At 39.4% G+C, this 144,179-nt stretch overlaps 1 protein-coding gene across 1 annotated transcript; it reads left to right on the forward strand.

Annotated features, from left to right (window-relative positions):
• The first annotated feature begins 9,164 nt into the window (after positions 1-9,164).
• On the forward strand, positions 9,165-108,957 carry Prdm6 (PR/SET domain 6). The gene is made up of 7 exons (XM_076855896.1): positions 9,165-9,762; positions 18,477-18,784; positions 77,755-77,882; positions 81,428-81,552; positions 92,522-92,864; positions 102,081-102,257; positions 108,843-108,957. The coding sequence occupies exons 1-7, from the start codon at positions 9,165-9,167 to the stop codon at positions 108,955-108,957; spliced, it is 1,794 nt and encodes a 597-aa protein (XP_076712011.1).
• The last annotated feature ends 35,222 nt before the right edge of the window (positions 108,958-144,179 follow it).

The following is a 144,179-nucleotide window of genomic DNA, read 5'->3' on the forward strand; positions in this document are numbered from 1 at the left end:
TTACCTTCATTATAATGATTAGTCCAGGAATAATATAGGTGAGTGACTCTTGTTAGTCTGTTAGCGCTCTCTCTCTCTCTCTCTCTCTCTCTCTCTCTCTCTCTCTCTATATATATATATATATATATATATATATATATATATTTGAACTTTTACTTCCTATCAATTCTGGAACTTTTGGGAAGCATCTTTTCTTTCCCTGGGGTTGCAATCTAGAAGAATAAGGTGGGGATAATCACATAGAAGGTCCTACTTGAGAAATTCAGAACAGAGGAAGCAGAACCAAGAGGTGAAGGGAAAGACTGAGACTTCATTACATTGTTTGAACCCCTGAATCCATCTCTACCTGAAATCATAACCTGTTTTTTCATATATGTGTTATCAAATACTTTTTTTTAAGTTGAGAGCAGTTTAAGTTAACTTGAGTCACCTACAGTTGAAAGAATCCTCAGTAATACAGGGAGACTACATCAGCCTTGTTCCTTCTTAATACCCTTCTCAGAAAACCACAGTGACTCTCCATATTTACACACACACACACATACACACACACACACATACACACACACACACACACATATACAGTCACACACAGAAAAACACCAACGTGGTTCTCTCTTTTTTTTCAGAAGATAGTAGAGGGGTTCAAATCATCTACTTTCACAACTCTGTACCTGGAAATGAAAACCCAAATGGTGCAACATTATGCCACTAATAACATGGTATCTACACAAATGAAATACAACATTGCTATATGCACGTGTACTTCCAATTAATCTTTTACTAAGAAAAATCATTTTGAAAATGCTCGCACTCATTTTACAAAAGCACTCCTTTGGACTAATTCATGAAGATCTGTAAGAGAATGTGACCAATAGAAAAATCTTGAAAGCAACAGAATAGTAGTGACAAGTTTACTGAAATACTTGATATTCCTTGCTGGCTCCGACACAAACATTTGTTTTAAGAAAATAATTGTGAGAAATGCTTCTGTTTGAAACTTTTGATTTGGAAATCTATACTTAAACTATTAGATTACTGCCAAGTGAAATATTTGTCCACGCAAACATATGCTTCAACTGAAAATTTTTGCCAATGTAGACAGACAAGCAGGAAATGCTTAAAATATGGTCAAACATAGCAATATTTTAAAGGGTCAAATTGATAATCACTTAATTTTAAAAATGCTAAGTTTTCCAATTAATATTCCAGTGTCATTTGTCAATTACTGCATTGTAAAAATAAAGACTAAGAATGTATTATATGATTATGCATCATCTTTTTCTTAGTTCCTTTTAATAATCTGGCTGTCTTATGCAAAAAAAAAAGATGATTTTTTTTCTTTGAGTCTCAGAATGTTAAGTCATTGTTCTGTCATTTTTTTTCTTTTGAAAGGAGAGTAACAATAGTCTGTAAGGATTTTGGGGAATTATATTTGCTTATCCTAGAATATTTTCTTATATGTTTTTTACTTCAGAAGAATCTGGATTGATAATAATTTGAAATTCTCAATTGTACTAATTTTTTTTCATAGTTCTTTACAGTTTAAAAAGAGCAGGTCAGAGAATCATAGCTCGTACTACACAGAGTCACAAAGAGGCATTGCCACCCTTACCAAATCACAGTCCAGCGGGATTTCTGCTGTTCGGATGGTTTCATCCAAACCCCTCAGCTATTTTTTGATTGTCTTAATCATGAATTGATTCTCAACCTTAGACCTGAGTATATTTTATGAAGTCCAGGAAAGCATCTTTTCCAAATTTATAGAATATGATTTCAGAGTCCCCCAAGAGATGGAGTCCTAGCTTTTAGAGGGAATAGCCAGGCATCTAACTGTTACTCTCACGAATAAAGGAATAATAAAGGAAGAAAAATTCACCTGGAGTCCCAGATTATTTGTGTAGGTTCCTGTCCTTGGTTCTTTGCTCAGTCGGTTCCCCTGTGCTAGAATACCTTTGTCTTCCTCTTTACCCACCCAAATACTGAAAATGCTTGTGGCCCATCTCATTTATGAAGCTTTGCTTGACCATCTCCTAAAGTGATGACTTCCTTTTGTGAAGCTTCGTGCTGTTTATGGGCTCTGTAGCCTGGCAGTTGGAGAGAAAAGGCTGGGTCTCTGAAGTGCTTCCACAGTGTGAAATCATCGGAGGCAGGGGCCGCACAATTTACACTCGTTTGGCATCCCACACAGCAACCTGCACAGTGTCTTTATTTAGGTCTAGAGACAAGTTTTCCAGTTCCAACAAGGAAACTGAGAATAAGTTCTTTTCTTTACTGAGAGGCTCTTACACAGAGAACATACACTCACCAGAAATGGACCTCAAAAATAACCCTTATTGTCATCCTAGATCAGAGAAGAGTGGGGACATCATTCCAACCAGGAGAGTGTATGATGAGCAGGAAGACAGGCTCTCAGGGTTCCTGCAGATATATCTAAGAGCTCCTGTGAGAGTAAGGATCTTGTTTTCTCAGGCTTCTCTGGGAGGGAAAGCCTCAAGGGTCTTTTATTGATGAGTGTCATTGGAAGCCACCTTGGCTCCTAGAGACTATTGTCAGGCACTCAGGGTAACCCACCATGCACTAGGAACTACCAGTCTTCAGAATGTGAATCAACCATAGCACATGTTCCTAATTTAAAACAGATGCACTGTAACATGCTTGCCTCCTTCTGATTATAACTTAAGGCCTATAGGCTTCAGCTAATTTAGGCAACAATCTGGTGACCAAAAGAAGACTATCTTAGAACCAGGTATCATTTGCTAGAAGAGCTTCAAAGGAGATTGTCCCCAAGATTCCTATCAATAATCTCTTCTCATACCATAGGTGCTTATTAAATATTATATATTGCTGTTTGTCTGTAAATAACTTTGGTTGGGTTTGTCCATTCTAGAAAATGGAAGATTAAATTCCTGGGGAAAGGGTGGGTAGAAAGATGATAGTGAAGGGAATACATGAATAATTGAAGGGGATAATTCTACTTGTGTAATTATTTTGCTTTTCATGTCTTATCAAGACTTAAAAACAAAGAATTAGAAAAAAAAAGTACAGCTGTTTTTTCACCCAATGGCTATTTATTAAACCTTTATGGAACTGAACTGATGCAGATATGGTTGATACTCTGGAGACCTTTGTGAATTATAATAGCGATTTCCCTGCAAATGGGAAGGATATATTTAGAGAGGCTTTCCTGGCAGAATGAGCTGTCCCCAGGGATTGGTAATGGACTGTGGAGCCTTTCACCTCAAGGTCAGTAGGTCAAATCCAAATCAGGCCTGGGGTGGCTGAGAAGCATTGTATAAGTGACAGCTGTTGGGTGACCAAGGTGAAAGGAACTCGAGGGTTCTGCCATATTTCAAGTGAAGTGAACAGGTGCTGTCTGCCGCAGTCCTGGCAGAGGATGAAAGATAGTGCTCAGAAATAGGCTGAGCTTGGTCTCTCCACTCCAGAGGCCATCTTTGACCAGGCTAAGTGAGGAGCTTGCCCTTCCAGTATAGTGTGACAGGAGAACTGAGGGAACACAAACTGCCAGTGCCCCCCGAAGAGGAGGGTGTGTCAGTTGAACTGAACTGGGAGGCTCCTGCTGCATCATTTGGGGGAAGAGCTACTTCCATGTGCTGAGCTGGGAAAGTGCCTTCCACACCAAGCACCTCATTCCTCAAGGCCTTTCTTTTCCAGCAGTGGCTGGCACTGTTTCTGTCACTGTGTAAGAAGTGAAGATGCAAAGAGATCAATGGGAAGCCTGCAGTGATTAAAATAAATGGTGTGGACTTTCCCATTTTCAGTTTTTTCAATATATTACACATCTCACATCTTAGATACACAGCATCCTGGAAGTGGGGTATAAAATGTAGAGTAGAGAGGGAAGTCAAAATTTGGTAGCCACTTTATGTAAAGCTAAGGATAGAAAGCCATCATTACTCCTATCCCTTTGTTTGACCTTTGAAGAAACTGAATCCCAAACAGTTTGAGGTGGGTCATGGTGTCAGAATCTAAGTCACTAGCAATAGAGGTGACTCCAACTGATATGAATGGTGAATGGATGTATTGAAAGGATATCAGATAACTCACAGCATCGGAAGGGAAGCAGATGTGGCCAATAGCTGGAGAGGCAGAATTCTTACAGAGCTAGGACCTTGACAGTCAGTCCTTCAGTAGAGGCCGCTTGCTTTTACTGCTTTAGCCCTGTGCCATAGGTTAGGAAGGGATGCCTCTCTCTGGGAACAAAACTGGCTTCCTCTTGCTTTAAGTCTCTATTAAAATTTCTTCAAGGAGAAGCCTTCTCTAATATATGTACAACATTATCACCCTCTGACCTTGTACACTGTCTTTTCCTCCTTTCCTTTTTAAATTGCCTTCCATTGAGATTTATTACTATTTAACAATTATTCATTTATTGTTTACTTTCAGTCTCCAGCCCTCTAGAATGTGAATTTGAGGAGCTGAATGTTTTGTATTGTCCCCATTGTCCCACTTCTTAGGGATAAAGTGCTCATAGGTTACTTATGCCTTTAGCAGAGGAAGTTCCTTCCAAGTCAGGGCAAGTCTCTCTTTGGAAACTTCATAGGGGTAGGGGTGAGGTGTTCTCTTTCTAGAGCTCTCCCTCCTTTGCTTGCATTCCTAGATTTTCAGTTAGATGATTTTTCCCAGCTCCTAAATCTTGGTGGAAAAGAGCTTTCTTCACAAACGAATGAACATCTGTAGAAGCAGGAGAAAGAAGCACTGGAGGTCAGCATCCCTGTGTTTTTTGCCACATTTTCAGCTAAGTTTTGGATGGAAGGTTAAAGGGACCTGTCCACTATCATGGCTAAGCAAAGATTTCCTCCTAGCTGAACCAGAATCTTCATTTTCCCTTTTCTTCTTACCCACCTCCTTTCACCTGCATCCCAGTCCTGCCCCCACACCCGGCCCCCCGCCCCTCCGCCAATCCCTGCCATCCATTTCCCAGGAAAATAAATCTCTAGGAGGAGGCAAGGAGAGTGGATCTCAGGAAACCCTTCTGAATAAATGTCTATATTAATGAATTATTAACTCAGCCACCCGTGACCTTAAACCTAGAAACAGGAGCACCCAGGGCAGAGAAGAGGGCTGCTGAATCCTTTATTGGAGTCCTGTCAAAGGCAACAACCATTTGTTCCCCTCCCCCATCAGGAAAAATAATTTATATAAAAGGCAAACTTTTTAATTGTATGTCAAACGAAATCAGATAAAGGGTCTCCCGGACAGGTCTTCTTGTTTTTCTGCCCCTTCCTGCCACTCTTTCCCTGCTCTGTCTTTTGGCTCCATTCTTCCCCTCTCAGCTAAGTGTACAATAGTCTTTCTAAGGATAATTTTCGGGGGCAAAATGCTCGAGAAAATGATGAATTTGGGTAGTTAATTTATCGATCCCGACTCCTCTTCCCACTTGTTTTATTTTAGAGGTCATTAATCAATGAAGAAAAACACCATCGTGTCCCCCGTTTGCATTTAATACACTCACGCTCCTTATTTATTCCTCTGGAACAAATTCCCAGCAAATATTCACCCATCGATTTGGGAGCATGGATTTTTATCAAGGTTTGATCGCTTCCTAAGTGGTCGAAGTGATTTGTTTCCGCCGTCTTGTAAGTAATGAAGAGGTGGGGAGCGAATTTGAGGGGTGCATGTTTCGCGGTCAGCGGACTCAGTTTCTACCCAACCGCTGCCAGACGTGCAGGGGTGACCAGATGCGCCCAAGGGTCAGCTGCGTGAGGAGGAAACGACCTCGGCAAAGAGCGTAACGCCGCCGCGAAGCTCTCAGTGGTTTCGCTCAAGGCACTGCTCACAGGGGTGAGCTCCCAGTGCCGGGACTGCGCTGACCTCTGCCTCAGCCAGCCCCATGCCAGGGATGTCCAGACTCCCGAAACACTCCCCCGCGACCCCAGACCTTTTCGTTTGTTCCCAAGCCCTCCGAACCTAATTCTGCCTGCTTCCTTCATTCGAGGTCCCTATGACACGGGAACCTCGGCTTAGGTCGTCTTGCTGGTCTGGTGTGCCTGGGGCCGCTGGCGCTGGGGAGAGCCGGGACAAGCATAGTGATAGGAATTTGACAGGTCAGATACTCCACGTATAGGCATAGTGACCGGGAACCTTCGCTAACTTCTCTGCCTGTCCCCAGGCCCCAAGCAAGTCAAACACTTCCTATGATACACTCCCTCTGTCATCATTTCGGATGGACTGGCTAGAGATTTGAGGAAGGTGACTCCCTTGAGGTACACTTGGCATCCTCACAGACCCGGATTTGAATCTGCCTCCATCACTCATTAGTGGCGTGACTGCAGGCAACCTACCTGGCCTTTCTGAACCTCCTTGATCCCCATCTGTAATAGGAGGTAATGACAATGCCTGTCTCGCATGGCTGCTAGGCGGACTAAATGCACGTTAGACCCCTATCGCGCTGGCCCGTTCAAAGTTCTCAGTAACCGGTCAGCTAATCTTACTACGATGAGAAAATACACCACACGACACCACACCACACCACCAACAACAACTTCCTAGAATGTGGTCATAAGGCCTCCGAAGCAGCTGTAGTAACTAGCAGCTCAAAATCCTGAGACTTTAACCGGAGAGGACGAGGGGAAGGCTTCTTTGGGACTTGAAGTCCTGCAGTCAAGAGCTTGGAAATAGCCAGTTTGGGGAATAAACAAGAAAGTGGATAGGGGCTGCTGCCTCTGCGTTGGGACTTCCATCTTCAGAGCTTCCTGCCTTTCCCACGGAACAGAGAAACGTCCTGGTTTTTCAACAATGAACTGGGAGAATGTGAGAACAAGAGTTTTCTCCTTCCGTGGCCCAGAAGCCACTCTTCAAGCCGATTAATTTAAAGTGGGCCTGGAACTTGATCATCTTCTCCCGAAGGAGTTGTCCAGTCTATGGAGACTGCCTGGTTAGCCTGGGGGTCCACAGCATGGTGGCTTTTCCCTTGTGGTGTTTGCCTTAGACTTGGGTGCTATCAATCTATCCAGGGATGACAGATGACCATGTCATAAGGATGCCAGTCAAAACATTTTCGGTCCAACTCTGTTCCAATCAGCATCGAGGTATCCTGTGTGAGACCCGGACAAAGTCTGAACAGCTCATTTCCCAGGCTCGAACAAAATGAGTGGTGGGAAGAGAAAAAGAAACAAGCAGAAATTAGGAAAGAAGAGCTATTAATTGTTCAGAGTGACGAGTGCTAAATAAATTTGGTTGTTTGAATAAAGATAAATGCCATATTTTCTCTTTGAGGTGTGGACTGAACTCTGGCTAAGGGAAAGGGCCTAGGTGGGTCAATTTCATACAGCCCATCGGAGCCCTCTAAGCTGGGGGAGTCTAATTCCTGGATGCTAGACCGCCCATGGAAGGGTGATTGGAGTTCAAAGCTCTGGGAGAGGGCACGTGGGAGTGGAGCTGTGCTCCTACCCTGCACCTTCAAGCCGGGTTTTGGGGAGAGAAACCTATCCTTGACCTGGGCAGCTCCCCCAGGAAGCTGAAGGCAAACAGCTTCGCCCTTGTCCAGGAACAGTTGTGCCACCAGACGTAGCTCTGGATACTTGGCTCTAGCTACCAGCAAGAAGAGGGGGACAGCCCTCCAGGAAGACAACCCGAGAGCGAGTTGGCTGAGCGCTAGGGTGTGCAGACTCCCTTGCAGACGCCTCCCAGCCCTACGGGCAGGCTGGAGTCCCGCCAGGACAATCTTCTCCTTAGAGACCCTCGATCCTATGCCTTCCACATCTCCAAGTTGGCTCCTCAGCTGCAGTCTGAGGGTTTCCCTCCAGCGCAACCTACCCCCAACTTTTCTCCCTGGAGGATTTATGTTAGAGGCTGCTTGGCGGGCAAGTCGACTCTGGCACCCAGCAGCACTCCAGGAAAAACCCAGCAGGGATAAAGTGCAAACTCGATCCGGGTCTGGGTCTACTCGCCCGGCGGCGCGCGCTTGTTCCGGAGCGGACACAGAGCGTCTGCAGAGATGCATTCTGGTTTCTGCATTCCCATTGCTTTCAGGATCAAGACACTGCTCCGGCACCTAGAAAACACATATGGACAGAAAGAGACAACAGGCGTGCTGGAGACGTCACACCAAAAAAAGTGGGGGGTGGGAGGGCAGAGGAGGTATTTGTGTGAGAGAGGCGCACAGGCTGTAAGTGGGTCCAGCCGAGTTAGAACTTCCTTCTTCCCTCTCCCCTCCCCTTCGTTCTGGCCTGCCTCCCGCCTCCTCCCCCACCCCACTTTCTCTCTCTCTCTCTCTCTCTCTCTCTCTCTCTCTCTCTCTCTCTCTCTCTCTCTCATACACACACACACACACACACACACACACACACACAAACACACGCACACACTTGTATTTTGTGCTGTCGTAAAACCCACGTGTCCAGGCAGGAGGTTTCCAGAGTGGAGCCCAGGAGCCGGGACGCGACAGCGGCCAAGCTCAAGCAGCCCACGGCGGCTACGTCCGGCTCGGGTACGCTTGCCCTCCGGCGCCCTCAGCGGGCCTACAAGTTCCTCGTTCAAATCCCTGGAGGGTTCCTGGCGGCGGGATCTCTAAGACTCTCCACCCACACTGCCTGCGGGCATGTAGCGCACACCGGACGCACACCCTCCGGCTCGCTAGCCGAGACCCCGCAAGCGCGCACACACCCGCCGCGGCTCCGAGTGACTCTGAGTTTCCAGGTAAAGTGAGGCTCCCCTGGGGCTAGGAGTCTGGGGCCCCAAGGGTAGGGAGGTTGGAGGGCTCAGGTTGGGGGCGGGGGGGGGGGGCGAGACTGTCCCGCCTCCCGGCGACTAAGGCCAACGCGGCTCGGGCTCTGCGCCACTTCGGCTCGGGTCGGCTCCAGGGCGCTGGCTGAGGGCGGGGGCTGCGTCTTGCAGCCGAGTTCCGCGGGGAAGCGCCTTCTCACCGGGTCCCAGCCTTGCACGGTGCAAGCTGAGATGGCAGGCTGGAGGCAGTGTAGGGTGCGTGCAGCTACACGCGTGGCATGGCTTGGGAGTAAACTTTGAGCCCCGAGTTAGGAAAGAGGGAGCCGCCAAACCGGCTGCTGCAGGCGGAGCCAGGGGCTCTGGCGCTTGTTCCAGGGTCCCGGCGGCCCTCCTCCCAGACCCTCTTGTCCAGGACCGGGGTCTGGCTCACGTGCGCCCTCCTCTCTGCCCTCTGCCCCCAGCTCCAGGCGTCGGACATGCTGAAGCCGGGGGACCCCGGCGGCTCGGCCTTCCTCAAAGTGGACCCAGCCTACCTGCAGCACTGGCAGCAACTCTTCCCTCACGGAGGCGGCGGCGGCCCGCTCAAAGGCAGCGGGGCCGCTGGTCCTCTGGGCGCGCCTCAACCCCTGCAGCCGCCGCCGCCGCCGCCACCCCCGCCGGAGCGCTCCGAGCCTCCGCCGGACAGCCTGCGTCCGCGGCCGGCTTCGCTTTCCTCGGCTTCGTCTACCCCGGCTTCCTCCTCCACCTCAGCCTCTTCTGCCTCCTCCTGCGCTGCTGCCGCGGCAGCAGCCGCCGCCGCCGCGCTGGCGGGTCTCTCGGCTCTGCCGGTGGCGCAGCTGCCGGTGTTCGCGCCTCTAGCCGCCGCCACCGTGGCCACGGAGCCGCTGCCCCCAAAAGACTTGTGCCTCGGCGCTATCTCGGGCTCAGGGCTCACCAAGTGCGGCGGCGGCAGCGGGGATAACCGGGGCGTCCCGCGCTTCCGCTGCAGCGCCGAGGAGCTGGACTATTACCTGTATGGCCAGCAGCGCATGGAGATCATCCCACTCAACCAGCACACCAGCGACCCCAACAACCGTACGTAGTCGCAGCCTTCGCGCTTTCTCTTGTGGCGCCAGTTGGAGAGGCGGGTTCGAATAGGGTGAAACCGGGGTATGGGGTCCTGGTCCAAGATACGGTCGGGCGCCTCCCAGATCACTGTAGCAAAAGTTTTCTGGCGTTGTAGAAGGAAGAAAATCAAATGGGATGATCGGGTGGCACCTTGGTATTATCTCTTTCCCCTTAATTCATCCCTTGCTTCACAGTCCCGAGTTGAGTTGCCCCCGAACCAGGCCATACAGACCCCCGCCCTCCTGTCGGACTGTGCTCTAGGTCGGGCTGGTACTGGCATCGCACTACGGGGAGTGCCCGGGATTGGTCCAGCCTAGCCTTAACCTGGACGAGGGAGGGACTCTCAGCTTTTCTGAGGAACGTGGAAGTCGGCGTTTTTATCTTTACACCTCATCTCTGGAGTTAACAGCATAAGCTCATTTTCGGGCCTCGGGTTGTCGGGATCCTTCAGGAGCTGTTGGCTGGCGTGGCCTCACTCGAGTAGAGGTTCTGGATGACAATGGGTCTCTCCTTACAGACAGGCATTATTCATAGGTCTACTGTTTATTTAGAAAAGGAGGAAAGAATAATGCCCGATAATTTCCGACTTCAGGAAAGGGTCGTTCCCTGAGAATCCCGCATTCTCTGAGCACCCTTGATCCTGAAACGTTGGTTCATTTACTTATTTATTAAAGTTAAGAGTGATAGTAATTTAACAAAAGAAGGTTACTGTCTTTACAGAAAATTGTAAATGCCTATCTAAACACCAACACTCTTCTTGCTCGGTTTCTATATTCACACTTTCAAATGCTTATGGCAAGTACAGTTCCATTTTGAGGTTTTGAAGCAAAACTCTTAATGAAAATCATGAATATGTAATTGCTTTATATCTTCTTAGTAATTTCAGAAGTTATGGTGTATGTATGCCTAAAGCTTTGGGATTAGTGTTATACTTCCAGAGACCTTTGGAGATAACATTAAAGCAGACTAAGAAAATCACACTGAAAGCAAGACAGGTTTTGAAGGATCAGCATGCATTTCAGCTATTTTCTTCATCTGGCTTCTGTATGAGGAAAGTTAATCCTAAGTATTTACATTTATTCTATTTTGAAGGAGTTTCTTCTTGAAGAATATCTATAACTTCACAAACTTCTTAATTTGTTATAGAGGCAAAAATAACTTGAGTTACAGCAATTTAAAGGAATCACAAAGTAGTTGGTTGGATGGGAAAACATTGGATATTAGCATAGTGATTGAGGTGTATTAATCTTTTCATAATGGTTGGAGAATTGCTGTGATAACCAGAGATAATAATTACTACCACCACCCCACCATTAACAACAATAAAAGCAGTTGTATTTACTTCTTTCCTTTCTACAATCTGAGGGTAAAGTACTGGTTTAAAATAGGAGTTTTAATCCTAATTTTGTATGCAGTTAAGAAAACTCATGTTTCAAAATTTCAGTTAACGTTTTATAAAATTATATTCTTGTAATGGATTTAAAAAAATATTTATTTCTTAATGAATTTCTTACTTGCGTTGTTTTCAAAGCACTTCTTTTAAAATGTGGGGAAAATAATAAATGCTTCAGAAAAGGCATTTCTTACTGCTCTGTGGATTATAGCCATTGTAGGTTGGGCATGCCTCATGAAGCTTGCAGAGTTTTCTGAATTTAACAGTGCTGGAAAAGACAACAGCAGCACACCCCAAAGCCCTGACTGTGTGTCAGACTCCCTAAATTGTTTACAATGCAGTCTTGAGATTTATTATATTTTCACTAGACGAAATGTAGACTAGTCAGAGAAAGAATTAAGATAGATTACTAATTAATATATGGATATTGAACCAGTTTATTGCCTAGGTATCTTTTTTTCTGATTGGAGGAAGTGAGTTATGATTTTATTTAAATTATTCCTGTTCTGTTCATCTTTTGGCATCTCCTTTTGAGTCAGTTGGACTGTTTCAATATTCAGAGTGCAGGGCAAGGGGTGGGGGAAGAAGTTAGAATGTCCTCTTAAAGTTACACCCAAAATTGGTCACTAATTAAAGGGACATTGAGAAAGAAAATAAAAAGCTAAGGTAGCTCTGGGTAATGCTGGAAGACCAGGCCTCCCGGTCTAGGAACTTCTCAAGAGAAACAAGCTTAGGCACCCAGGAAAATATGGGATGTGTTTTACAAAGATGAAAAGTGATTGAACTTAACCTAAGTAGGGGCTTAAAACAAATTACAAATGCAAAAACTGAGACACTTTCCCCTCTTGGTTTAGGTCACTTGAAAGACTGAAAATAAAAGCTTCTCATTCCCCTGTTGTGTGTGGGTGGGGTGTGGTGAGAGGCAGCGTGGAGGCAGAAGAGAAGCACCTATTAATTTATCATGTGTAGATTTTCTAGTGTTCCTTTTAGTTTCTTGCCATTTCCCTCTAACAGAAATCTGTGAAGTGACCACTCAACCTTGCTTCATTTTGTCACTTTGTATTTTAAAGAGTGTCCAGTTCATTTTCTCTTTTTCTTACTAGGCAAAGAAAGGGGCTTCCTTATTTCTCCCTTCCCTTTAGAAGAGTAACTTTTTCCTGGCATCAGCAATATATAATATTCTCTGTAAAAAAAGAACCCGGTAACACTTGTTTCACCCTGAAACTGTAGTGTCCCTCTATGGCAAATGCCATAGTGAAGGAGCTTGTAGATCTTTCACACAAAAAGATTTTAAAACGGCTCAAACTGCAAGTTAGCCCAAGCGAGCTCCTCCGGTATATTTCTGTTATCTAACTCCGTGCATCAGTTTACTGTGATTGAACACGCTTTCCACTGAAGCTCTGAATGCTCAGCAGCTACTGCTGCTTCTCCTAAAAGTCAAGTGCTGCGTCCAGTAGTAGGCAGGGGAAGGGGTGGGGGCGAGGCTCTGGGGCTTTTTCTTCCTCGTCTTGTATTAGGGTCCCCATTAGCTTCTGAGTTGCCCGAAGCTGTTTCCGTCAGGCTTCCAGCACAGTGGTCGCTTCTTGGGCTCTGGGAATTGGTATGTTGTGTGTGACCTTGCCTCTACTCTTGGAAGGGAGCGAGACGCCGCTTGCCTGGCGTTTGTAGGGAGGACCTTAGGTCGTCTTTCCGCACAGCCCAATTAGTTTTTTAATACGCTTTTGTAAGAATTTCCTTCCTAGTATCAGACAGGGAGGCGTGAATAAGACACCGTTTGGATGGCTAGACGTAGAGTTGAGCCACCCTTAATCTTTCCTAGTTGGGGGTCTCTATCCACTCCGATTTGCTGGAACCCTCCTGCGCAAGGAATAGAATGAATCAACAGAGCTGGTGTGTGCACCAGTGTAGGAACAGGATTGGAGGCCCCACTGTTGGCAGCGTCACACTTGCCAAAAGTTTGGGGAGAAGGGCTGGGGAGAGAAGGAAATCTGGGACTAGGGCTGGCTTTTCTGGTTGCTAGGGCCCCTGCTATAGGATCTGGGAAAGAAATAAGGAAGGGAGAGTGTTTTCTGACCTTGCACTAATCCGGGTTAGAAAATGCAGAGTCTTCTTTGGGGAGCTTCGAACCCAGTGGTCAGTGGTCCACCAGTAGGCTCTGCGTGCCACCTAGGCACATCCTCTGTGCTCCTCCTGCCGCGTCTCCACAATCAGTGACCAGCTAGCGATTTAGATTTCAGACTTGGTCCCCGGTGGGAGGGAGGCTCAGAGTCGGTGTGTGGGCTTTTATGTTGTTCTATTTTTCTTTTTCTCTTTTCTCTCTTTTTGTGTGCTGGCCCAGCCCTATCCCGTAACACACATGATTTAGCTATTTTACATCATTCGTTATCTAGCGCCCTGAAACTGAACATAGAGTCATATATTAGATTGAGGTTAGAAGAGGTGGCGACTGTTTATTTAAGGTGATAAAATGGTCCATCAGCAGTAATCTCCATCGATATGTGCCACCAGGAGATGAAGGATGAGGGGACAAGCCACAATTAATTGCCCTATAGTTTTGTAGGAGAGAGTGAGCCAGCCCAGATCCGCTTCGATCTCTTCTCCCGACTCCTATTCATCATCTCCGCATTGTATATGGCGGCCTCACAGGGGCAGGGGCCGGCGAGGTTTATCTCCGTGCAATATTCTCTCACCCTCACACACAGGCGCTCCCATTTAATTTATTAATACAGTCATCGAAAGACAAATAAAATCCACATTTTTCCCTTCCCCCTTTCTTCCCTCCCCTTTTTGTTTCTCCCACTTGGTCCCAGGGCCAAGGCGGCAGCCAGGCGGGGCAAAGAAAGCCCAGCGCATCTGCAGTTCGCGGGGGCGGGGAGCTTTAAACTCCAGTAGAGAGGGAGTCCCCAGAGGATGCTAGGAGAGCCGCCCAGCTGGGACACAACCACAATCGACTCCTCTTTCTGTGGCCTCCCCTTTCCTAACCCTCCTCGGCCTCAGGATCTGCTTCTAGAACTGCTCCGGGGACTTTCGGAGACCCTTGCTCGCTGGAAAAGTGAGCCGAGTGTGTGTCTGGGTGCAGCGGGGCCTTCAGAATGTGGGTGGCAGCGGCCACGCCTGGTGACCCACCTCGTGCAGAAGCGGGACAAGGCCTTCCCAACGCAGATTTCGGTGCGAGGCCTGGGCTCCCCATCGCGCCCATCATTTGCACTGCCCGCATTCCATCCAGCCTGTAGTGTGGGAAGGCAGGAAGAACAGTGTGGTCTGACGCGTGGGGAGCGTGAACCCTGGTCCTAAGGTTCCCAGCTGCCGAGATCAGTCTGTCTTTGGCTGCTAGTTCAGTTAGTCATCCCCACCACTACCTAGGGTGCACGCGTCTCTGCCAGCAGGCGGCACTCCCGGGGTCGCGTCGCCGGGCACAGATCGATGGGCGTTGGCCTCTAGGGTTCAGCTTGACGGGCTGAGGGCTGCAACCTCAGCGGTCAGGGAGGATTTACAGCCCAAGCCTGTACCGCCGCCCAGGCGGGAAAGCAAGCTTTTCATCTCTACTCTTCGGTTCAGCAAACAGTGCGCAGTAAAGTCGGGCAGAAGCATTGGAAAGGCTTTGAGGAAAGGCTTGGCGTGGCGGGCACTCGCCGGCTCTGACTGTGCCCAATACTACGTACCTTTGGGCCTTTCCTTATACCAAAAGCCCTGGAGCGTTTTACATTTCACTTTTCCTAGAATGAGAAATGAAATTCCAGAAAAGAAAACCATGGCTTGCTTTGCCTCCTTTACCTTAATATAGATTCATTTAAAATGATAATGATAAAAAGTAAATACACTTGTAAAAAAAATTCACACAATAAGAATATGAAAGGAAGAGTGAAAGTCTGCTCTCCACTTCACTTGGACAGGCCTTCTGAAGTCAGTAGGTGAACAAGTCTGCAACCTAATGATGGCCTCTTGCCTGAATCAGGGACCCATAGACAGCTTAAGATAGAAGGGGGACTATGATAATTTGTACTCCCTAATGCTAAAATCAGGTTTCAAAGACTCTCTCTTGGAGAATATGAAAATCTCATACATATTGAAATTTTTATGAATAATAATTATGAACTTGTATAAAAACTCCATCTCTGATTTTGAAAGTGGAAATATTTATGTGTCTTCTCCTTATGAATGCAACTGGACTTGTCCTATGTATTGCTTGGACTGAAATGCTGTGTGTAATGTAAATGTGTATGTGTGCATATATATAATGGTGACATATATAATATATTGTGTTGTATGTATATTTATAAGTAGTTTGGGGATCTAACCTTCTCTGTCAAATCTTTTCATGTAGGTGTTTATGGCTGGCTGGCTAGAAAACACCTTACTAAAATAATTGTCAACTTGTGACATATTTGTCAACCCTGAGAAGTAAGTTACTGAGTTTAACTTTGTCAAACTACTCTGAGATTCTAAGAAATAAGAAGTAAAATGTTTTTAGATAGAGAGATCTTTTGTATTAAAACATTAGCATATAACATAAAGTTGGCGATCCAACTTTTCGGGCAGAATATTTTGATAAAACTCAAAGTAGTTTACAAATTAAACTCATGTTGGGTGGGTTAGATAAAGTGGATTGGACCTGTCTACTTTACAGTGGACTTAATGTACAAGTGGTCTTTTAGGTATTGGGGGAGCCTAGGTTTTTTCAGTACTCTGCAAAATACTACTATTATGTTTTTTTTTTTTTTTTTTCCATGAGACTTGAAGAGAGGGCTTTAGAGGACTTCTTGGAGAAAGAACTTAACTTTAGTTTTATTGACATTCATTACAAATATTATTAGAAGTGTGCTTCTTGTCTGTGGTGGATAGTGGCTGGAGTTTATTACTCCTTATTTTATTACTGATTTAATTGATGCGATTTTGTTTGTGGAGATATTGGAAGTTGATAGAATCTCTGGTAAAGGCCATTAGGGGTATGAATAGTAAATGTTTTTGCTTCTCACCCTTTGCTTCATTGAGTCAACCAGGAAGAAAAAATCGGTTAAGCAACTCTCTTAGGGTGATTTACATTTATTTTCATGGGCACATTGCCTTTGCTTATTGTCACTTGTTTTTTTTTTTTTTTTTTTTTTTTAACTATTTTTGCTAGGTGTTGAAAGGCCATCTCCAAAGTTAGACACTAACATTCATAATTATGGACATTAGCTATTTACTTTCCTACCCATTATCTTACTTCAGTTTCCCCATATCTAAGAGTGTGAGAAATAGAGATATCTCTGTAACTTAATTATGCCAAAGCAGTTTTGTGGCCTCTCCCCAATAGTGAGTAAAGTGAACTATTTCAGTTCTATTAGTTGATTCACAATTGGTCAACTTGCAGTTCTGGTGATGCATTATTTGACTCATCTGCAAAATAAGAATCATGGTACTTAGATACTATAGTGGCAGTATGGTTCAAGATATATGCATGGAACATAGTAGGCACTCAGTAAAGGTATTGTCTTTCTTTTTTCCATTCCCACATTGTTAAGTTTTTATTTTGACTATCAAAAGCTTGAGAGGGTGTGTGAAATATGTGTGTTTTGGAGGAGCTGACTTATGGATGAGTGTTTGCCTACTTCTGCCTAGGCCCTTGGTTCAAAAGTGTAGCTTTAACAGTTTTAACATTAGCTTGCCACTTACAAAGGGAAACCTTTGTGTTAAGGGAGGCTCAGACACTTCACCACCTGCAAAAACAGGTGGTTGCTTCTCACCTGAGAGGTGTGGTGATCCCTCCAAGAAGTTGAATTCAGAATGTTCCCTCATTCCTTGGGCTATCTGGGGAAGGAGTAGAGGGGGACCACCAGCTGGTTGGCATCCCTTCCACTGAGAAAGGAAGCTCACATAGTCAATCCTGGCCTGCTGTGAAGTAAATGTTTAGTGGTGGGTTTGCTCATCATAATGGATTGTGATTCCCTGTTCCTGAAAAGTTCCTCACCAATACACATTATTACAAGTTCTTTGAGTGTTTCTGCACAGTGACACACCCAGGGTGATCCATCAGGCCTACCTGTAACAAAGGGCCAGCGCAGGCACCGGCACATCTGATGGTGACTGCATCTCACCATCTCCACCAGTCCAGACTGCGTTGCTTGAGGCTCCCCAGGGAGGGTGGGCCTGGGAGACCGGGTCGCGCCAGCGGGCGCCGAGGCTGCCTCCTCTGGGCAGGCCTGCCGCGCCGGGGCGCAGACACCGCGGCTCCGTCAGGCCCATTAATAACCCGGAGGGCACTGCGATCCGACAGCACGGTCGCTTTTCCTGCTCCCCCCCTCCCACCCCGCTGCCTGGCCCCTTTGAGGGACACTGGGTGCTCATGACTAGCCCACTGTAGGGTGGAGGTCCTCTTGCGCTCAGGTGGCTCTGGAGAAAGTCGGAGCGGGACAGCTTCAGCAATAATTTCATTCAGTTTACTGCAAAAGATAATCTCATTTCGCCTTAGGATCAGCAGAAGAGGTCAGGAGTTGGGCCTTCTCCATTGAACCATTACTCTGATCATTAAATTTGCTCTTAGTTTCCGCTTCTGAGAAGAGCTTTTGCGCAAGCACAGACACACCTAACCCCCAGGAACCATCTCCCAGTCTCCACTCGCCCCTTCCTGGCTGGAATCCCTGAAGTGGGCGATGGCAGGAAAGTCAGAGGCTAGTGTCCAATTTCCCTGCAGCCTCCAGGGGCTGGGACCTGAGCTTCAACCTTGCAACGGGCGGGCTCTGCCTGCGCAGGTTTTTGAGAAGTCGCGTTGTCTGTTGCCCACCTGCCTTAGTGATTTTAAAAAGTCTCTTCTCAAATTGTAAAAAGAGGAAAACCAAATCTCAGAAGACCAATGTAGAATCTCTGAAATATCAGATTGGACAAAAGACGGACTTTGGGTAGCGGGTATGATGGTAAACACTTCCTGAAACGCCTGATAGAAGCCTTTGGACCTGGCTCCGGTGACAGAGAGAAGGGAAGAGGTAGAGAAAGAGGGAGAAAGAGAGGTGGAAACCCGGAGGAGAGGCCTTGGGCATTCGGTTCTGTGCGGAGCGCGAAGATGTTATCAGCATCCAGCTCCAAACGTGTTTTGGAACCCAGGGTCCCAGCCAGGCAGATTTGGGTGCTAAGGCGCGGGCCCTTCTCTCCTACTCCTGGTGGCCTCGGCGCCCCCGTGGCGTCACCGGCCCCCCACCCCGCCCCACAGGTGGCCGATCCTGGCGGGCTTAGATGCTACCATCAAATGATAAGCTGCCTCAGATTCCAGGTTAACCCTCTTCCTTCCTTTCCTCTCGCGTGTCTCCTGCAGGTTGCGATATGTGCGCGGACAACCGCAATGGCGAGTGCCCCATGCACGGCCCGCTGCACTCGCTGCGCCGGCTCGTGGGCACCAGCAGCGCCGCGGCCGCTGCACCTCCACCGGAGCTGCCTGAGTGGCTTCGGGACCTGCCAAGGGAGGTGTGCTTGTGCACCAGTACTGTGCCGGGCCTGGCGTATGGCATCTGCGCGGCACAAAGGATACAACAGGGTACCTGGATTGGGCCATTCCAGGGCGTGCTCCTTCCCCCGGAGAAGGTGCAGGCAGGCGCGGTGAGGAACACGCAGCATCTCTGGGAGGTAAGTGGAGTGGCGGCCCACTTCTGAGCACCTCACCACCAATCAGTAACCTGGGCCAGCACAGAGCCTGGTCCTTAGCAGGTGGCAACCTCAGAAGAGCCTCCCTTAAGCTCCAAGAGGATGTTGGAGAACAGATTTCCCTGGTCTGTAGAAAATGCCTGAAGCACCTTGGGTGAGGAGGTTAGCCCTGTAGCATCTGGCAAAATGTCAAACTAGCCCTCAGGGCCTACTGGTTTCTGAAGACAGAGCCACCTTAACCTGCTTCTGTTCCAGCTGGGATGTATTTGACCACTGGTCTGTCTGCATCTTGAGAAAAAGAAAACAGGCTAAGGAGATGGAGCAGAGACATTGGGCTTTGGGTTGACTTTCATGTCCCATTTAAGCTCTTCCATTGTTTCTGGGCCTAGGGCAGGAAGAAACAAAAGCACAGAGAGAAGATGAGATGAGGTGGGGTGGGGGGAGTCAGGTTTATTTTCTCTTTGTACTTGCTGAATGAGAGAGACCCAAACATGTTTCACAACGTCCAAAGTGCCCAAGCACTTTGTAAATTATATTGTAAATTTAAAGATTACAATTTTTTCTTCTTTCTGAGAAAGTGAAATTATGCAATTTTCAACAAAATGGAAAATCGAAGTATGGGGAAACTCTGAGCACTTTTTTTTTGTAACCCAATATCTGATGCTATTATTTAAAAATAACTTATCTGAAAAATGTTAAACTAAGATTTCTTCCAGGGTTTCCTGGTTGATTATTGAGGTCCACTCTTGTAGAGGTAGACAATTATCATTAGGAAATCCCCAAATGATTTTAGCTACTTTCACTCATGTAAAGTTATTTATGAAATAAAAGATGCTATGAATCATAACCTTAACTAATATGTAAATCCAACTGTAGCCAGGTGAAATAATGAAGTAGAAACAGTCAGAAAAGAAAGCTTCTTAATTACCAAGTGGCAAATTGACATGGGCCTCAGAGTTCCAATAATGGGATATTTCTGTAACACTTAGCTCAGTGGCTTGTCAACATGATCACTTTTACATGAGATGCCTCACAGTCACTAAATAAAACTCATGGGACTCAATAATCCACTCAAACGTTTGTTGAGCTTCCATTCAGGCCAGTACTGTATCAGGTTCTAGAGATACAGTATCCTGGAGATAGTGTTATGAAAAACAAACTTGATGTCCAGAAACCCCACATGATTATTGGGATTGGGATGTTGAGGCCTGTATTTACAAAGCTCCCTTTGATGGAGGAGGAGCTGAATGTGTGAGCCCAATGTGAGGACATGGCAGCCCATAGGCTACCTTCCTCACAGTAGTCCCCCAGAGTCTTGCACCCAGCTCCCCCAGGTTCCACTTTACTCCTAAACTGTTGGTGGTAAACAGTTATACCCTTTCCATCTTTCAGAAAAGGATTCCCGAGCAAGGGGTAAAAAATGGGCATATGGGGCTTTTCTTAAAAATAAAAAGAGCAGATGGGGCTTTTCTTAAAAGTAAAAAAAGAAACATTTAATTTCTAAAGCAGGGCAGGAGAAAATGGTTTGGTGCGTAGGTCCATGTAGGTAGTTTAGAAGCTAGAGCTTGGACATAGGAAAACTGACAACTGGGACATAATCAAAGCATCTGGTTTTGAATCATTTCCTAGTTTTTGTTGTTGTTGTTTGTTTGTTTGTTTCTGACTACTTAATTGTAACTTATAATGTGGGTTAAAGTTTAAAACCATTTTCAAGCACTTTTCAGATTCCAGTGGTGTTATTAGGAACAGTAATATCATGTAATTAGGGGTCTGCCAGTTCTTTTCTGGGGAGATCATAAAGTAGTTGTTCTGTGCTACAGATTTGTTCTATCTGAAAATGTTAAACTGACAACTAGTATATTGCCCTCTGACGTCCATTTTTTTAGAGTACAGAAGACTAAATGTGAATAAAAGGATATCAGTTAAAATTCAAATTTTTTTTTTTGTCGAGAAGGCTTTAAATGATTGGAATATTGGCAGAGGGCCACTACACATATAGAATAGGATAGTTTATATTAACACAGTGGGACCTTTCTTTGATACCTTTACTTGTACTTAATGAAATTAAACTTCTATTATAGTAAAGAGACTGGGGCATGTAGTTTGCTTTCTTCTTTTTCTTGGGGCTTCTGTAGATGTAAAATGAGTCTTACCTGTTGTTTGGGGTGAGTCAGGAGGGCATATAGAGTTAGTTCTGTGATATAAGAAGGACTTACTTGGTGTATGCCTAAATGATATAAAAGTCCCTACTCCTAAATTCAAGACATGTTAATATATTTATTTTAGTCATTTGTACACTAGTTATAATAATACACATTTGGGGGATTGAAGGAATACTAAGACTTCAGCTATGTACGGTGTCTCCTGGGACTTCATTAAAAAACACAGCTAACCAGGGCCAGGTCATGTAGTGCCAATGTCTATTTGTAAAATACAACTCTTTTAAAAATAAATTTCAGATTTTTATTAGCATAATTACTTTTTAAGGTATGAAGTACAAATTTATTTTTAATTTTAAGCATCATAATTTATGAAATGTGACTATTTAGGTACATTAATGATAGAAGATTCTCGTTTTTTAAATTTTATTTTTTTCTTTTAAACCTAAATTCTGATGTGAAAAAAATTAATTTCCCAGGGCTTCGCACATGCTAGGCAAGCACTCTACTGCTGAGCTATATCCCCAACCTTTTCTTATTCCTTACTTTGAGAGATAAGTTCTTGCTAAGTTGCTGAGGCTGACCTTGACTTGTGACCCTCCTGTTTCAGCCTCCCAAGTAGCTAGGATTACAAGCTTGTGTTATCATGTCCAATTATTGTGAAAAAATTTTAACCATTTTATTATTTATAGTAGAAAGAACCAATAACTGTAGAAAATATTTGGCAATAATGTTTAATGACTCATATAATAATTATCCATTTAAAAATATATTCTTTCAAATATCTTCCAGAGTATCAGATTGACATAAAGCAGATTTTTTAAAACATTAAAATCAGTCAAATGGTGACTATTTCATTTTAAAAGTCAACTGTAATCATTTCTGTGCCTCACATTTTTCCAAGTCTTTTGCTGATGAAGAAAAGCCTTTATATTTAGAGTTCAATACGCAGGTTCTTATAGAGCTTACCAGGGTTACTTATCTTTATTTCAGTACAATAAATGGATTGCTAATCTTTCCCTGTCATTGTTTCCAAGTAGATGATGGATTTTTGTTTCAGTTTACAGTTCATTGTTTTTAGTATGGTTGTACTTTATTATACACGTGAAGGCTTATTACAGAAACAATCAGACTCACCTTAGTTACTCCCTTTGTTTAATCATTAAAAGCTCTATTCCCTTTGTAGAAAAATGACTTTTTAATATTTAACATATCTCAGACATGAAGAGTTTGATTGTTTTGTAAGCATGCTATCTTTTTTAGTTAATATTTTCTTTGTGTATAATCTTACTTCTTCAAAATACAATTTTAAGAAAATTAAATATCATTGTATTACTTCAATATGTTTTGAATCTTTTAGTTGTTTATGGGAAATTTCTAGAGTTTTTCTTTTTCTTCTCCTCCTCTTTCCTTTCCTCCTTCCTTTCTTTTTAAAGCAATAATTCAAGGTAATTTTTTGTAGTTTAAGAAGATTAACAAACTAAAAGCTGTATTAGTTATTTTTGGGCCAATTTACTTTAAAATTAAAATGTTAATGTGCTCTTAAAAATAATAAATTCAGACACTTTAGAACAAAAACATTAGAGAAGGCATTAAACAACTACCTTGGTTATATACATTTATTCCAACAATACTTTAATGCATGATGCATTTCTACTTATATGGAAGTGTAGGGGAATGTTTATGAATGTTTTTCTAAGAAAACAGAATCTTTCTCAGCAATTAGGGCTTATTGATGAGAGTGAGATAATTTTATTCTAATGTGTTTTCTAATAAAGAAGTGAAGGGCACATTTTAGTCCAACATTTATGAAAACATTATCTCAATTATTAATGTGCCCTTTTCCCCTTGAGATAAATTAATCTAGTTGCTCATGGTTTTGCCTTTCTGCTTAACATCAGAATTTAATATGACTAGACCTTAGGAATGTACACAGTATATACTTAAAATTCTACTGGAATAAAATATGAAAGTTTAAAATAAAGTTGCAATTTAAGATAGGCTATAATTACTCAGACCTTTCAACTCAAAGTCTGATTTAACAGGGGACTTAAGCAACAATGACAAAAAGAATTGTACTTGCTTTAAATCTACAAAAAATTATTCAGCTAATTGAGATAATGTAGTGACTTGTTAGGATTGCAGTCAATGTAGGAGAAAGGGATTGAATTTTACGGGACCTGTCTTCTCTTTGAATAAATTTGAGTGCGTCATTTTCATTTGTACTATGTGGAAAACTTCACTATTTTTCTTCAGAAAATCAAGGAGGATAACATAATGTGGGCCTTTTTGTGGTTTGATTTTGTGCCATAATATTTTAGATTTAATAAGAGTTTTGCTTTTAAGCAAAAGGTCTATTTTTCATCATTACTATTTAGCTTAGGTCAATATATATTAAGGAAAACCAATATTAAAAATATATTACACATTGCTAAATGTTTATATTTCAAAACCATCATAGGTAATTGGCACTAGAAAGAAATGAATTGATTTCATGTTTTAACTGTGTTATGTGTGTTTTTATAAATGACCCAATTCCATATATACAGTACTGTACCCACTTGTATATATTTAGGTATTGAAAAAATAATTTCAAATTAATCATTTTAAATTAAATTAAATCATTTAAAAATTGTTCCAGTGATAGTATTGTAATGATATACTCCACGTTTTGCTTTATAGACTTTGCCTCATTTTGGCCCAATTCACTGAAATACCAAGGGATAGAATTATGTGGCTGTCACAGTTATATTGAAGTAAAAATTATGTTTCTCAGCAATTTGTCATTTAATATACTGTCAGCTTGGTTTTGAATATGTCAATTTTGTGAAGTTCAAATAATTTCTCCTTAAAAATAAACCATAATAATGTTTTAAATTATGCAGAGTAACAGCTGGTGTATCTCTCTGGCTTTGCCTCATTTGATTTGAAGATGTCTTTTATAGTGTTGCCCATTTGATAGAGTGTGAGCATTTTGTAGTTTTACATAAACTGTAAAACCATCTGCTGCCTCTTGGAATGGTTTCCAGCATTGTGTTAAAAATCAAAACTTAGTACTTAAAGTTGGCTTTGAAAAGGTCCATTTAAAGTCCTGGCCCTTTTGGATTATGTATCATGCTGTGTGGTGCCACCTTTGGTTTTCTAAGTCCCCAAATGAGTCTGCTTTAGAAGAAAAAACTGTAGCAGCCATTTGGAAATTGCCACATTAGTGAGGTTTCCTCCAAACCTGCATGTGACACCATGGTGCTTTAGTTGCAATAGTTTATAACAACTGGTATGTGCCCTATACATAGGACTATTTTCTCATTGTTTACCATTTGCTTTTTAAAAATTGGTAGCATTTTGTCTCTGTGAAGAATTTCACAGTGTGAAGAAATTCACAAGAATTTCTTGGTTCTTAACTTGAGTATTTTCTTCCATTGTGAAAATTTTAAATTTTTCCGTATTGCCTTAAAGTAGGAGGTAGAAAGTAAAATCAGAATCTTGGAGGTTACTGGATAGATGAAAGCTGCCCTAACCTGATCACTGTGTGGCATAAGCATTTCTTATGGAAATGCAGTTGTGAGGGCTGGTCCCTAGAAAACTGCGGGGAGTCTTCTTATTTCACTGTGTAAATGAAGGCCATTTTCTAAAATCAAACAAACAAAAAAAACCTCACAAAACTATTTTCAATGTTAATGTTAATTAACTAATTTTTGCAGCACTGGGAATCAAACCCAGGTTCTTGGGAAAGGCAAGTGCCAGATCACTAAGCTATACCTTCAGCCCAAGGCAGTTTTAATTATTTGAGAAAATCTGTTGTGTTACCCCAGAATCACTTATAGTTGTAGTATGATTTTAAGGATTAAACATTGTTTTGATTAAATATGAAAAACGGAATATTATTAACTGAGGAGCGTTGCCCACAAATCAGAGTTCTCTCTTTTTTGGGGTTGGATGTGACACACTGGCAATGTGGGGAAAATGTTTTGCTATTCTAAAGGCAGTTGTGTATAGAAGGACTATGAACCTGCATTCATTCATATTCTCTCTCTCTCTCTCTCTCTCTCTCTCTCTCTCTCTCCCTCTTTTATAATCATATATATGCCAAAATTTCATGAGTTCAAATGTTCCTTGTGTATTTACACAAGAAATACAGACTCTGCTATAAGTACTTAGCATAAAAGCAAGAGAAGCCAGAGCAGAATATACTTTTCCTTGTAAGCATTTGCCACCTCGCTGAGATAAGTTACAGAATTCCATTATCCAAATTGTTACACATGTGTGACAGAGGTTGACCTTTAGTCATGTCAATTCTTTTTGTGTAGGCCCCAGGCTCCAGCCTAATGGCTCAAACCCTGATTTACTCACTGTAATAAGGGCAGGAGGTCGAGCAATTGTCAGGCTGCCTGTTCGTACTCTTCTTGGAGCCTGGTTGAAGGCTGTTAACACAAAGCTTTTCAAAGTGAATTTACAACCAGCACCACTGACAGAGGCCAATCAGTGCACCATAAATGTCAGGTTAGTGAGATTGAGCAGTAAGTAAAGTACTGACAGCACACTATTGGCTGGAATCAATTGGCTAAGGTTTAAGTGAGGAGAGCAATCTGCGTGTGGTGGGCTTAGGGCAAGAGCTAAGTGTGCAGCCCAGGTTTCCAGGTGGACTCTGTAGATTTACCTAGTAGTGGGAGCACAAGGATTGGGACATCAAATGTTTGCTTCAGCACATCAGCATCATCCATGTTGATGTGATTCATGATCTGGGCATTCAGAGTGGCCGAGCGTGCTGACTCTGAGGCTTGGTTGTAAAAAAATGGCACAGCATTAGACGAAAAGGAGAGGGGAAAACTATTATGATATGAGGCTGTCAGAACTAGGGGAGGCAACCAGTGCATTACAGTTCATTGCAAGGTGACTTGTTCAAATTGCAGAGCTGCAACAGGAATTTCCTCAGAGATTCAGACCAAATATGCCCACTCTCTTGCTCCTTCTGAAACTCAGCAATGTGAAACTCTCATAGAAGTCACTAATGAATGATTATGGGTTGAGGGCCTGAATATCCATGAGATGTGTTTTCTCTACCAGACGGAATGTTTTTATCATTTTGTGTAATGACAGCCTCGACAACAATTCATTTAGCTCTGAAGGCATCAGCATTAAAATGGAGGAATCCATTAAAATGCTGTATGCAAGGATTTATAAATTAGGCAATTTCCTTGATTATTGCAATCATTTACAAAATTGATTGGTCCAGTGTGGTATAGACAGATTTCAGCAATGATCATTGACAACAGGCACATTCTCTGGTATCTATAGTTACTGGTCACTAAACCAGGTCAGTATTTTCCCCCACCCTACTATTCTTGGACTCAAGGTCAGGCTGACTTCCAAAGAAGCTTATAATTATGAAGTTTTACTTGTCTTCAGAAGAGACCAATATAGGCTTGTGAGAGTAACAGCAGGTTATGTTAAAGGTTATAGCATTGTTTTGGGATTTATTCCTAATTTTGGAGAGGGTATTGATAATACTGATACGCTTCAGATTAGTAGCACAGATTTTGATACGAGGCCAATTTAAAAGGAAATAATTTTTGCAAATTGCAGCTGTAAAATATTTGTTTGACTGAAGATCTAAGAGTCAATAATGTGTTTTATTTGTTGGTCCTTAGAGTTCTAATTATCCAATAGATATATCGTAGAGTCACTGGATTTTAGGTCAATTAATTCTGGAAAGCATAATAAAGACGTTGTTACAAGTGTGAGATGCTCAAAATGCTGCAGATTTTCCTATACAAGAACACACACAACAAGTTCACTGGGTGCTTAATCACTAACCACAAACCACAAAGTTGCCTTTATTCCTGAAATATCAGCGATGGGCGTGCCAAATGTGTCTGCGGGCTCTGGCCAATGAAAGCGAGCCCGGCAGTTTATGCTTAGTGTGGATGGAATAACTGACCTGAGGACATTTGCTTTTAATCTTCATTTTTCCCTTTTGAAACTAATAAAAACTGGGGCTTGTAAAATAGTAACACTTTTGAAAATGGTTGACAGTGTCAGGAAGACCAAAAAATGTCCTGATCTTTATCCTGATTGTGAATAATTGGATGTCAAGGTGGTTCTTTGTTTAAAAAAGGGAAATGTTACATTTCACAAAAACTAGAAGAGGTCAGTGGTACCTTGCATACCCAGCTATCATTGTCTGATAAGCAGTTCATTTTTGGTTTTAGTTAATTGGAAAATTCACTGCTTTTAAAATTCAGTAAAAATGCAGTATTTCCACTTCAGTACCTTGGTACTCTCTTCTTGTTTTTATTCAAATAATTTTTCCCCACAGCATTTCTGGCTGTTCAGACTTAAAAGCTGTGTGGCTCTCTTGGGTGAACTGTGAATGAGACACTCAGTATTCTGAGTGTTTTCACAATGTTCCTGTATATCTGTTTAATAAACTAAAATCTACCGCATGAGGTTGTGAAATAATGATATGGATTAAGCCTATTTTATCAAAATGAACAGTGTTTTTCACTCTTTGTGATCATTTTAAATTAAAGCTGCCTCTGATAATGAAGTGTCTTCTATAGAAACATTCAGTGTAATCTAATTCAGTAGAAACTTCTTAAGTGCTTTTTAATTAGAATCAAATTAAATGTAATCAAGTCATGTTTTCAGTGTCTTGTAAAGCACCAAGAGCTGAATGCTGTTAGCACACCTGGGAATATTAATGTTTATCACAAAAGTAACAGTACTAAATTCTTAGATACCCATGTATACTACAAAAAGATAGTCACCTCCTAAATACTGTAAATTTTAGTTTAGAATACAGTGCCTTTGAAACCTTTTGTGTTTGTCCCAAAATAGTATTAAAATTCATTTGTGATAATAAAATATATACAAATATTTCCTAGGGAGAGAGTTCTGAAAAATATTATGCTACCAAGAAAGCACTTCATTATAATTTATTGCAATAGAAATTTTGACATAGATAATACACAAATTGGGAAATCCTGGAAATGGACTTTTGTATTAAAAATAATTAATGCATGACATAAGAAAAACTATGTAAAAGTATAAACCCATGTTGATGGTTTTCAGAATGGCTTTTTGAATTATGACTAGGTAATATAATCCACATTTATTTCATTGAATCACTGTTTTGGTAAAAGATATCTGTATTATCTCCTTGATACTGCAAAATACATTTTTAAAGCAGCAACCAGGAGTACTGCTTTCACGCAAATGTTTAAATTGGTTTACCTGTGAAAACATTTTAATTTTGTGTCTAGTCTCATCTTCTCCCCTCTACCTTTCCTGGTGGTAAATTTAATTAACAGTCTATAGACTCTACTGATATTATAGAAACACATCTGATATTTTCATGTGCTTAATAGCACATGTCTTTTATAAAGCCTGAAACTTTCTCAGGGACTATAAGACTATAATGGTCCTTCATGAATGAAGGGGAAAAAAATCTCTGTTTTCCTTTCTATATATGAAGATATTAACAATGACAACAACAAAATGATCAAGTCTTTGTGAATTTTTTTCACCAGGAAGACATTAATTTATCTAATTTTCTGTGAGACTGTAGGGAAACTACTTAATTTCTTTTTATCCCTATTTCTCCATATGTAAAACAGAGTAAAATTGGGTAGTTATGCAAATCAAAGAGAAAATATTTATGACTTTTATGTAACTTTTCAGAATTTTTCTCCCTTTTTTCAGTTATATTTTAATAGTAAGTTTTGTCTCCAGTGGACTCTGTACATAGAAATTAAGAACTTTGTATCATTTGTTGGTAAAAGAAAAGATTGTATACAGTAGGCCATATTATACATCTTAGATTTAATTTGTGCTGTAAAATCAGGTTTAAATTGTACTTTAATGCAAATTTATTTAGCACTGCTCTCAAATGAAGAAGGATTATGTACTACAGAGAAACAATACAACATGAGTGTTTTTAAAAATCACTGCATGGCTTTTGCTTTTCATTTTATATATATATATATATATATATATATATATATATATATATATATATATATAAAATTAACACAAAATTATGTATATTTATAGCATATCATGTGATGTTTTGATGCATGTATGCATTGTGTAATGTTCAAATCAAGGCAAGCATATATTTCTATTCAAACACTTTTCATTTCTTTAAAGTGAAAACATTTAATATTCTTTCTGCTAGATCTTTTAAAATAGACAGTGCATTACCATTGCCTGTTGTTACCCAGCTGTGCAATAAAATACCAGCACTTATTTCTCCTTTTCACCTGTAACTTAGGACCTGTCAACTGAATTCCTCATCCCTCCTTCCAAAGGAAAGTGATGTCATTTTTAAAACTATATTTTTAATGGGAGGCAATACGAATAATTACAAATGTTAAAACCATAAAGAAAATGTTCTGAATACACAGGATTTCAGTCAGTAAAGTGCTAATTCAAAATCCCTACAAAAAAGAACTGACTTGCAATGTGAAAATCACAAGGAGACCCTGAAAGGTGGAGCCCTCTAGACAGTGGACCTCAAATCAGGAGCAATGCGTTAGGTTGGTTTGACACTGGATATTGAATTCTGAATAGAAAAACATCTCAATGTTCAGCATGTTGTAACTTATCAATAAATACTAAATGACAACAAATCAACTTAGTGGCACACTTGCCACTGGCTGTAAAAATGTGTGTGCAGCTGTGTACCAGTGAATACAGATGTAACAGTTCATCAAACAAATTCTAAACATATGTTAGTATTTCTTGTGAAAAGCTAGAATTCCAAGTGAAGTCTGCAGCCAGAAATAATAGATGAAAAAATTAACACATCAAAATAGAAATTTAGACTACATTCAGTATTTTTTCAAACTAAATATGTATTTAGTATGTATTTCATATTAATGACTTCTATTATAATACCTGTAGTTTTACTTTGATGGAAAGCAAAGCAAGGAATCAAAATATGTCAACCAATTCAACTTAGACCCTGACCTATAAGTCAGGATGTCTGCAGTAGTAACTTGTGTTCCATGGTTTGGTTATCACCTTTGAATCAAGGAAAGCTGGCCAAACTTTGACAAATCTATTAAATGAACCATCAGGAAAAATAATCTATACTATGTGTAGGGTTTCAGGTGAAAAAACGCTAGAGACTGGTTGTACAACTGAACTATAGACTTGAAAATAATTACAATGGAAAATTTTATGTTAGATGTGATTAAGATTTTTTTTTTTTAAATCTGTATTCTTAGTGACTCTTCTATCTCCGTAGTTCTCAAATCCTAGCATATGCAAGAATCTATAGGACAGGGAATCTAAACATCATATAATTTGGGGACCTGCCCCAAATGCTTCTGACTCTGTTGTACAGGAGTGGGGCCCAGGAATCTACTTTTTAAAGTGGTTCTGGAACAGCCTTCAAAACCAAAAGGCAAAAATTGACCTTTTGTATTCCTTATGGTTGTGAGCTCTCCTTCCTGCTTTATTCCTGTCTTTGCCACTCTTTTTTTTGGGGGGGAGGGGTGGATACTGGGGATTGAACCCAGCCCTTTTTATTTTTTATTTATTTTTTATTTTTAAAGAGAGAGTGAGAGAGAGAATTTTTTTAATATGCATTTTTTAGTTACCAGCGAACATAACATCTTTGTTTGTATGTGGTGCTGAGGATCGAACCTGGGCTGCACGCATGCCAGGCGAGCGCGCTACCACTTGAGCCACATCCCCAGCCCCTTTATTTTTTATTTTGAGATAGGGCCTCACTAAGTTGCTTGGGCTGACCTCACTTAGTTGCTGAGGCTGACCTTGAACTTGTGATCCTCCTGCCTCAGCCTCTGGAGTTGCTGGGATTATAGGCATGTACCACCATGCCTGGCTGTGACTTTGCCCACTCTGGATCTCACCTGGCATTTCTTCTCTTTCATTTCTTTACCTTGTTAATTTCTACTTGTAACCTTGCTTTCATTTTTGCTACACCTTGGCTACTCTGCTTTGCGTGTTTCCTATCTTCTCCCTTACCCCTTTATCTCCAACCCCAAATGTAGTAGGTAGATGGTAGGTAGGTAGGTAGATACAGAAAGGTTGGTGTGAATATTAAAGAACTAACACAACAGAATGATCTCTCTTGACTTCCATCTTTTCTGTATTTTGGAACTCCACTTGGTTAGAAAGCAGCCAAAATGATAAAAAGCTTTACACTGTATGAACTGCAGTGTAATCAAGGTGTGCTTCAGGAGGAGGTGGCCCATTAGAAAACATTTAGTTTTCACAGGGCCTGAGTTCCAGCTCTTACTGGGTCTGAGTTATATGACAATTGCAGGACACCTCAAGTTCCTCAGCTTTTACTAGTGCTGCATCGAGCCACACTGTCCTTTCTGCCTCACCTGCCAGCCCCTTCTGTGCAGTCCTGTATCATATAGAGAGTCCATATGCTCCTTGCATGACATTTTGTGATTTGCAGCATGTAAATTTTCTATATGCCAACTTTCTCTACTAATTTGCTGATCTTTTTCTGTCTTCCTCATTGGCTTCCTGCTGCTGCCTGTGGTTGGAGGAAATCTGAGCCTGCAGCCTGTTCTGATCTTCTCACACCCAAAGAGCTTAGCTGCTCTTGTTTCAGTGGCTCTTTCTAGGAATGGATCTCAGACTCTGTTTCCAGCACCCATCCCTCCTACATGCTCCATCCTCAGATGTCTGTGAGACGTCACTGTCTGAGTGTCCCATCATACCAAGTTCACTTACCTCCCTTACCTTGCATCTCTCCATATACTTATCTCCTAATCTTTAACTTACAGTCTTTTTGACCTATGAGGCCAATAGTTCACAGTTAATAAAAGGGCTTTTTAAGTACTTACATACCTATCAGCTAAAAACATGCAGAAGGCACTTAATGAATACTTTTTATCCCATAGCAATAATGAGGGTGAACATACTTCAGCTGAAACTGTGGCAGGTGCTCTGCTAAGAGCTTTTCAGGGGCTATCTTAATTTATCCTCAGAATAACCCAATAAGATAAGGAAAACTGTACTCATTTTCCAGATGAAGAAACTTTTCGGAAGAAGGCAGAATGGTGAAGTAACTTGCTCAAGGTTGCATCTAGTAAAGGTAGATGGAGGTGTCATGGCCTGAAGAGTCCTTACTTTTAACCAGTCTTCTCTTGTGTGCCCCTTTGCACTGTTTGACTGAGCTCCCATTAAATAATGGGGCCCCAGTCTCTGCCACAGGCTTCTCCATACCACTGACACTGGCTTCTGGGCCTGGATGTGAGCTTTCCCTTCTTGGTGGATACTGCATTAGTTTCTGAGACACAGCTCATCCAAAACTTTGCAGAGACTCTATAGCTCTGGTCCTGGATATGGTTAGTGCATCCACATGCTGCGTTCCAGGACCATGGGCTCCATAGTTATGATCCTAGAAAGTGCCAAACTTCCCAATATTCACATAAACACATTTATGCAGAACATACCATGCCATGCATGAGACGTTGTACAGGTCACCAAGATAGCAGAGGCCAGTTTGCCTTCAAGGACTATAAAGTAGTAGGACCATGACACCTGTTGGAAGCAGTGTGCAAATGAGTGCATTTGGGGGTGACAGAAAATTAGGGAAGCAGGAATATTTTGAGCTGGAGAACACAGATGAGTAGTAGAGAGAGTCAGGAATCGAGAGGGAAAAGATTCTGGGAGGGCTGCTGCACATCCGTGGGGATCCACAAGCCCAGCTCTACTTCCTCTGTTAGCTCTCTCACTTCGACTCATTGAACTGCTTCCTGTTTTACCAATTTCTTGCTGATGTCCACTGCTGTGTTGTGCCTGTGCCGTTTCTTTACAAGAAGATTCTCCCTTCTTATTTGGTCCTCTTGGATCATTCTCATTTTTAGAGTTGCATCTCCCAGGAATCCCAGGTCTCCATCACTCTGTCTTCTCTTTCCTTCAGTCATCCCCTTGACAACATTGAGTTCTGCTTTATCACCTGCTGTTGCTCGTAGTCTCTCATTGGTAAGCTCATGTTTGGGATATACTTACACTAAAAATTTGTTGTTTATATTTCAGCTGTGACTAAGTGATCTGCATTTATATTTGCTAAGTCTGATTGTCCATATTTAAGGTGAAAATTGAGTACAGATCTAACGGAAAAAGGAGTGACTCTTGTTATTATCTGGGGAAGTCAGTGTGCTGAAAGTCTGGTAAGTTCAGAGGAGCATGGTGGGAGATAAGGTTGGGGAAGCCAGGGTCAGATAAATTAGATTGTGCAAAGACTTTGCATTTTACACTGAGTAAAGTAGATTTTTAGTGAACAATATCACACACTGACATGTTTCAAAAGGACCACTAGATGCTGTATGGAGAGAAGTAGGGGAAGGATGGAATGCTATTAGGAGGATCTCAGAAGACAGTGTGGGTGGAGAAGTAAATTAGGACTTGCAAGTGTATAGCTGTTGTTTAAATTCATAGGATTGCTTGAGGTCTGCTGGGGAGGGAGGGGAGGAAGAACTTTGACTAGAGGCTGGCTGAGATGTCTCTAGTTCTATAAACCTCTGTGAGTCAGATCTGCAGGTCAAATGTGGGCTAATGACCATGTAGTTGGGTGTCCTTGTGGATGCTTCATCTCATTCCCTTTCTCTGCCACTGATGGGAAGAGCCTTTACTTTTGCCTCTGTGGTTAACAGCACAGTTAGGCATTACTTTAGTGATTTCACAATGATGCCTCCACTCCTAAAGGGGCTGGAGCTTGTGGACCTGCAGGACATTATATATTCCCATTGAGGCTTTATTGAACCCCTTCCCAAGAAGAGGGAGGTTTAATCTGACTTACCTAAATTTTCTACCAAAAGTCTCATTTGTTGCTCTGTTCATTGTGAGATGTGCCAGCCACACATGGATGCACACCCTCTCACATACCATTCTCTTGAATTTTTCCCAGCATATCTTGTCATCATTTCATTTTAATTATTTCTTTAAAAAGTCCGAGTTACTTGTAAAAGGGAATGTGGAATATGCAGAAAAATACTTTAAAAAGGAAAGGAAAAAGAACCACCATTAATTTCCTATAATTTTTTTTTAAAGAGAGAGAGAGAGAGAGAGAGAGAGAGAGAGAGAGAGAGAGAGAGAGAGAATTTTTTAATATTTATTTTTCAGTTTTCGGTGGGCACAACATCTTTATTTTATTTTATGTGGTGCTGAGGATCAAACCCAGCGACCTGCGCATGCCAGGCGAGTGCGTTACCGCTTGAGCCACATCTCCAGCCCTATAATTATTTTTGAAGTTAGCATCTTTAAGATATAGATGAAAACATGCTGTTTGCTTCTTATACAGTAAGATTTTCCTCATATTGAACATTTTTTATGAGCATAATTTTTATTGTCTATAGGTTCTTTTTTAAAAAGTACTTGTTAGTTGTTGATGGACCTTTTTTATTTTTAGTTTTATTGATTTTATTTTTTTTTAAATACATGACAGCGGAATGCATTACAGTCCTTATTACAACATATAGAGTACAGTTTTTCATATCTTTGTATATAAAGTAGGTTCACGCCAATTCATGCCTTTATACATGTACTTTTTTTTTGCATTACAATTCTTATTACACACATATACCACAAATTTTTGTATCTGTTTATATATAAAGTGTGTTGACACCCAATTCGAGTCTTCATACATGAACTTTGGATAATGATGTCCATCACATTCCATTGTCCTTCCTTATCTCAGCCCCCTCCCTTTCTCTCTCACCCCTCTTCCTTGCGTGGTGCTGAAAATTGAACCCAGTGCCTCACACATGCCAGGCAAGTGCTCTTCCACTGAGCTACAACCCCAGCCTCTAAAGGCTCTTAATATGGCTCTTAATAATTCTTAAAATTGAATTCAATTGTTGAACATTTCTGCTGGTCTTTCACCCTCTCCTGTGTTCCTCTTTACCTTCTGTCTTTACCTTCTTCTTTCTGACCTCTCTTCTCTCTTTGAAAATATTACTAATCGTTTGGTATCCTGAATGTGTTGGAACATGCTTGCCAAAATACCTACAGGAGAAAGCACAGAGAGAAACTCCCTTTCTGTTAACAATATCAGGAACAAACACAAACATTTGTCCATCACTTCTTTTTTTTAATTGCTTTTATTTTATTTATTTATTATGTGGTGCTGAGGATCGAACCCAGCACCCTGAACCCAGCACCTTGCACGTGCTAGGCAAGCGCTCTACCACTGAGCCACAACCCCAGCCCCTGTCCACCACTTTTTAATTAACAAGAGATTTCACAACCAGCTCGGCTCACTGTTCCAATGCTGTGCCCTCTCATATGCAGGGAGTGCTTTGTCCTACCTGGTGCCTGTGAGATGGGGAAGCTATGGATGGCAGAGCCTGCCTGCTCATCTCCTCCAAAGACATGGCAGAGCTGGCTCTTTTGACCTGCATGTTCCAGGGGAGCTTTCCATCTGTCCAAACGTTATCCTGGAACGCAACGCCTCCACACAGTGATGAAATCCCTAACAAATGTAGTGACAACACTGAACATAAGGCCTTAATTTTTTTCAAATTGCTTGCATTTACAGTTAATTCAATTTGAATTATAAGTCACCTCCATGTGAATGACTCATGCACTTGTTATTATGAGCTTTGTTTTCTGAAATGTGCAAAACAGAAAGGAGTTGGTTTGCAAACTATGCATAGCCAAGGTAATATTGAACTGATTTCAAGGTAAGAAAGTTACTTCATATCATTGTACATCTTGTGTTCCAGATCTGGAGTTATCAAAGAAAACTAAAGTACACAAAAGTACACATTTGAATCACTGTCCCCAGTGGTTATTGGAGGAGATAAATATGCAAATTAAACTCAATTATGTATCACAAGAAAAAAATATTTTTTCCTGTTACAGAACATTTGTTTTAGGCCAGCTGAAAGCCTTTTCCAAGTGCAAATCTTTTGGGACCTAGAAGGGCAGAGAGACTAGGTTTTGTACGTCTCGATGGAAGTGAGGGAAACAGTTTCAACAGCAAATAACTTACACACTGTATAAAAGACTGGAGAGAAACAGTAAGGAAATTTCCAGACAACAATCATATAAATAGATAATTGCTGAAATATTTGGATAATTTTGAGAATAAATGTGGGCTAGATTTTTGGACAATGAAATCAGCTTTCCATAATAATTCTGTCTCCTAGCCAGTAATTTCCTTGTTCTCCCTAATTTACTTCACTTCTCTATTGCTGGCAAATTCCTGTGTTCCGTACCACGAATTAACTGACGCTCCAGCTACCAAGTTCTGTTGTGAGACTCTTGACTTGCCTTCTGTTTTTATGCACAAAACTGGTTCTTGCCACCATGCCAGGGAGCTCTGGAGTCCTGACAGAACTTTGGGCTTTCTGATGACTTTTTCCAGAGGGTCTCCTGGGCTGCCCAGCAACCTAACAGTTCATTTAAATTTGGACCCAAGTCCAGAGTAAATCTAGAGTTGTGCAATTTTAACAGTTTTAGGACTCTTAGAAGGAGGTTGGGTTTGGGGAAAAGGCAACAAACAAACCCATACTTAGGCTATCTCTGCTAGGGAGCTAAAGGATGAAGTCACAACCATGGTTGGCCTTCCCTGGAAGGCAGTGGGTCATTCGAGGTACCTTTGGTATTGGTCTTTTTATTTTTTTTTTTTCCTGGCCAAAGGAGAGGAACAGTAGTGACTTCTACTTCTGAAAACTGTGTTTAGTGGCCTGGCATAATGGAAATTTTTAAGCTTTTGACTTTGGAGGGCAGCAAGTTTGTGTTTGAAAAAATTTAAATGGATGTTTTAGGAACACATTAGAAAGCGCTGGATAATGAACAGAAAGTAAGATGGGTTTTGTGTGTATATGTGCATGCTAATGTGTGTCTCTCCTCATCATCTTTCCTGTTTAGAGTCACTGATTAATTCTCTTAGATTCATCCTGCTGGTGTAAGGCCTCTAATGGTGGGAGCCCTATTTAATCTTGTTGAAGTTGTCAGAGCAAGGAGTTTCATTCAAAGCAACTATGGAGTGTGTCATATAGGGATGGATGTGAAGTCCTAGAAAGCATTTGCTTTGCATGCATGGGGACTATCATATTAAAAGCTGGACCAGAAATTGTGGAGGTATGTAGAGTGTTCATGGAGACAGTCCCAATTTTAGAGGAGTTTACAGTGTAAGTGGGATGAGCTGTTTGTTCAGTTATTCAACATATGTTTGACAAATTTCTGTATGCACAAGGCATTGAACGGGGCTGAGGGATAGTGTTGTATTAGAAAGATAGCCTGTGCCCAAGGGGAGTTCATGATCTATGAGGAAGACATCAGATACTCAAAAAAAAAAAAAAAAAAAAAAAAGAAAGAAATTTAAATGAGTATCATAAAGCATCTAATTATGAAAATCCAGGGGGATAACTAAGGAGGTGATGGAGGACCAGTTGGGGTGGTGAGTCATCTCAAGCCTCCTCTGAAAGTTAGTTTGCTATCGTGCTTTTCAGGATCAGTGAACATAGAAAAGTAACCAAGAGGAGAGATGGAATTCAAGATGAGACAACTAGTGGGTGCAAGAGCCCAGAGCAGACATGTTTTGTTGGAAAGCTTGACTTGGAGGGTGGGTCTCTCTGAATGGGGTGATATTAAGAAATAAGGCTGACAAATCAGGAAGCCGCATCAGTGAACTTCATGCAAGCTGATTAGAGATTTGATATTTGAGGAAGGGAACAGGAGGAAGGTGGGTTACAAATGAAAGGACATGGGTTTGACTCAACAGACCAGGTTCACCTGGTAAAACTGTAGAATATGGAAGTTCCACTAACATCCAAGTTCTCAGCTTCATCTGGACTGATAAAGCTAGGGATATCCTTGGAAATGCTATAGATTTTATTACCAAAACTTAGTTCCTCTCACACATAAGCTGTTTGTCAGGGTGCACAGTATCTTTTAGGGCACTTGAATATTGTAATGTCATGAATTTGGGGTGTCACTAAAAGTAACCGTCTGATTAGCTGGATAGGAACAGAGGGAAACAAGCAGGAGAAGAAGGGTCGGCAAAAAAGTCCTCAGAAAACAGATAGGAGCCTCTCTAAAGACAGTAATTTTTTTGTTGGAAGTTTTTTTTTTTTTTTTTTCTGATGTGATTGTGGGAGGGTCATGTAGTTACATGGTCTTCTGCTGAAATAGAGAGGAGGATCTTAGGTTTTGTGACAAATTAATGCATCTGACCAGTTTCAGGATCTAAGTGCCTCTGCCCTTAGCAGTTCTTCAGCAAACAGTTCTGAGCTGTGCACAAAGATGAAGGCAACAGACAAACAAAAAACAAAGATGCCAACTGTGGAGGAGCTTAGAGTTGAAAGTTGGAAGGGGATTTTCATATGACACTTCCAGAAAAAGCTGGATAATGTACAGGAGTGACTAGCAGGTAGCTGGTAGCATTAGCTTATTATTTGCCAAGAAACGAATGAGAGAAACAAACCTAACAACTAGTTAGAGTACTAAGGAAGCAAAATTTTTATGAGTGGGGTTTAAAGAATGGAAAAAAAAAAACCAAGATGAGAGATTAAAAAAAAAAAATAATGAGGGAGTGAGAGTAAAACAGGTGATAAAAGTTAGGACTTGCAGAAAGAACCTGGCTAAAAGGATGGCAGTCTCTGAGAAGGTACAGAAAGAAGTTGAAGGAAGTGAGGGAGGCACTGAGAGCAGCTGGTGCACAGGTGCCTGTCAGGGTGGGGTTTGGTCCTGCCACCTTCTGGCTGCTGAGCCCTGCAGCTTTCTCAGCTCCAACATCTGCAGTCTACTGCAGTGACCAGAGGCTTCTGCCCATGATGCCTGGCCCTGCCCCCTCTTGGAATTAGTGGAATGCATCTGTTTGTGGGCTGGAGATTAGAGCCCAGGGTCCAGGACTACTAGGATAGCTGACTTTTTGGGTGGCCTCACAAGACATGCTTCAGACCCTAAGCTGATCCTTCTAAACTTCCTTCTCTGATAATCTATAATTTTCTGTTTTTAGAACTACATTGTCAGCAGTGTCAGAGAGACCCTTCTCAGATGATTCATCCATTTAAAACTAGCAGTAATATCTCTTGTTTGGAAATTAAGCAACAGAAAGGAATTCAAGCAGGCAAACTAAGTGAAGACATTTTAAATTAAAATACATCCATGGTTATATTACCAAGTTAAGTCAAGTCAGTTTTGTTCCTGAACTTTGAACATGGTTTAAAAAAATGTATTTTAATTTATATCTCAATTGTTTTTTCACTTGGAAATTTTGAGTTCAAAGAATGCTCTTAAAGGTTTTTACCTCACTACATCTCCCACAATGCCGATATCCATTAGGTATTTTGTACAGTGATTGGTCCATTTTGAATATTTTTCATTTTATTAAGTGTGTTTGTTTATTTATCCTCAATTCACCTTGTTCCAAAGAGATTGAAAGTTGATCTTAGAAAGTTGAAGTTTAGAGATGGATAAATATTTTGAGAAGATGAAAATGGAAAATTTTAAACAGAAACAAATGTGCATAATTTAAAAATATTCTAGATACTGTTTTGATGCTGGAATGTTTTATGTCCAGATAGTGCTGTTTTGACATGGTTACCTGACATCGTTCTCCCCTAGGAATTCCATTGTTTATTTGTAGAATAGAAATAGGGTGACGGTGATGTGATGTTTTGTCCCATCCCTTGGAGTCAGTGTCATGAGTGGACAGACCCGAATCAGACCTGAGTCTCAGTCGCCGGAGTATAACTAACAGTGCAATGCTGAGTTTCTTTATTAAATTAAGGGGTTTTCCCTTTGTTAAACAAGTGAATAATATTCATTACTGAAAAACAGAAAAAAAATTAAAATTCTCATAACCTACCACAACCTGGAGACAAACTCTTAAATTTTAAATGTATTTTTTTTCCTAGAAAATTTTAAATGTGTATGTGTGTATATTATGCTGAAAAGATTTTTGCCCTAGTATAATTAATAGTCTCTGTAATCATTATATTTAATATTTTGTCCATTCAATAAATCAGTCAGAATTTGCTTAACTGTTTCTTTATTGTTAGACATTTAACATCTATGTTGTTAATAATTTTTCATGATTTTAATGAACACTTTTTTGCACCTGTTACTTAATTTTTGGGAACCATAGTTTTGCCATCTATATATTATAAATCATTTATCTGAGTATTATTGGTAGTAATAAATAAATGATAAATAGTAGGTATTTATTAAATATGAACCCACATTGTTTGTAGGTCCATGCTTATAAATATTGTCACTGATATTTTAAAAATGATAATTATAAAAATGTAAAATTCCTTGATTTATACAAGATTCTGCAAAGTTGCTTTAGAATCCATTTGGTAAGCTGAGAACTGAGTATCTTTTTTTGGGAGGGTGCTGAGGATCAAACCTAAGGCCTCACACAAGCAAAGCATTACACTCTGCCACTGAGCTATCTTAGCCCCTGAAAAATGAATATCTTCAAACCACTAGAGCAGTAGTTTCCAAGGTCCCCAAGCCCCTAGGAAGTTTTTTTTTTTTTAATTCTTCCCTAAGTTTTTATAGAAATTTCAAATACACTCAAAAGTAGAGAGAAATAGTACAATAAATCCTCATTCCACCAGCATTCATTTAAAATAATTTTGTTTCCTCTTTCTATCCAGCTTTTTCTTTTTTCTTCTTTGTTTTAATTTGTATTTTTTTGTTGGAATATTTTAATGTAAATACTAGTCCCCATAACATTTAGTTATGCTGCCTATTTCTAAAATATATGATTTTATAAAATATCACATATTTACAATACCATCATACTCTCTGGCAATTTGAATAATAATTTCTTAATCTTATTTAATTTCTGTGTCCCCTCATTTGCCCCCAAACATCTTTTGATAATTGGTTTATTTGAATAACAGTGAAGACAAAAAGTCTTCACCTTGCATCTTGCTGAAATACCTCTTGTGTCTCAATCTGTAACAGTTGGGGAATTTTTTGTTTGTTTTTTTAAATAAGAATTCTTGAGTCTCATCTCTCTACTGAATCAGAGTTACTGAGTATGCATTTTATAAAAGCTCTGCTGTGGTTTCTGATAGATAAATAGTTTTGAGAACTCCTGTATAAAAAGACAACTTTGGAATGAATTCTTTAATAAAGAGTAAACTTTTTGAAATATAATTACCTACAAGTTCCCTAGTTTATTTATATTACAAATTTTAACATTTTAGCTATTAGATTTTGCCAAAGTGGGATTGTTTTTTAGGTGGATGATGATCAAAATGATTTGTAGCTTCTTTATCTTGTTGCTTCTTTTTCCTGGTGGCTGTTCTTGGTAAATGGTGATTTTCTTGCTATCTGTGCATGCTCTCATTTCTCAATTGTTGGCATTGTATCTGTAGTTATCTATCTTTTCTTTGCAAAAAAAAATTTGGTTATGGAAGATAATCGTTATAGAAAACTGAAAATATATAGAGAAATAATAATAAGAAATAATTGCTTATAATGTCTCTATTTAGAGATAATGTGTTTTGCTGTAGTCTAGTCTTTTCTGTGACAATAAACTTAACTAAAAACCAAGTTTAAAAATTTAAAAAAAAAAGTCTACAGTTCTTTACTACAAGTTTAATGGCTTGTATTCCAGTATTCTAGAATATAGATATGGTCTAACTTTGGATATTTTACCCACTTAAATTTTCCCCTGCTATGGGAATCCTTATCAGCGTTCTTATATGATTTTTAAAAAATGCATATCTATTTACTATTTTTTTGGTATAGATTTTTACATTTTTGAGTTAAAATACTTCTATATTTTAAAGGATTTTTATTTGCCTTCAGAAGAGCTCTGTCAGTGTATGCCCGATTTGGGTGAGAGACTGTTTTCCTGATTCTGATTCTACCCTGTGCCGTTTTCTATTATATACCATTTTTGTGTACTTCCCTCTTTCCTATTAATGGTTTTCAATACAATACCCCAATTATGCTTTCAAGGAACATCACAACTGATGATTCAGTATTTATTTGGTCCTTTTTGACTCTTTTGTTTTTGGTACCTGGATTAAACCCAGGGGTGCTTAATAATGAGCCACATCCCCAGACCTTTTTTATTTTTTATTTAGAGACAGGGTCTTGTTATATTGCTGAGACTGGCTTTGAACTTGGGATCCTCCTGCCTCAGCCTGAGCCTCTGGGATTACAGGTCTGTACCTGGCCCCTTTTAACTCTTGAGTATTAGGAAAATACCCTTTAGAGGCCTGGGGAGCCATCTGTGGTCAGTTCCAAGCCCACAATGTCATTTAGAGGGATTAAGGAAGTTTAGAACCATGTAGCTGGTAATGGCGTTTTTTGTTTTTGTTTTTTAATTTGTTGATCACTTTTAGATACTGCTTTGTCGCAGAGAAAATGAAAACGTCCTTGTTCTATAGGTGTCTGCATTTCATTGGAATATTTTAAAATGAATCCAAAAATAAATAAATTTTGTCAAATACTTTTAGGACTTTGGGGGTCCAAGTTTGCAGAAAAAGATATTTTACAATCAATTGTATTGTTTTCATTTGTGTTGCCCTTCTTTCTCCTCCCACATGTATACTGACACTTTAAAAAAAGCATAGCATCTCTTTCTCCTCCCATGCAAACTCTGACAGCAAGCACTCTGGTAAGGAAGAGTTGGAACTCAAGTCCCATTTGATACAAAATGTTAGATGTGCCAATTTCCCTGTTTGGCTTTTCGCCTGCCTCAATCTAGTCTCTTATGTCACATAGGAGTCCAAGGGCTCTCATTACAGGGTGACTGAAAAAGGAATAATGTAGAGAAAGAAAGAAGAGAACTGACGTTTGGGTGGGAAAAGGGAGAGCTGGGATATTTGAATCTTTTAAAAGACTGGAGAAATGCATGGTTTGGAATGAATCATGGCCTTTAAACAGAGCTCACCAGAGTGACATGAGTGAGGAAGGGCAGAGAATACAGGATCCCTGCCAAATTTCGATCCAGTCCAGGACACGCCAGCCTTAGAGACTGACCTGCCAGATTGGGTGACTGCTCCTTCTCTGTCAGAGGCAGGTAGGATTACGCATCTCTCTTTGGTGCTGAAGGTGGCCTACAACAGAGCAGCCACACCAGAAATCCTTGTGTTGGTAACTGTTTATGCAGCACAACAGGAAGAACCAATCTGGTGGTTTTCTAAATAATTATTTCAGAGTAGATGGCCAGCAGGATAATTCAGACTCGAATGGAAATGATTTTTATCTTAAATTGTACACTTTAGACACTCACATTGGTAGAATGAATGTTGCCAAATTTCAGTTTACTTTTGTGCTGTTTAGATACACTTCATATGGTGCTTTGTTTTATAAGGCCTCAAAGTATTTTTATGGAACAGACACAGGAAGTTTGGTTCTCAAGGACTAGGGAAAAAATGTTATTGCTCCATTGGTAAGTGCATTTGTCTAGATCCACTTTTTAAGACAATAGGCCCGCTTAGAGCTGGCATTAAATGGAATGATTCTGGTCTCTTACAGGTACAGTGTCTTAATTCAGAAACTTTGTTGTTTTTGGCAATCACATGCCTTGATTTAGATGGGACAGAGATCAGGGATTAAAATGGTTCTCCCCAGAAGGAAAGTAGACAAGTTTGACAGCAGTGAAAACCAAGACATTGCTGAATCCAGAAAATTTATGGTTAAGACTAGAGAAGTCTGGAAAGTTGGACAACTCTGTCACTTATTAATTTATTGGCCTGTGTAACATGTTTTACTTCAGAGGAGTAATCTGTGACCTCTGAAAGGATATGTCTTCAAGTTTTGTGCTTTTTTCTCTATGCATAAAATAAATATATTCTATGTACTTTTCTTTTAAAAGTAAAATAAAGGAATACAAAAATTTCTATAATGTTGTGTCCAGATCTGTGAAAAAAAGTTTATTCATTCTTGATTTACATTTTGTATGCCCCAAAGGTTCGATACCAGAACTTTAGCATTACTGTGTAGAGTGAATGTGGGCAACTGATAAAAACTTTAAAAAATGACAAAATCTTGTGTTGTATTTTCCTGAAATTTCTCCCAGTACCATGCTGAATCCATATAACACACACAAACACATACACACACACACACACACACACACACACACACACAGCAAAGACCACAGAGCACAAGGTCCAGGGACTCTTCAGCTGTGGGTGCCTTTTTTACTGCTCACCCCAGCTGGGCTCCTAGTACATTTTAAGTCTTGGTGACTCACAGTCTATTTGTTTTGTTGCCTCATTTAAATTGTAGTATCATAAATCACTCCATTTTTTAATCATTTGAGTTAGCAAACACCCCAAAGCATTAAAGTTAAACAATGTTAATGGGGATTTACTTTGGATGCCATTGTTTTAATATGACAAATGGCCGTGCATCAAGCTGCGTAGCACAGTTTATTTATGCAGACATAATTAGGCCTTTGAAATGAAATATACAGTGAACCATTTGCCAGAAATTCAATGTCTACTTGACATGGCCCCTCCTCCAAACTTGCTACTCCTATGTGCTTTGCAGGATCAAGGCAAATTGCAAGCTAGATGAATATTCTGGGTTTGGGAAAATCGTCACTTGGCTTGGAGAAGTTACCTGATATTCTGGATGGAATACTTCCTCCTCCATTTGTTTTGCCTTTTCTAGTAGAAGAAACTTGGAAGTTGGGAAAAAAATATATATTTTTGACTTTAGACGTCTGAAGAACAGTTAGTTAACCAAAGACGTCTCATTGTACAGAGGGACTTTCATGGTTTGAAAAGCATAGGGCCCCATTGTGCTTCACACACACACACACACACACACACTTCTATAGAAACTATAGAATGTCCCTCTTAGAGATCTTGAACAACAGCTCATCTTCAGGACCTTGTCCAAACTACACAGTCTTTGTTTTTGTCCATATGCATTTAGTCTGTTGTGTTCATGTGTATGGGGAGGACAGGAAAAGTAGTAGTTCACTTAAGGACTAAGATGGCAGAACAGACAGATTCTGGTACGAGGACCAACCTCCAAGGGACTGTCTCAATTTGTGTCTAACTCTCGTTCATGCATAAGTAGGCTCAGCCTTTCTCACTAATATGAGAAGGTGTTGGATGGCATCAAAGAAGGCAGAGAGAGGGACCTGGGGCCTGCCCTCAGGATCCGGTGAGCTGTGTGACACTTGTGGCAACTGCTGTATCTCTTTCGCTTGGGATGAAATATCAAAGTTAGTTAGGTGACTGCTTAAAAGTCTGAAAGCAGGGAACTGTTGACCCTAATTGGTCATGATTTTTCTGGTGAAATTAGTATAACATCTCTGTAGTAACAGAAGGGCCCTGGCAGTGACTAGTGAGCTGACATTACTTGGGATAATCCCTTTCTCTTGTCTCAGCTAATTAGTTATGGAAATGGTCTCATGCCAGCCACCATCATCACATATGTGCCCTCAGAACCAGCCCTGTAATTTTAAGATACTACTGGTTTCTTAAATTCCATTTTGACCAATTTCTTTCTTTCTTTTTTTTTGGCACCAGGGATTGAACCCAGGGTTCCTTAACCACTGAGCTACCACCCCAGTCGTTTTTTAATTTTTAAAAAATTTTTTAGAGACAGGATCACATCAAGTTGCTTAAGGCCTCGATAAGTTGCTGAGACTGGCTTTAAACTCTTGATCCTCCTGCCTCCACCTCTCAACTGCTGGGATTACAGGTGTGCGCTGTGTCCAGCTTGACCAATTTTTTTTTTTTTTCTGCTGAAGCAAGGTGTATCTTGCTGGCAACAGATGACACATATTTGTACATTTGCTTAAGATATAGGAAATAAGATTAATTTCAAGGAGAATATTCTCAGACAATGACAAGAATTTTCAAAGATTTATACCTGCCATTACCATTGTTTTCAAGAAAAAAACTTCCAGCTATTCACCCGATCTGTATTATCCTAGGTATTCTCGTAACCACAATCACCTTAGTAATTAGTAAGCTTTTTGGGTTTTATATTGATACAAATGGCTCCTTCTTTGGAGGTAAGGAATGGTTGATAAATGTGTGTTGATGTTCTTTTGGTGCAAATGACTTAGCAGTAAGTTCAGCTGAAAATACTGACTTCAAAGTTTCAACAAAGACCTCTTCTCACTCCCAACACCTTCTTTCTTTTACTCTGATTTGCTGGAAGTGTTGGGGTAAATCTAACAGTTGAGGAGGAAGAAAACAAATCGAAAAGTCTGGGAAGAAGTTCTTATTTCTGTTCCTTGGAGGTAAGAGATCAGGTTTCAACATCATTAAGAGAAGTTCATAGAAAAACTTAATTGGGATTGAAAAATTTAAGCCACAATTAGTTTGAGACTTAATCCATTTCAAGGCTTAACTTTTAAATCTATGCCTGGAACAATCTATGGAAGAAAATGAAACAAATAATTTTGATCCTGGAACAAAGCTTTGAGAAAAATGCTGTTTTAAGGGCTTTCTTGTAGGGGAGGGGAAGAAAGAAGAGACTGTTGATATGTCACTATGAAGCCATTTAGGATCCTATTGAATCCAGAACTTGCTATATAGATTGTCATTAGCAAATAACACCCTCTGGTTCCAGGTGCAGTAAAGAATTTCTGGGTGTTCATAAAAACAAACAACAACAACAACAACAAACACTTGAAGGTTTACCCAAAACACACAGAACTAAGGTGCAAGGGAACACCTTACATTGCCAACAAGCCCAGAGTTTGAGGACTCTACATTAAGGTTGTTATATGATCTTCCCAAGCATCCTTCTGCCTCCTGGTCCCACACAAAGAATGGATCTTTTGGAGCTGTGTGGAATAACATGAACAGACCTTAGCGATCACATAGGCTGCTTCAAATTCACATTCTATGTCACGTATCTTTGGGCAAGCCACTATTAACTTTCTCAGTTTCATTTTCTTATTTGTAAAATGGGGCATGCCAGCCTCACTTAACTTGGATAAGAATTAAATAAAACTAAGTTTCTCGTAGCACACTGCTTATCATATAGTAAGATTTCTGTAAATGTTTATCTTCCTGTTTATTGCATTTTTAAAAATCTACAGTATGAAGTTCTGTTCCACTTAGGATTTAAGCCAGGGAGAATCAGAAAATCCAGTATTTCAAACCTACGCAGTTCCTACTTATGAAATAAGCAGAGAAGGATAAGCATCCTTTTCCCTCCCTCCTCTCTTCTTTTATTTTTTCTCTACAGCGGTTAGTCCTGACACATATCTGGAGGAATCAGGAAACCCTCAGGCACAGGGAATAACTGATTTCTTAATACTCACAGCAGCACACATTTGTTTTTTGATTAGACTCAGGAATAAAGGATTTCTCTTTGTGGTAGCTTCTCTTAAATTCTGTTATTTTTTTTAGAGATTATTATTATTTTGAAGGGAGGGTTTACCAGAAATTGAACCCAGAGGTGCTTAAGCACTGAGACACATTCCCAGCCCCGCTCTTTTCTCCCGCCCCCCCGGGGGGGTTGGGATGAACTCAGGGCCTTGTGCATGCAAGGCAAGCACTCTACCAACTGAGCTACACCCCCAACCCACCCTTTTTGTTTTTTTATTTTCAGACAGGATTTCACCAAATTGCTTAGGACCTTGCTTATGATCCTCCTGCCTCAGCCTCCTGAGCTGCTGGGATTGCAGGCATGTGCTACTGTGCCTAGTTATTTAGGAATATTTTTTAAATGATAAAGTCCATGTGTTCCATGGAAGTGTTTATGATATTAAGAGATTACAAATTGCATTAAGCCAAATGATGCCAATAAACATTTTTTTTTTGAATGTGAGAAAGCTTTATTAATTGCAATATTCTATTTAATGTTAGGTTATTACTTTTTTTTTTTAATTAATTTTTATTGTAGGTTGTTCAAAACATTACATAGTTCTTGATATATCATATTTCACACTTTGATTCAAGTGGGATATGAGCTCCCATTTTTACCCCATATACAGATTGCAGAATCACTTCAGTTGCACAACCATTGATTTACATATTGCCATTCTGGAGTCTGTTGTATTCTGTGCCTTTCCTATCCTCTACTATCCCCCCTCCCCCCTCCCCTCTCCTCTTCTCTCTCTACCCCCTCTACTGTAATTCATTTCTCCCCCTTATATTTTCCCTCCTTTCCCCTCACTTCCTCTTGTATGTAATTTTGTATACCCCTGAGGGTCTCCTTCCATTTACATGCAATTTCCCTTCTCTCTCCCTTTCCCTCCCACCCCTCATCCCTGTTTGTTTGTTTTTTTTTTTTTAATTAATTTTTATTGTAGGTTGTTCAAAACATTACATAGTTCTTGATATATCATATTGCACACTTTGATTCAAGTGGGATATGAACTCCCATTTTTACCCCATATACAGATTGCAGAATCACTTCAGTTGCACAACCATTGATTTACATATTGCCATTCTGGAGTCTGTTGTATTCTGCTGCCTTTCCTATCCTCTACTATCCCCCCTCCCCCCTCCCCTCCCCTCTTCTCTCTCTACCCCCTCTACTGTAATTCATTTCTCCCCCTTATATTTTCCCTCCTTTCCCCTCACTTCCTCTTGTATGTAATTTTGTATACCCCTGAGGGTCTCCTTCCATTTACATGCAATTTCCCTTCTCTCTCCCTTTCCCTCCCACCTCTCATCCCTGTTTAATGTTAATCTTCTTCTCATCCCTGTTTAATGTTAATCTTCTTCTCATGCTCTTCGTCCCTACTCTGTTCTTAGTTACTCTCCTTATATCAAAGAAGACATTTGGCATTTGTTTTTAAGGGATTGGCTAGCTTCACTTAGCATAATCTGCTCTAATGCCATCCATTTCCCTCCAAATTCTATGATTTTGTCATTTCTTAATGCAGAGTAATACTCCATTGTGTATAAATGCCACATTTTTTTTTATCCATTCGTCTATTGAAGGGCATCTAGGTTGGTTCCACAGTCTTGCTATTGTGAATTGTGCTGCTATGAACATGGATGTAGCAGTGTCCCTATAGTGTGCTCTTTTTAGTTCTTTGGGGAATAGACCGAGTAGTGGAATAGCTGGATCAAATGGTGGTTCCATTCCGAGCTTTCCAAGAAATCTCCATACTGCTTTCCAAATTGGCCGCACCAATTTGCAGTCCCACCAGCAATGTACAAGAGTACCCTTTTCCCCACATCCTCGCCAGCACTTGTTGCTGTTTGACTTCCTAATGGCTGCCAATCTTACTGGAGTGAGATGGTATCTTAGGGTGGTTTTGATTTGCATTTCTCTGACTGCTAGAGATGGTGAGCATTTTTTCATATACTTGTTGATTGATTGTATGTCCTCCTCTGAGAAATTTCTGTTCAGGTCCTTGGCCCATTTGTTGATTGGGTTATTCGTTATCTCATTGTCTAATTTTTTTAGTTCTTTGTATATTCTGGATATTAGGGCTCTGTCTGAAGTGTGAGGAGTAAAGATTTGTTCCCAGGACGTAGGCTCCCTATTTACCTCTCTTATTGTTTCTTTTGCTGAGAAAAAACTTTTTAGTTTGAGTAAGTCCCATTTGTTGATTCTAGTTATTAACTGTTGTGCTATGGGTGTCCTATTGAGGAATTTGGAGCCCGACACCAATAAACATTTACTAATTATCTCAAGTGATGGTCTGAGAATTTGGTACAGCTGCAATTCTGCATGTATTTTTTTTTTTTTTAAAGAGAGAGAGAGAGTGTGTGTGTGTGTGTGTGTGTGTGTGAGAGAGAGAGAGAGAGAGAGAGAGAGAGAGAGAGAGAAATTTTTTAAATATTTATTTTTATTTTAGTTATTGGCGGACACAACATCTTTGTTTGTATGTGGTGCTGAGGATCGAACCCGGGCCGCACGCATGCCAGGCGAGCGTGCTACTGCTTGAGCCACATCCCCAGCCTGTGCATGTATTTTTTGTTGTTAACAACACAGTATTGTCTGCTACAGCATGCTTTTCATTATGTTAAAAATATTTCTGTTAATATTATCAGAATTTATCACGTGCTAGGCATTGTTCTGTGTACTTTGCACATATTATGTATCTATCTTAGCCTTAAATCATCCTTTCGCAATGATTTGATTATTGCCATTTAAACTACCAAAAAGCCTGAGGCTCTGAGAGCCTGCCTGTATCTATCTATCATGACACCATGATACATTGTATCATTGTATACAACTTTTTTTTTGGTACCAGGTATTGAATCTGGGGGCACTTAATCACTGAGCCACATTCCTGGTCCCCCCCCGCTTTTTTTTTTTTTTTTTTTACATTTTTAACTTGAAACAGGGTCTTATTAAATTACTGAGGCTGGCTTTGAAATTGTGATCCTCCTGTCTCTGCCTCCCAAGACGCTGGGATTACAGGAGTGTGCCTCCATGTCTGGTTAGGTACGTATTCTTGTTGTTGTTCTCAGCTTTACCACTGAACTACATCCCTAGGCCTTTTTATTTTTTATTTGAAAACAGAGTCTCCCTAAGTTGCTGGCCTTGAACTTGTGATCCTCCTGCCTCAGCCTTCAGAGTCACTTGGATTACAGATGTGTGCCACTATGCCCCACTTCTTTTCATAAATTTTAATATCTGTCTTTCTCTGTAGACTGAACAAGAACAAGTTGAGATCAAAGACTGTGGCTAACTCAAATGTATATCCTCAAGCATGGATAAACATTGGCTGAATGAACAATGAGGATAACAGTTACTTTTGGTATTGTGTGTTTAGTACGTGTCTGGTACCATGGCAGATGTTTGCTTCTAAGATGACTTCAAGTTGCATCTGAGCTCTGTTCCCTACTAGAAGTGTATCCTTGGGTTTAGTTGCTTAGCCTTTCTGTGTCTCTAAGACTTAATGGACATAGTAATAGTGTCTTTTCCATAAGGCAATTTGAGGATGACATGAGCTATCATGTATGAAGCACTTAAAATAGTACCTGGCAATGAGTGAGTAGCCTATAGTGTTAATTATCACTATTATTTCCAACCTGGGAATATCTCATTCTGAATGTTATCCCCTTTTTATAGCAACTGTCTTTTTGATATCATACTTAAAAATGTTTCTGCAGAGAGTTTGGAATTTCTTTTATTAGTGGAGCTGATTTTTTATATTGTGGTCTTTTCCTAGTTAAGAGCAGCCCATCCATTAGCACATGCAGTGTAACATGTGGAGAAATATCTCAGGCCTTCCAAAATGAGAATTTTTGCTGCCTCAAACTTCACATGGTGATAGAATAAACACATTTCTTTGTTTAGATAACAAGTTATGTAGGTTGTTTCTGTGTGTGTGTTTCCTCTTCCTAACTTATCGAAGAGAAGTTTCCCAATCTTGGATTTTTGATAAGTACTTTCTAATGGGTCTCATTGTTTAGCTTTTCACAAGAGCAGGTATATTATCCCTGTATCTCTAGTGAAGCACTCTCCAAGTGTGTTGACATTTCAGGAAACTTTGACTGTTTCTAAATGCATCCATGTTTTCTGCTTAGAGGTGGTTGGCTCACACTCAAGGAATATGCCAAAACAAGGTAGTTTGTAAGTATTACCTCTAACATAAAAGAATTGCAGTTGTATACACATGTGTATATACAGTTCAACATCTTTCAGGACCCTGCCTTTTCATAAGAGTATTATTTTAGAAGTCTTAATTATTAAAAGTTTTTTTTCTCTTCCAGATGTATTAGCTTTTAAATTTTTTCCCTATTTTCCAGCATATGGCTATTAGATCTTTTTTTCTAATTTATTTATTAGTTACCCAGAATGGGTGTTTTCATCTTTATTTTGTGTCTTATGCTCTGCAGTAACTCTTTCTTACTCATTCTACTTACTACCTGTTCAACTCAGCTTTAGCTTTGTTCTTTCACCAAATCAAAGAAAGACATCCCTTTACATGTCTTCAATGATACAGAGTATTATGTCTTTACAGTTGTTGAAACTTGGTAAATTTTTACATGCTATCTTTAACAAACATTATCTTGAAGACTGTTTTTAGATAAACAATACATCGTGTCTGTTGAATTCTCCTAGCCCCCAGAGTGTACAGTATTCCTATAATTATCTTCCTAGTAAGCTTTGTAAGAAGAGAGGACACATTAATATTGATAACACATTTTATGTTTTGGAAAGAAGATACAGTAAGCAAAACCCTATGTAAGAGGGCTGTGAATATGAAGGTGAAAAGGAAATACTTGTTTGCAGAAATAATGCAAGTCATTGTTGATATAATTGCCTTTTCACTTAAAGTATTCTGATTATCATAGGTTATACATTTTGCTAAGCCAAGGAGACAACAGTAGGAATCTCATATAAATTCCTCCTGAGGATATAATCCAGTGGTAGAGGGCTTGCCTAGTATGAGTGAGGCCCTGAGTTCCTTCTCCAGCAAAAAAATAAATTAAAAAAAAATCTTTTTATGCAAAATGTGTGTTATCCCTACAACGAAGAGAAAGAGCATTCTTGTCCCTTTGAAACAGAATCAGAGCCAAAGCTTCCATCATAGAAAGTAAAAAACAAAAGTTCTGGTAGTTTATTGTACTTTCCTGGAAAAAAAAAAAGACAAAAGAACAAAACATAACCAAAATATCGTCTTTAAAAAACTAAAAATAAAAGTCAGAATTAGCATTGCAAATACAATCCAGAACTTCCGAGCTGTCACTTAGGGTGAACCATTTGATAAATTGGATTTTGATATTTACAAAATCTATTAAAATACAACCAATAGTGTGTTTGTTTATATGTTGACAAGATGATGTACACCCTGAAGGTCAAGGGTGATGTGAACTGTTATGGTGTTCTTGTCAAAGTAACTAAAGCAGTGGGGGTGGAGGGGCATTTTAGGAGTTTTGGTGGAATATTGGGTTCACCACAGTGTGACAACAAATGCAAAGATCATCTAGAAAAAGTTCAATTGATTTGAGACAAAAAAATCTGTGATGTTTATCAATCAAAAAAGGAAAAAAAAAGAAAGTAAAAAAGAAAAGGAAAAGTCTCCTCTATCCCTCTGTAGCATGTTAGAAAATTGGCAGCTCAAATGGAAAAATAAATAGTGAAATTAAACAGAAAAGCACTGATTTAACTTCTTGGGTGGTTTATCAAATGCCACATGAACTTTTCATTCTGTCTTGTCATTTATTAATTACCCTCTTTTAATCAAACCAGTTAAGGATCAGTTTACAAACTTTGGGTTATTTCTATGTAAATAGTTCCAACAAACTCAAAGTCACTTTGTCCTTATACTAAATATCTTTTTCTAATTGTTAGCCAAGTTGTACTTTTTCCCCCTGTAAAAACTCAAAATGTATCTGAAAATGAATGTAGGATTTACTTAATATTCTTCTGGCATGATTTTACTACTGCATTTGGATTCCTTGTTCTCCTCTTCTTAACAATTGTAATAGACTCAGTTATTGGATAGTTTAGCTCAAAAACATAACACTAAAAAGAATGTAGATGCATTCAAAGTTGGTTAATATTTTCAGTAGAGATGTTTATGTTATTGCTTCAAATTAGCATCTAGAAGAAATGGAGTAAAAGTAGCACAAGTTCAATTCAGTGTAAAAAATGAAACTTCCTCTAATGTGAAGGAATATTATAGTCTGTTAACCAGTTATGAATTGATATAAGAACATAGGTTTAGATGTTAGATCCCCTCCATATATTTAGAAAGCATCTAAGTTTTTGTGTTTTAAATTACAGTAGTGGGGCTGGGATTGTAGCTCAGTGGTAGAGCCCTTGCCTAGCATGTGTGAGGCACTGGGTTCAATTCTCAGCACCACATATAAATAAATAAATCAATAAATGTCCACTGACAACTAAAAAAAAATATTTAAAAAGAATTACATGAACACACACAAAAGCTAATTTATGAGCATATTTAAATGTAATTTTGTTGGTTCATTTTTACTGTGTGGGGGTAGTGGGGGTTGGGTAGGGGGATTGAACCCAGGATCTTGTCCACACTAGGCAAGTACTCCAAAACTGAGCCACATCTTTTTTGAAAGGATTTTAAAAAGGAACTGAATTTTTCATGTGTTTGTCAGAAAATGGATTAATTAAATGAAATTAGGCCAGGATGACTATAAACAGAAAATTATTAAGCTCATATCTCTACCTACCATTTTCAGCTAGGATTTCAGTATGTGGTTTAGCTCATAGGAATTAATACTTTAAGTCTGTTTAAATAAACTGGCTCATCTCAAGTTACTGCTCCACAGGCAGAGATGTGCAGTAGAATGTTACGTAAGACATCAGTGTTTTAAGAAGCTAATTACATTGCAATGTAGGGACACTTAACTTGCAGTGGTTGATGAATTTAGCCTCCACAGGCAATAAGACAACCAGATCTTATCCAAATAACCCATAAAAAGAAGAGAAGGGTTCTTTAAAGAAAACTCACTAATACCTTAAGTAGTTAAAAACTTTTGCTGAAAACAAATAATCTGTATGATTGTCTTGACTTAAAAGATCATGATTACCCCAGAAGTAGCAATTCTTAGATGGCTTACACAGGCTAGAAGCATAGTGAGATAAAATATGTGAAAAGTATTTTGAAAACAATAGTCTTACATGAGTACCAAATATTGTCACATGAGCATGAATGAAGCTACCTTTGCTTTATTTACAACCGATACTCATTCTCTAAGGTGCAGGTTTAGAAATCAGCAGCTCAGACAGAATGGGTCATGGGAAGTCTTCAAGGCAATGTGGAACTTATGAAATCTGCCACACTGAAAAAGCTAAACTTGTTCCCCCAAACAAAAGTACAACAAACCAAAACAGAAAGGCATCTCTGGCTGCATGAGTGAATGGAGCAGTTTCCCCAAGATGGCTCCACTCTATGCACTTGTCCAAGGGCTGCAGCTCAGCTTCCTATTAAGACCTGTGGTTTAGCAAAACTTTAAAGTGTGTCCATTAATGGTTGCCGCAGATGGGAAGTTGGTGAGGCATCATTACACCAACCCCACCCCCTACAACTCCCTTGCCCAGAGCCCCAGGAACTACATCTAAGCCCTAAACTATTACTAAAGCTGATTAATCAACCCTGACTGCTTTGAAATAAAACAAATGATTTAAGAATTAAAATTTCTGTATCCCATTATCAAACTCATTAAGTCATCTAAAACTGCTGAATTTTGGATGAATTTCTAAATTCCTAAGAATCTATTCATACAAATACCCCCCCTACACACATATTTATCCATGATACACAAATATTAAAATAACCAGACCAATCCACTTGGACAGCTGAGTTCAACATAATTATTTTAACATTTAATTCGTTTGTTTTGTTAACTGTCACATTGCCTTGGGATATTTAAAAAATATATTACTTTTTCACTCTCACTAAAGTAAAGGAAATTAAAGTATTAAAATGACATTTTCAGATGGTCTAAAATCTTTCTTATAGTAAAAATGAAACTTTCTTGTTAGGTCAATTCTTACTATTCTGCTGGATGTGTGAGGGTTTTTCAGAGAGGCCTTTTTGAAGGGAAAGTGAACATATTTCTTGTTAGGGTTTGGGGGAAGATTACATTTCTAGCCCCATTTCACTCTGAAGACAGACCTTTATCCTCTGTTGGAAGTCATTCTATTTATGACTTTTAAGACTATGATCATAAGACTACAGCTTGAATGTGTTCTTTGGCATGTTTCATGGTGACCCATACACCACTTTATTTTATTTCTGCCTAGCCATTTTAATGCATTTATTGGGTTCATGTTGGCCAAGAATTGCAATGGGATATATGCTGTTATTCGCACAATAGACTAATTTACAGAGCAGCAGATACCCAAGAGGCCAGTTAAAGTGTTTCTAATTGTTATTATTTCCTTTTCTTTGGTAGAAAGAATGAAAATATAAAAAGAAAAAATAAACTAATTAGAAATTGTTTAGGTAGCCAGTCAGTCAAAGAGACTATGCATATATTTAGCATGTTTGACTTCATTTTGAAACCTTTTGGCTACAATTTTTCCATTTTTGTTTTGTTTTGTTTGGTACTGGGGTTTGAACTCAGAGATGCTTTATCACTGAGTCACATCCCAGTCCCTTTTTGTTTGTTTGTTTTTTGTTTTGAGACAGGATCTCACTTAATTGCTCAGGACATCAATAAGTTACTGAGGCTGGCCTCAAATTCTGCAATTCTGCCTCAGCCTCCTGAGTTGCTGGGATTACAGACATGAGCCACTATACCCAGCCACAATTTTTCTTAAAAAAAATTTTTTTAATCCTCTTTCTTTGAGACCAAAAGCTGGAAATATAATATTGTTCATATCATTTGACTTTTTTCTGCTCTTAGTGCTAGAAAAGGTTTAATGTTGTTGATTTTGTTTATGCTGAATTTAGGCAAATGAATACATTGTAGTATATTTCTACTCAGTTTCCTTATCATTTCTTTTTTTTTATTTTTTGCTTTTTAGTTGTAGTTGGACACAATATCTTTATTTTATTTTTATGTGGTGCTGAGGATCGAACCCAGGGCCTTGCACGTGCTAGGCAAGCACTCTACCATTGAGCCACAACTCCAGCCCCTCCTTATCATTTTCAAACTGTCATTCACATTCCACAGGATTTTTTTCCATGTTTTCCCCTCTCTCTTATCACTGCTCCCTCATGTCTTACAGTTATGCCAGCTATGAGTGCATGGCAGTTTCAGCAGCTGAGAGGCACCCCAAATTTGCAATGTGGTTTGGTGGCAAAAGCCCACCCTCTGCAGGCAAGTTCCTTTCATTCCCAGCTCCATCTTTTCCTAACCCTGTGGTCTTTGCAACACAATCCTCCTCATGTCTGTTTCCTATCTGTGAAAGAGAATAATGGATGGCTCAGAGGATGAAGTGAGATACTATGTGGTGCATCTTTGGAATGGTCCCTGGCATGAGAGTAAGGACCAGATTTGTGCTTGCAGTCATTTCCCAATATGCCTATTTCTATATCACTCCTACATTCACAAGTGTGACAGGTTAGGGAATCATAAATAGGAGCACTAAATTGGAAGTCAGAATCCTGAGATCTGGGCCTGATTTTGCTTTGGTTTGCTGTGCAAGGTGACTGTACAAATCATTCTTGGAGTCTTAAGATCATTGAATTGTAGAATTTAGAGACTTTTGAGTTTCCCTGGCACTTTATTTATTGATGAGCAAACCAGGAGATCCATAGAGCTTAATATTATCCACTCTGTAGCACACATAGCTAGGGCAGAGCTAGCCTTGGAAGTCAGTGCAGTGTCCTTGTTCTTAGGCCAGCATTTCTCAAAAAGTGGCACATTGTTGGATTCAAAATAATTTTAGGTGGCATGCAGAAAAACCCTTCAACAGATGAACGGATAAAGAAACTGTGGCATACATACACAATGGAATATTACTCAGCATTAAAAGAGAATAGAATTATGGCATTTGCAGTGGATGGAGTTGGAGAATATCTTGCTAAGCCAAGTAAGCCAATCCCCCCAAAAACAAAGGCTGAATGTTCTCTCTGATAAGTGGCTGCTGATCCATAATGGGGGTTCATGGGGAAAATGGAGGAACTCTGATGGGGCAAAAGGGAGGGAGGGGTGAGGAAGGTGGCATGGGAGCAGGAAAGATGGTGGAATGAGACAGACATCATTACCCTAGGTACATGTATGACTGCACATATGGTGCAACACTTCATTGTGTACAACCAGAGAAATGAAAAGTTGTGCTGCAATTGTGTACAGTGAGTCAAAATGCATTCTGCTGTCATATATACCTAATTAAAATAATTAATTAAAAAAGAATATATATGGCATAACAAACTCATAACTTTATAAATATTATTGCTTAAGGTGAGGCTGAATACCATGAACAAATTGATTTAAAGTCATTTTAAGAATAATATTAAGTATGTAATGGTTCAGGTAGTATAGAGACAGCAAAAACCATGAATGCAGATATTGAGATGAGGAAAGTCCTGCCTACTCTGGTTTCACTCCCTTCAGATACCATCTGGACCAGAATAATAAAACAACCCACTGGGTTTCTTTTTTTTTTTCTCTTTAGAGATCAAATTCTTATTAGAGCTTTATAGTTATACATAGTAGTTGGGTTCATCCTGACAAATTCATACAGTCCATTGGGTTTCTATGATGTACAATTTCTTTTAATTTGTAATTTTGTGCCCTAAGATAAGAAACTTCTTAGGCCTGAGGAGTTTTTCCTGTTCAAATAATTCTTTTTTGAAAAATAAGTATGTGAATGAATATTGGTAAATGATATGACACACTGTTCTGGAATCCTAAAAAGAAAGCAGTAGCCACTGGCAATTGTACCAACTGAAGGAAGTGTGAAACATACTTAGGAGGAAAAGGCAGATATAAAAACCAAAATGTCAGGAATGGGTCTGATAGCAGGTTATCTTATCACACTCAATGGGCATTTACCCATCTGCTTTCAGCAAAGATTGTTAAGTGCTTACATTACTTCTTTTCTTTATCTCTGGGTACACACAGGTGATTCCTATTTCACACAGTAGCAATATTTTTTGAAATGTTATAATTTGAACTTATTTTATTTGAGTCCTACTTTTTCCATATTTTAAGGAACACTAGTAAATATTTTTGTCAAGCAAAAATTACTCCTTTTTCCTCTGTTGTAAGCCTGGATTTTTATATATTACATTTTCTTAAAGCAAAACACATAATTAGAGAATGTTCAATATTTGGGCACATTAGGTAACAAGGGTTTGGTTTTGTTGTGTTGTTTGCTGTCTATTTATGAAGGCACAGAAGGAAGATATTGGAAATGTCAGCTGCTCTGGTGGAGAGAAATGATGATGGTCCTTCACACCCTTGTTAAACATTATTCTTTCCAAACTCCCTTTAAAGTATTGTCATTGTTTTTAAGAAATGAAAATTCTAATAGTAAATTCACAATTCTTAGACGAATAAGAAAGAAGAAAAGTGTATTATCCCTCAAACTAGATCTAATCTGGATGAAGTGAACTTGAAAGTATAATAGGGAATCTCTTGGATTCTGTGTAAGGAGTATGTCCTTTTTTAGGAAATCCATGAACTGATTTTCATGGGAACATTCAGAAGGGGCACAGCTCATAATTTTAGCAGGTATTTAGTCAAAGTTAGGTCTTGCATCTTTTTGTTTTGTTTTCATAGTTGCGTGTATGTGTGTGTACAGGCACATGTGATTGTGTGAAGTTTGGCATGATAAGCCAGAGAGGATGTGGATGGTGTGGTCCACAGAGTCTTCAGCCATTCTTGAACATGTCTTTGGAGGGTGATTTCTTTCCTGATGTATGCTGAGCCAGTCCTTAAGGATACAGGCTTCACCACTGTGTACGGGCTGTGCTGGACCCTGGTGACTTACTTTCTACAGGATCACTGCATTTATGGTTTTGATTTCATTGACCAATCCAGTCATTATCTAAAATATGAGGATTGAGAACTTTGGGTTTATTGCTAAGCTGAGTTGAAACAAGTCAGAAATTCTGGAACAAAGAAGAGGTTGAACTGAATAAGAGAGAGGAGCAAGAGGAATGGGCTGGGCGATGTCGGGGACAACCTGGAAGTGGTAGAATGGTGGCAAAAAAAGACACGGCAGGGATAACCTCCATTTGATATAGACTAGACCCCCCGACCCATGCTTTCAGCTACCCACAGGCAACTGCATGCGTATCGTACTGAATCCAGTGTACACAATAGAACAGGTATTTTGAGAGACACAGAGAGCGAGGAGAGGGCGTGAGCAAGCAAGAGTGAGCAAGCATATTTGCACATTCACATAGTTTTTATTAGAGGATATTGTTATGACTCTTTTATTATTAGTGTTTTTAATATCTTACTGTGCCCAATTTATAAATTAAACTTTATATGTGTATAAACATATAGAAAATACATGATATATATGTATTATTAAAGCTTTATAGTTTTACATAGTAGTTGGGTTCCAGAGTATGGGATGCAGAGCTCTCCTCAGTTTCAGGCAATGACTGGGGTATTGGAACATATCTCCAATGGATTAGGGGGAACTACTGGGAATCTTTTTATCATTTATTTATGAAAATTTGCTGAAACAATTGTAGCCCTTATTTCCCATGGCAGTGAATCCTGAATTTGATATTTTAAAAAAGAAACTGTGTAACTGGTAGTCATAATTTATATTAATCTATTAAAAAACATTCTAAACACTATTGTAAGCCCATAGACTTCCTAAATAATATCATAATTACTGTGGCTTAGGAAAAAAGTGGGCTAAGTTTTAAGATAGAATAACATCTTGAATCTGAAATTGTCTGTACTTGGCCAAATCAGCTTGCCTGTATTTTCTTCCATAAAACATTTGGTCTCAATTGTAGTTTTCTTCCTTCACACACACACACACACACACACACACACACACAGGTCAGAAAAAGTTCAAAATGACATGATGGAATATATATTTGTTTGGAAAAATGATCTGGTTATTACCATAGCAGCTATATTAAATTTTTAGGGTTATGTGATATAGTTTTATATTAATACCATCTTTGAAATTTATTTACATGATGTAACAGCTGTGATGGTTACATTACATCCTTGAAAGGAAAAATGTACAACTAGTCAAGATTTATGCAGCTTCTCAGCAGGACAAAATTTTTCAATTTAAATGGAAGATTTGTTGAGTTTTAATTATACCATTTAGAATTTGACATGTATCTAGTTTATTGCAGAAGAAATGCAAAGGTGTCTAAGGAATAAAACATTTTACCTAATTAAAAAATGGCTGGTAAGGCTGTTGCTTTTGCTTTTTGATGGAATTGTTGCAAAGTAAAGATCTGAGCAATGGGTTTTATGAATTAAATAGAATCTTTGCATTTGGCCTTACCTCTGCTACATGGAATTGTTATACATATTTACTTTTCCTGAGACTTGAATTTGTAAATGGTTTACTGATCAAGAGAAGGTAAGATGTTAATTTTTAAATAAGTAATTATACTTATTCTTGTTTCTAAATTTGTTTGAGCTTTTTTTAATCAGATGTCCACTTTTAAACTGAACCTCAGATTCTAAGTGAAATAAAATTTTGCATTTAAAAATAAAAAAAAATTTAAATGAATTCTGATAGTTATTACAAAAACCAGAGAAAATATGAATTCTGTGAAGCTTATTACAACTCTACTTCCTTGGATATAAAATTCGAGTAATTATATCCTAAGTTTCAACTTGTTGTGTAAAATAAATATATCAAGTTTTGATAATTATGAGGATGTATAATATTATTTTCCCCCATTAAATTATTATCATTATTATTATTATTATAAATATTTATTTTTTAGTTGTAGCTTAACACAATACCTTTATTTCATTTATTTTATGTGGTGCTGAAGATCAAAACCAGGACCTTGCACGTGCTAGGCAAGCACTCTACTGCTGAGCCACAACCCCAGCCCTAAATTATTATTTTAACTTAAAAAGAAATATGTTTGGGCTGGGGATGTGGCTCAAGCGGTAGCGCGCTCGCCTGGCATGCGTGCTGCCTGGGTTCGGTTCTCAGCACCACATACAAACAAAGATGTTGTGTCCGCTGATAACTAAAAAATAAATAATAAATATTAAAAAATTCTCTCTCTCTCTCTCACACACACACACTCTCTCTTTAAAAAAAAAAAAAAGAAATATGTGTGGTCCAATAAGATAAATTTGAGATTATTTGGAAATCTAATTACAAGTATGTATGCACCTCAATGAATGTTTTAGACATCATTTAATATCTTGGCATTTTAAAATTCATTTACATTTGTAAATTTTTAAATTCATTTATATTTTTAAATTCATTTAATATGTTGAAATTTTTATTTTTAATTCATTATACAATTATTAGAATTTGTTATGGTCTGTGAAAGTATTTACAATTAGGGGGTCATTGAACTACAGAAAAAATATTTTTTATTTTCTAGGAATTCCCTTTTGTGGTGGTGTGTCATACACAGTTCTTGGCCCTATATATGCCATATTTCTTTTAATCCTTGCACACCATGTATAGTTATTATTTTTTTTCTGCATATAAGAAAATGAGCTTGGAGAAATTAAGTAACTTATCTAATTCACACAATGAAGATTGATTCCTGCTCTGCCCAATCCTACGCAACACACGAAACTCAGGGATCCAAAATCTTGTGTTATTTTCTTCTGTCCTTATTTTTATCTAGTTTTTCAGCAACATTAAAATAGAAGGAAATTGCTGGGTGTGGTGGTACACACCTGCAATCCCAGTGGCTTGGGAGATTGAGGCAGGAGGATTTCAAATTCAAAGCCAGCCTCAGCAAAAGCAAGGTGCTAAGTAACTCAGTGAGACCCTGTCTCTAAATAAAAAACAAAATGGGGCTGAGGATATGGCTCATTGGTTGAGTGCCCTTGAGTTCAATCCCGGTACCAAAAAAAAAAAAAAAAGAAAGAAAGAAAATAGAAGGAAATTTATTTGGGAAGGGAAAAATAGTAACCCATCAGTAAAAACCAGCAATAATGGTGTTGCTTATTGAGCACTTACTATGTGTTTGGCACACATATGGATTATATCATTTCATCATCACAGAAATCCTTTGAAGTTGATATTAAGATCTTCCTCATTTTGCAGATAGTTAATGGAATGACACAGCTTATAGTTATTGAATCCAAGATTTAGAACCAGGCTGTCTGATCCACTCTACTACCACACCTCCTTTTCTCAGTTTATAGATTACATGTTTGTATAATTTAATTCACTTTCAATAATATGGAATTTTTGATATAATTTTTCAAGGGTTTATTCTTGAGCTAGTTGTACTGTGCAGTTTGGAAGGTATAAATTATATCTAAGTGTATATAACTCTAATAAAAGATTATATCACATATGATTATGTTATCCTATCTCCCCATTATTGGGCATTGAAAATTTTTTATATATTAACATGACTGCATATGACTTTTATCCTTCTGGGTTCCATCAGTTGAGTACTTACATTTAAGATACTTTCTTTAAAAAGTATTTTTTATTTGTTTTATTTTTTTATGTGGTGCTAAGAATCAAACCCAGTGCCTTGTACATGCTAGGCAAGTGCTCTACCACTGAGCCACAACTCCAGCCCTTAAGATACCTTTTCATGGTCATCAACTTCTTTGGAGTCTTTGAAGATGGGCTGAAGGATCCCCAACATCACCTAATTCAATGTTCATGCTTCACTTTGGAAGACATGGAGAGTTATAGTAAGTGACTCAGTAGGTCACAAATTTAGTACTGCTCGAGTCAGAATTAGAGTTTAGGATCACCAATCTGTAACTCATCTAACCAACTAATTTACTATGAAATATAAGGACATAAGCCATTGGAAGACATACGGTTCTAACTTATTAAAAAATTATAGCTTACAAAGCAATCCATTCTCTTGGGTGGACTAATGTGATCATATGTTTATTTTTAGTTAAAAAAAATGGTGGTATCAGAGGGTTTGATCAAATTGAAAGTTTGCTGTATTAATAACCATTGATTCATTAAATCTAGCAATAGGCAGTGTTAAGTATTCATAAAGCTGAAACAGTGAGCCCTCCCAGTGTAATCTGGCCTGCTTACATGATGTCTAACCTAAAAATACCTATCTTATGAAATAAACCAACCAAAAGATTCCACTCTAGTTTGTATCTCTAGTAGTCCTGAAAATGTGGTCAGAGACATCAAAACACAATATGTTAAAATACATTTACAGTTAAATACACAATGAAGTCCAGTGAAAGGGACATGGAAATCCAACCTATCTAGCTCTGGAAAGGAGGAGGAGGAGGAGAAGGAGGAGAAAAGAGATCAGATATTTCAGAGACCAAAGAAATATGTCAACTTGTGAAGAAAAGCTCCCCAAAATATATAAAACACCCCAAGAATTCCAACTCACCCACAGAAAGCATGGATTTGGCAGTAGTTTATAACATGTATGTGTGTGCACAAACCCCCTTTGAGAATCTAATAAGAACCATGAAACTTTCTCCCCAGAAGATTCTCAGATGCACCATTTTCTTGCAATGTCGAGGTGTTTGCTGACTTGCCTCATGTGGACCACAGTATAAGAGATTCCATTTCATTCCTTCCTTTTAGCCTACTGGAGCTTCCTGTGGAAAGAAGGGAATCCTAAGTTGTGTTAGGAAGCTGGTTCTATAGCAGTATGGTAATTAGGTGGCTGCTTTTCTTTGGGGCTTGACATTAGTCATAACCTCTGCTGACCAAAGGATTGGCAAACCTGTCCTTAGACCTTCAGGTTTACTGAATGTCTTGGTTCAGTTCCCAGGGAATCACACCTCATGGACTTGAATGCCTATCCAGAAATACAGGGTTGTCTCTCTGTAAGAAGGCACAGGGGCCTCAGTTTGGGTGGCACACTTGCCAGGCCTCGGGCCCAACAGTGTGAAAGGAGCTTTATTAACAAACCTAAAGCAGGCTGTTTAGAGGCCTGGGCCACTTCCATTTTTAAGGCCCTTGATATATTGAAAAATTAAAAAAAAATGCCAAAACAGGGTTACAAAAACAGTGGTATACTTTAAATGTTTACCTTTAACAACTTAATGCCTTTAAACAGATAATTGTGCTATTCATAAGTTAATTACAGGATTTATAAAAATGTTAATTTGTGGTTCACTACAGGCAGTGTGGTCCGGGCATAGTACCCAGATGGAGAATTGAATGGCTCTTCCTTCGGGTCCCGTCTGTCTGTCTCTGTGATTGTATGTATAACCTCATTTGGAAATGACACCAAAGGTCTTCATTTGAGGCTCTGTAGAAGAGCAGGGTTGCATGGCCCTACTGCCACTCCCTGGAAAGGAGCTGTGGAAAGCTCTTCTGAAGAACCGGGGTTGCCTTGTTACTATAATCCCATAGCTTCTCCATGGGCACCCACTCTTCTCTCCACAGGGAGCCTGTTCTGTAGTCCTGAGGCTGCAGCAACACACTCAGCGGCCTTCCTCTGGATCTCTATAAGAACCCTGATGATGGATGACATCAGCCCTTACTATGGTCTTTGAATTCCTTTAAGAGGTCATTGCCCCCTTTCAAGCTTCACTTAAAGATAAAGCTCCAAATGAGAATATTCCTCTCAGGAGTAGCACCTTGACCTGTGTTCACAGCTAGGTATAAATCACACCCTTCAGGATCTTTAAGAGAGGAAGCACTGGGCCCAGAAGAAAGGGAAGTATGATAGAGGGATGAAAAGAGTCCCTGAAAGAGAAGAGTGGAATGGCAACAGTAAGCCTAATCATGGACGGTTTAGGGATTGGATTGGGAAGAACTGACATTTGGAGACATCCAGGTACACACTGGGACTCTGAGCATCCTTTGGTCCCTCTGTGAACTGGTTTCCATCCAGATGGTCTTCTGGTGATAAAATTTATCTTTTTAAAACAACATTGTATCTCTTGAAATTCTCCTAGTTGAATATGCAACTCTGCCTTAGCTGTGTTGGCCCATCCAAAGAGAAGAAGAGCAGCCCTTACTGCTTTTCATCATACCCACCTGATGTCCAGCTACCTATCCAAATAACAATCCATCCATCTATATATCTATCCATCTAACCAACAAACAAAGCAAAAGACATTTCTTGAACACCCTGCACTACAGAGTGCTAAGAGCTCTGTAAATAATTGGTGATACCATGAAAAAGTAGATGGATTTTATCTTTGTCCTCATTGAGGTGATTGTTGGGCAGATTTTAATCAAATAATTGTTTAGTGCTGCCTTCATAGTTCAAAATTGGTTTAAACAACTAGTTGAAACTTTGACTTTCTAAGTCCTGATGTCCTTTTCTCAAAATTATAAAAGATTACTCTTTCCACATCTACAAACCCTATTCTAAAAAACAAATGTCCAAAAATTAGATGGAAAGTCTACATATTTTGGTGCCAGAATAAAGGTCTATGGTCTGTTTTATGCATCTCTCTCCCAGTGCACTGTAAATGATTTGAGGGCAGAGAATGATCTTGGGTTTTTAATGCCCTAGAGCAAATATAACAGCTGGTGCATAGTAGCTGCTTACCAAATGTTTGTTGAAATAATGTTATCTGGCTAGTTCAGAGGTCTAATGTGGGACTTGCCATTACTGCCATCACCTTCTATCCTTGGTTCATCACTTCCTGGATTTGGTGGGAAAGAGACTGGTGGCAAACAAATGTATTTGTTTAGTCCTCTTTGCAACTGTACAACTGTTCCTTCAAGGAAAATGGTCCAGAGATGACAAAATCCATCTCACTACATTCTCTTGTCTCTTCCTGTCCTATTCCAGGATAATCTCGGAATTTCATGAAGTTTTTCCCCTGAGCAAGTTACCTCAGGGTGACAGCAACTTTCGAGGAGTCTCCCTGGGGCCCAGATTCAGGCCAGTTGTCACTCTCACACTCTCAGTTTCCTGAGTGACCTACACCTGAGTGTTGGCTTGCTTTTTGCCATTGTCCCAGGTCCAGAACTAGAAGGTGAAAATTGGGAATTGAGAGCACATTCAACACAGTCCCGACCTGTTACAAAAAATGCCTCCCAAATTATTTAGGATCTGAAAATGTTTTCTATCCTCCTCAGATGGTCACTTTCCCCTTAATAAAATGTGTCTAACAATCATTATTTATTGGTGTAGTTAGGAAAAGAATGTCATAGACCTAGAAAAAACACAAAAATTTAAAGAGAGACACATTTCAGCAAAGAAATAAAGCCGTAGACTATTCTGAAATGAAATAAAACCATAGGAAACCATTACTTCATTGGGACAAACCTTCTGCTTCTTCAGAAAATTCTTACTAAAAAAAGAGGTGAGCTCTAGGGCATGGCATGTGTGTGTCTACACAAATATAGACATAGTCTATGATATTTTAGGGGCATTCTCTTTACAAACACCCCTCTTAGTACTTGTAAGTGTTTAATACTGTTGCTGTCTAATGTAGCAATTTGCACTTAGGCTTTGGTCCAAGCTACTCCTTGAAATCATGTTCTTCAGTATCTATGATTGCCAAGATGTAAAATCAGTAAGTTTTCTCCAAGATCTATACAGTGATCTTACTGGAATACATAAACCAAAGGTTTCCAATGAAGGATTAAAGGAGTAGTCCCTGGGATGTGTTGCGTGAGCCATATGGAGATTTCATGTGTGTTTGCTGAGTGTGCATGAATGTTGAGGTGTGATTTTATAGTTAAGTGCAGAACTTTTTGGGTGCTATTACAGGTGATGTGTGAATCCCATCAGTTCACACTTGTATTGTGGATTATGTTAACAAAATAAAGGTCCCATTTCTGGTTTGGTAGAAAATTAAGGCTTTATTTTTCCAAGTGGAGGAGGATATGAATTCAGATTTCTCTGTGGTTTATTCTTCAAAATAGCTACCTTTTCACACATAGCATTTTTTTGTTGTTATTTATTTATTTTTTCAAAAATCTGCCTTTTATTGGTGGGAGAAACAATGGCAAGTAGCTGTTCATGTTTTCTAGTCTGCCTGAGATCAGTCGCAAGACCGGATTCCCTGATGCCAAGTGCTGAGATCTTGTTCATTGATCCTTTTCCATCTCAGCAAAAGTGAAAATGAGAGACAGGATGAAGCAAGGCCAGCATGGGAGGGAAGCTGGAAGTGGGTGTTTAACACAGTCATCTCAGGATATGAGAAAAACGTGGTCATAATGAAAGCTGCCCTATGTTTACAATACACACAATTAATGGCAGCAATTTTTATAAGCCCCTAAATGGCACTTAATAAGTATAAGAAGATACAGGTTTTCTTGATTACTTAGATCTAAATGTTTACTCAAGCTTTCATGAGAGTTTTTCTTCATTTATGCAGAGCTTTCTCTATTGAATAGCTGTCCATTTTTAAATGTGAATTCATTGTATACAGATCAAGTTTTTTCAAGATCCAAATTCATTTCATTTGTAAATATATTTAACAGAGGTCGGGATTTGTTGGTTGCTTTGATTAAAACTGCATTTTTCTAAAAACTGGATTTAAGGGTTGGGGACGTAGCTCAGTGGTAGAGTGCTTGACTAGAGGGCCTGGGTTATATCCCCAGTACTGCAAAAACATACCCAAAAAACCCAACTGGATTAAACAGTTTTTAAATGGATGGATTGTGTCAAAGAATTTTACATTTGTGGACTATTTTAATGCTGATACTGAAAAATAAAGAAGGAAAGAAATTAAAAAGAAATTGTTATATGCGAATATTTCCAAGGTTTTTCTTAGCAATGGAGGATTACCAGCATTTTCCCTTTTAGAGTTGCTGTTGTGTGGACACTGGAGACGGTTGTGCACTGTGGATATTATTGTTGCAACGGAGGAGGGAAAAAGATAGGTTTGCAGCAGAGCTTGTGGATGGCACCAAGCCAGTGCCCTGAAAAATGGCAAACATGTCACAGCTAACAGCTGGATGCAGAAATATTTCTCTTTAATTTGGACGGATAAAATTTTTTTCACAGCAGGACACTCTCAAAAGAGTACAACATCAAAGAGGGCGGGTCTCACCAGTCAGACATCAGCTGGCTCCAGGATGGAGCAAAATGAATGAACTGTCAGGACTTTTCCAGCATAGATGCTTCTGCCAAGTGAAAAGTTAAAGGTTCAGTGGCTTGTTCAGATCACAGACAAAATCCTGATAATGGAAGCCTGATTCCCCAAAGTCCTCCTCTGATCAACAGACAGAAGATGTCTGAAGAGGACTGTAGATTGACGGATGGCAGGCTTGGTACCGACGGCCGCCAGCGTCCTCTGAGATAAGTGGGATTCACCAAATGCTCCACGGTTCTCAGGAGCTCCTGAGTCCCTGTGTCGTAATCCTCAGAGTGACCGCCTCTCCTCTGCTAACCTGACACTTAGCAGCAACTGACCCCCAGTGTGACCAAAATACCCATTTCCATCTGTTCACATGGCCGGCTCTCTGATGAAGGCCTCGCCAACACCACCACGGGTGTTTTACAGTTTATTGACACTTTTCAACTGTTTTTCTGATTACCATATTTCAGTCTTGACTTATATGTTAGTATTATCTGCAAACTCAACATAAACCTGTAATGATTTTCTAATATTTCTGGAACTTGATGAATGTGAATTGACAAAGTACAGTATATAGCTTTATATCAGCATTACTGAAAATACAGCAACGGTGTATATAATCATTACTCATTTATTTTATGGGGCATTTATTACTTGACCTTTGAAGACCGGTTTTAGAATCTTGGGATTTCAGACATTCCAAAATATTCCAAAACCACGTCAGAGGAAAGGGTTTTCTTATTGGAAACAATGAAATAAGTTAACTCTTATTAACATATTAATCAGGAGAGAGGGTTGATCAAAATGGAAAAAAAAAACCCTACAATATTATGTATTTGAGAAAAGTTTAAAAACCGAACACAAATAATGTGGATGCACTAGCCAGTATTTGCTTTAATGAAGAAGCTTTTATACTAAATTATGCATCTTCATCCAATGACTTGTGCCTTGCCCATTTTTTTTTTTTTTTTTTAATGTTTCTGGCCACTATGGCACATTGCCAGTGCAAGGAGAGTGACTTTACATGGAACTGGAAATTTATGTCTTTATCCATTGCACGGTTACTTGTTGTGTAAATTTTACTAACAGATTAAGTAATTCTCACTAAATTGACATTTGCTCTGAAAATAGGAATTTGTTTGATAAATGACACTATTAATCATTATGAACATTTTTATGACCCTCATTTGGAAAATTTTTGATGCTTTTAAAGAAAAAGCTCTACTGTTTCTCCCTGAGAGGACAAATGGGATGTGATCAGAAAGCAATGACACGGTGGCCATTACCTACTGTACGGCTGTGGGCAAGTCATTTCGCCTTTCTCAGCCCAAGCTTTCCTTTCTCTAAAATGGGACCATACTCATAGCCTCCTCCTTAGGTCACAGATAAGGATCACATTAGCCTGTGAAAGTATTTTAGAAACTCAGATGACACCTGGTGATTAACTGCTGTTCTTCCTTCCAGCCAAGGTGGAGGCAGATGCTGTTTCTCATTTTGAAAGTACGGGTTGAGTTTCCCTTATCCGAAATGCTTGGGTTAATAAGTGTTTCAGATTTCAGCGTTTTTCAGATTTGTGATTATTTGCATAGGTTTTACTAGGTGAACATTCCTATTCTAAACATCTGAAATCCAGAATGCTCTGAAATCTCAAGTGTTTTCAGTGGTTTCATAAAAAGTTACAGAGTGTGGATTTTGGATTAGGGGATTAGGAATGCTCAACCCATATTACTTGGTGATGTCTCAAGACTTAATTTAGCTCATTTGAAAGTTTAAAAACAAGGAGGCTAGGAGGCCACAGATCACAGACAAAATCCTGATAATGGAAGCCTGATTCCCTAAAGTCCTCCTCTGATCAACAGACAGAAGACGTCTTGCTGTTTTCCGCTTCACACAGAAGCTCTGCCAAATCCCTGTGCATCTAAGGATCCAGGCTGAAACCCGCACACAGGTTCTGCTCCTTGTTCAGGTTCATATGGTTGCACAGACAGCTCCGCTCTCCTGAATATGTGGAGGGTCCGCATAGAGATATATGCTTGGGCTTTCTTTTATCAAAATGCCAGCAACTTAATTGGTCAAGAATTCCCATATAGGTGATGCTCAATGACAAGTGTATTGGTCCCTTGAAGCAACAACTAATTAAAGCACTCAATGATAATACCTGTTAGCTTCCAGTATGTCCCAAGAATATTCTTCAAAATGTAGTGGGTGCCTGTGTCTTTGGATGACAAGGAACACCATGTTAAACTTTAAATGGATTAAATTTAGGAATGGAAAATGTGGAATTGAAGATATCCATCTTTACTGTTTTCTAGACAGTATTTACCTTAATACAGCATTTTTGTTTTATTTTTAAAATAGACTTATCTAGGAGATAAAAATATGAACAACTGGGTTTTTTTCTTTCTTTTTTCTTTCTTTTTTTTTTTTTTTAGTTTCCCTCTTTTTCTTTCAACAAGAATTGATTTTCTGCTGTAAAGTCCTGTGTAAGGTGTGTATGGTTAAAATCTAAAAATGATTAAAATGTATTTCTACCCTCAGTGAGCTTATGGTCCAATAAACTCAGCAATAATGTATTTGCATATGCCGCACAAGTATTGTGGCCAGTGTCTACGAACAGGTTAGTAAATTTTGCCTGGGTTGACATTTTTCATCTAATAATAGTGCTGGCCGAAGGGTAGCTAATGTTCTTTTGGTAATTCTTGGGTGCCCAACAGGGCTTTAACTCTCCAACATTATTTGCTTATTTGATTTTACATCAGTTTTTTGAGGTAGGGAGCATATTTAGCACCCATTTATAAAGAGAATGTCTCAGCTTTCTGGAAAATTTAGAGAACTTTCCAAAGTCACATCATCACCTCATGATGGAACCACAGCTGTCACTCACAGGCACTGGAACTGACACTCATATGCACACTCCTTGCCTCTGTACTTTGCCCCCCGTTGTCACCCCTATTAGGATGGCTTCTATTTTTCACCAGTAATACTTAAGTTCTCTAATGACCATACTGCTGAAAGTGAAATCATCTATTTTCCAATAAGAGTTTTCTAATTATTAACTTTTCAGAGTCAAAAGTTTGACATACAGAGGAATCTCATAGTAAAACAGTTTTATTCACCTTGGTAAACACTGTACTCTTCATTTGATTTTTCTCAAATTGTGAGTACCCTGAACTATTAAACCTCTGATTTTCTGAATTTTACAGAAAGCTGAGGCTGTATAAAGGCACCATGTGGCGAACAGGAGGAGGAGATCTTAGAAACTATCTTTTAAATCTGTTCTTCCCTGGATCCTCTATGTCCTGTGAAAATATTTTAAACAAAAAACAGTTCTGAACTCACAGGTATAAGCTGGAAAACTCTCAGTGACCATTTCTGGGCACTTTCTGGTAGATTCATTACATGTTTAATCATCATCTTTCTATTTCATAAACTTGAAAGAGGCTGACTTAAAGGAGAATGTAATTTTTTCCTGACCCTCATTGTTATGCTTAGAATTAGGTTTTATTGCATTTAGTGGTCATTTCTTCTCTAATTTTGAATAAAATCCAAGATCTTTATGAAGCTGTGGATTTTTGTGAGGGTTGGATTCAGTTCACTTCAGCACGGATTACCTTCCTGCCACTTGCTGGGTCCTGCATTGGATGCTTTGGCATAAAATATACTCCTTCACCTCCGCTGGGTGGCAAAAAGTGAAGGAGACTTGAACTCCTTCAGCACAAAACCAATGCCCGTGTCCCTAGCCTTGGCACAGAAACATGCCAGGGTTGGAAACAAGGAGAGGGAGACTGAAATGTCTCCTACTCCCTGAAAAATCAGCTAACCCTTTTATATATAACCCTTTGGATCTGCCTTCTCTCCTTGCTATGACAAAATTCAGGGAACCAGGCGCTGGGAGGAGCAAATTGAGTTACAATTCAGTTTGTTTTTGTTTGAGGCCATTGCATCTTGTTAGGGCATTGAGAGAATTAAAGGATGTGAGGGAGGCCTCCGTGCACTCCAGCTGGGCAGGGAGATGTGGACACATGGGAGGAAGCCTGGGTCTGTTGCCGACTAGTGATTTTACTTTGCCTAAGTCATGAACTGAGAGACCTCATATCCTTATGTATGAACGGATCAGGCTGGAACAGCCACTGGGTTCCCTTCCAGATCTGATTTTCCCGGGCTCTAAATTTAGCCACGGTACTCAGTGTTCTAGCAGAAGAATTGGTGACCAAAATCTTCAAGGAGGCCTCATCTACTGGAGGAAACCCTCTGATTTCCACACAGGCTCCCCTGGCTCACCCACAGGACCTAGAGATGTCCCAGGAACTATCTCAGAGAGCAATGGTGGTGTTATTTGAGCTAGTGTGGTGCTTCTGCTACCTACTCATTCTTTAACCAAGGAAACTTTCTGGTTTTTATAGTGGAATTACATTCAAATCTTCGAGTGAAAAGGGATCCTTTGCTTTAAAGATTGTTGGAAGTCTGTGCTGGTAAAAATGGGGAGGTGGGAGAGACACTGCTCTCTCCTTCCCTGGAAAACTACAGAACTGAAAGCTTGGCCCAGGGTCAGGTGAAGGCTCCTTGGCAATGCGGGAGTGACGAACGGTTCTTCCAGGCTCTTGGTTTTCTGTGACAGTGCTCCCAGCTATAATAGACTGATTTTCAGTGGTAGTTGTCATTCCTTTATAGCTGTGGTTATCAGTGCAAGTGCTTAATAAGGTCAAGCAGGTAAGTAAATACACATAGAAAGTGGCATATAAGAACAGGGAGCAGCAGGAACTATGGAGAACTGGAAAATCATATACCCAATCTAACCATGGAGCCCTGGCTTTCTCAGCTCAGTGCATGATGATGAGATTGGGGATTCACCTTTTAATTTTTTTAAGAGAAATTAGAAATCTAATTAGGAAATTTTTAAAAATATTTAAAACACTGTGCAAGAAAAAGAAAGTGTCTATGACTTGAATTTAGCCTGAGAGCCACTCATATGTAAATCTTGCTTTAGAGAAGCAGTTTGTTCAGGTCACCAAGGTACACAAATTCTTATCATGTGGAAGGTAGTTTCTTGCTATTAATGTTAAAATGAGCTCAAATCAGTTTCTGGCTTACATTTTATTATTATTATTATTATTATTATTATTATTATTATTATGAGGGGTCATAATAATAAAAAGTTGTGGGCAAGCCACTCACAAGCTATTGTTGAAACACAATGCCGGTGCATATCTCACTCTTGCTCTTTCATTTAAAGTAGAGTTTTGCTCTGGGAAAATATGATCATGGGAGAGTGTTTTGTGATATACAGGACTGTAATACAACACCTTTCTAATGGTGGTTTCCAGTCAGTGCCACATGTGATTTGTAATGAGTGAGTATTTGTGTGATCATTATTTAAACCATGTGTGTGGTGTCTTGATAGCTATTATTGGATTGAAAACTGTTAAAATCCCCTCAGAGGTAAGAATTACCTCTCCCCCTTACTTATCTTTCTACTCCCATTGATACAAGATAAAAGAGAAAGTACAGACCAGAAGCAGTAGTTTAAAATAGCAGCAACAGCAATCACAAAAGAAATCAGAGGCTGATAATGTAGTGATACATATTACAAATATTTTCCCAGGAGGATAACAGGAGTTTTTAACCTTGGGTAACATAGTGTCTCCATTTTAACAGTGCATACAAAACTGAAGTACAAAGAAATAAAGGGATAGATTTTCTTTTTGCTTATTATTTCTTTGACAAAAAAAATTAGAAAAGTACAAAGTACTTTTTTTCCCCAAAAGATTTAAAATAAGCAGGAAAATATAAAAAATTATGTACAAAGTATTTCAATAGCCTTTTCAGTACCTATGTAAAATGTTTAAAAGGTAAGAAATTTTATTCATTCAAGTAGTGAGAATGAAGGTAAGAACATTACATTTAGACGAAGGAAAAGATTCATCATGAAAAAGAAAACAGTTGAATGCAAGTTGTGGGGCATAGCTCAGTGGTAGAGTACATGCTCAGCTTGTGCCAGGTACTGTGTTCTATTCCCAGCACCATATTTATTAAAATATATGCTACTATAAAATATACTATAGTGTTATTTTATATATTTTGAAATTTTAATAAATGATATGATAATGATCCTCACCTTGATTTTTCTCAATCAATATTATCTGTATCAACTGGATTTTTGTTTGTTTGTTTTTATGGTGTTGGAGATTGAACCCAGGGGTTTGGGTATGCTGGATAAGTATTTTACCACCAAGCTAAATCCCCAGCTCTCAATTGGGTCTTAATACAAGCAGGTCTAGTGCATTAATTTTGAATGTTTCATACAAATGCTTTTGAATGAATAAGACAACTTATTTATTCTTCTGTGATAAATATTTCTATTATTTCTAACTGTTTGCAGTTACAATAATGCTGCTGTGAATGTCCTTGAACTTGTCTCTTTAAGCACATGCATCAGAGTTTCACTGGAGTAATTTTCTAGAAATAAAATTCCTAAATTATAGGATATAAGTGTTATCAAATTTAGATATTGTCAAAATGTTTTCCAGTGTTTGTACCAATTTATACTCTTTTCAGCAATGCTGGTCCAGGCTTTCTAAAAATTATGTCAAATACATACATTCTACAGTTCTGAGGATTTTCCATTGCAGACTTTACCCCTACCCAGTGTCCTGTATGTTTCTTCTTCTCTTACCTCTGAAGGATCTTTTTTTTTTTTTTTTTTTTTACATTCTTAGGAAAGTGGAGCACATATTTAAATGTTGTTGTTCATGTTCTTTCAGAATAAATGACACAATTTTCAGCAAAAGTTTGCTGCATTCAACTGTTTTCTTTGTCAGAATGAATCTTTTCCTTCATTTAAATGTAATGCTCTTACCTTTGTTCTCACTACTTGAATGAATAAAATTTCTGATTTTTTAAACATTTAACATAGGTCCTGAAAAGACTGTTGAAATACTTTGTACATGATTTTTGATATTTTCCTGCTCATTTTAAATCTTTTGAAAGATAATAAAAACAAAACAACTCTTGGTCTTGGCATTAGTTATTCTCCTTAAATTCCTTCTGTTTTTTGGCACTATCCAAAAGCTGCATCCAGAACGAATGACTTTCTTCAACTCTAGGTATGCAGTTACAAGATTTAAGTAGGTGCCTGGGAATTTTGTTAGTTTCATGAGAAACATTATAATATCAATATTAGCTGAAGCCAGGGAAACAAAACCTCCTGTCAGATTCTGCATCTCATGACATTCACCGACAAATAGGCATTTACTTTTTCTTCAAGACAAGAAACAGTTTACATCAGGCAGGCAAAAACTGTGGGTTTCCTTGGGGTCACGATATACTTAGTGAAGGAGATTATTGCTAAAACAGAACTGTAGGAAGAAATACATTTACACTCATTTCAAAATGGGTGAGTGCATTGTTTTCAAGTAAGCTAATAAGTTAGGTCCCTCGACCTCTGAATGCTAGTAATACTTGCTATTGAGGACATCCACTAGAAGTACTGAAGAGGATGATGTGGTACTTTGAAAATGCTTCATATTACTGTCCACCGGTAGTCCCTTATAGAAGGTTTGTTTTTGGAAGAGAGTGAGACAGGGATGGGGGTGGGGGAAGATGGTCCTCAACATTTTCTATTCCATTAATGGTCAATAATTGGCATTAAGGGAACATTGTTCAATGTTGCATTAGCTGTCAACAGCAGGCTGAGTTGAGATTTTGAATATTAAGTGACTCCTAAAACACACACACACACACACCAAAACAACTACAGTGTAATCTAATCTAAGCGTGATGCCTGTCTTTAGGTTGCTCACATAGCAGATGTATCAACCACATAAATGTTTCTGTTCTCTGTCATTATCCACCAAGTTGGAATTTAAAGAAGTCATTAGCTTTACATGTAATATAATCCAGGAAGCTCTTCATTCTTCTCAGGCTAAATTGATTATCAGCTGTGTACCTTCCAGTGTGTTTACAAAGCCATAACTTCTCAAATGATTGTCTTTATTAGATTAAGTTTGTTTTTTATTTGTGGGGGTTAGTGGAAAGGTTGGGGGCGAAGAAGAATGAGTTTAAGAAAAGCAGAAACAAAATCCAACTCTTTTAAAATGACGGGTGATAGTAAAAAAACAAAAAACTGCCCCCAAAACTGTCATCACTAAGCTCTGTGGCCCTCCAGAATAGAAGTACTATGCTATATTAATATGAATGACCAGTAAGTTTAGGGACTAAATGTAACCAGAAAGGCTCTTTGTGAGACTGACTCTCAGTGTGTATATCTGGAAAAGCAAAGTGTGGAAGACAAAATAGCGAGAGTAAGAGACATAATTTCCCAGGATGCTCTGGGGACACCTCAGTGGTTACTAGATGGTCCCATTGTTGATTTTATTTGAAAACACTCAATTGTACCATGGTCTTCCAGAGCACTGTATCTCTAAGAAACTCTAACTGTACCTTGCTTTCCAGATGCCCTTAAGTCTGGGAATTCGTTCTAGAATTGCTGTTGATAGGTAACTGTGTCATCTCTCACTACTCCAGACACCATGTCCCCTTAGATGCCCTGCATCTGAAGTGTTTTTTAGAAGGGGAGCTGTGGCTACTCCTCTGAGCTCTGAATCTGAGTGCTTGGTTAGCTAGTTGTTTTGCAAAAAACTTTTTGTCCTTGCTTATTGTGTGATTTGAAGTGGATTTCATTTTCTTGTATGTTATCTTGAGAGAAAATCTGCTTGAGTTGACCTATGGCAATGATTATGAGAGCATGAAGAAATTTAAAATCCATAGGAAACAGCTATTTTTTTTCATTGCCTTTTTTGAGGGTCTCCCTTTTTTTGATGACTCCTCTCCTAATAGCGTCAAGTCCTGATAGCTGAAGTCCCACGTCTACTGTGAGGTGAGGGTCCCTTTATTTCATCAGAACCAGAATCCATTTGAGCAGTTCTTCACAGCTCTGTAACTCTCCAACTGCCTTCTGCGGGGTGTCACCCAGCTTGTTGGACAGACAACGATTGCCTCCCAAATGCCTTTAAATAGTTACATGTTTAAGACTGGGGCCTTTTATGTGGATGTCCAACCATGTCAGCGTGGCCTCTTCTTTCAGCTTGCTTTGTTTATCCGGCAGCTCATTACTTAAGACTGGCCTGTCAAAATAGGTTAAATATTTCTTTGGGAAATATGGCCACATCCTTGAGATACCCCAAATCTGTTTAATACAGGGAAGATTGGCTTGATAAGAGAAACGTGATCGGCTTGCATCACCAAAAAATATTTTCCTGTTATTCCGGTTGTTTTCACAAGCATCAATAAGCACTAGCAAACCTGAGGGCGATAAATTTCTGCAGCTGACACATAAAGACACCAAGGGAAGCAGGGAAAATGATTGCTGATGATTCGTTCTAACTACTTGACCTTCTGACCTCTTCTCTAGATATATGATCAAGATGGGACACTACAGCACTTTATTGATGGTGGGGAACCTAGTAAGTCGAGCTGGATGAGGTATATCCGATGTGCAAGGCACTGCGGAGAACAGAATCTAACAGTAGTTCAGTACAGGTAAAGTATATCTTGATTTACCACTTACAGACCTGAAGCCCTATGGCTTGCATATGTAAATTCAGGCTTGCTGCTAGTGGTTGGAAAAATCCTATAGAACTCTGCACAGATTGACAGAGTTTTTTTTTTTGGTTAGTTTTCTGAAGCCTCCTTATAAAGGGATTAGTGAGTGAATGGCCTCTTATACTCTATGATCATGCCAGAGTTACTTCCACATTATTACTTGAACTTCCACAAAAGCCTGATTGAGTCCTACAAAGCCACTGACTTGGGATGGCTCCCCCAGCAGATGGGTACCCACATATCAGTAGGAGTTCAGAAACTCAGTCCCAGACCCCTTGCTTTCAGCTCCTCAGGGTAGCTCCCTGGAATTACAGTTTCATTTGCATAAAGGCATGGGAATCTAGGAACTTTCAACCTTCCCAGGATGGTCCTTCTAAAACCTGCTGTGCTCAGCAACAATGACTGAGCCAGGGTAACCTCTCCTGCTCCTTCAAAGAGTGCTAGAACCTTTGGGTTTGGTCCTTTGATGACTCTGGATATGTTTCCAAAGATGAATTAGTTTCAAAGTGTAGAAGAGCCCCATCTCCCATGATGGATGTATGGGTACACCTCAATGAGGGGCGAAGGCAAAGGGGAGCCATCTCCCTTTCACCATAGGAAGTCACATAAGGAGGCCTCTGGGGAGCTCATAAGCAAGGTGGATTCTCAGGATGTTAAGCCACCTTAGTGCACCTGCTGAGCAAGCATTTCCACTTACTGCCTGAGAAGCCTGGAGTGGAGACAAGAGGGCAAAAACAAATTAAAAAGAAAAGAAAAAAAAAAAAATCCCACCACTAAGCCTTTTTTTTTTTTTGCTCAAAATCCCTCGAAAACATGTGCCACATAAATATATGAGCTCAGTTATAAACAGCCGTGTTCTCTTTAGAATCAGAAGCAACTGTTTAGCTTTATTAGGCACCACAGACACATCAAAGCTAAGGGCCCTGTGCTTGGCAACTTGGAGTCCTGCCTATGGCAATTTTTCTGCCCTTTTTTTTTTTTTTTTTTTTTTTAACAAAGTGGGGTTTTTTGTTGTTGTTGTTTTTGATTTGTTTTGTTTTGTTTTTTAACCTTTCTTCAACTTATAGCTTAAAAGGCTGCACAAATCTGGCTTGCTCTCTAAAGGTCTCCAGTTCAAAAGGAGAAAATTGGGGCACCATCTGACTCATTGCCTTGGTTTCCTATGCAGTTTTATTTTATTAAATAATGGTTTAAATGAAATAGTGCAAGACGGTATTTGGTTACACTGCTGTCTACAGTCCTAACCCACCTTTATTGTCATGAAGTTTTTCCAAAACTCCGAGCTAGAAAATTAGTCAAGATTGTTCTTGTCTAGCCGTCAAAAGATAGTTTGGCTGGTTCTTGTAATGGGTACCCAGGGAGCTCTTGAGACAAATTCTGAATTGGGGGGGGGGGGACATGCTTAAGAGGAAGGGGGGGGCACGAGTAAGTCATTACCTATCTGTCAATATTAAGTGGATTTTACAACTCCCCTTTCATGACGGCGCTTTAACTACGGGCTCTCTCGGCTGATCTGTTTTCGATTACTTCAGATCTTTATAAAATGAACTACAAAAACACAATTTTAAAAACTGGCATCCATCACCAGTGGCCACGTCCAAAAGTAAGAAAATAGAAAAGTTGGACCCTGAAGAGCCAGTCTAATTTTTATTGTACGTGAATGTCCTCTTCACAAAAAGTCAGCTGGTTTAAATTCATTCTGTTATGATTTGTAATATCTAAATGGAATTTTCTTCAAAGCGCCCTTGATTGATTGACCCTTAGCTGAACGTTTTGTTTTTATTTTGAGGCTGACAATAATGTTTGTTGGCATGTGTTCTGCTTCAACTGCGTTGGGACGCCATGAAGCTATCTTTATGAGTCATCCAACCACAATACTAAATACATGTCAGCAAAGGAAATATTATCTGAAAAGGGAAAAATCCCTTTGATGTGCTTCAACATGCAGAGATTTCTGCGAGTTTTGGAAGCTCTGCCCGCTTGTAAGGAACGGTGTACGCTTACACATTTTTCCCCCCCTTTCGGCCTACTCCATGCCTCAGAAGACCACCCATTGCTCAAAAACAGTCCTGCTCTTTCAGCGGCAAAGTGTGTCATTTGGTTTTAGCACATTCATTTGCCGGGCGCTGTGTTTATATTAAGAGAAGCCAAACCGAGAGATGAAATGTTACAAGGGTGAAGTACAAAGTAGACTCAATTTTTCTCAAGTTAGGAGATGCCAGTGATTTATAGCTCGCTCCAATTTTGATTTTTTTTTTTTTTTATGTAGCAGTGGAAAGAATTAATAAAATGCACAGCTCTAGAGATGCAGAGGGAGGGAGGATTGGTGAGGGCCGGACAACCGGCTGGAGTTTTTGTCAGATATTCATAGAATGTTGGGAAAAAACATTCTGCTTAGCTAGCAGTGCCCTCGTGAGACAGAATGGCAGCAAGTAAGGAAAATAACAAGATAAATGAAATTTTTGCAGCTGCAAGTAAAATATTGAGAATCTGCACTTTTTTATTGATCTTTATGATCCTATTGCCAAGAGCCACTTTGTGGTGACAAAATATGTTGACAAGTGCATATCTCACTGCCATGAAAAATGTGGAGAAGGATTCTCCTTATGTCTGCAGTGTTGTACAAGGAACAAATTGCCCTGCTACAGCCAATTCCTCACAGAAAGGCGAAATTTAAGGCCCACCAACCCCAAACACTTTTATCTGGAACTTGAGGCTCATATTTGTAGCCATTCCTCATTGAGAAAACCAGTCGCGATCTCCTCGTTTTTGTTTTTTTTTTTTAATCTGTAGATTTTTCTTTAAGGTATCAAAGCTGAGATAAAAAATGTTTATTTCTTGGTACCTTCACTGTATCATTCCAGAGTGTAATCTTTCAGCCAGTGTAAAGTGCTCCTCTTGTATTTATTGAATTTCCATCCATTTCACATAAGAGAGTTTTTTCCCCTCTTCTGCTATATCCAACTTCAGGAAAAAAAAAAAAAAAGGCAGTGGAGAGGATTTTTATTTCTCTTAGTCCTTATATCACAAAGCTGTTCATTTTTATTACAAATTTGGGAACTCCCAATGCCAGGTTGCCAGAATACACTTACTGCTTTTCCTTCAAATAAGAGATCAATAGTATTAATTTATATATGAGGTTGAGGCACCACTGTCTTTGCAGTTTGCCAAGAGACAATTTTCTCATTAACGTGAGATGGAATTTGTTTTAAATGAACTTTGCCTTTCTTCCATCTCCTGGGCCAAATATCTATCTCTTCAAGACCCTCTATGGAGCATACGGTGGAAATAAACTCTATGCTGTTTATCATACTGAGTTACAGGCTCTGATTGATTGCTGGGGACGATATGGTGGGTGTAGATTTATTACAAACAAACTGTTTAGGTGGAGCTGGGCAGAAAGTTCTCGGGGCAATAAAAATGTCGTGGGGGCACATGAGTCCTACGTATTACTAAGCTGGGTTTTCTTTTGTTTTGAATAGGTCGAATATATTCTACCGAGCCTGTATAGATATCCCTAGGGGCACCGAGCTTCTGGTGTGGTACAATGACAGCTATACGTCTTTCTTTGGGATCCCCTTACAATGCATTGCCCAGGATGAAAACTGTAAGAATTTATTTTAGCTCTGAATTCACGTCTTAAAAATACCTAGTTCAAAGCTAACTTTTTAATAGTGTTTTTTTTTTTAAAAAAAAAAAAACTTCTGAAATATGGTTCACTGTGATACCTAATGCAAACCTGCAAAACTTGTGTTCATTCTATGGTTTTCTTTATCCTGTATGATGTTTGTTTTTTGGTAGGGCATCTTAACCCATGCCAGCCAGTTTTTCTTTGCCTGTGCACAATTTCAAAGCCTTTGCCAGAGTTTTAAATAATTGCTGACAGCAAAGTGAAGCCAGCTGGTATTCACTAAGTACCTACTATTATGTGTCTGGTTCTGTGCTTGCCACCTGGGGTTATAAGAGCAGTGTAAGATACAGCTTCTGCTCTGAAAGGATGCAAAGTCTTGTTGGACCCATGCTCTCTGCACAAATGAAATAATGAGAAAACAATGCTGTTTAATGAGGAGTAGTACCCCTGAAGTCATTGGCTGGGTGTGCTTCCTTCTAAGTAGTCATTCGAATGATAGTAAAATCATAGATAGGTGATGGTGGAATTTGTGTCTTTTTAAATTCTTTGTCCAAAACCATGTTAAGAATATAATTTTCTTTTATCTTTGTTAACATGCCAACCATTATCTGTAAGGGAATAATCTAACATTTAGACATACGTGAACTTGAAGCAACTTTCACTAAGACTTTGTATTTTTGTTTTACAAGTCCATGGAAAACATTCTAATACTGATGTGATTCAGTGAGAAACACTGGTTTCAGTGATGTTGTGTTTTCTTGTCACTAAATTGACTGATCTTTGAACTGATAATTTGAGATTATGCTTCAAAAAAGAACAGAGACAACAGATCTGTTAATGAATAGGAAACTTCATTCTGGAAAAAAAATGTTATTCTCCTTTTTCCTTCTCCCTGACTCTCTCAGTCACACATGCACACACACTAACTCTAATAAAACATACTCATATTACTACTGGTCAAAATGCTGATGATCAGATATTTCTTTCTCATGTTGTCTTTAATTTCTTTGTAAAAAAAAAAAAGTAAAGTCCTCAAAAAGCCTATTACTATCAACTTTCTTTTTCTATTTTACCCTAACCCCAAACCAATCCCAAATCAAAAAAATAAATCTTTGGACATATAGCACATTCCTCTCACCAAATTTCCATTGGAAAGTTTCTTTTCTGCAGTGATACTCCTATTTGAGGGAGTGCCTGTTTTCATAGGAGAAAATCTCGGTATTGGACACGAGTGTGCGGTTGGTGCTAGAGGCAGATATGGATGTGGAGGCCACTGTGCTCTGCTCTCTTTCCCAGAACAGCTCCATGCCTGTCTCCCCTGAAACTAGATCCAGGGCCATGCATGTAACAGCTTCAGTATCAGCCCCTGATCGGCTGACAGGGACTTGTCTGTATGTGGAAGCTTAACATAATCTCACCTCTTAAAGTGTGGAGTTTAATCCAAAAGGTTTCTAGAAATCCTGTGAGGCCCCTTATTCCCCCTTTAACACACCTGCTATAGACTCTGAAGACATTGGGCTGTATGTGTATTGCAGAATATTTGGGAGTAACCACATCAAAGCCTCGAGTCCTAAAGTGTATAATTCAGTCTTAACATTCTTTCATCCATTCTTTATTCAGGTATTTATTGAACACTTACCATGAGCCAGTGTTTTATATCTATTATAAATGAAGGAGGGGACAAACAGACAAGAAGTCCTGCCTTAATGGAACTCATATTCTAGCAGAGGGAGGGAATCCAAAAATATGTAAATAAATAGTTGGTCATATGGTGATGTGTAGTAGAGCTGATACAACAGAAAAGGATAAGTGGAGCCAGGAGTTGGGGGTTGCAGGTACTGGGAATGACTGGGGAAGGCCCCAAAGGGAGGTTGCCTTTGGGCAAAGACTTAAGACTTAAAGGCTGCAAGATGAGAGGCGCATCACAGATGTTGGTGTGGGTATGGCAGAGTGAGCGAGCAGGAGTAGATAACTCAGATACAGGGGCATAGGTCTGGTCAGGCCCTGGGGGCCACTGTCAGTACCCTGGCTTTCACTCTGTGTGAGCCAGCCTGGAGCTGGTGTGGAGTTTCCAGCAGGAAAGTGAGATGATCTGACTGAAGTTTTAACAGGATTATTCTGTCTCCTGAGTGGGAGTAGACAGGAGCGGTGAGAGAGAGAGCAAGGAATCCAGTTAGAGTCTCTTGCAGGAACCCAGGGGAGAGATGACGGTGGTTTGGACCAGCATGGAAGTGGTGGAGGTGGTGAGAAGAAGCTGGATTCTGAACATATTTTGAAAGTAAAGCCAATAGCCCTTTCTGACATGTTAGATGCTGTGAAAAAGAGGAGATGAGATGATCCTGAGGTTTTGGTCTGAGGAACTGGAAAGGCAGCATGACCGTTTACTGAATTCTGAGACAGAAAGGGAAACCGTGGAATGGCTGCTTAGGGATTGCCTTTCTCGTCTTTGACGTGCATCTCTGGAGCAGGAGCCCCACATCCACTTTACCAGGCTGTTACAGGGTGGGGGAGATGGAGGGGTCAGTTGGAGAATTTGGGGGGTTTGTCTGAAGTTCACTGCCACCCGACAACAGGTGTGGCCGAGAGTCTGTGGTCTCCAATTTGGGGCTGTTGAAAATGTGCCATTGAAATGCAGTATGATGTTTCTGGAAACATCATATTGTTTGTTCTTCAGTTTGTCTGTCTCCTGTGGTCCCATCGTGTGAAGCATTCTTGGGGTTGATGATTAGAATATTGAATAAAGTCTACCAGCGTCTATGTTGTATCATTGAGCCCTTGAAATCCTTGAAGGAAAATTCACAAAGCCATAGCAGTTTGAAGTACTGAGGATTCAGTAGGAAAACTGAGCAGCTCTCCTAGGTTCAGTTCAGAGCCCTAAGTAAGGGTTAAGGGAAGTTTAAAGGGGATTAAGTCATGGATAAAAGGCTCAACAGTGACAATGCCTCTTTCCCCTGAGGGTATTATAGGAATTTTATTTCAGTTCCTGTCTCAAAGTCATATATCTGTCATGTGATTGACCACCCAAGAAACCTGCAGAAGGCTTCATCAGATAGTGTGGGAGAGATATATGGCTTTAACTCTAAGATGGATTCCCATTCCATATGATTCACTGAGAGACCTGGGAATGCTTCGTTATAATCAGGGTTCCTTTTTCTGTGCCGAGAAAAATACTCTGTATGATTTAAAAGCACAAATGTGCGAAAGGGCATGGACAGAGAATTTAACAGATAGCCTTCCATAGCCTTGAATAGTTTAAATCCTCTCAACTGGATTAGCAATTCTAGGACCATTTTTATCCCACAAGCTAGCCACCAAATAAATTAGTTACCTTAAAAGAAGTTTCTTGAGATCAAAGACCGATTGGTTAAAATGCCCCCAGAGAGCCTCCTTATGTTGCCACGCATACAATAAACAGTTAAGACATGCTCACTGGATAAATATGAAGAATTTCTATTGCCATTATTGGAAGAGATTAAAGCTTCAGCCATATTTTTCCTTGTTCATGAAATTGACATCTCAACTAAGACATTCAAGGACTACATGATTTTACTTAGCAAATAATACTTATTAAGCACTTTCATCTATAAAAATATCATTTTCTTCCCATGGTTCTTTCAACATTGAAAGCACACATTTCCCGTTGAGCGTGTGCAGGGGGCTCAGGCTGGGGTAAGTGCCCCCCCTTGGTCAGCGGCCTGCAGCAGTGGGGCGCGCTGGGCATACTTGCTGTCCGAGAAGCCAGTGAAAGCCGCCTGCACTCGGAGAGAAGTCAGGGTTTCACACAGGCATTTGGAAGCAATTCCTATGTTATTTTCTTTTTCAAGAATCACAGTTATACATGTAATAGAGCTCCAAAGAGAGAGCCCCTCCATCCACTGTGGGCCTTTCAAAAGAGCCTGAAGGAACGCGGGTGCCGACAGATCGCATCCGCAAGAAGGAATGAAGTTCCCCCAAAGCTTCCAGTGAGGGATTAGCTCCTGCAGAGTGTAAAGACCATGGTGCATTCATATTCATTTCAGAGGAAATTAAAAAAAAATCCTGGGAATAAATGTTAAACAAGTCTTCCTGCTGCTTTTTCTGTCTCGGCATATGAAGCTGAGGTTGCAGAATGTGAAACTCAATGGCAACGGGGGAGTTGCGCTGGGTTAGACCCTGCCTCAGGGAGGCCTGCCTGTTTCTTTTGATTTGAAAGAAGAGAAAATAAAAAGGGGCACCTCTGCACAGTGCCTCTCAACCCCACCATCCCACCAACAACGGGAAACCAGGCCCAGAGTAAAGAAGGCCCCGCTCAAGCATTACCCGTCCTGACCTTTAGTTCAATCCAACAGGACTGTCCAATAGGAATGTTCCTAGGCAAGGTCCCAAGGGAAGCATCGTGATGGTGTGCAAAAACTAAGGCCTGTCCTGAGTTGAGAAGGACAGAAAGTGCATTAAGTACACAACTTTAACACCATACAGTTTCTAGGTTAGGTGGCCACAGCACTGAGCCTTAGCTGCGGGGGGGTTAGGCTGAGTATGAATGGGAAGAGCCAGAGTTCAAGCCCATGTACGGAGGGAGGCTGGGTTGGGTTCCTTATATAAGTCCAGGAATGGAAAGGTTCTTCTTCTGTCCTTCAATAGGGCCTAGAAAAATGCTGCCCTTAAACCTAAGGGTCAAGCAACTGTCATCCACCGGTGAAAACAAACTCTGAAAACTAGCTGTAGTTAGCTGTAGACTGGCACGGGGCTTGACTTTACACTATCTGCCAGATATGCAACCCCTGGACCAAGAAACTAATATAAAAGTTGGTCTAGAGCTAGAGAAACCTTGAAGTTTCTAGAAAAAACAATGGAGAAATGGAATGCCTCTGTATCTGCGTGGGACTCAAGCCACTGTCATGAGAGATCTGACTGTGGGGTGCTTTAGGATGCAATGGTACTGCTTCTCTCCCAGCCTCATTGCAGGAGTGAGGTACACTCACTCCCCCAGTGGTGTGTAGGAAGGTGACCTTTCTCATATGTACTTGTCTTCAGGAATTAACGTCAGCATAAGAAAACCACCATCTTCGTACACCCTGGCCAAGCCATTCAACATTGGTCAGTGTGAGATATAAAAGACTGGTTCTGTTTCCTCAAAGCAGGACAGCTTTGAAGGACTGTTCCAGCTCCAGAGTTGTTAAAATCCTCCCTTGGCCCAATCCCACTCACCTCACTCCCCAGCAGGTGTTGATGCTGAGAGCACTCTCCCCAGGAAATCTCCTGCACTCAGCTCCAGATTTCCATTCCAAAGTCTATTTTGCAGGGAAGCCGACTTAACACAGGTACCCCCAGATTTGCATTTTCAATCCAGACCTCTATACTGAGCCCCAGCGTCCTATCCAGCCATCTCCTTAACATCTCCACTTCCATGTTTCACGTCTCAAACTAAACATAGTACAACAGAAACCATGGTATTCACTTCTACTGACTGCCTCTCCCCCAGTTCAGCTGTCCCATTCATCCAGTTGCTTTTTCTAGAAATCTGGACACCTCACTATTGCTTGGTCTTCTATCACCAAATCACATTGATTGTGTATTCTTCATGCTTTTCTTCTCTTTATCTCTACTGCCGCCACCCTGATCTGCATCACTGTCTGCTCTGGCCTGGACCACTGCAGCAGCCTCCCTTGTCCCCGCACTTTCCCTCTTTAGTATCACAGCAGCCAGAGTGAAGTTTCATTGATTAGCTTATTTTGTTTCAGTTTATCCATTTGTTTTTCTAACAGGGTTGTTCAGTCCCGTAGATCAAAGTCCAGAATGTACCATGGATATGCAAGTCTCCTTGCAAGAGACAATCGGTGGCCTTGACAGGTTTTTAGCTATTTTTTTTTTCAGAGATAATTTTTGTCCATTCAGACATCTAAGCATATTCTCCCTTTCTTTTCTCTGGTTCTCACCCCCTCACACACACACTTTTATATACAAACAGTAACATGCTATATACATTGTTCTGAAGCTTACTTTTTCATTTATCAGCATAGAAAGCATAAATCTGATGTGTTCACATCCTTAGCTCAAAACTAGTTTTCAGCTTGCTATGACTCTTATGCTGAATACTCAGTTCTTTAATATGGTATCCTTTGGGCCTCATGGAGTCTCCAGAAAGATTTTGTATGACCCACGTAGTGTTATATAGATTAGAATCCAAAGATCTTTAGCATGCCCGCTGTATTCAGTTGGCTATAGATGTTATTCCTCCTGTTTTGTGAGCTGCCTCCGACCACCCCATGTCTTGTTTCCATTTTCTGTTCAACTTCCACAGACACGGGAGATCAGGCTGGCTTCATCTCCAGCCCCAGCTGCAGCCCCATCTCCTCTTCCCTCTCTGGCCACATTGTTGTTCTTTCAGTTCCTCCAGGGCCCTGGGCTCCCTCCCCCTCAGCATGGCTCTGTGGCAAAGCTGCTAGTGTTCTTTCTCTTGTATTGCTTCCCCTCCTCCCATCTCCCTGACACCTGGGCACCTGTCAGGACTCAGATTCCCTCATACCCTAAGTTTAGCCTTCTCTCATATATGATTTCCTGGCACTCCTTTCTTTCTTAGAGCACTTTTCACACTTGTGGTAACTGTATTTTGTCAACTCTAAAATTCATGTGTTTCATGTTTTCATCTTTCTGAAACTGGCAGGTATCTTGCCAATGAATGGTGACTTATAGTTCTAATGGTGTAATTAATGGAATTTTAGATTTGATGAAATTGAGTTTATCTGTTTAATATCTGTCTCTCCCTGGAGGGCAGGGACTGAGAGACCCCCTGCCCCCATCCTCTGCACCTAGGACCATATGAGGCATGTAATAGATGCTCAATGCTCTCCCAATGTCTTTACTGTCCAGATTTGATGAGTTTATGCTTTTCCTTGACTGTATCCTTCAAGGCTTTGTATTCTCTTTCTTCATCTTTGTCTTTATAGGGTGAAGAGATTTACTAGCTCAGTATCACTTCATGCACGGGCCTCTTCATCTTTTCGTTTGTTACCCCCTCTGGCCTTTGTCCGTATCGTCTTTCTTGAGTTTGGGAGTTTTCTGGCTCATTCCTGTTCCCTTTCTGATAATTTCCAGAATCTGGTTAATACTTTGGATTTGTCACAGCAAGAGAGGTGATATTTAGGAAGAATGATCTGTATCTTCTGAAAGTTTTGCTTTCCTTCTTTCTTTTTCTTTTTTTTTTTTAAGCAAAACAAAAATCTTTTTAGGCTTACAGTATCTTGTGGAAGTGTGCAGAAACTCTATAGGACAGTTTAGGGATCAAATATGGCTGCTTTTCTAAAAATCATTCATTCTTATCATTACTTCTAAAAAATTATATATTTGGTAGAACTGCATTTATTCATAAGTAAAGTGCCATGTCAAAGAGGAACACAGGGTGCAACTATTGCTACCTGTTGCTGGAAAGCATTTTATACTTGTTATGGAGTGTTCTGGAAAAGAAAATGATAAAATGGAGAATAATTTTACTCCAACCATCCGCATTTCTTATTGTCTAAATGCTATTTACTGTATATCATTAACTCAGATCCCATAAACCCCAAATATTACACAAACTTTTAAATACATAAATCTTTCTTTATTACCTTTTGACACTGTTCATTACATTTATAAAAATCATTGGTCCACAACTTCTTTTGTTTCTGTATAAATATTATGTGATCTTAGCAATTTGAAAAAATTAACAGATTAGGTTACTTTCTAGAAGCATAAGTGGGTAGCCAGAATCTATCATCTATACTTTTTACTCTTTGAATTACTTTCCCCAAAGGCATTATATTCCTCTTTCCAACAGTGAAGCTTCTAGCCAGTTTTGCCTGCTCTCTGGCATGTTGATGACATCTTTATTCTGCCGTCTTCCCCTGTGCATTCCTTCTTGCTAGTCAGAAATTTCCTGGCCTGCAAAAACTTAGTGTCGCCTGAAGACTTGTGGGTTTCCCTGTGCTTTGCCCCTTCCAGATCACTTATGAAAGGGCTAAACAATATGGGTTCCACCCTGATCTCTGACAATGCTGCTGTTTTTATTTATTTTTTATTAAAAACAGGCCCAAACATGGCAAAACATTCCTCCTTATCTTTCAGCGCCTATTTTAAAAGTAACAATCTGTGTGCAATAAAAGATTCTTAAAAGTCCAAGAAATGTCCACAGATTCCATATTGATAATAAATTTTTGCCTCAGAGGGTCAAATGATGAATATTTATATTTAAAATATAGGCATATACTCAAAAATACATATATAGGAATGTTTAGCTGTACTTATAACTTTTATGTTCATATTACATATGACTTGATGTATTTGATACACACATACACACACACACACACACACACACACACACAACACTTTACTACCTGTAAAACATTTTTGTATTTTTGAACACAGCTAATAAACAGATGATACAGATGTGTTGTCAGAAACAAAATTCCCTGGAAGTCAGGAAGCTAAAAACTTCCAGCCTTCATGTATCCCCGAGTGTGTGATTCTGAGCAAATTAACAGACATTCTTGAGATTCAGTTTTTGTCATTTGTAATGAGAAAGGACAGGATTAGGGCTGGGGATGTGGCTCAAGTGGTAGCGTGCTCGCCTGGCGTGCGTGCGGCCCGGGTTCGATTCTCAGCACCACGTACAAACGGGGATGTTGTGTCCGCCGATAACTAAAAAATAAATATTAAAAAAAAAGATTCTCTCTCTCACTCTCTCTAAAAAAAAAAAAAAAAAAAAAAAAAAAAAAAAAAAAAAGGGCAGGATTAGTGATTCTCTGATTTCATTTGAGAATCACCTGGGGAACTTTTAAAAATGTAGATGCTTAGGCCCTATTGAGAGACTGATTTAAGTTTTTAAAATACTCCTGTGTGAGTCTAATGAGCAGTATCCAGGGTCAAGAACTGCAGGTTCTAACTACTCCAGATTTTTCCAAGTGTGCAAGTCTCTTCTTTATTTTCCTTCCTAAGACAAGGTGGGCTGAGCTGAGAACCCTGTAGACAAGGGCTGTTCCTTCTGTTGGTTTCATTGAGCACACTTGATTCTGCAGAATGCTCTGAGATAAAGAATCCTGAGGCAGCACACCCATCCCTCTCTGTCCCCACATTCTGCATCTGCCTGCCCCATCAAGCACAGAGCCTCCCAGTGGTCACAGTCCTCCACTGTTCTCTTTTTATGGTTGAAGATGTTGAGTCTTCATGATTTAGGAAGCTCAGCCATTGTCTGGGTTGGGCAGGATGAGAACTCCCTGTTGGTGTTTTCTTCCATGAGAACCTGAGCCAGTGGACGAAGTTTTACATGGTTTTATGACTTGACATCGCCAACCATTTAAAAATTTTTGGTCTCTAATTCTATTCTTTTGACCACCCTATAACCTTTAATCTCTTATCCCGGAAGTGACAAAAAGTACATTATTTGACATGGTAGTTATTTTTAAAAAATAAAAATCTATTGTGTAGGTTCTAATCACCTTGGGACCTATGGATTAATCAGTGAATACTTGATAAATATTACAACTTTTAGGAAAGAACAATACATTTAAAATATATTAGATTCCTTCATCAAAAATATTTCTTATTTCTAGTTCTTCTTCCACTTCCACTTCCACCACCCTAGTCATTCCCTTCATTCTAGCCTCTTCTTCTATCATAAGGAGAATGGCTACTATAGCTGTCAGGCTCTGTGGTGTGTGCTCTCATTATCACACTTAATCCTCATAAGGAGAGGCTGAAAGATGAGGAACCAGGGCTACTGGAGCTCCATAGCTATTGAGTGTCAACCATAGGTCAAGCTCTTTAAATGCCATTTATGCACTGTCTCATTTGGTCTTTAAAGCGGCCATTTTACATTCTACCAACGACTAAATTGTGGATTTTGATGTTCCATACTTACTCACAGACACAGGCTGGTAAATAGCAGAGTTAAAATGTAGGCCATCTTAACCACTAAGCTATGCTGCTATTATTTTTAGGATTATTACTACCACAGTTCTCATTTTAAAGAAGGGCAAATTGGGGCACAGGGTCCTTGAATAACTTGCCTGAGATCACCAGGCAAATAGAAAGCAGAGTCATCATTTGACCCTAGGTTTTCTGATTCCAAAGCCCAAGCACCTCTGTTGCCTCCCATTCCCTGTATTTGCCTGTCAATCATTGCCTCTCTCAGGCCCTCCTTGAACAGAGTTGGGTTTTTTTTTCCTTGTTATTCATCTGCCCAGAAGCAGTCTATGTCTATTTCTTCTGCCTAAAGTTTATATTTCTTTAATTATTTATTTGGACTTCCAAGGCCCTTTGGTTTCTGTTTACCCCCTCCCTGTTTCTTGCCCCCCCTCCCCCAACACTATTCCCACAGTGTCCAGAAATCTGTGTCTGTTAGGTCAGCCTGTCTCTATCACTAGTCCATCAGCATGCGAGACCTCTCCTGTCTTCAAGTATCTTTCATCTTCTTTCCTTTATCTCTTCAACCAGCTTTTCCTGAATACCTGCTCTGGGCTGACATTCTTCACCTACTCCAGCCAAATCCACTCAGTACAGCTCAAGGCACCCTCCCCAGGCAGCCCCCTGCTCACTTCCTCTTCTTTGCTGTGCCTCCCAGTTAACTGCCAGGAAACAGGGTGCAGGTGGAGCCTCCTAATGGAGTCTTAGATGTCTCAAGTCATAAGTGAACTTTGAAAGCAAAGACCGTGTTAAGAACTATTCTGAACATATGGTAGTTGCTCAACAAGCATGCGATAGATGAGCTATTAATTTGTGATTATAATGTTTCCCCCCTCAATTGTCTGTTACTATGTTGATTTTTTTTGGGGGGGGACTCACAAAATTCTAAATTAAATTTTAAAATGCCAATTTTAACATTTAAATTCTAAAATGTCCATTTATACAACTTTTTCAAGTATGTGTTATTGTGTTTATTTTAAGGGCTAGTAAAACTGATCTTCTAAAACTATTGCTGTTCTCCCAGTAAACGTCCCTTCAACTGTAATGGAAGCCATGTGCCGACAAGACACCCTGCAGCCCTTCAACAAGAGCAGCAAACTCTCCCCCACCACCCAGCAGCGCTCCGTGGTATTCCCACAGACTCCGTGCAGCAGGAACTTCTCCCTCCTGGATAAGTCTGGGCCCATTGAATCAGGATTTAACCAAATCAACGTGAAAAACCAGCGGGTCCTCGCCAGCCCGACTTCCACAAGCCAGCTCCACTCGGAGTTCAGTGACTGGCATCTCTGGAAATGCGGGCAGTGCTTTAAGACTTTCACGCAGCGGATTCTCCTCCAGATGCACGTGTGCACGCAGAACCCGGACAGGTAACCCTGACTCCCGCTGCTCATGCTGTGTTTGCTTAGTGAGACCCGCTGCTTGCCTTGCTGCCCGCTACCAGTCACCGCCTCCCGCCACACCTTGGGGGGAAACCTGTGCTAAGAGGTGCCTGCATTCAGGAAGGTTGGAGAGTAATGTTAGGCCACTGCTCGCTTCTCTGGTTTATATGGGCTGAACAGACAGGTTGGTGGCTGCAGAGAGAAATCTGCACTTGCTATCCAAACAGTTCTGTCCAAGTTTAAAAGGGAGCAAAATACAAGGAACATTTATGAATATCATAGGTGGAAAAATGAGGTCAGGATAATTAGAATCCTCTCTGTCTTCCAAAGATAATATAGCTGGCTGCTCTGCGGCTGTCACAGTCGTTTCAGAGTTCACCTCCAGTGTGCTGTGGGTATGAACTTAATTAAGTACTAAGAGGTAATGAATTGGAATTTTTTGCTTAGTACTATTTTTCTTCGGAGCATGCAAACCCATAAATCCTGCAAAGCTGTCAAAAGGAAATACCTGCTCTGCTAGTGATGTGGAGGAAAACAGATGCCACTTATTCAATAAACTAATATCCACACAGAAGAAAAATGTTGACTAGATACCTCAGAGTCAAAGTTGGTTTGAAAGTTTGTCAATAAAGAATTTTATGGCCATGAACTGAGGATGAAATTTAGCTGAACAAGTGAATTAAAATTTCAGGTACTCTGACGAGTGGCACAGTAGATATAATGGAACTATTATTTATGAATCAAAACTGGTTTATTCGACAGTCTTGATAGCTGGGAGTGCAAAAGACAAAAATCAAATTAATTCAATAAGAAAGGATTGCTGGTGTTTTATCTCTCCTTCACGTCATACGAAAACTTGATTAAAACCAAAATATCTAAGTATGGCTTTGAAAATGCACTTTGAATATAAAAGCAGAAAATAATTTTTGGAACTAGGAGTCTTGGAAGCAGGATTTCTGAATTATTTTCTTAACTTTGACACTGATTAACCTTAATTAAGAAATCCACTTAAATCTCTTTGCCTAATAACATATGCTTAGTTCTTCACTCCCAGCTCTGCAGGATGCAACAGTGTTCCTGGAAAAATCCATGCATGGGCAAAGATGAATGTGTGGTGGAAGAGGATAGATATATTCTAAAATAATAGTTTTAAGATACATATGCACATTTACAGGTGTATACATTTTTTGTGCCATTCTAAAAACCACTTTCTTGGCATCAAGCCTTGCTGTAACTAATTATTGATGAAACATGTAATTAGTGCTACGAAGACAACAGTCAGTAAAAGTTTCAACAGACTTGTACACCTCAGTACTTTTGGCTCTAGAGGTGATACAAAAGTTTGAAAATCTTTTCCTCATTCAGAAAGAATTATTTTTTTTAAGTTTACCTTTCTTGCAAATAGCTTCAAAATACATCTATTCTAAGTTTTGCAAAGCACTTTCATGATTTTAATTAAAATACAAAAGATGCATTAAAATCTTCTCATAAACCAGCTTTTGAAATTGAGTTCAAATGTATGGATCTGTAATTTGCAAAGGTTTGTTGTAGTCTTAGTAACTGAGTATGCTAGGTAAATTGAAACAATCAATAATTGAAAGTTTCTGGACATTGGAATTGGTATGATTTTGTGGCAAATGGCATAAAAGCAATGAAACTGTTTTAAGGTTAACAGAAATATTCTGAAATGGGCTGTTTTGTCTGACACAGTTATATTTAGAAAATCATGCATGTATTATGATTTAAATCTTCGTGAAGCTTGTCAGGTAAAATAATGGGTCATAATTTATAACATATACATAAAAGCTATCAGAAAAATACCTAAAAATTTAGCTTATATGTACAAGATGATACAAGATGTACCTGCATGAGAGATTGTTGGGTAAGTGCTGATTCTTAGCTAATTTAGAGTTATTGGGGAAAACCTAGATGGTGTGAGACTCCCATCCTGTGATAGATTGTAATGGGTTTATTCGACTCAGATACCCAAGTTTGCAGTGACCAGCCTTCCAGATTTGAGGGAGTAATGGGTGTTGTCATTGAGGTTAATGACAAGGCAATGGGTTCCCACTTCTCTCTTCCTTGTATTTTGTTGGTGAAGACTCGAAAGGTGGTTGACATCATTCATGAATAAATTAAAATTAAGAATATAATAACTCTAAACATCAGTACTATGTTTCTTGATAACAATGGGGGAGATAAACGGAATCTGAGTTCATCACATCTGAGTTGATTATAGGAAATAAGAAGAAGTAGAGGGAAATACCCAGACACTTTGATCTACTAATTTCATTTTAGCTACAAATTTGCTTTTTAGACAGTAGGACTAGAATAGCCATTTTCTATTCCAGACCTAGGATGCTGTCTTGGTACCAGAAAATTTGGAAGTAAGAAATACTCCCCATAATTCTTAACCACATCAGTAAATTGCTAAATAGGAGAAATGTACAGAACCACAATGGAACATCAGATTTGTTCATCATAGTTGCTAAATTTGGAAACTTATCTGTTATATGCATGGAAGCTTCCAATTGCTGAATACATATATATTCTTTGTTGGTTGACTCTGAAATTTAACTGAGCTTTAGTCTTTGGAAGTTTGTGCCCATTCATCCATTTGCAGTTGTCCTTCAGGGTCTAGGGGATTGGTTCCAGGAGCCCCTCACCCCATAGCAGACACCCAAACCTGTGCATGCTCAAGTTCTTCATATAAAATGCTATAGAATTTGCATATAACCTATGCACAACCTGATCTACACTTTAAGTAATCTCTAGATTGTTATAACGCTTCATACAATGTAAATGTCATGTAAATAATTGTTATTTTGTATTGTTTAGAAATAATGACAAGAAAAAAGTCTACATGTTTAGTACAGGCACATTTTTTCCCCTAAATGTTTTCGGCCTGCAGTTGGTTGAATCCATGTATGCTGGATCCACATCTATGGATGGAGTGCCAGCTGTCCAGTGAAAAAGTTAAACAATCAGAAATCATTCCCCTTATGTTTGAAAAACTGAATGCTTTTTACTTTGATTGGAAAATCTTGTTAGAACCAGAGGAAAGAAAGGGAGACATAGAAGAAAAATCAGAAGGTAAACAGGTTAGAGTTTCAAAATGATCCAAGTTTGAAACGGGCCCTTGAATCTGAAGTACAAAAGACTTTTTTTTTTTTTTTTCACTCAAGAGATTGAATATTTGGCCACAAAACCTCAGACAGTTGAACCTTTATCAAAGACACTCGGTGTGTCTATATTCATAAGCTTTTTTCATGTCAGGTACCATCTGTACCTTGATTGAAAGGAAAGAGATCTGTGGGGACCCAGCAATGTCAGCATTGCCATTTTCTACCACTGAGATATTCACATTAAATGCAGAAAGAACCTGTGGGCGACCTGGTAACGTAGGAATCACCCTTAAAGATAGAAACATCTGTGGGGGTCTCAGAGCCATGGAATTGCTATTTCTTGATTTTTTTTCCCCGTTGGTAACAACAATAAAAAAGAAAAAACAAAAATATCTCTTCTTTTTCTCAGGCTACTTTTATTTTCCTCTGGACGAATTCAAAGGGTAGAATCTGTTGGAATCTAGATCAACCAAGATTTTATTTAAAGACTTCATAAGCATTTGAGTTTTTGCATAAGTTGATTGTGTAGCCAGGGCAGCTTGATTCACTTTTGCTTGAATCAGGAGTTAGAAATCCCTCTTCTCTTCTGTTTTTCTACTGCAGAAACTCTCAACAGTCCCATTGGGGCGTTGGAGAGTTGGGGGTCTTCAGAAAGGGGTAAGCAAAACTTTCATCCACAGTGGATTATTTTCTGATGAATATGTTCTCTTGTATTTGTCACAGAAAAGTGTCTTTATACTGCTTCTTTATTTTGTATATTTTCTCATTTTCTCTCTCCCTTTTGATTGTTTATGCCACGTGGGGAAAGTCTGCCTTCAGCCCCCTGGGTACTCCATCAGCTACTCACATTTGTGTTTAAATATCACTGTTTGTAATTGGATGTGATGGTGCCAGAGGGGACAAGGTTTTAAAAGGTGCTGTTTGGTGGGAGGAGCCTGGAGACAATCTATCACCATAATCGTTTCTTGGAATGTATTAATGCTCTTGTCTTCCTCTATTTCTTTCTGCCCCTCCCCGACCAAAGTGTGAAGGTTATCTTTTTCCTGGTTCTTAGTGTTCAGCAAACCCTTTGGTTCTGCACTCTGTCACTTTTCTGAATCTTCTCCTTATAGAGAGCTAAGTTCTCTTCCTACTTCCCCCAGTCAGCAGTGACTTAAGCAAGGTCCCTTTGAAGTCTTGGGAGAATTTGCACTTCAGCTGGCTGACTTGGAGCAAGGAGAGAATGTAGCTCCAACTGAATAACTTTTGTCCTGGAGGCTTTCATTCCATAAAAGAAAAATCAAAGAAGGATTAATAATTTTAAACCAAACCACACTTAATTTTGTTAAATGTTTCATCCTTTTCCTATGTGTACACTAAACCAATTACAGACTCAAAGCAAATGAATTGCACATTTTACTGGCGTAATCTTTGGCAGAGAAGCTGCCAGTGACAGAGAATGCCAGGGGATGTGCGAAATCATCTCGCTGCTTTCTTTCTGCTTAAAAATTTACTAGCATTGATATATGCTAACTAAATCCAACTACACTTTGCTATTCAGTCTTCTTCTTTCTTTCTTTTTTTTTTTTCATTGAGTATGGAACATTTTCTAGTTTTTTTCTTGAAGCTTAATATTTATGTATCAGAACCAGCCACAAGGGGCTATTTAATAAAAAATAAATAAAATAATTCTTCAGTTATTCAGGTGTACTTGCCACATTTCAAGTGCTTGAGTACTTCATGTGGCTAATGGCTCCTGTTCTGGAATAACTTAGACCTAGAACTCTTCATCATTGGACAATATAGATAGAGGTCTCAAGTTGCAACAAAGCCACAGACACTTGTGGTTGTAAAATGTTATCCCTTTGTGTTTGCTTTGAGAACAGTGCAATGGTGTATATGCATGATGAATTGGCAGAATGAGGTGCTTTAGAAAGAAGGTTCCTAAATAAAATGATGTGAGATGCTGAAAAGAGTAAAGCTAGGGTTGGGGCTGTAGCTCAGTGGCAGAGCTCTTGCTTAGCATGTGTGAGGCACTGGGTTCAATCCTTAGCACCACATAAAAATGAAACAAAATAAACCCATCCTATCCATCTACAACTGCAATTTCTTTTTTTAAAAAAAGGAGTAAAGCTAAACATAGCATCCATGGATGTCAGTCCTGTGTGCATCTTCTGGGAGGATACATCAAAGGGAGACAGAACTTTGGAGTTAAGATTGATTATATCCAAATCAGCCTTATCTTTTTACCAGCCTTCAAAAATCATTGGAAATGATGGTCACCAGAATAAAAAGCTAAGTAATAGCAACTAATTCTGTGTCAAAGACCCTCCTTTTTTAAGTTGGGAAGTGTGAAAATGGGGCGTGCTAACTTAAATATGTACATTAGTCTTAATTCCTGTGGCCAGTGTCCCAAAAAATCTGAGATTCCCATGTGGTGATGTTTTCTAAGCTTTTAAAAGCTTAGTTCTGTCTTGAATGTATTCCTATGCCCTTAGATTAAACCCTAGACACATAATAAATTTAAAATCACTTTTTGATCATTTTATTTTTCATTAGAGCATTATAGTTATGCATAATAGTTGGGTTCATTTTGAGTAAATCATACATGTATGGAATATGATTTCAATCCTGGATCCCCTCAGCCCCTCCTCTCTCCTCCTCTTCTCCTTCCTCTAATCTATTGATCTTCCTTTCACTCATTCATCTTCGGTTGAAATTTTCAACATACACATAAAGGTGAAATTTCCTGTGTTGTATTTATATATGCATATAACATGAGTTCATTAACTTTATTCCATTTTTCTTTCCCTTCCTTCCTCCCTCCTTCCCTCCCTCTTGCTCTCCTTCTTCTACTCTATTTATGTTCCCTGTATATTTATGATATCCCCTCCCACTGCCTTCTTTTCCTTATTTTGCTCTAGTTTCCAAATATGAGAGAAAACATTCAACTCTTGAATTTCTGAGTCTGGCTTATTTCACTTAGCATGATGTTCTCTGTTTCCATCCATTTACCAGCAAATACCAAAATTTCATTCTTCTTTATGGCTGAGTAAGACTCCATTGTGAATATATTCCACATTTTCTTGTAGATCATTTTATTTTATTCATTTAAAAAGAAATGCTGGAAATACAGGAAAAGAAAGTTGAAGAGAATATTGTCTACCAAATGTGCAACTTTTGTATTTTCTGAAGGCTAACTTTCTATAAATTTCTAGACTGAAAGAGAAGTTCTGTTATAGTAGCAAGGGAGATACTTGAGTTCTAAATTCTACATGAAATCAGGCTCTGCAAAGTTGAATGTGACCAGATGATCTAAAGTCTTATTCAAGGTTCCTAAAAATGAAGGATTATAGCTTTGCTTGTTGAAATTAATTACAATAAGTTTTGGTACTACATGTTGATACCAGGCTTTCTTGTTGCTTGAAATTCTCAACTTTTTGCCAGTACATTAAACTTTTCCATATTCTAGTGAGCATGTGCGCTCGCGCGCGCGCGCGCGCGCGCGCACACACACACACACACACACACACACACACAGACATGGAAAGCTCCACATCCATCCAGCGAGCTGACTGGTACCTGCAATGCAAGATGGAGATTGTGTTGGTGAAGTTGTGTCTGATGATGCCTGTGTAAGGCAATGTTGGACCAATGCACAGGCCAGGCTTGTTGGTCAGTTACCCAGAAGCAAGAACAAAGCATGATGGGATGTGAGAGCATCCAGCTCAGTCCACTCCCCTTTCCAGATGGATGAAAAAACAGATCAGAGAAGCTGAGTGACTTGTCCAAGTCCCACATTGGTTGGGGTTAGAGATTGAAATAGACTCACCTCTGCTATCTCTCTTTTTTTAGGCTCTTCTTTTCAGTCAAGCTACATTTCTTTAAGGTTTTTAAAAAATGGTGCTATAAAGGCCACTGGTTCTCTAGCAAATGCCTCTCAGGCTGGTGCTGGGTAAAGGTGATGTTTTAGAACCCTTTCCCTTTTCATTGGTATTACTTGATATAAGAATTCAACTAGGCCTCTCTGTGGTCATTTCTGCTCTTCTGTGTGTAAATCTTTGCCACTGTGACTATTAACATAAAAAGGATGGATTGACTTCTGACTGTGGGAAATAAATCACCCCAACTTTTGACAGCAGAGTTAGAAAAAAAAAAGGAAAAGATTAATTGGTTTTATTTAGTGGCTTATTGTTTATAGTGATAGCTATTAAAAATAGATAACCAGAGGCTAATAAATGTTAATGGTTCCTTCACTATTAGAAAAAATCAATTGTCAGTAGACATAGCATATATTAATATATTATTTTCTTTATAATCTTCAGTAGCATTTAAAAGAATTTATCCCTGAGAGAATTATTTTTTGAGGAATTCTTTTAAGGTTAGCATCTACTACCAAGAGCAGATTTGACAGGACATTTTTATCTGCATATAATTTTAATGGCTTTCAAAGCATCATTTTATAATTGTAATAAAATGCATGTGTAATTTGTCAAGATTGATAAACTCCTTACCAAGGACTCTTATATATTTCTTTGAAACTTGTTTGAGAGCAGTTAGATAGATTTCTAAATGTAAGTAATTAAAATTGTATAGTATTGAGTTATTGACCAATCCTGGACTATTAATCAAGCTAAAAAATTCTACAATCAGTGTTCAGTGTGCTGAAGCCGGGTAAAATAATAGTATTTGTGTTCAGTGAGGCAAGTAGCCACAATTAAGCACTTCACTTGACAAATGAGAGGGTACACTTTATTTTGTACTTAATTGAACTGTTGTACATGCTCGGTCACCATTGTCTCCTAGTCCTTCGTTTTGGTTTCTGATCATTGGGGTTTACGCATTTGCTAAAGGTAGAGCAATTAAGTCTGCTTTTGCTATTGGCTTTCTAAATGTAGCCAGAAATGTCTGCGCCACAAACCAGGGCTTAGTGAGCTGTTACTATCCCTCATGACAAATTAATTTTCTGAACAAAAATTTTGATAAACAAATTAGAGACCTGTCAAGGAATGATATGAAATAGCTTCGAACAGGGAAAACTCCTCAGGTTTTATATCACTCACCAGATTCTGCTTAAGTAAGCAGAAGAACTTCTGTGGAGAAGACAGAATTTTAATCTATTTTATGAAAACCAAAAATTGATTTACTTCTCATGAGCTGGAAAGAACGTGCTCTGATAATCTTGCTAATTATCAGGTATTTGTCACAACTTCCTTCCATTTGCTTTTGCATCACAGTCATCTTTCTGCAAGCATAGTGACATCCTGTCATTTCTCTGCTGCTATAAATCATTCCTTGTGACCAGATTAAACTGGGGAGCCGAGGTTCAAGAAAAAGACTCAATGGATAAATATTTGGGAGGGGGCTAGGAGGTCGAAGTCAGGATTTCTTTTACAAAGAGATGCATCTGGATGCTGCACATCTGTGTTCACCTGTGCGATACCAGCACTTGTACTCTACCTAGATTCCAAGATAGGTTAGTATTTATTAAAATGCGTGTGCAACTTGCCCACTTGCCCACATGTTTACTTGGCACTTAGAATAAGATCCAAACCCCAGAATGATCTTGGCATCAACTGCTTATGTCCTGTGAGGACAGTTTATTTTCAGTTTTCTGAATTGATGGAGATAATAACAGCCACTTTCCCTATCCTAGAGGGTTACTGTAAAGATGAAACTAGATAATTGATTTGATTTAAAAGCACTTGGAAAAGTTAAGAATGCCAGGGAAGCATGAGAGACATTACAGATTTTTCTCTTGTAATGTCTGGCTTAATGAAGCCTCTGTTTTTAAGGCTTACAAAGATACACTAATATTTGCCTGCAGGGAGATAAAGACAAGAAAGTAGAGGATTTTGAAATGGTATGATTAATACTGGAAGGAAATATTCATTTGGGAATTCATGTGTCTCAACAGCTCTGTGAATTTTGTTCCTGTGGCAACAAGTGAAGTAGTGAGGACCCAGAGGCCAAAACTCTGTGTTCTGTCTTTAAAAAGTGTGAAATACCACCAAAAAGCTTTGGGTCCTTGTTTCATAATGCTGATTCCTGCTGACCAACATGGAAAATAATGACCAGGCAGTGTCTTTATTTCTTTCAGACCCTATCAATGTGGCCACTGCTCCCAGTCCTTTTCCCAGCCTTCTGAACTGAGGAACCACGTAGTCACTCACTCCAGTGACCGGCCTTTCAAGTGCGGCTACTGTGGCCGTGCCTTTGCTGGAGCCACCACCCTCAACAACCATATCCGAACCCACACTGGAGAAAAACCCTTCAAGTAAGTAATGGCTTGGTCCTCCTCCTCTCAGCCTTTCCTGAGAGCTGGCAGATGCGTTGGCACAGCACTGCCCAGCTCAGCAAGAAGAAGGCTATTTGGAAGGTCAATGTCCAGACTGCATAAAATCTCCTTGGACAGTGGCTGGCCTTTGGAAAACAAAGTCGAGAAGCCTCCATACTGGTTCTGGCTCAATTTTTGTTACTTTATATTTAAGGTGATCTTTCTGTGTATGTCTTCTCATCAGTAAAATAAGGAGGTTTGAATAAGTAATTTGAATATTTCTAGTTTCTGAGGATCTGTGTGTCTAAACTTTATCCAGGAGACACACACATAGCACTCATGGCCATCAGTAAGCCCTATAACCGTAAGGGTGGCCCTATATTTAGGATATCTGAGTAATTCTCTCTTGGAGAACTTGAGCACTTCAGGATTCTGATGAACCATTTCCTCCTCTTTGTCATGTGTTAAGGAGTTTGATTCTATTATAGTAGCCAAAAACTGTGACTTAACGCTCAAAAATATCATGTTGGTGAAAAACTAAACAATAAAAGCAGACCAAGCACAGGGCATGTTGACTCTTTGAAGATTCGAAAAGTTTTTGAGGGAACATCAAAAGAGGTAAAACAAAATTCTAAGGGCTTTGGCAAAGTCAGGGCAATTAAATAAGATGATGTGTTCAAAATATAACCCAGTCATCAAAACAGTGGGCATCTGAATCATGCTATAGGACCTATTCCTTCATTCATCCATTCATTCATTTATTCATTCACTCATTCAATTATGTATATTTATTCATTCAACAAATATTTATTGAGCACTTACTTTTGTCCTGGGTGCCCAGCTAGGGCAAGAGATACAAAGGTAAATGAGTCTCAGCTCCCTCCCACCCTAACTTTGAAGACTTCATGCTCTAAGAGGAAACCCAATTAATCAACAAACACAGAGTGAAATGTGCAGCAATAAAACATGTATGTATAATGTTTGAAAATAGCAAAGAAAGAAATGGAATAGCCAATGCCATAGGGAGACGATGCTTCAGATGTATTTTGAAGGATGAGTAGGAGCTTATCAGATGTGAAGGGGAGAGAGGTATTTCTATTAGCTCAAATAGCATGTAGAAAGGCTTGGGAGAGTGAACCTGCACACATAGCTGGTTGGTGGTCTCAAAGCAATTTTAACTGTCTCTTCAACCCTCTTATATCTCTCTCTACTCATTTGCCATTCTGGCTTCCCCTTTTGAGAAAGAAAATTAAAAGTGCATAGATGTGCAGCCTTATTTGCCTTCTGTAGGACAAGCTCAAATAAGAGTGGAAACAATCCAGTCCATAGGCGACAGCCCCTTTGCACATTCTCAGCCACAACTTCCTTGAGTCCTGTGACCCGTGATTTTCCCTCTGAATCTGCTGTTTGGACATGTTGTTGTGCTCACACTGATAGGTACAGCTTAGAGTAGCAAAGTCCTGCAGGTCTGGGTCCTCCCTGCCTTAGTGGTCTTCCAGTAAAAGAAGGACCTCATAAGAGCCTGTCACCTTTGGTCACCTCCCCAAGAATTAAGTTACCTCAGTTTGTCTTTCTTAACTATTTTTTATTGATTTAATTGATATTAATAATAAAATAATAATAATCTTGATAATTTTTGTCTGTGTCCTTAGCTTGCTCATGGACTAAGGGCAGGATGGGGTCTAGACTTCGGCTTGAAGTATGGCAACCTGCAGCTCAAAGGGGCACCCTTCTCTAATCACCCTGAGGCACCAAAGGCTCACCCCAGGTGCCGGAGTTCCTTCTCGCTGATATTTGTGTCCTGCCTGGTGGACTCTGCCATCACCCTGAGGCCTGATGCCCAGGGGCTTCACAGATTCTGGATTCAGTCCCCTCCTGGAGGTGGAAAGTGACAAGGACACATTTCTTGTGTCTTTGAGCAAGAGAGCTTTTCAAAAACAGAGGTGCAGGAGATCCAAGCATCTTTCTGGTCCCTCATATTAGACAGGCAGTCAGACAGACACAGAGCCAGGAATCAGATTGATTTTTATCTTGTTGCTGTGTAAATAGATTTTAGTAATTAATTGAAGAGGTTCCAGGGTCAAAATGGGAAATAGATTTCTATTAATGTTAAGGTGTTACTTATGTGTAACCTTGTTGACTCCACTCAATTTTTTTCTTTAACATCCTGTTTTTGTCATGTTTCCAATAGAGTTGCCATCTTAACTTAATTTTCATTCATTGAATTAATATTTGAAAGGGTTTAGCAATTACATCTTTTCCTCTTTCCAACAGTATTGTTTGTGCTAATTTCATCTGGGAAAAAGAAAAAAAACAAGGAAACAACCAGGGTTGTTGGATACCATTCGATATACATATTATAGTTCCTTCTGTTCCCACTCTTATCAAGATAGCCACAGGCTATAATTTTTTGGGGGGGGGATTTTACTTTATCAAATATATATTTCCACATAAGAGCTGAGTGTATGCTTATTTGGAAAGTGCAAGGTTTAAACATCATCTAGGAAATGGAAAGCTAAATCCTTTAGTGTATACAACCAGGTCTTTCAGAATTGAACTATCCCAAGAGAGTTTTGGGAATCTTCCAACTACAGCCCATGGATATCCAACCCGTGGACATTTGTAAATATTATGAAGATATCCTTTTACAAGCTTATAAAACAAACATTCAAAAAAAATTTTGTTGCATACTAGTCAATAAAAAGGGTTTCGTCAGGATGGTTAATTTTACTACTTCAGCTAATGGGTATTGGCTTAAACAATGTTGAAGAAAAGAAGAATCTTGTAAAGATACACAACCCTAAATCCGATGCCTGGAGCAGCTTCCAACTAGATGACCCAAATGGCTCAGTCCCCAAATTGTACCACCCACCCTGGACTCAGGGGCCTTTGCCAAGTCTGAGCCTTCCACATCAGAAGAAAGCCCTTTCCAAGTTCTAAAATCTGAGCAATGAGTTTTGGAAGCAGTTCAAGATCACTGGCATCCAAAGAAGGCTGGAGAAGACTTGGCATTAAGAGGTCAGAATTCATTCTAGGCTTCTTACAACCTGTATAGCTGAAATCCCATTGAAAGAATCTATCTCCTGAGTTCGAGGTAGATCACAGGACTACTGACAGCTAACCTAGGCCGTAGACTTAGAATTCTGACATATAAGAGCACATAGGAAAATGAAAAAAAAACCAAAGATCATATTGAAGGTTTTGGCTTTCAGTTTGTTCTGTGAGACTGGAACTTGTGGAGAACGAGGAGCAAAAGAAAGACATCATTTCATTTAACAGCAATAGCCAAGCACTTTATTGCAGAAAAGAAGAAGGGGAGGGAGGTAAGTTGGCAGTCTGAAAATTCTTCTTTATAGTGAGGACCCTTTCTTCCTAAACACAGAGTCTCAAGATTTCAGGTGGGCTGGTCAGATCCACTCTGCTGTGCCTGGGAGGACCCAATTGAGCTGCCTGATGCCTGCCTGGCTTCTGAGCCTGGAAAGCTGCACAAGCAGCCTAGGACTCTTCTCAGAGGGGTTCTTCATCCTTGTTAGAAGCAAGTGGAAATAATCCCCACTATATTTTGCCTCAAATAAAGCAGTTTGGCTGAGTACAAAGAAAAATCAAAGGAAATTCCAAAGGATGCCTAACAGTTAAACAAGATCTAGACGAAATCCAAGCAAATCAGTAAATATGCATTGAGCACACCACACATATGTGCAGTTTGGTCCAATTCAAGAAGTATTTTGTGACATATTGCAGATGCACAGAAATCTTCTTGCATGTTTTCTGTGTAACAGAACTTTATATCATCTGTTAAGCTCCCAGTACATATAATCCAATCAACCAGCCCATTTGAGTGAAGGAGAATCTCAAATTGAAAAGGAAATCAAGTCTAAGACTCCCATGCCAGCAGGAAGTTGGGTACTTTCTTTTTGCTGAAATACTTGGAAGACTTTCCACTTGTGTGTTCCTTCAAGGCTGCAAAATCAGCACCCATGCCAAGTGAAGGCACAATAAGGAAGACCCTGTGTGCAAGAGCATTTCTCTCCTCTGGGCTTATCCTCTGTGTCTGTCTTTCTTCCTTATCCTGCTACATTCCATGAAGTCCAGGTTAACAGATGCCGGAACCCCATCCCTTGCATGAGATTGTAATTCAGGGGTAATAAATGCCAACTCACATATAAGCTGGCTCTGACTTCCCAGAAGCAAGGTATTTTTATATCTAGCTGTCTTTAATTCCTCAAATATACAAATTATATTATAGTTCTCAATCCACATAGGTATTATTTCTAGTAGCCCACTTTCCTTAAGAAGAGGAAACCACTGAGAAAAGGATCTAAATTCAGGTAGCTTCAACACATCTGCATGTGTTTTCTCTCATACTTGGTAGGAAGATGGTACTAGAGATGATCTTTTAGGAATCATCTTTGCAAGCACACTACAGATCAAAAAAGATTTCCTATTCCAACAAATTGCTCCATGCATGTAAGTCTCTGTGAGACATTCAGATAAACATTTGAGAAAAGCATAACTCTGCCCTTAATGTCTCCATTGTTGTAAGCATTTAAATGTCACGTACACTTTTGCCTCATTTGAAGCACTAAGCTTCCCATTTGTGAAGTCTTCATATTTTCATACACAACATTAGGGGGGGCAGAAGCATAGCCAGGTAAAGTGTCATTCCTCACAATTGTTCAAACTCTTTTGCTCTCTTTGAAATTGATCCTAGAGCTTCAAAATAAAAAAAAAAAAAGGAATATAATAATTTGAAAGTTTGTCAGGTAGTTGAAAGGTAGTATATTTTGACACACTAATCTAGTAACTAATCAGTTTTCTAATAAACAATCAGTGGTTGCTAACATGTCATCAGCACTCCAGGAGCTCTGGAGAGGGGATGAGCTGCCCGCGGACGTTAATGAATACACCCAAAATCATTAGGTGATCAATACTTCTGAGTTATTTTCATTGAGCTGATAGGTCTGATACATTAAAGCTGACATTATACATTTGTCAAGATCACAGTGCAGTTTTTAACAGTGGAACAGGCTGCTAAAAATATTCCCTGAAAGACAATCAAAGAAACACAACTTCTTCACCCTGACACACTCAGCTGGCACACGAGTCTGGAAAATCCAAGTAAATGCGGAAGCCCCAGCCTCCCAACATTTACAGACATGCCAGAACCCCACACCGGATGGGCATGGTCTATTTCTATAGGAGATTATTTTTGTGGCAGGACACTTTCTATGATTTACTAGTAAAGAGGAAAGGGGGAATGCAGCCCCCATGATGAGACATGTGGCTTCCTGATCTGTGATAGGGCAGAGGGACTTCCTTGTGGAGGCTTTTGCCACAGCTCCAATAGCATAGAGACCTAAGAACTGGAGATTGTGATATGTAACTATCTGCAGCTCCTCTTGAATATTTTTTCCTTCAGAGCTTTGAGGAGAGGACATTAGTGGGATGACTGAGGTGGCTGCTAGGCCCTGGCAGGGGCTGTGCCAGTGCTCTGGGAAGCCCAGATGTTTAAGGTGGTGATGGGGAAGTTGCTGTGCCCAGCTTGCTGCCACATTTCAGTTGCAAGGGGTGTGTATACACATAGTCACAATCATCCAGGAACAATAGCCATAGAAACTCTGGAGCCTCCATCAGATTGCATGTGTGTGTGTTGTTTTCTATAGATCAAGTTGCCATTGAACTAGTAAGTGAGGCTTGTGTGGGAGATGGAAATGCACCCAGGGTCTCCAAATTACAATCTCTTTTTCTTTCTTTCTTTCTTTCTTTCTTTCTTTCTTTTTTTTTTTTTTTTTTTTATAAGTTAAGGAGAGGAGATATTGTTGAAGTATGAAGCCAGTTTGCTCTTCTTGGACATACGGGCCTCTAATTGTGGCCCACATGTACACTATTTTTACTGTGTTTTCAGTGGGGTTGAATCATTTAAATCACACAAATAACCCTTGATTCCCATTTTTTCTAAGTCTTCCCACCACCACCATAAACCCTCATTTTGTAAAGTGTCCTAATCCTAAATTTGGGTTAGGCTGTAACACTAAAACTAGCTTTTGCAAAAAAAAAAAAAAAAAAAAAGCAGCCTCCTCACCCAGTACCTCTTAGGCAAACTAATGTACTGCTTCCACTAGTTTCCAAATCCTGAGATGATCGTTCTTTGGCTGTTGGGCTGAGGGGAGTAGAATTCTGGGTTTTAAATTAGCAGCAGGTGAAATTCTATTTGTCATCAATTTCTCTTTGGGGTTACGGAGCAGAAAACTGCAGACAAGCTGCTGCTTTGATGGCTCACTCCTAAAAATCTCTTTTTGTTCTTTATCTATTTGAACTGACAGTGATCAGAGCTGCAGCAGGACAGGGCTCTCTGGAGAAATCACCTTCCCCCTGCCTATTGACAGATCCCTCTGTTCTGCATCAGACGGGCTTTGTCCCATCCCAGGCATCCAGGCCTTGGAAGGAGCCACCAATTAAACCTCTTGAGCCGGTAAAATCTGAAGCCACTTTGGAGTGTCTGTTCCGATTAGGCAGGATGAGAGGAAGCCCATCACCCTGCAGGCCCCGCTCCCTGGTCTCAATTTTCTCTCTTGCCTCCACCAGGTGCGAGAGGTGTGAGAGGAGCTTCACGCAGGCCACCCAGCTGAGCCGACACCAGCGGATGCCCAATGAGTGCAAGCCAATAACGGAGAGCCCAGAATCAATCGAAGTGGATTAACTGATTGACTGGTTGGAATTAAACTGCAAGGAAAGTCATGATTAAATGTCACGGATACTTAAGCAAAACCAAAGATTTCCTCTGAGCAACTTTCAATCAGTCCCAGAAAACCAAAAGCAGTAATAAAATAAGTAAGATGTTAAGAGATATTGATCCTGGCGTGGAAGTCAGACCAGGAAAGAGATTATTTATTTATGACTAGGGATGAGACTGATTTCAGTGGACAACTAACCTGGGATGGCTAACATTTCCAGTCCCACCATGTATTTGCTTTGTTTCTAAAAAGCTTTTTTAAATTGTTATTTAATACCAAAGGGAGGAATCGAAGGGGTTCTTCTGCCCACGGTTGTGACTAAGAATGCACAGGGACTTGGTTCTCGTTGCACCTTTATTCCATAGCATGTTCAAGACCCATTGTGCAGCCATTCTTCCTGCTGTTTTGGTTTGGCCTGGCCCGATACTGGCTGCCCCAGCAGGGACCCTGGAAGCAGAAGCGAGACCCTCGCTAAGGCAGCACCATCTGCAGCGCCAGCGCAGCCGTCTCCGTATTCTCATTCTCGTGCACTTTCATGCGGCTCCTTCCATCCAACAGCCTGGTCCTGATGCAGGAAAGCCTGGAACAGGAAGAAAATGGTTTCAGTTTCAAAATTCAGAGGAGAAAGTGGGGGACTGACTTTGTCCTGTCAGGATTTCAAAAAACATTTAAAATGTTTGGAGCTTCATAATACAGTACATTGTTCCGAAGCAGCTAGTTGAGAAAATTTTGTTTTCAATAACATTTTAGCTTAAAAAAGAAAACGGAAATAAATTTCTTCAGTCTGAGGCTAAGTATAAGGTATTAGGCTTCAAGTAATTTTTCTTTGTTCTTTCTTTGCAATGGATGAATATGTGAACAAACATGGTGCTGCGCTCACGGTCAATAGCTTCAGTTTAGGTACCTTCATCTTCCTTTCTTATACAGGTGAAGCCCAAGAGGCCCCCTTTCCACAGTACAGAGTAGGGCAGGAGCATTTCTGCAAAAATGGGTGAAAATAGGTCAGACAAGGAAACATTGAGAGGAGGAGCCACCGAGCGGGTTGTGGTTAGACCAGAAAGCAGCTAATTTTATCAACAGGAATTACCTTTCCTCTCTCCAGATAGATTCATCAAAGGGAAAGGAGTATCACACAATTTCACTGCTCTTTGAGTGCCTGGAAAGTGAGTTGAACTTCCGCTAGCCTTTTGGTGTTTCACCAATGGTGCTCAATAAAATTGGATCGCATTCCATGAAACAGTGCCATGTCAGGAAGAAATGATGTCTCCTGCAGCGCTTGGTCCATTAGCTCCCAGCAGCAACTCAGAGGCTGCATCTACCTCCATGGCCAGTTGAGAGAGAGCTGAACAGTTTATTTAGAGTACATAATAACACCTTCTCTTTGTAAATTTCTTGGTCACCCTTTAGCAAGGCACAGCCTTTTAAGGAACTCCTTGTCTTCGAACTCTCTCGTCTTCCCTCAAAAAAAAAAAAAAAAAGAAACTCATTACTGAATGGCAGGAATACTGTGTGGTTCAGTTTAATCTGTCACTGTGTATTTGGTTCTCTAACAATCTTTTTTTTCTCTTTTAATTTTTCTTCTCTGTCCCATAGAACCCAACAGCCACATTTAAAACGGGATAAAATAGGGCCTCGTTCACCATGTTGGTAGTTAGAATCATCTCTAGGCTTGTGGGCCACGCTAAAAGAAACTTGGCTAATTCTGATCTATCTTGCCTGATCTTGAACCATTCACCTAGAGTTTCCTCCCAGTGCTTGTTGTCTCCCGGTTCTGGAAATAGTAAGCAATCTGTATTACTATGCAACTATTGCTGACTGAAAGACTTCTCTTCAGTAGATGGAGACTTTACATTCCCTGCCTAAAGTCATGATGACATTTGCCTGCAATGTCTGTCACTGGGAAGGGTGAATAAATTGTAGCCACATTTACCTGAAACCTGCAACAACAACAACAAAAAAATGATGGGTCAGCTATGTAGATGAGCTAACTGTTCCATTGTATCAAGGCTGTACCATTTGGCTGAACTTTTTTGAAAATGATAAGAAGGGACTCTGTTTCTAATATTTTTTAGTGAGAAAAATCAGCTCATCCATTGCTCCATTTCTTAATCGAACACAAAGCATTTCACTCAGGTGTCATGGGCTGCACCTGCAGGAATGAGACATCGCCTTCCTTGATATCTGGCATGGGAAGAGTTTCCATAGCTATGAGCTCTGCCACTCTAGTGGCTTTGCTAGCTGGTCTCAAACTCCCACCAAATGTGGCAGTAACCTCTACCAAAAGATTCTTCTAGTGTTCTCCATTCAAGCCTACTTTTTCTCCTCTATTATTAAGAAAAAAATTTATATGTATTCAACCAAATTTGGTCAGAAAACATTCTCATAACAAACAAAATTGGGTACTGTAATTTTCCACACATTTGGGGACGTTCACGGTTTTCACATTTCTGAGCCATTGCCAGCTTCCAGCAGACTGCCCCCCGCTGTCTGTTCATAACACAGACCTGTACCTGCAAAGTGGCTTGGAGCCCTGGAGCAGGTTCTGATGTCATTTGGATCCCAAAAGTTTTAATCAATATGGATACTGGGAAACAGATTTCTCCTTGAAACTTCCCAACAACAGAAAGGCTTCAACTGTTTCTATTTAAAATATACACATAATCCCTTGGGACATAGTAAATGGGTGGTAGAAACTACAGTTGTGAAGATTTGCCCATTTTCCTCATTAGCAACTTCCTACCTTATAATGGCACAAAGAGAGTAAAAGCTCTGCGTCATGGAGTGAACAGGATATCTAAGATGAGGAAGGTGAACTGTCAGAACTGAATCAGGGTTTGGCTTTTTGTTTTTTAAATGGGGATTGAACTCAGGAGCACTTTACCATTGAGCTATATTCCCAGCCCTTTTTGAGACAGAGTCTCACTGAGTCGCTTAGGATCTCATTAAGTCGCTGAGGCTGGCCTTGAAATTGTGATCCTCCTGCCTCAACACCCCTCCAGTCATTTGGATTACGGGTATGTGCTGGGATTATAGGTTGGCTCTTGAAGCAATCTTTTTTTACCTTTTTTGATCAATGGGGCAGATTTTTTTTTCTCCTTTAGAATAAAACTTTCCATTCTAGTATAAACTCATTGGTTCAGCTAAGAGTCTAAGCCTAAGGGTAATGCCAGGTAAAAGACATAGTGTGGGGGAAGGAGAGGTGAAGCTACAGACCATCACATTTCTAGAAAAATCTCAGTAACCTAAAGAATATTTAAATACTTTTCCCAAGAAGTGTTTTTTTTTTTTTTCCAGATGAGCTTTTCCTTTGGATTTTGTTTTTATTTTTAAAATTACTTTTTTCAGGGCAGATATTTTTTATAAAGTTATTGTGTGAGTAATTAAAGCTGCAGGGTTTACTCTTGTGAAATTTATGTAATTTGGTTCAATTAGTAAATTTGTATTGGGAACTCATTCACATGTACCTTGTTGAGAAACTACGTCTAACAGAAAAGATTATGATACACTGTGTCTCACAGGGATTACAATTTCTTGGGTTGCACCTTGGAAAAACTTCATTCTTAACCACATATACAAATAGTTATAGACATTTACCAACTCATTAGTTTTTTCATCAATTGATTGGCTCATTGTTTCATTCATTTATTCCACATATATTTACTGAGCTCTTGATTTGTATCAACACCCCATTGTAGTTGTTCACTGTAAGTAACATTATTTAAGTAATTATTGGTGAGGAAATAATATTCTCCTAAGTGACCAGCTAATAGCCTGAGTAATTCCCTTGGACTATCGTCTCAGTGTAATTACAGAGATTTCTGCAACAGAGAGAATCTGACAGATTAAAAACTCAGCCAGGGACCTGAAAATAGTATGTTTGAAAACCAATTCAGAGGCACAGCTTGGTTGTCTTTGGTTAGCCCACCAGGCTATTGGTTCTTAACAATATCAAGAAATCCCACTAGGGCTGAAGTCATAGGTTTTTACAGTGATTCCAGTGATAAGACCATAAATGGGAACAGGGCTAGAGTTGCTCAGGGAAGAAAATCCACAGATCCTGAATGAGTCTGAGGTATCTCCTTTGTGACAAGCCCAGCCAATGTAGCTCCTGGCCCCAGTGTGTGGCTCTGGTGCTCCTAGAGGTGGGGACTCCCTGGTGTCTGCTTCAGAATGTTCCTCACCTGTACTCAGGTGCTTCTGAGAGCACTATCTTCATCAATGGCTTACAGATAGTGGTTGCTTGTTAAATTTAGTATTTTAAACTCACCATCAAACTCCTTAGACATCTAAATTGGAGCATCTTCCTCTTCAGTAGTCCCATCCTCTGAGGCTCTGGGTCTTTGGGATACACTATTGCCAAACTGATCACTGGTAACTGGTTATTAGAGTTATTGGAGTAAGAAACTAATATTCAATTGGTTTTCAGAGTAGAAGTAACATTATTACTATATTTGTTTTGCACCAATTTAAGAACATAAAATGTAAGTATCAATTGAGTTGTATAAAATGGAAAACATGGTACATCTCACAAAGCAGGGCATGTCCAGAGCAATGTGGAGCCAGTGCTCACTCTGAGCATCCACCCCAGCATTCAAGAGCAAATTCATTGCTCTCCTCTGAAGGCTACACATGCCTGAAGAAACTAGTCCAAAAGAAACAAATGAAGTCCTGCATGTGAATTTAATTTTATTTCCACCGTGCTAATTTCTGACATTAAATCTGGAACAACTCTAAGGGATATGCATCTTTAAGTGATAACAGTAGATTCTAGAAATATCATTCCTTTGTCAGGATCCTTTTGAGGTAGGTAACTTTGGAAACACTTTGTGAAGTGAATAGGTGTTTGGGTACATATCACCCAGTGTTTGAAATTTTCTCATTGCTAGTTTTATCTGAACTGCCAAAAGATAACAACAGAGCCCTGGGAAAAGCACATATTTCAGCCCTCCTCCAAATTAAATCCTACAAACACAAAGTTCAGCTGCCAGGTAGAACTGACAGAGAGAGTCAAATGGAAAAGAGTATTGTTGTATTTCTGGAAGCCTTGCCACAGATGCTTAGCCTATAATCCAGGGTTGGGTAAACATTTAAAAATTCCGTTTCCTCTTTTAAGTAATAATGGCAGATGCTTCAACAAATCAATATGTAAAATGTCAAAAACCAAACATATATCAGAAAACAGGATGAAGGCACAAAACTATGCATTGTCTTCCCTGAATACTGAAGATACTACCTTTGTAGTTAGAAAAGAATCTGTTGAGTGACTTTTAATGGAAAAATAAGGAAACTCTGAGTTTATTCGCTCAGATGTTGATGGAGGTGGTGATAATGATCGTAACTTACCTTATGCAATTACTGTCAGGCACTGTTCTAACTGCTTCACATGGATTATCTAACTTAATCCTCAATTATTCTATAACAAAGGTAACATCATCATCTCATTCTCATACATACTTAACCATATGATCTCAGGCAGCATCTTTTCTCCCCCTCCAAAACCATGTAATTTCTAAAAGGGAAAAATGCTTCCTTTTGCAAACCTGCTTTGTGAGAACAAGAACTTTTTGAAATTAACAAAGTATAATTTACTTACAAAATATGTTTGTGAAAATGCATCATTGTCGTGGCTGATTCTGTAATCTCTGGTTCTATGTTGCTGGGCAGCAGAATTTCAAACATCTCATAGCTGGCAGGCACTTTTTGTTTTTCTAAATACGCAACTAAAATTCCACATTAAAAAAAATAATAGCCCTCTCAAGTGTGTGAAACACATCAGGACAAATGGCAACAGGAGGGAAGGGCAGTTATGTTGGAGAGTGGCCAAAAGAGAAGAAGGCTTGAACACTATCGACAAGTGAAAACACATCCTGAACAGCGCTACGTGAAATCTAGTGTTCTTTCTTTGTTCTGACTGAATGCTAAGTGAGTTACTTTTCAGGCATCAATGGAGTAATTATGCAGTTGTGTCCATTAAGAATATGGGCTTATGTGGTTAGCTTGTTGGTTTAAAGCAGTGAGGGAGAAAGACTCCAGTCATTATAGGTTCTGTTCTTCAAAGGCATAAATATTGTTACATGCATGGAGTACTCAAGGACCTGGTTCAAGTTCCTGGGCATAATCTAGATGTTTGTGAAGTTTGTTCCAAAAGTAAGTTTACAATCTTTCTTCACCAACTGGCTCTGTTACCAGGCAATTCTTACTGTGGTATTGAAACCACAGTGTATGCTTACCTTCCTCCAGATTCTAACAGACACATTTGTTAAAAAACAACAATGAATGTGCTTTCTGAGTCAGTTGAACATGGCAGCCTCCTAAGTTGGTATTTCCTGTTTCCTGTCTTACAAAATATCCCTGCTGCTGCCTTTCTTCCCAAAAGCTTGGCACGTTACTCCTGGCCAAGAGTAATCTTATAAACTTAACAAATTGAAGATACATTTCCACAGCAGAACTCTTTTGTGTTAAAAAAAAAAAAAAAAAATCCTGCCACAGCAGGTGATTCCCACATGTTTGGGAGAGCAGCCATTCTAAACCAAATGTCCACCAATGCTGTCATGTTGATCCACACTGGAGCGCTGTCTGATGCTAACAAAATCAGTCCCATAGTCTCACTTTCTCTGAACAATCAAGCACACATTCTCAGTTTTATCTCAATTCATAGTGAGAGAAATAGCAAAAACAGAAGCAAATTCTTCTTGGAAGTGTCAAGTACTTAATGAAAGTGGCTTCCCCTTGTTCAAAATGCAAAAGCCAATGTGTGGCTAAGGTGTGAAGGAAGACTTTGACTCAAATCAGCAAAATTATTTTAAAAACCTAATGTCCCCTAATTAATTTATTAGATTTTACTAAGGGGAAAGCATCCAGCTTTTATATGTGCTGATAGAAGTATATTTAGATGCTATCAGGGCATTGTGTAAGGTTCTTAAATATGATTATTTTAAATTTACCATAAATCGTTCCTCATTGAAAAAGAGACATGTCTTTCTCCAACTTCCCACGAAAATAAAATGGCTGGTGAATGCTCAGTTTCAGTTTTTTTTCTGAAGTTTAGAAAGTTTTAAAAAGCCAGTTAAGAGAATGAGGAGAAAGTCACTATGGGTGTCAAGGAGCTGTGGATAGCTTGCTGCAAGGGCTACTGATGAAACAAAAGGGACTATCCAAAGTTAGAGCAATAAAAAATCTGTTCACCTTTCTAAACTTCATTAAACTCACATCTTAAAAAGAAAAAAAAAAAAAAAAACCTGCAAAAGACCAATGAGATCATGCATGCTGCCTGTATTCATGTGATAGAATCTCCCAGGACTGCATTGTAGTTAAATGAAAAACAGGCACACATTTAGAGATCATTGACCAAGAAATGTAAATATATTTGATTAATAAAACATTTCTATGATGACTTGTTCTGCCCTTGGATTCTGTCTTTCTAGTCCCATGGTTTGGGTTTTTCTTTTGTGTGTGTGTGTTGTTGTTTCAGAGCTGGAGATCAAACCAGGGAGATCAAACCTGGGCAAGCATTCTACCATGGAGCTACATGCCCAGCCTCAGGTTGGTCATTTTTTTAAGGGTAAACTGTTTGATTATAATGTGCAACTTGCATAGCAGGCAGACAACAAACTCTGGCCAGGGATGCTTTAGCCGGAAAAGAGAACCAACTAGCAGAAAGGTTATTAAAATCCAGCCCTGTGGTTTATTGGACTATATTTGAGATTACTCTTTTCCTCTCTCAAGTGCTTTGTATGCTCATTTGCTTGACCAAGTCAAGTCTACTCCCAGCAAACTCAGGCACAGAGGGCCAGCCACGATCTATGTCAGGGTAGACTTAACATTTGATTCTAGTCCCATAAGCCTTGGAGAAGAGCAGAAATCTCTTGCTCTGAGAGTGGCCTGGGTTTGTGACCCTTCAGAATACACTGGACCAGGGCTCTCCGTCAGAAAGGCAAAGTCAGCAATTTGATTTACCTCTAGTTCTCTTGGAAAATAAAGTTCTACTTGACCTGGGGAAATGTAAGCTTCAAGGATCAGCAAGGAAGACACAGGCTAGAGTAGATTGAAAGAGGGGAGACTGTAAGAGGTAAAGCAGAGTGGACCACTTGGAACCTTGAAGACATTGTGAGAACTTGGCATCTCCTTCGTGTGAGATGGGAAAAGCTGGTTTTGAGCAGGGAGAGGCAGAACATGTTCTGACGAAAGGTGATCATTCTGGCTGCTTAGTTGAGTGTGGACTGTAGGAGAACATGGGCTGGAGACAGGAGATGTTTAGGCAGGTATCTCAGTCAGGAGGGAGATGATGCTATCATCTGCCAGAGTGGTATTGTAAAGATGGCAGGAAGTGGTAAGATTCTGGCCATATTTTCAAGACTGACAGGATTTGTTGATGGATTGTATTTTTTTTAATGGATTATATTTTGGATGTGAGATTAAGAGAGGAATAAATGACTCTAAGGTTTCTTGGTCCAAACCACTGGAAAGATGCAGTTTGGGGTTTATATATTTATACTTTATTTCTAAGTTTTTTGTCTTTTTCAATAAGTATCAGGACTATTCCAGTATTATAAATGTGAAAATTATCGTGTCCAATAGGCACATAGCTGATAAGACTGCTCTTTCTTCTCAGAGTGGACACATTTAGTGGCCAGCCCCAACTGAAAACAAAGAGTTAAATTTTATCCGGATTTCTCTGTGGCACTGCATGGATAATCCTTTCCCCAGGAATGACATGCAGATGTTTCTTGAGATGACTACGACAGAGTGAAGATCTATGTTGTGTACAGTGGCTCTCTGCAGCCAAGGGCAGTCGAGTCTCATTCTGGATATTCTTCAAGGAAAGAGAATAGACATGAACTCTTTTCCTTGTGCAGCTTGTTTCTTAGTCAGGCTGAAGGCTCAGTTGGGTCCCCTCTTAAGAGAGGCAGGGTGGAACCAACCAGCGGGGTGGTTGGTAGTTTTCAGTCTTCTGATTTGGGCAGTTTTAATGAGACTTCTATCCTTGGACAACTAGTATTTGTCATTTATCCATTCATTCATACATCCACTTATGAAATTTACTTAACAAGTCTTTTTTTAAAGTCTAAAAATGTTTACATACAAAAATGAATAGGACATGGTAGGTTCTGAAATATGAAGCATAGAGAAAGATATGCAATCAATTAAAATATATAAGTTGGAAGAAGCTATATTAGAACCAGCAGGGGCAGATTTGAAAAAGTAGCCAGTTCACCTGGAGGAGGGAAGAGTTCAGTCAAGTCCAAGTATTTGCTCTCTGATATGTAACTTGAAATGAACTGATGAGTGTTTGGATTAAGCAAGCAGCTACCACAAGAAGTCACCATTGTGGGCTCAGTGGGAAAATCTGCCTTCTGCGTTCATGGCTACCAGGGTGCTCTTCCTTAGGGCATTTGTCTTACATTTGAACCAAAAGTTGTTTTGTTTTTTTTTTTTATTCTGTTATTTTTTAAAAAATTGATCATCACTGTCACCCCATGTGGATAATAGTTTTGCACATGAAAACTAAAGAATGTCCCAAAGGTCAACAGTAGACTGATGGTTCATGGCACTGAGCCAACCTGTGGATATCCTTACATTTTTGAGGTAATGGAATTCTTTGGGAATGTGATGACAAATGGACTGCTCCACAGAAACATTCACAAACACACCAAGCTCCACACTGAATTTCAGGGGGAGGAGCCTGGGCTCCCAAGTTCACACCACTGACTCCGAGATCTTGAATTGAAATGGAGCCTTTCAATAGTTGATTATAGCTTCAAAAGATTGTGAAGAGGTGAAAATAACAAGGTCCTAATAGATCATAAAATCAGGCATACTTCTTTATTCTCTTACACGAGGGTTCTAAGTAATAAGGAAAGCCAAACAGAGTTTGTGGGTTCACTCTGATAGCAAGAGAGACAAGGGATGGAGGGAGAAGGAGCTTCTCTCCCCTTCTCTGACTTGGTAGGAGGCCTAGAGAAACCCAGAAAGAAAGCCAGGCCAGTTCGTTAAGTCAGGTCATTTTGTTGTCATCTAAAGGGTGACTCACAGGCAGAGATTTTCCCCCTTGCTGTCATACCAGATTATCCCCTTTTCTCTTCCTCCAAGTTAAAACAAACAAAAAACTAAGACATTATACATGACATGTACCCAATTATAACTAACTTGAGGGGATCCCAGACACTACCAAAATCAATTATTTGCTGTCTACCAAGTAAAACAGAACATGTAGTCCTCCATTTACCACATAATAAAGTGGGGAGTGGACTTACAGGGCCTTTCTGTCAGTTTTCACACACACACACACACACACACACACACAGAGAGAGAGAGAGAGAGAGAGAGAGAGAGAGAGAGAGAGAAATTATAGGCATGTGCCACTGCATCCAGACTATTTTACTTTTAAAATTTAATTAATTAATCCATTCATTTTGGTGGTATAGGGGATTGAACCCATGGGTGCTTTACCACTGAGATACATCCCCATGTCTTTTTATTTTGAGAGAGGGTCTTATTAAATTGCCCAGGCTGGCCTTGAACTTGACATTTGACATTTAACCTAAGAATTGAAGGTAAATGGTTTTGTGATTCACTCCAATTGCATATGGATGTGGAAGGTATTTCTTCCTGTTCTGTTGTGGTATTGTTTGTAGTTTTAAAATGTATTCAGTAATCAGGCACCATGGCACATGCCTATAATCTCAGCAGCTCAGGAGGCTGAGGCAGGAAGATTGCAAATTCAAAGCCAGCCTCAGCAACTTAGGCCCTAAAGCAACTTAGCAAGAACCTGTCTCTAAATTAAAAATAAAATAAAAAGAACTGTGTTGTGGCTTATTGGTTAAGCACCCTCGGGTTCAATTGCTGGTACCTCCCACAAAATACACTCAATAATATATCATTGGTATCCAACAAATAATAAAATAATAATGATAATAATAATAAATAATATATCCAACAAAGGATAAAAATTGTCACCTACCACAAAAGCTTGATAGTTAGATATTTACATTCCAGTTTGGTCTTGTTAAGAAACTATGGCTTTAACTTAAAAATCAAGAAACCCTTAGTGCTGATTATAGAACAGAGAGTTGTAAACTTTTGGCAACCTTAGAGCCCATTATAAGCAGTTCATATACATACAACTCGTCAATTTTAGGTATATTTTAAAATGTATACCTAGGATTATTCATCTTGGACAATAAATAAATAGCATTATATATCCAGGATAAGGAATTCTGAATCATTAAAAATGTCTGTGACTTTGCATGTCTTTGTAGCCATTTCCTTTGCCATGTGGCTTGGTGGTTCAGGTCACTACAGAGGTGGAATCTATTTCTTTATACCTTGATTAAGGGTTGGCTTTTGACTTGTTTGGCTAATCAAATGTGTTGGAAGTGATGATGTGCTGGCTCAGAGACTAGGTCTCAAGAGGTTCCGTGTGTTTCTGTTCCTTTCTTGAACCTCTCTCATTGCCAAGAGAACCTGCCTGGGATGGTCTACTGGAAAATGAGACACTGGAGCTGGGCCAGCTTGCCTTAGTAGCCCCAGATGATCATCAGCCAAGCTCTGGGCAGAGTGAGCCCAGGAAAATTCAACAGGGCCACTAAGCTAATCCCCCAGTGATTCCAGCTGCATGGGCAATACGAGGATTGTAACATGCCACAAGAACTTTGTGATTCTGTGTTGCAAGGAATAACTGTGGCCATAGATAATCAATACCACAGGCAACAGAGCTCGGTGTGGAGAATTAGAGTGCTTGCACTTACCATTACTTTTTCATACAGTCCAAGAAAAAGGCATTCATGGCTTCGAGTTGATTATATTTACAGTTCTTTTTTTCCTTCAACAATTAATTAAGTTTGGAGCCTTTTTCTTTTCTTTTTTCTTTTTGCTAGCCCTGTTCTATGTGAATGAAGCTGTATATGGATCGACACTTAAGGACAATTATTTTACTCTTTTATTCTTGCTGCACACACATAGCTAAGCATCCCATCAATACTCATGTAAACTCAACTTTCCGATTTATAGCATATCGCACAAAGTAACTATTAACCTCACAAAACAACTATCTCCTATAATATTAGCTCAGTGTCAATACAAACATCCTTACGCACTTCTCCCATCTATGCATTATAAATATCCTACATCCGTACACTCTATAGCAATTTTTTTTTCTCACTGCAGCATGCAATATCTATTAGCACACATTTTATTTACTTATTTGACAAACATTTATATGGCAGGATCCGAGTGCCAGGTCCTAAATGATTTACATCATGGATTTGCTGCACTCTCTTGGCAGCTCTGAGCTAGATACTGTTCTCCTTATTTTACACATTAGGAAACTGAGGCACAGACAGCTTAGCACCCAAGGTCACCTTGTTAGCAAAAGCAGGGTTGGGATGTGGATTTGGTACTCTGGCTCTGGAGTCCATGTTGTTAATCACTACACAGGATAGTAATGACTCTTCCACACTTTATGTCATTGTTACTAAGTGACACCCACAGTGCCATTTGGAAAGGGAGCTTCTCTGATGGCTTCTAATACTTTCTTGCCAAATATGATATCAATAAGTAAGTATATAGCTGGCTTTAAAAGCTTATTGGCAACACTGTGACTGGTTCTGCTGTAGAGAGTGACAGTTTAATTAATACCTCTGTCCTTTTGGTATTGCCTATTCCTTAGCCACATGATTTGTAAACATTTTATTGAAAAGTATCATTTGCACTTGTTCTAAAGAAACTCTGTTGGCTTATAAGAAGAGTTGTTGTACTGTGTTTAAAAATAAGGGAAAATTTTGAATCATTTTGTGACTCTATATGACCAAGTTTCATAACAGATAATGTATTAGAGATAGGGATGATGGATAAATAGTCTTATAAAATCCAATATTTAGATATTATATACTCTGATTCACTTGTCCCAATCCATATATACACATATTTTATATTTGTATGTGACTTCTGGTGACCACCTACATTTATGATATTATCCTAAAATGTATATTTTTATTATTATTATCTTAGTTTTTTTTTTGCATTTCATGGTACCACATTAGAGTTGGTGTGTATGTGTTAAATTGAGAATAAAATCACACAAAATTGAGAGGCAGCAAAGGGTCAGAGTTTATGGATTCAAGCCAGATTACCTGAAGTCAAATGACAAATTCAATATTTACAATTTATACGCTCATGAGCTAATTTCTCAATGACTCAGTTTTCTCATCTGCAAAATAGGATTAACAATAACAATACCTACTCCATGGACTCATTTTAAAAATTAATTATATTCACTTGAAACAATATCCAGTATGTCATAAGTGATTTGTAAATGTTTTTCATCTAACAAATGAAAATCTTATGTATAACAGAGCCAGGCATGATGGTATACACCTGTAATCACAGTAGCTCCTGAAGCTGGGGCAGGAGGATTACAAGTTCAAAGCCAGTCTTAGCAATTTAGAGAGGCCCTAAGCAACTTAGCTAGACACTGGGTCAAAATAAAAAATAAAATTGCTAGAGATGTGGCTCAGTGGTTACATGATGCTGGGTTGAATGGCTGGTACCAAAAAAAAAAAAATACACACACACACACATAAGTGTGTGTGTGTGTGTGTGTGTGTGTGTGTGTGTGTAAAACAAAGATGAAAAATATAAATTTTACTATTGTAAATAGTAATGTGCAAATATAATGAACTGTTGTTGACTGTTAGCCATGACAATGACTTGACAGTTAGCCACTGACCACCTAGAATTTTAATGATGTATGTGTAACTTAAAACATAATGTTATTGAGGACAAAATGGGATTTTTGTAAAAACCATAACTAACTCTGCCTTGCAGATTTGTAATATGTATGTAAACAAAGTTGTCTCCTGACCTTTCCCTCTGAAACCACAAACTACCAGCAGACCACATGCAGGTCACTCTTGCTATGTAGGCAATTACCCACAATACCTAGTGACTTAAAGCAACCTTTTTATTTTGTTCACAATTTTGAGGATAAGAAACTCAAGAAGAGCTCAATGGGGCAGCTCATTTGGCCTCTATTAAGCACTTTTAGCCAGCATGTGGATGGGCATGGATCATCTGAGGTCTCCAAAGGCTGAATATCCCAGGTGACCCTCTTGTGCTTGTGTCAGGACCTGATTATTTCAGCAGTCTTGCAGACTGTGATTGTAACAATATTAATATAATTGTATATATACTCTAGATTATGATTTATAACCTATTTCAATGCATCTGTGTCAATTTCATTGAAATATTTGCAGAATTGAAAGCTTGAGACTTCATGGGTTAAAATGCCTCTTGACTGGGCCTTCCTTTGTTATCAGCAGGGAGGGACCTGATCCATTGAGTCTCAAATATGAGGGGTATAAGGGCACCACCCACTTAAAACAGGCTGATATAACTATTCTAAGAGAAATTGTTCTTAAATGAATCCATATGGAAATAGGCCCAAATCCACAGCTGGAGAAGATCTGTTTTCACGTTTGGAAATAGTTTGCTTCTAAAAATTGACATTGTCCATGGGACAAGTATATTTGGTATCTCCCATTGCTACTGACTAGAGTCACTTTTGATGAATATTTTTTGGGTCAAATAACAAAAGAAGGCCACTAGGCCCTCAATGACTCTAAAAGGCTCAATTTGGTATAAAGGTTTCTTGAGTCTCACAGAATAATGTTAGAAGAACCATAAATAGATTTGTTTCATCTTCTTTTAAAATGTCATGTCCCATTGTTAAGAGCATCCTCCTGCATCCTGGCCTTCCTCCTACTTGCAGCTCCTTTTCCCACTTTCCACGGCCCTCCTGGAGTGTGTTGTGTTCATATGCACCCTGAGTCCAAGCTTGGTGGGGCATGTCACTCTTCCATGTGAGTCTTGAACATGAGCCAGGCAACCCTGAGGTCAGGTCCAGATCCATCCTTCCTGCTGTCCTGCTTTTTATGGGAGGATCCTTAAGGAGTGAGAGTTATCCTAGCTCACTCTTTAGGTACCCAGAGTTCTGCAACTTTGATTCTACAGCATGTCTTTGCAGCCTGAATCCTCTGGGTCAAGTTTTGAAGGTGCTCCAACTCCACAGGATCAGCTTAAGATATGACTTTGAGTCTTACTGGCTATGCAGTCTTCTGGCCAATCTCAAAACTTCTTTGATTAAAAACAAAGGAATCAAGAAAAGGCTAATTTTCTTGCACATCAACAAGCTCTTCAAAGCAACATTTTGAAAAGTGCTAATGACTCAGACCAGATGGAGTCCATTTCCCTGAAAAATACGAGTGTCTAAAGAAGCAAGGAAGTAAAGCTTCTGCAGGCAGTGTCTTTGGGTTCTCTTAATATCCAGCCTCACTCCAAACACTGCCTGCATCCTACCTTCTGTCTGCTTCATCTGCCACCACCCTTCAGCCTTTCAAAGAAATGACAGCCTACATGAAAAATAACCTAAGAATTCAAACCTGGGGTGGGATTCTCAGACTTCATTACCAAAATGTTTTTTGTTTAGAGTGGTACTTTTCATTCATTTATTTTTATAATTAATTACTTTATTTGTTCTAACTAGTTCATTCATTTTATTTTTCATCTATTAATTATAGGAAGATACGCATAACAAATTTACCATTTTAACCACTTAAAATATACAGTTCCAAGGTATCAACTACATTCATGTTGTACAACCATCAACAAGATCCATCTTCTCCAACTGAAACTCCATGCCACTCAACAGGGGCCCCCATTTCTCCTCCTGCCAGTCCCTTCAACCACCATTCTTTGTGTCTTCATTGATTTTACTTATCAAGGAACCTTGTTAACTGGAATCCTGTATTTTTACTTTTGTTTCCTTATGTCACTTGGCACAATGTCTTTAAGTTTTATTTATCTGGAGGGAGGTTACCAGGGTTTGAACTCAGGGGCATTCAACCACTGAACCACATCCCCAGCCCTATTTTGTATTTTATTTAGAGACAGAGTCTCACTGAGTTGCTTAGTGCCTCACCATTGCTGAAGCTGGCTTTGAACTCTCAATCCTCCTACCTCAGCCTCCCAAACCGCTGGATTACAGGAAGTTTTATTTTTGCTATAATATTGCCAGAACATTCTTCCTTTTGAAGGCTACTAAAATTCCACCATACGTATGTGCTACATTTGATTTATTCATTCATCTGTTGGTAGACACTTAGGTTGCTTCCACCTTTCAGCTGTTGTGAATAATGCTGCCATGAAAATGGTGTTACAAGTATCTCTTCCACATCCTGCCTTGAGTTCTCTGGGGTGATATGATAATTTTATTATTTATTTCTGAGAAATGCCCATACTGTTTTCCATAGTGTCCAATTTTTTCACATCCTTGCCATTTTGTTATTCTCTAGCTTTGTGGTTTTTTTTTTTTTTTGTAGTGTTTGTTTGTTTGTTTGTTTGATAATAGCAATCTTTTGGCATAAAGTGATTTTGATTTGCATTTCCTTCCCTAATCTTTTCGTGTGCTTTATGGACATCTGTTATGTCATCTGTAAAGAAATGTCTAGTCAAGTTCTTTACCCATTTTTAATCAGGTTCTTAGTCTTGTTGTTTATGAATTATAGTTTTTTTTTTTGGGGGGGGCACCAGGGATTGAACTCAGGGGCATTCAACCACTGAGCCACATCCCCAGTCATATTTTGTATTTTATTTAGAGACAGGGTCTCACTGAGTTGCTTAGCCCCTAATTTTTGCTGATGCTGGCTTTGAACTCATGATCCTCCTGTCTGAGCCTCCCATGTTGCTGGGATTACAGGCATGAGCCATGGCACCTGATTAGGGTGTGTGTGTGTGTTTCATATTAAGCTCATAATAGTTATATGATATCAAAAAATTTTCTTCCATTCATTCCATGTCTTTTCACCAGTTACTAATGTTCTTCAATGCACAACAGTTCTTGGTTTTTATATAGTTAGATTTACCTTTTTCTTATGTCATGTTTGGTATGGTATCCAAGAAATCATTGCCAAATCCAATATCATGAAGGTTTCCCTATATGTGTTGGTAAGAGTTATATAGATTTAGCTCTTACATTTAGGTCTTTGATCCACTTTGAGTTAATTTTTGTATATGATGTATGTGGACAACCAGCTTTTCTAGCACCATTTGTTAAAAAGACTAAAAGACTGTCCTTTCCCCCTTGAATGGTCTTGGTGCCTGTGTTGAAAATCACTGGACTGTTTATAAAAGGGTTTATTTTCATACTCTTTTTTTTAACTTCTTCAATAACTTCCTCCTCTTCCTCCTCCTCCTCCTCCTCCTCCTTCCTCCTCCTCCTCCTCCTTCCTCTTCCTCCTCCTCCTCCTCCTTCCTCTTCCTCCTCCTCCTCCTCCTCCTCCTCCTCCTCCTCCTCCTCTTCTTCTTCTTCTTCTTCTTCTTCATTTTCTTGATGCAGGGGATTGAACTCAGAGCCAAATATATGCCAAGCCTGTGCTCTATACTCTATATATACTCCCTGTGTCTGTACCCTTAAAGTAGTTCTTGACTCATCAGATTCTGCTGATGACCATTGAATTGTCTCCATATCCTTCAGACCAAAGGCTAAGATGTTCTACAATACTTGATTAACCTCATGGGGTCAGTTATTCACCCATGAGCTGCTTTGCAAGGCACATCAGTTCTTCCTTTATAAATCTTCATATTGTGTTTTGCCAGTTAACAGAACTCTGAAAGTGCTAGCAGGCTGAGGAGAGATGGAAAGGAATGAACAAGCCATTATATGGGAATAATATGGAGTGTCTTTCAGTACAACATCTTGAGATCTGAAGAAGCTTTCTTGATCAAATGAAGTCACTTGAAAGCCGAAGAATCTATGGGAATTAGTGTGGTGAAGAATTGGAGGAAATTGTATAAGGCATGGGAACAGTACATTATTGAGCTTTCCAAATATGCTTTGACACTATAAGAGCCACACAGAGTGAACACAGTGTGTTTCCTATGTGTTTTCCTCCTCAGCCTTTAAGTTCTTAAGGACAGGATTGTGTGACATTCACCTTTGTGTCTTTAGGGGCTAGCACTGAAGTGCCTGCTCATTTTAAGAGTTCAATCAATGCTTATTTTTGTCACACTAATGAACTCTAAACATGCATCTATGGTTTCTGGCACTTGTAAACCACACATCACTGTCAATTGAAACACTTTCTTTTGTGGAGTCTTAGATTTTGTTTTTGTACTTTGTAAGATAGGCCTTGTTAGAGATGAGAAATCCAAGGCTCATAGAAAGTAATTTGGCTAAGTTCACATAACTACCGAGTGGAGAAGTCGGTATTTGAACCCAGGGTGATGGCATAAGAAGTGGCATTCTTGTAGCTATTTCATGCTGCTTCATTTTGTGTGTGCCATGGTAACTCAGAATTGTGAACAGGACTTACCTTTCAGGGAGGGTCTAGATACGTGAGGGACTTGGCACATCTTAAGATGATTGCTCCCCTTTTTTTGAGCACTTAGTATATAGCAGCCTATTCTAAGCACATTGGATGTCCCTTATCATTAAATTGTCACAGCAGCCCTGTGAGACAGGTACTAGAATTATTATCATTTTACAGATGAGAAAAACTGAGGTATGAAGAGCGAGTATCTGACTGAGGCAGCCTGACTAGAGAGATGAGACATCAGCTGTGCTGGGCTGCTGTCCCTGGAGTCCTCTCAGGGACACTAGGAAGCAGTTATTATCTCTACTCTAAGGAAGAGTGAACTGGGTCAGATGGGTGATATTTACTGTCTTTGCTCTTGGTTTCAAATCATTTGTGTTATTTGGAATGATCTCTTATGTCTCCTGTCAGTTTCTCCCTTGCCTCTGAATAATCAGAAAAGTCACTTACAATGAGGCAGAATTTCTAAGAAATTCTTTCTCCCAAGCAGAAGCTGAGCCATTTGCACCATTTCTCAGAGTGCTTCTCAGAGGTCTTAGTTGTTTGATGTCCTTCCTGCCCTGGGAGGGATTGATTAAGAGCCCTGCAAAGAGAGAAGCTTCAGGGCGTCAAATCTCTGAAAAGGGTGCCTTGACCCCAGGCGCCCCTGTGGTTGGGTCAGAAATGGTGACTGTGATTTATAGAGCAATAAACAGCCTTCCCATGCTTCCCCTTACTTGAGGGAGTGAGCAAGCCACTTTATGAGTATGAAAACTACTTTTTGTCAAATACTTTTGCTTGTTAAAATTGAGAAAGGTATTAGTATTGGGGGTGAGAGTTTGGATTAGTTGGAGTGAGAACCAGTTATGACCTGAAGAAACTATACAACAAAGAGAGACTTGAACCCATTCCTGTTGAGCACAAACACCACTCAAGCTAGCTTAGTACACAAGCTGTATTAGAAGATTGTATCCAGTCAAAGTCTTTCTATTCTTGTGTGTGTTATTCCCCTACAAAACATTTTTGCAGACGGTGAGTGCTGGCTTGTGTATTTCCTCCAGGAGAAAACTGACACATATGGGAAATCATTCTCTTCCCCTTCCGCCTCCCTCCCCACCCCTGCCCAGTGCTATCTCCAACTCCCCCATCCCAAACACACAAACTTCTTTGAGCTGCATGATGCAATGTAATTTTATTTTATTTTTTTCTGGACAGAGAAGCAGCATTTGTTTCTTTCTCAACCAATTTTTGTTCCAAGACCTCACAAGGAGTGAGGAGAATAACTTCCTGAGTAAAGAAAGCATTTGAATGTCTGCATCGAAAGATACACAAATCCCAGAACTTAATGGGAGTAGGGCGGAGCCTAGAAGGAGTGAAAACAGAGGACAGTCATTTCTGCTGCAGGGGAATTAGGAACCAGACTGTCTGTTTGTCTGTTTTTCCTTCTTCTCTTCTTCTCTCCATTCCTTCCTTTTTTCTTTATCATTTCTTATGTCTATAAAAAAATCCTATAGACTTTAAATTCAACTTCCTTCAACTTGAAAAAAAAAAACCCAAAGTATTTTTTTCCTTTTTTCTTTTAAAAGATCTAGGTCACTTATTATGAAACTTGGGGTATGGAGGATTCTTAAGAGATGTTATTCCAATAAATTCTAGCCTGACTTATTCGGCTGTTAATTTATCAATTCTATTAAGGCATATTTTCTTCCAGTTTCAACTCCAGCGAGTTTTTCCTTTATAAAATGCTCAGATTACACACAAGTGAGCACTAAAGTGGAGACGGCGGGAGGAGGGTAGATAAGGGTTAGGCGTCATATCCAGAGAATTCCTGCAGCCATGAACCTTAGGGGCAGACTATTAGCAGGCTTCCCAGGAAGGTTATACATCATGTCCAGGACTTTACATTAAAATGACTTTTTACTTGAGTCATTTGTTAGTCCATTACCAGTTCACATATCAGATTGCATTTCATCTTGTATTAAATCAAGGTAATCTGGCATGTAACAATAGGCTCCCTCATTTCACATCCAGCTCTCGGCAAGAGTGGAGATTCCTGAGCATTCCACCACACAGGCATACAGGCCTCCATATAGTCTGCAAGATCCCCATCTTGCCGAAAGCATCATCACCATTGACAGAGTCCTAGATTCTCCCACAAAGACATGTGATTGACAAATGAAGTCCAAATCCTGTACTGAATGCTGATTTTTCTCTTTAGGGTTCAACTCATTCTCCTCCAACTACACTCCTAAAAGGATCTGAAGCAAACTCCTGTTGCTAATCCTGCAATCCTTACAGAGAGAAAAAGTGGAAGAGAGACCTCAAACAAATTACAAAGGAGGAAACCTGCATGAGAAAGCAACGTTTTTATACTTGAGGCCAACTGGATCTTCCTTATATGATGACCTAACTTCATTTCCAAGCTGTGTGTCCTTTTATGGGGGAGTAAAAGAGGGCTGGTTAATGCCTGAGACTTCACTGGTAGGAAAACTGAGCCTCCGTATAATTCATTCTATTTATTGCACGAAGGTACTGTTAGGTTTTTGTGCCACCCATGACTGGAATGGCTGCAGTGTTGGAGTGAGATCCTGCCCTCCACAGACCAGGGCCACATATGTCACATTAATTATGTTCCTAATGCTCTTCCCTGGTACCCCTGTGTTTCCAAGTGCTCAGTGCTCCTATGAGTAAATGATTTCTTTCCACTACTGCTTAAAGTGCCAGAAGGCAAGAGAAATTTAAACAGACCTAAGATCAACATTGTGAGTTTACTTGGCCTCCCCATCCAGCAACACTGCCATAAATTTCTTCAACTTCTTAGTTGGGAATTTTAAAGGCCTATAGTGTTGGCAAGGTTTATATAACAATGTTTCTTCTATATGGATTATAAACTTGCAAAATCCCAAGCAGTCCTGGGTATCATATTTGGTCAGTAGGTCAACATGAGAAGACAACAGAAAAACTCAACACCATGTCCAGCCAAACACTTTTTGGTTTTGGCGCAGTGGGTAGAAACAGCTTGATCAGCTCCATCTCTGACAGGGTCAGGAGCCTGGATCTTAAGGAGTGTTGTGGGCCTCTCTAACCCCTTTGGAGCTTTGCCATATTAGAAGTCTGTGGCCCTTTCAGAGCCAGGGACCCTAAGCCAGAGGGGCCTTGAGGAATCTCCTTTGGGTTATAATAAGCTCCAGTTTCATGAGGTTCTCAGAGTGCAGGAATGCTTGGAAAGCAGGAATCAGTGCTGGACTGTGCTGAATTTGGCCCTGGGAGGCCTGGGGTTCATCAAGCAGGCAAGTGCATTTGATTCTATCAAAGGAACTTTTGTGATAAGATGCTGCCTCTCCTTCCCTGCTCAACCATATTTTCCTCTTCCCAACGCCTGCTCTGGAAGTTATATATCTTTTCCCAGGCCCGTTGTAGTTGGCATGGACCACATATAAGACTAGTGGATGGATCTCGTTTTGGTCAGCTTTTTGCTACTGTGACCAAAAGACCTGGCAAAACAATTTTAGAGGAGGAAGAGTTTATTTGGCGTTCACTGTTTTCAGAGGTCTCAATTCATAGAAGGCCAACTCCATTGCTCTGGGCCTTAGGAGAGGGTGGGCATCCTGGCAGAAAGGTGTGGAGGAAGAAAACAACTCAAGACATGGCCACCAGAAAGGGGGGGCAGAGAGAACTCTAATTACCAGAGGATAAAATTAGAAACCCCAAAGTCATTCCTCCAGTGACCAACCTCCTCCAGTCACACCCTGCTTACAGTTATCACCCACTTAATCTAGTCAAGTGGATTAATGCTCTGATTAGGTTAAGACTCTTATAACAGTTTCACCCCTGAACTTTCTTGCATTGTCTCACATATGACCTTCTGGAGGACACCTCATGTCTAAACCATAACAAATCTTTGCAGTGACTTAGCTTCAAGGGCAGCCCAAATGTCCCTCACGAAAGCCAAAGAGCATTTCATTAATGAGACCTGGTGTCTTCAAATGAAGTTCTTCTCTCGAGGCAAGTGTCAAGATTGTTTGTGTCTCCTCCGGTCACTCGGCAGAACAACGAGACTTAGCATTGGATATGACTCATTATGGGCAAAGAGCTATGCGTGAAGACCTGATGGCTAACAACTGGCCAACAATCGACTGACTTCAGTATCAGAGTGATGTACCCAGGCACAGAAACCCTTCTTCTTTCCCTATGAAGCTGCAGGGGATCTACTCAGACTTTGGAGAGGCACTTGGGTTTTCTTCTTAATAAGAAAAATTGTGAAGATTGCTCTTCTGGCTCTAATTCACTATCTAGGATGGGTAAAAAAGAATTTCAGTCAGCAAGCCTGGCTAGCAAGAAGGAGAAAGAAGCATCTGAAGTTCTTGGGTTGATGAGAGGAAGGTCCTAACTTTTCACTTTATCAAGGCTTGTCTTGTTTCTAGAAGGAAATGAAAATATAAAGACATAAGAATGATACAGAATACCAATCGAAAAATATTGGTTTATAGTACTTAGTCAAATAAGACATGTCAGGGGAGAAATGACAGTCAATGAAATAATACACAGTCATGCAGGTGTTTCTGATTTGTTCTTTCTTCATTCAAGCCCAGACAGTATTCAGTTAAATCAAAAGGTTTCCATTGAAAATTGATTCAAGAACATTACTCTTTTTTTTTTTAAAGAGAGAGAGAGAGAGGGAATTTTTTAATATTTATTTTTTAGTTTTTGGCGGACACAACATCTTTGTATGTGGTGCTGAGGATCGAACCCGGGCCGCACGCATGCCAGGCAAGTGTGCTACTGCTTGAGCCACATCCCCAGCCCAAGAACATTACTCTTTAAATCTATGAATCATTAACCTATAACACTCATCACCCGAAGGCAATATTTAAGGTCCAAATGTAGAAGAAAAGAATGATTGGGATGGAAGTTTATTTAGATCAAAAAATTTAAAATATTTTTTGGTAACAATGGAACTTTTAAAACCTGAAATCTTAAACAAAAGTCCAATACAAAGAACAGTTAAAAGTGGAAATGTTGCCAAGCTCAGTGGTGCATGCCTGCAATCCTAGTGACTTGGGAAGCTGGACTGAGGCAGAAGAATCACAAGTTCAGAGCTAGCCTCAGCAACTTAGTGAAACACTAAGCAACTTTGTGAGATCCTGTCTCTAAATAAATAAATAAATAAAAAGGGCTGAGGATATAGCTCAATAGTAAAGTGTTCCTGGGTTCAATCCCCAATACAAAGAAGAAAAGTGGAAATGTGTTGGTTGGAGAGATATCTACTGGCCTTCACATTGCCCATTGAAGCACCCATGCTCTGTAGAACAGAGTATGTAAATTTGTATTTTAGGTAATTATTTTAAAACTAGTCATTGGACCAGACATCCTCCACAAACTTATCACCAAGGAGCCACAGTTGATGGAACATTGGCATTTCTGGAGAAGAAGCATCTGGGTTTGGTTTTGCCATGAATAGTGACGTTAGGAGACAATTAATGCTGCCAAAGGATGCAGTCATTTTCCACTTTCTTCCCTTGTAATATGGAAGCTACTGAATGTACCAAGATCATAGGTTATGATTAATGTGAAATGATTCATTCACTCACAGTCCCTGATACAATCACTCTCTAGTTCCTGAATTTGCTAGTGTTTAGAGGGAAATACTCTTAAAGGTAAAAGAAAAACAAATTTTATCACAATTTCTCCTGTTGAAATGTCAATCATAATTTGATGTCATCTTATGGAATTACTCTCAACAGAAATTCATTTGGGTCTCCAGAGACTGATTGAGAGCAAATGAGAATATTTAAGATTATTTTCTGACTTCTTGCACACCCCTCTCTGAGGACTTTATGTCTATATTTATAATTTGGGATATGACTAAAATAGATTTATTTTCAAATCAGATGCCTCTGGCCCACATCAGGCGTTGGTCATGTGTGTGACGCATTATTCGCCTTGCCTTCTGTTCTACATGTGAAGCCAAGGGCCTCTTAAAGCCAAGTTCCTATGGATTTTAAATACAGCATTAGTCTTGGAGTTGGGTAAGCTGTAAGTGAAATAAACAGCTTAGCAAAGGAGGTACCAATATGATCTAAAGGGCTATATTTCTAGTTGAGTATTCACTTCCAAATCAATTTGAAATTAAATTTATTTAGGCCATCAATTGCCAAAGGTAGGTAATTATGAATAAGAAGATGCTTCCTGAAAAATTTGCATGATCTTTCATATTTAAAATTCTGTTTACCTTAATGAGAAGTGATTAGGAAGATCCCTTATGAAGTCCCATTTAATATGGAAATTTGATAGCAATGTCATTATTTAAGGTAAGAAATGTGTTTAGTCAAATCATTCTTGGAAAACCCTTATGATACAGATAAATCCTTGTAACACATGGTAATATGTATGTATAAAAGTTAATTATGTAGTAAATACAAAGTATAATAAAGATTACATAAGCAAGAAACAATTTATAGTGTCTATAATTGCATGAAAAGATGGAGAGACGCCATCTGACTACATGTGGCTGTGAGTTAAATGGATGTATGTATGGCCTCTTGCAGGTGTGTGTGAGCCACACAGACACAGGGACTAGTGTTGAATAATTCTTCTGTATTCATATACCTTTATTCCCAGAGTTTGTTTATCTGTCAAACCAACCTGTTTTTTATGGTCCCATTTCTTTAAAGTATTTCAGAGCTTCTTGGCCTCTGATTCACCTTCCCTGAGATGAAGAATAAGAGGGTCAACATTTTTTCTTGAGATTAGTTGTCAAGTACTTAATACATTCATCTGAAATGAAGAACAGGTGTTATAGAGAATTAGAAGTCAACCTTGTGAAATAAAGATGAACACAATGTTTGGGCCAATTGGATAAGTTGGTAACAATTTCTGATGATTTCTTTCTCAACATTTTGGTGACTCTGGGATGGGGAAGAGTCATGCTTTCTACAATTACTGGGTTTAGATGTGGTTAAAATCATGGTGCTGAAAAATAAACTACCAACCATTCTTCTAATAGTTCAGTTAAGGCGAATTATTGAAATCTCAAGTGAGCTTTTGTTTCTTGGAACTTGAGGAAAGATGATTTGAATGATCCAGATACGTGATGCTGCTTATTCTTGTTGCTTAGAATTAAAAAATGTTTCTGTTGCTCAGAAAGAAATAGCTAAAATACCTTATAATTGGACAGTATTTTGTAGCCTAAGCACATTTTCATGCTTTTTCTTATTTGATTTTCATCATGATTTTATGTGAGCCATTGTGAGATACAGCTATGTTATCCCATTTTACAGAAAAAAAAAAAAAACAGAGTCTCAGAAGAACCAAATGACTCACCTAAGTTTACTCACGCTAGTAAGTGGTAAGGCTGGGGCTGGAAGCCTAGCTTTTGATGACTTTCCATTTACCAACTAAGCCTTGAACTGATGAACTCACTAAGTCCAAGATTATTTTTCTCTTTGTCTTTTGCACTGTACACTGTTTATATTTGTTCAGGCAATAAGAAGAGTATTTGTTTCATGCTGAACTGTGGAGAAGGTTCATTTCTAAAGCTACAAACTTGTAAGACTCATGGCTTCATACTTAGATTTAATTTCTCTCTACATCTAGCAGCCAAAACACATCCAGTCAATTCTTACATTTGATCAATAATTTTAAAGCTAGACTTTCTTGCTTTCTCTCTGTTGTGTGGGATTAGGGTTCAGGCTGGCTATCTTTAGTAAAACAAAGTATTTGGGATTGATTTAAAGGTGAATTATTAGGGAAATAAGAAGCACTTGGGCTTCTTTGTATATATATCTGTTGATTCTTATGAGATGTGCCATGTGTTTTGGGAACCATATCTCCTTCTGCAATAGCTACTTGTCCTGCCTTATGACCTCCTGAATGCTATCTTTTTATTTTTCTCTCTCTTTCTCTTATTTCCACTGACTGCCACACCCTGCTTACCTTGCTTTTCAGAGGTGTGGTGACCAAAGGAATTTTGGGGGGACTGGTCACCTCTCAGAACCCATGATGGAAAACAGCCTCAATTATCTACATCTGATACCCATCTCCCAACCTGGACAAAGTATCTACCCCCTTCTTAGAACTCCTCAAGAAATCTCTCAGTAATTTCTCTCCCTATCTGCCTTAAAGATCACTATCTTGGGTGAAGTGAGGGATGGAACCCCAGGGAAAATGGGTTCAGACTGATACCTATCACTTCTTCTGGAATATTCCAGGGTAAACAGCTTTTGAATTTAAAAACTCATAATGTGTCCCTTTGTTCTCCTATCCCCTCTGAAATTGGCCTCCAGTTGAGGCCATATTTCTAATGGTCCTGAGAGGAGACACTCCTAGGGTCACGAGGCTGAAAAAAATGCAAAAGAAAAAAATCCTCACATGACTAATATATCAAATTATTATCCCACCATGCTAAGAACTATGCAGAGATTTGATACATGGCTATTAAATAGAAAACATAAATGATCACATAACTGTAGCTCCTTTCTCTTGAAGCCAAAGACAAATGGTCCATCAAAAGGTCTATAAAGTTACAGCTCAAACAGTCTTGCAAATCATATGTGCCCAAGGAACCATTAAAACATGCATCATTTTAAAGGGCAATATAGAAATGGAACCCTCAGAAGTGAATCACATTTGGTGAAATCTCAGTATTACAAGTTGAAAATTGGGTTAACTCCACATATTCAAACTTCAATATTCAAAAATTGTTAGCTTGTCAAACATTCCAGTGCATTTTTAATGTTCTCTTTTGCAACACATAAGAGTTGAAATGTATCCATAGATCACAAAATTTAAAAATGCAAAATGTAATCTTTGAGGCATACTGATGGATGCAAAATTGATTCAGATAAATGCAGTGTGTGGCTATCTTCCAACAGGTGCTTCCAAGCCAAAGATATCCATACAATAGATTGGCATTTTCAAAATCACTTCCATTTTTACTTGGAGCATTTCTCAAAATAGGTACGATCACTTCCAAACAGCTGCCTGACTATAATTTAAAATAGTCTTTCCATTAAGTTATAACAGTTTGACCAAGAGGGAACAGGATCTCATTGCTTTGGTGTCTTGATTTGGAAATCACTGTTTCAGTGCTGCCAAGGATCGTGCCATGAAGGGGAGGAAAAAAACACACACACACAGAACTTTTCCTGGAGTTTGGAGTCACATCATTTGGAAGAGGGAGATAGGTCTTGGGCCAGACTCTCTCCCATGACTACATATTTGGAACAGGAAGCTTCTCTGTGGCTGGAGAATTGATTGATTGATTGCTTGATATTTATTGAGTGCCCATAGCGAGATAAGTTCTCAATACACATGAATACATCAATAGTTTCTTTCCCAACCAGAAACGTAAATACCTCAAGATGCCGCCGTTAGTACATTCCCAAACAATTTTACCTCAAGTCAGTCCTATATCCTTTCAGGATGAGTATAAACAAATTAAGTAAATGTGGTTTTATCACAAGTTCTTTGTCCCACAGACAAGTATTTCCCAGTATTGAGTGCAGCCTCTGACTCGAATGAGAGTTACCCTGTATCATTAGTAAAATCTGTAAGAGCCAAACCCTCTTTGACCTCCACAGCAACCATTGGTAGATTCCAGAGCAAAGGTCATCTGGAATTGGGAGGAATCCTGTAATTTCTATCATGGGCAGGAATAAAGGCCCCAATCTTGGCAAACCTAATGGATGGTCTGTGCTTCCAAATGACTGCCCAGGAGGATTGCTCTCCTCTGGGCTAGATGATTTCATTAATTGGTGTCTAACTCATAAGTCTGAGTTATTTATTGTAAAACCAAATAGGGACCATATGACTTTGAAGATCTGATCAGACCAGGCTGTGTGGGCCAGATACTAAGCAGATCAAGCCTCCCAGCATTAATCTGTCACAGTCCGTTTTTCACTTGCTAAATCAGCTTTATGCAAATCTTCCCATAGCAGGGCTCACCTATTCAAGAACTCTTCTACCTCACCTCCAACATCTGTGTATGTTTTTGAGATATGGGCACATAAACGTAAGTCTTCAGATGTGCTCTTAGAATTAGAGTGAAAAGAAATATGAGCAGTCGTCTTGTTTAAACCCCAGTTTAACATATGGTGAAATGACTTGCCCAAGACCACAGAGCCAAAATGACACCCACAGGAGAAAAATTATTATTATATGTTATGGATAAGCAGCTCTAGAAAGAGTCCACTGCTTTATCCAGCCCTTGGTAAATATCTCTGGTTCACAGAAGCTTGCAACATTTCCTCTGTAATTCACCTTATTAATCGGTTTTACAAGTAAATGTAATATAGATAAACATACCAGCAAGCAAAATGTAGCATGTATTTTGGAATATCTTGACAATCCTACTCAGTAATAACTACTTTTAGTGTTTTGATGTATATACTTCATTCTTTCAAACTTAGGCATAGAAGACATATGACTTTTTGGAACACTTTGTCTTGAACCTGGGAAAAAGTCATAGTCATGAGACGTCTTCACTTCACTCAACAAAGAGATTTAAGGTTTTGTGCTGGTTGTATAGGCAGACACTGCGTTGTTTAAGACACAGTCATCTCTCTCCTATATGTGAACATGAAGCTCTTATTTGGGTCCTGATTCTTTCACAGGAAACCCAGGTCTCTGGATTCAGAGATAGTAGCTTTCAGTCACAAATCTTGTACTGTAGATATCTAGTGTTCTGCTGCAATGAGGCAATGCCTTCTGACACCATAGGGCACAATCTTCTGCAAGACAGCCCTTATTTTGGGCACAAGCTGTGAGCTGGGGTCCTCAGGCCTTCCACATTTATGAACAAACTGTCTTCAAATCTGAAGGTTCCCATTGGCCCCTCAGGTTTGATAACGTACCAAATGACTCACAGTGGGAAAAGGCTATTTTTATGATTACATTTTTGTAAGGCTTGTAATTTTATATAGCAAAGGGATAAAAATCAGAAACAGCCACAAGAAGACACGCACAAGGAAATGTCTGGGAGGGTTCCAAATGCAAAGCTTAAGTGCTCTTAGGGATGTGTCACCCTCCTATCACATCAGTGTGTGACATTATGAAGAATAATGCCAGACAGGCATCCCTAAGCTTTAATGTCCAGAGTTTTTATTGATCTTTCATGAAGTAGGCATGTGTCTCAATCTCCAGTTCTCATCCCCATAGCACAGGCTGCCGTCAAAGCCCCAACCCTCTAATCATACCACTGGTGTTTCTGGCTTGACCATCCCCATCCTGAGTCATCTCATTGTTATAAATTCAGGTGCAGTTCAAGGGTCCACCATAAATAACAGAAGCTCCTATCCCTTGGGAAATTCCAAGGGTGTAAAGGTAAGCTCCCAGAGCTAGGGACAAAGATCAGACAAATTCCCTTATTAGAACCTGCAAAAGTCTCATTCCTTCTTGGTAGCATGGTACACTCACCTCCAAAGTATACTTTTAACACTGAGTGAAGAAATGGGGTTAACTGACAGAACGTGTAGGGGGCACACAGATAGACATTATGACTTTGGATTACACGGAAAGTCAGAGTCTTGAACTTTAAGTGGCTATTGCCTTAATCACCATCTCTGGGGAAGGAAAGGGAAGGGTTCCTAGCCAGGGATCTCACTTAAGACTCTGTGCTTGCATTTGGGTAGCCAACTTCTCAAGTTTCCAGATGGCCTGGAATGTCTAATGCCTCAGTATTGATCTATCTGAGATCTGCATTTGTGTCTCTCGTAGTGATCATTTAATTTCATGAATTGGCCACCAGGCAAGACCTTCATCTGTGTATATGGTTGGGAGAAAACTCTCACAGTTTCACTCCTAGGCTGCTGCTATTTTTATTTTATTTTTTTCTCTTTCCACTTCATCTGAGTATTCTCCCTCCAAAATACTAATAGGATAGAAGTGTATATTTTAAGGAAGGGTGCAGAGCAGAGAGGGGAGAGGCAGGAACATTGGGAGCACAGAAACACTAATCCTATCTCCGAAATCAAAGACCTTCCATTCTTTTTGTCTAGCACTCCCTCTAGTGACACCAGAATTCTCTCAGGTTACAACTGGAATGCAGGAAAATGACAAGCATGTTTAAAGAGGCAGAAAGTTTTGCTCGGTTAGAGAAAGGAGGGAATGTTTGCACTTGGAAGTCGCATATGACCTGGGACTTGAAGGATGATTACTGGGTGGAGATGCAAACGTGGAAAGAGAAAAGATCACACTAATGAAGACCTGGAAAAAGAGAAAATCAGGTGAACAAAGAGTTGACCAATGTGATTAAGATTTTGAGCTCTACGGAAGAATCATGAAGGATACATCTGAAAAGTAATATATCCTAAATTTCTGAAAAGATCCTAAATTTCAGGTCAGGCTAGGAATATCAGGGAGCCAGTGATCTGTGCTCTATTTAGTGTGAAACACTGTTTTGTCCTTACGCTTCTGTTGATCATGGGCCTGATCCTGTTCTTTCCCCATCTACTGAGCAGGAACATATGCAAATTGTCCTCTGGCAGATGAATGTTTATCCAATGAGAGCTCAAAGCTCTTTAGGAAAGAAAATTCTGTTTGATTATGTGCTGCCTCTGAATCCATGTTTTGGGACAGTATCTGGAACTTCTTCATTGGTGTATGAGAAAAAGTTGTATAAACTAGGGCACTGATAACATTGCCATGCCCAAAACTGACTTGAAAATGAAAAACAAGGTTTCACAGACTTAACTCTAAATGCCTCTCATGTCTCTGCAGAGAAAAAGTGGCCAACTTAATTCTGTTTTGATTTTCCCTGATGTGTGACCTGATTTGTGGGCTGGATTTCCAGAGCCACAGTGGTGCCAAACCCCATTAGTGTTTAAGGCATACTCATGCCCAAATATGGATCTCTTGTGTTTTCTATTGACCATGTGCCTAGGTCCAACTGTCCAATCCTGGGTGGAATCCTCGCCAGTGTTCTAACAGACACAACATAGACTAGCATTATGTGATGCATAAACAATTTTGCCTGAAATGACAGCATGTGAATAGCTCAGCTAGTAGATTTGTGAGCAGGAAATATGATGTAGCCTGTGAATGGCTGCTCCTAAAATTACAATCTAGTTGTTTCCTGCCAGCCTCTGAAGCAAGGACAAGAAAGTCCTTAAGTCTTTGGAGCTTCCAAATTCCACTGTCTTCTAGATTTAGAGCTATGGAGTATAGTTCCATAGAAAAAAGAACAGAGACATAAAATAATATTAATTTTTTAAAAAGAATATTAAAAAGGGAAGATGGAAGAAAGAAAAGAAGGGAGGGACTGGGTTTGTGGCTCAGTGGTAGAGCGCTTGCCTAGCATGTGTGAGGCCCTGGGTTCGATGCTCAGCACTGCATATACATAAATAAATTAAATAAAATATTCATTGACAACTAAAGAATATTTTTTGAAAGAAAAGTAAGTAAGTAAAATAAAGGCATTGTGTCCATCTACAACTAAAAAGTTTTTTTTAAGTGTGGGAGGGAAGAACAAAGAGAAAGGGAGGGCAGTAACATTCACAGGAGGAATGTAGACTCAGAAGAAAATAGTGGGAAGAGAAAGGGGGAAAGGAAGAGACTAGAATGGGAGGAAGAAAGGAAGGAGGAATTAGTGAGAATGAAGAAAATTCCTAAGGACAGGAGCCACCACTGGGAAGAGTCAAACAGGGCTCACCTGGTTTACCTAACATTCTTTGTCTATTTATCTAACTTTGGGGAGCCCACATTTTTCATGGCATTGAGAAAGCCTGGATGGTTTGCCTTCCTACCCAATGCTTAGTATGGTTTTGTTTAAATCATTTCAATCCCATGGACTATTTCCCAATGTTGACTTTTAGGAACAACATCCAACATTGTGCTGAAGTTCCTGGATTCATATGCAAGGCTTCTAGAACTGTAATCTGCCTATCTACTTCATGCTATTGCAGGCTTGAGGATAGTTCAGTTATACAACACCCAAGAAAATTGGTCAGAGACATCAGCATGTATGTCTGGTTGGTGTGTGTGTTGTTTTCTTCATGATTTCTCCGTTCTCTTTGTGCTCTTCCTCCAAAGCCATGAGTCCCTAAAAGAAGAAAATGAAGTTTCACAGACAGTTCAAAGTGCATCTCATGTCCCTAAGAGAAAAAGTGGCAGAGAATTATATGAGTGAAATTTTTGTCTCATCTAGAGTATTTTTTAAAATCTGTCCTCTAAGGCACACATTGCTGAATATATGTATTTAAAGAAATATCATTGGGGCTGGGGATGTGGCTCAAGCAGTAGCATGCTCGCCTGGCATGCGTGCGGCCCGGGTTCGATCCTCAGCACCACATACAAACACAAAGATGTTGTGTCTGCCAAAAAACTAAAAAAAAAATAAATAAATATTAAAATTAAAAAAAAAAAAAAGAAATATCATTGGGTCCTTCTTTTATGCCAGACAATGTTCATAGAAGGAAAGAAGACCTCTGCCATCCCAGGCTCAGTCGAGGGGGCATGGGCTCAAAATTGATTCTTTCTTCAAGTTGATTACTTTGTTATACTTCCATTATTTCTTTACATAAACTCGTTTACCTCATAGAGACCCTCACAAAATAATTTTATTTAATTTCTAAAATCTTTGAAATTTATTCTAAGTTTTGTAGTGTAGCAGTGAGAGTTAAGTGAGGTGGTTGTATAAGGCACTGGATGGACATCAGGTACTCAGCAAATATTAATTTTCTTCCATGCTAAGTGGGAAAGATAGTCATATTACACCAACACAAATTCAGATCATCCAGCCTGAGGGCTGATGATGGGCTCCACATACTAGCTATGGGATCTTAACCTCTCTAAAATTTAGTTTCCTTGTCTGTAATGTTGGGATGAGAGAAAGATTAAATGAAGTGACCATGTAAGGTCCTTACCACAGTAATTGGTCATAGGAAGAATTAAAAGATGCTGCTTCTCACCTTGGAATGATTCAATCCCAGTGTGGGATAGCCAGATTGAACATCATCTGGACAGTTCAAGAAAAAGCATGACAGACTAGAATACTGAGCTAAAATTATTAAGAAGAATTTAAAATGAACTTAACAGAAATATCTGCCCTTAGATTAAAAAAACATTACTCAGTATGAATATACCACAGTGAATCTCCATATCATGTACAACCATAAAGACTGGGATCCTAATTAAAATAAGATGTGCCCCATGTTTGTATAAATATGTCAAAATATGCTCTACTGTCATGTATAACTAAAACTAACAAATAAAAAAAAAAACTACTCAAGTTCCGATTGGGAGTAGGGGTTTTGGTGGTGGTCAGGCCTGGGAGTGTTGGTTGATGAAAGCCGGTGATTGGTCTATTAGAGGCCTGACTAATAATGTAACTGGAGAGCTGCTGGGTCGCATTCATAGATGATGATCACAGAAAGGAAAAATATTTTAGATCATCCTAAAGTTGCAACATAAATTATTATGTTCAATTCTGAAAAAAAAAAAAATGGACAAACTAAGAACAGCCTAAGAAGGAATTTCCAGGGGCTACAAGATTTGGAAACCTGCTCATCTGGGAGACGGTTTGGTACATTGCTTAAAAGGACAGTTATGGAAAGAGATAGCCATGGTTTCTAGCATTAGACCTCCCTCTTACTAAATGACACATCCTGAACAAGCTATTAACTCGTCTAATTTTTTCATCTATCAAATTAATATTAGAGGAGATAATGCATTAATTTATTAAACTGACTGATGAAACATAAAACCCTGACTTCTCAGTCACTTGATGCAGTTAAAATATATTCTTGACTGTATCACAGGTCCATTGAGGATGTTCTTGTTATATGGCCTTCCATAAACTCACTCAGGCACCCAGTATTCTTCTAAAGTATGATTCTATCTGCAGAAAAGAAGAGAGAACACCTTCTTAACTTCTTAGGCAAGAAAGTGTCATAAATCATTTCCATTCCTATTCCATTGGTAGAAATTCAGACCTTTGATCACAGCTAAATGCAAGGAGTTCTGGGAAGTATACTCTGTGCATCCAGGAGGACAGGACACGAGTTTTAGTGAACTCATAGCAATCTCTGCCATATTCTAGCCTTCCGGTTACCATTTACCCATTTCCTTCTTCCTCCACAGTCACTCTTTTCTCAAAGGTGACAAGCTCAAATCCTAGCCAGTGACTGCCTCTGGTGCCATGCCCAGAATTTCTGGGTGATATATAATCCTTTCTGTCCAGTCAAGAAGAGACCCCTTATGATCCTGCTCTCTATGAGAGACTCGATCTATTACCCCCTGGTGCCACTGGCTCCATCATCTCCTGAGAAACGTTCCTTGCCCATTCTTCCATGAACATGCCTCCCTTGCAAGTGTTCAACTTCCAATGGTGTAATTCAGGAGCCCTGAGAGTTGTTTTAAGGTTTAAACAGTCCAGTCAAAAGAGGTTTGTTGGACAGTGGAATGTTCTCCAAAACTTAGGAGAATTCTGATTTATTTCCTTCAGCCAGTTCCTTGTGTTAGTTAACCACATACAAAGTTCTTTCTTAGACATTATAATCAAAACTTCATATTCCTTTGTTTTCTTGTCTTCATGCCTCTCTATCTCAATTAAATGACAGCTCTGCTGATGTCACAATATGTAGAGAGGTATACCCACGTGTTCATGTTGTGGTTTTTGCTCCAGGAATGTCATTTGTTCAACTAAGAATTTTCCCTGGGTCATTACCCACCACAGCATTCCTTGTACTCTTTGGGGTACAAAAGATCTCTTATGGGATTCAGAAGCAATTGACTCTTTCACCTTTAGAAGATCCTTGATCACTACAAGTTCTCTGCTCTCTACCATCCTTGCTTGAAAATTGACCAATTCTCTTCTGATCCCATCTCTTTCTGTAATAAGGTAA

This window comes from Callospermophilus lateralis, chromosome 5 (genome assembly GCF_048772815.1).
Source record: "Callospermophilus lateralis isolate mCalLat2 chromosome 5, mCalLat2.hap1, whole genome shotgun sequence".
NCBI classification, from domain to species: domain Eukaryota; kingdom Metazoa; phylum Chordata; class Mammalia; order Rodentia; family Sciuridae; genus Callospermophilus; species Callospermophilus lateralis.

Coding starts and splice junctions, on each gene's coding strand:
- Prdm6 (XM_076855896.1), top strand. CDS start 9,165: ATGCTGAAGCCGGGGGACCCCGGCGGCTCGGCCTTCCTCAAAGTGGAC. Junction 18,785..77,754: donor ACACGCAGCATCTCTGGGAG/GTAAGTGGAGTG, acceptor CCTCTTCTCTAG/ATATATGATCAAGATGGGAC. Junction 77,883..81,427: donor CTAACAGTAGTTCAGTACAG/GTAAAGTATATC, acceptor TGTTTTGAATAG/GTCGAATATATTCTACCGAG.